General features: G+C 39.8%; 4 protein-coding genes, 1 long non-coding RNA gene and 1 other non-coding gene across 36 annotated transcripts in view; 3 read left to right on the top strand and 3 right to left on the bottom strand.

Annotated features, from left to right (window-relative positions):
- Positions 1–39489, top strand: part of LOC128700440 (F-actin-monooxygenase Mical) — a 175513-nt gene extending 136024 nt beyond the window's left edge. For 5 of the 13 annotated variants that reach the window (XM_070100156.1, XM_070100154.1, XM_070100162.1 and 2 more), the window contains 7 exons: positions 834–990; positions 2137–2187; positions 19215–19365; positions 20792–20900; positions 21794–21968; positions 25621–26945; positions 37235–39489. In XM_070100156.1, the coding sequence (XP_069956257.1) occupies positions 834–990; positions 2137–2187; positions 19215–19365; positions 20792–20900; positions 21794–21968; positions 25621–26522 (1545 nt within the window). In that variant the 3' untranslated portion in view covers positions 26523–26945; positions 37235–39489. Of the gene's footprint in view, positions 1–833; positions 991–2136; positions 2188–19214; positions 19366–20791; positions 20901–21793; positions 21969–23367; positions 24090–25620; positions 26946–37234 lie in introns of those variants that run through there. The other 8 variants (XM_070100158.1, XM_070100157.1, XM_070100164.1 and 5 more) reach the window with 8 other exon arrangements.
- Positions 39490–67103: 27614 nt separating this feature from the next.
- LOC128700387 (ninjurin-1) lies at positions 67104–84856 on the bottom strand. Of its 9 annotated transcripts, none has more exons than XM_053793573.2 (5): positions 84759–84856; positions 75392–75481; positions 73705–73903; positions 71201–71389; positions 67104–69320 (listed from the first exon to the last, which is right to left on the bottom strand). In XM_053793573.2, the coding sequence occupies exons 1-5, from the start codon at positions 84839–84841 to the stop codon at positions 69090–69092; spliced, it is 792 nt and encodes a 263-aa protein (XP_053649548.1). In that variant the 5' UTR covers positions 84842–84856; the 3' UTR covers positions 67104–69089. The 9 variants fall into 9 exon arrangements, with proteins under 9 accessions (XP_053649548.1, XP_053649552.1, XP_053649551.1 ...); XM_053793577.2 differs by lacking the exon at positions 84759–84856 and adding an exon at positions 80873–81134 and having other exon boundaries at positions 75392–75490; XM_053793576.2 differs by lacking the exon at positions 84759–84856 and adding an exon at positions 80888–81131.
- A 2918-nt stretch (positions 84857–87774) lies between these two features.
- Positions 87775–93732, bottom strand: Tsen34 (tRNA splicing endonuclease subunit 34). 7 transcript variants are annotated; one of them, XM_053793568.2, is made up of 2 exons: positions 93559–93732; positions 87775–89021 (listed from the first exon to the last, which is right to left on the bottom strand). In XM_053793568.2, the coding sequence occupies exon 2, from the start codon at positions 88911–88913 to the stop codon at positions 88017–88019; it is 897 nt and encodes a 298-aa protein (XP_053649543.1). In that variant the 5' UTR covers positions 88914–89021; positions 93559–93732; the 3' UTR covers positions 87775–88016. The 7 variants fall into 7 exon arrangements, with proteins under 7 accessions (XP_053649543.1, XP_069956253.1, XP_053649545.1 ...); XM_070100152.1 differs by lacking the exon at positions 93559–93732 and adding an exon at positions 90550–90567; XM_053793570.2 differs by lacking the exon at positions 93559–93732 and adding an exon at positions 90295–90354.
- Positions 93733–95298: 1566 nt separating this feature from the next.
- LOC128700439 (inverted formin-2-like) lies at positions 95299–141525 on the top strand. Of its 5 annotated transcripts, none has more exons than XM_070100150.1 (16): positions 95299–95562; positions 111484–112136; positions 113103–113198; positions 113656–113869; positions 114488–114603; positions 115203–115362; positions 115632–115804; positions 116233–116312; positions 126012–127299; positions 127763–127879; positions 128496–128636; positions 129905–130083; positions 133299–133408; positions 133942–134117; positions 134726–134930; positions 137953–141525. In XM_070100150.1, the coding sequence occupies exons 2-16, from the start codon at positions 111555–111557 to the stop codon at positions 138033–138035; spliced, it is 3720 nt and encodes a 1239-aa protein (XP_069956251.1). In that variant the 5' UTR covers positions 95299–95562; positions 111484–111554; the 3' UTR covers positions 138036–141525. The 5 variants fall into 5 exon arrangements, with proteins under 5 accessions (XP_069956251.1, XP_069956247.1, XP_069956250.1 ...); XM_070100146.1 differs by lacking the exon at positions 95299–95562 and adding an exon at positions 95625–95702; XM_070100149.1 differs by lacking the exon at positions 95299–95562 and adding an exon at positions 102961–103088.
- Positions 104038–104228, top strand: LOC138854836 (U2 spliceosomal RNA). Its single transcript, XR_011394013.1, has one exon. It is a non-coding gene; the product is annotated as a U2 spliceosomal RNA (small nuclear RNA).
- Positions 115631–123514, bottom strand: LOC138854829 (uncharacterized). Its single transcript, XR_011394010.1, has 2 exons — positions 123219–123514; positions 115631–116296 (listed from the first exon to the last, which is right to left on the bottom strand). It is a non-coding gene; the product is annotated as an uncharacterized lncRNA (long non-coding RNA).
- Positions 141526–144179: the final 2654 nt, after the last annotated feature.

The raw sequence follows: 144179 nt of genomic DNA, 5'->3' as shown, positions 1-144179 counted from the left end.
TGTGAATTAATTTTTCTCTAATTTTTGGAGCCTCATGGAACTGCTGAAGCAACATTTTTGCACTTTTATGGGTACAGGAGTGAGGATAATCAGTATGAGGTCTATCAGCAACACTTCAAGGATTTTTAATTCATCGTTGGAAAATTATACCAACAAATCATTTAGTGTGCTTTAACTTTTCAGGATGTTTTTTGTGCAATGGTTTATATAATTCTCTTTGGCTTTTTGTAAAAGCAAGTATTTTTATTCCAGGAATATGTAAAATCAGCCTAGAAATGGGTTTAGCTTTAGAAAAGTAGCACAAACATTTCTGTGCTCAGACTATTGAGAACTCTGTATATAAATGCATTTTAAAATGGGCTGAAGCTTTGATTATTTTGTTTTTAAGCTGAATTTTAACTACAGCTAGCCCTCCACTTTCACGAGTTCCACTTTCGTGAGCTTTGAACATTCGTGAATGCCCAGCTGCTTGTTTTTCGTGTGCTTTGTTAGGTTTTCCTGAGTTTAATGATTGTTCATGATTCATTAGGTTAAGGAAGCAGTATTTTTAGGCTAAGTAAGTGCTATTATTATATTTCCCTATAATATATGTGCGCATCAAAACATTTGCGAATGCTACAGTACTGTATTATTATATTTCCCTATATCATATTTGCACACCAAACATTCGTGAATTTTCAAGATTCGTGAGGTTCTTGATCCCCTAACCCTTACGAATGTGGAGGGCCTCCTGTAATGTGAACATCTGTTGCTCACATACTTTTCAGTGTTAATCATAATCTAGATACTCATTTCATAAATATTGAAATATATATCTGAATTTCATTCTACAGGTTGAAAAAAGTCGATCCAATAGTGCTGACATCCTTGGTCATGGAAGTACCAGTGAAACCCGTGCTGCCTTCTCCTTACCCACCTCTCCTTGCCGGCGTCCAATTCCCTTCTTACCTTCTTCCTTCACTAAAGCCTCATCACCACCTCAAGCATCAGGTGACTAACCTCTAATAAGCTTGTAACTGTGTATTTATCAGTGATGTTGATGCAACTTTACCACTTAATATGTCATACTTGGATGACTGCTTAAGCATTTCAGGTTTTGGTTGCAGTTGCCATTGGGGGGGGTCACTGTATCACATAGGTGCTACTGTTATACAGGTACCACTGTATTACATGAGGGCCACATACCACATGGACTCCTTGCTGCTTAATACAACAATACATTCAGCTTGCTCTGTCATCTGGATAGATGCTTACATTATTGATATGATAGAGGATAGTGTGTGCTGGCTACACATACCAAAATAAATATTGTGATGCATATTTGATCTCTGTTACTCAGAAGATGAAAGTGTAAATGGTACAGGATTAGCATTATGCTATATTTTGTGCAATCACATTTCCTATTTTTACATGGAATTTTAAGAAAATGTATGATATTTTTTATTATATTTTGGTATGTAGAAATTGTGGCATTGTGGTTTTCAAAAATAATTTGTTTGGTATTAGTATTAGCTGTTTAGTGTTGGTACCAGTTGTAGGAAGCTTTATTAGCAATTTAATATTTTAATTCTGTGTTTTTATTAGCTATTTTAATATTTGTGAGAATTACAGTATAATATAGTAGAGTATATCAGATGTTAGATATTTGCATTGTATCTGGTTATTTTTATTAATGCAATTTTTTAATCAGATTTTATTTTAGTATGCTATATCTTTGTCATTTTATTTGCTGCACATGCTATGTTTATTATGATAATTTTGTAATTTTGTATAGCACATTAATCTTTCTTATTTCACTATTTATATAACTTTCAAATTCAGCTCTGATGCTCCTAATTGTATGTTCTAATCCATTCTTACACTCTCCACTCTTGAAATCTCCTAGTTAAAGGAAAAAATAACTTCCTTAAATTGAGTCATCCCATTATATGTTTGGTACCTGTGGTCCCTTTTTTCATGTTCACCTTCATAATCTGCATCTTTATTACTTGTCTAATCTCTTACCCTACCTGTCTCATTGTGTTACTGTCTCATGTCTGGTGATGTATCCTGTTTATTCAACTTGTACCTGCATCCTATGGTGTGTGTTCCTCTGATTGTATGCCTGGCCTGTCCACATGCTGTCTTTGAGAGCAGGATCCACCTATTCCTCTTCCCAAGTGCGCCTCACCACCCCAAGAATTGAAGGTACAGTATAAAACCTACTCCCATTTCCCTAGCCTGTGTGGACTTGTTCTCTTAACTTCCTACTTTTGGCTTAAGCAATTAATACTTTGTATAGCTTAGTTGACAACCATTTTTTTTCGGTACTTGGATATATATCCACCTTCTTTGTATGTGAAGCACATCAAGCACCTAACAATGTTTGGAAGAAGTTACTATTTTTCTGAATTTTTTTATATGGCATTGGGAGATTCATTTTATATCATAATATCTACTGAAGAAACTGGCTCATTTATTAGTTTGCCTTTCTTATTCAAACTTTTGGAACTATTTGCCTTGATTAGAAACAAATTCACATTGAATCACTTCTTTGTTTTTATTGATTGTGTTGCTACTACTGATAAGTATTTTGCTTGTACAGTGGACCCCCGCTTAACGATCACCTCCAAATGCGACCAATTATGTAAGTGTATTTATGTAAGTGCGTTTGTACGTGTATGTTTGGGGGTCTGAAATGGACTAATCTACTTCACAATATTCCTTATGGGAAAAAATTCAGTCAGTACTGGCACCTGAACATACTACAGGAATGAAAAAAGTTCGTTAACAGGGGGGTCCACTGTACTTTCTTATTCTTCTGACAGGTGTGGTTTTAATATACTTGAGCACTGCATAATGTTTTGCATCCAGTGTAGCCACATAACAGGTGGTTGGCATGACTAGGTTGAGTGCTGGTAAAGTTTGTGTTTCTTGAGTGTTTTGTAGCTGCCTTTTGTGTTGCACCAACTTAGCGTCTACTTTATAGTGTGCATATACATGTACCCTATTGAACACTGTCTTTTTTCTCTTATTGCACTGCTTAGAAAATATAATACTGGAGTTGCAATGTTATTTCTTGTTTTGTTTTAAGACCATGAAAGTATTTTGACATTAATGTTTGATAATAGTTTATATTATTTGAATAATATTATAACTAATAGGTAGTAGGTTGGTAGATAGCAACCACCCAGGGAAGTACTACCGGCTTACCAAATGAGTGTAAAACATAAGCCTGTAATTGTTTTGCATGTTGTTAGGATTGCTGGTCTCTTTCTGTGTCATAAACATGCAAGGTTGAAGATATGTCTTGCTACTTCTACTTACACTTAGGTCACACTACACAAGCATGTACAAGCATATATATACTAACCCCTCTGGATTTTCTTCTGTTTTCTTCCTAGTTCTTGTTTTTGTTTTTTCTGCTTATCTCCATGGGGAAGTGGAACAGAATTCTTCCTCCGTAAGCTATATGTGTCGTAGGAGGCGACTAAATGCCGGGAACAATGGGCTAGTAACCTCTTCTCCTGTATAAATTACTAAAAACAAGAAAAAGAAAAACTATAACATTGGGTTGTTTGAATGTGCATGGATGTATTGCAGATGATAAGAAAGAGATGATTGCTAATCTTATGAGTGAAGAGCAGTTGAATGTCCTAGCCCTAAGTGAATCAAAGCTGAAGGGGGTAGGCAAGTTTCAGTGGGGAGAAATAAATGCAATTAAGTCAGGAGTATCTGAGAGAGTTAGAGCTAAGGAAGGGGTAGCAATAATGTTGAAGTATCAGTTATGGAGAGAGAAGAGGGAATATAAATGCATAAATTCATGTATTACATGGATTAAATAAGGGTCGAATGTGAAAAGTGGGTCATAATAAGAGTGTATACACCTGGAGAAGAGAGAGAGAGAGAGAGAGAGAGATTTTGGGAGATGCTAAGCAAGTGTGCAGCAACTTCTGAGCCAAGCGAGAGAGTAATTGTGGTAGGGGACCTAAATGCTAAAATAGGAGAAGCATTTATAGAGGGTATGGTAGGTAAGTTTGGGGTGCCAGGTGTAAATGATAATTGGGAGCATTTGATTGAACTTTGTATAGAAAGAGGTTTGGTTATTGGTAATACATATTTTAAGAAAGAGGATAAATAGTACACTGGTACCCCGAGTTTTGAACTGCTCCCAACTTGACCGATTATGTAAGTATATTATAGCTCTTGTTCTTCTTTAATTCTTCTATTGTCCATGGGGAAGTGGAAAAGAATCTTTCCTCCGTAAGCCATGCGTGTCGTATGAGGCGACTAAAATGCCGGGAGCGATTGGCTAGTAACCCCTTCTCCTGTAGACATTTACTAAAAAAGAGAAGATGAAAAACTTTATAAAATTGGGATGCTTGAATGTGCGTGGATGTAGTGCGGATGACAAGAAACAGATGATTGCTGATGTTATGAATGAAAAGAAGTTGGATGTCCTGGCCCTAAGCGAAACAAAGCTGAAGGGGTTAGGGGAGTTTCGGTGGGGGGAAATAAATGGGATTAAATCTGGAGTATCTGAGAGAGTTAGAGCAAAGGAAGGGGTAGTAGTAATGTTGAAGGATCATTTATGGAAGGAGAAAAGAGAATATGAATGTGTAAATTCAAGGATTATATGGATTAAAGTAAAGGTTGGATGCGAAAAGTGGGTCATAATAAGCGTGTATACACCTGGAGAAGAGAGGAATGTAGAGGAGAGAGAGAGATTTTGGGAGATGTTAAGTGAATGTATAGGAACCTTTGAAGCCCTTGTGGCTTAGCGCTTCTTTTTGATTATAATAATAATAATAGGAACCTTTGAACCAAGTGAGAGAGTAATTGTGGTAGGGGACCTGAATGCTAAAGTAGGAGAAATTTTTAGGGAGGGTGTGGTAGGTGAGTTTGGGGTGCCAGGTGTAAATGATAATGGGAGCCCTTTGATTGAACTTTGTGTAGAAAGGGGTTTAGTTATAGGTAATACATATTTTAAGAAAAAGAGGATAAATAAGTATACAAGATATGATGTAGGGCAAAATGACAGTAGTTTGTTGGATTATGTATTGGTAGATAAAAGACTGTTGAGTAGACTTCAGGATGTACACGTTTATAGAGGAGCCACAGATATATCAGATCACTTCTTAGTTGTAGCTACACTGAGAGTAAAAGGTAGATGGGATACAAGGAGAATAAAAGCATCAGGGAAGAGAGAGGTGAAGGTTTATAAACTAAAAGAGGAGGCAGTTAGGGTAAGATATAAACAGCTATTGGAGCATAGATGGGCTAATGAGAGCATAGGCAATGGGGTCGAAGAGGTATGGGATAGGTTTAAAAATGTAGTGTTAGTGTTCAGCAGAAGTTTGTGGTTACAGGAAAGTGGGTGTGGGAAGGAAGAGGAGTGATTGGTGGAATGATGATGTAAAGAGAGTAGTAAGGGAGAAAAAGTTAGCATATGAGAAGTTTTTACAAAGTAGAAGTGATGCAAGGAGGGAAGAGTATATGGAGAAAAAGAGAGAGGTTAAGAGAGTGGTGAAGCAGTGTAAAAAGAGAGCAAATGAGAGAGTAGGTGAGATGTTATCAACAAATTTTGTTGAAAATAAGAAAAAGTTTTGGAGTGAGATTAACAAGTTAAGGAAGCCTAGAGAACAAATGGATTTGTCAGTTAAAAATAGGAGAGGAGAGTTATTAAATGGAGAGTTAGAGGTATTGGGAAGATGGAAGGAATATTTTGAGGAATTGTTAAATGTTGATGAAGATAGGGAAGCTGTGATTTCGTGTATAGGGCAAGGAGGAATAACATCTTGTAGGAGTGAGGAAGAGGTAGTTGTGAGTGTGGGGGAAGTTCGTGAGGCAGTAGGTAAAATGAAAGGGGGTAAGGCAGCCGGGATTGATGGGATAAAGATAGAAATGTTAAAAGCAGGTGGGGACATAGTTTTGGAGTGGTTGGTGCAATTATTTAATAAATGTATAGAAGAGGGTAAGGTACCTAGGGATTGGCAGAGAGCATGCATAGTTCCTTTGTATAAAGGCAAAGGGGACGAAAGAGAGTGCAAAAATTATAGGAGGATAAGTCTGTTGATTATACCTGGTAAAGTGTATGGTAGAGTTATTATTGAAAGAATTAAGAGTAAGACGGAGAATAGGATAGCAGATGAACAAGGAGGCTTTAGGAAAGGTACGGGGTGTGTGGACCAGGTGTTTACAGTGAAACATATAAGTGAACAGTATTTAGATAAGGCTAAAGAGGTTTTCGTGGCATTTATGGATTTGGAAAAGGCGTATGACAGGGTGGATAGGGGGGCAGTGTGGCAGATGTTACAGGTGTATGGTGTAGGAGGTAGGTTACTGAAAGCAGTGAAGAGTTTTTATGAGGATAGTGAGGCTCAAGTTAGAGTATGTAGGAAAGAGGGAGATTATTTCCCAGTAAAAGTAGGCCTTAGACAAGGATGTGTGATGTCACCGTGGTTGCTCTTTGCTGATGACACTGTGCTCTTGGGAGATTCTGAAGAGAAGTTGCAGAGGTTGGTGGATGAATTTGGTAGGGTATGCAAAAGAAGAAAATTAAAAGTGAATACAGGAAAGAGTAAGGTTATGAGGATAACAAAAAGATTAGGTGATGAAAAATTGGATATCAGATTGGAGGGAGAGAGTATGGAGGAGGTGAATGTATTCAGATATTTGGGAGTGGACGTGTCAGCGGATGGGTCTATGAAAGATGAGGTGAATCATAGAATTGATGAGGGGAAAAGGGTGAGCGGTGCACTTAGGAGTCTGTGGAGACAAAGAACTTTGTCCTTGGAGGCAAAGAGGGGAATGTATGAGAGTATAGTTTTACCAACGCTCTTATATGGGTGTGAAGCATGGGTGATGAATGTTGCAGCGAGGAGAAGGCTGGAGGCAGTGGAGATGTCATGTCTGAGGGCAATATGTGGTGTGAATATAATACAGAGAATTCGTAGTTTGGAAGTTAGGAGGAGGTGCGGGATTACCAAAACTGTTGTCCAGAGGGCTGAGGAAGGGTTGTTGAGGTGGTTCGGACATGTAGAGAGAATGGAGCGAAACAGAATGACTTCAAGAGTGTATCAGTCTGTAGTGGATGGAAGGCAGGGTAGGGGTCGGCCTGGGTAAGGTTGGAGGGAGGGGGTAAAGGAGGTTTTGTGTGCGAGGGGCTTGGACTTCCAGCAGGCATGCGTGAGCATGTTTGATGGGAGTGAATGGAGACAAATGGTTTTTAATACTTGACGTGCTGTTGGAGTGTGAGCAAAGTAACATTTATGAAGGGATTCAGAGAAACCGGCAGGCCAGACTTGAGTCCTGGAGATGGGAAGTACAGTGCCTGCACTCTGAAGGAGGGGTGTTAATGTTGCAGTTTAACCCTTTGAGGGTCCGTCCCGTAGATCTACGGCTTTACATTCAGGGTCCAAACCGTAGATCTACGTCATGAGCTCAGCTCACTCTGATAAACTGTGAGTGGTACATTTGGGCCTAGATATGAGAGAAGACATCTATGTGGTATGTGTGCACCACATAAAACAGATCCTGCAGCATGCTGTGTATAATGAGAGAAAAAAACTGAAATCATGATTTTTCGATTAAAACAGCGACTTTGCAGTGTTTTTTTGTATGTTTTTTATAGTTCTATTTGCGATTTCTTGGTCTCATTTGATAGAATGGAAGACATATTACAGAAATAGAGATGATTTTGATTGGTTTTCACACTGGAAATGGCTTGAAACTGAGCTCAAAGTAGCAGAAATGTTAAATTTTTGCCGATATTCAAGAGTAAACAAACGACCTCACACGTCTAATACACGCCAGCTGGTGGGTCTAATATGCATTCACAAATATGGTGATGATATTTATACAATTATTACAGTATTGCATAACAGTAAATCTTCTATTTTTTGGTGTGAATAAAAATTCATTATGTGAATAAAAAATCAAAATGGAATTTATTTGTAAAGCCTCAAAACGTAATTAATGAACAGAGGAAATGTTAGTTTAGTTCCAGGAATTCTTACATTGTTTATTCTGGACCCTATTTTGAAATTGGAATATTTTGAACTTTGTGTTAAATTGGCCAAATTAACAATTTCCGATCACTTTAATTTGTAGTTGAAACAGTTGACTTGGCCATTTCTTGTGCTCAATCGATAGAATAGAAGTAATACTAGTGAAATAGCTAAGAATTTGGTTGACTGGAATAATGTAATTGGCCTAAAATGGGAGTCAAAGTCGGGAAAATCGCCGATTCGTAAATATCGCTGACACATCAAAATTCGCGAGAGCATAATTTCGTCAATTTTCCATCAAATTTCATACTTTTTGTTTTATTACCTTCACAAAAAGATTCTCTACCATTTCATAAGAAAAAATAACAAATTTTTTTTTTTTTAAATTCTTGGACACTGGGGCACCACTTCAGATTTGGGCCTTGGACCCTGAAGGGGTTAAAAACTGTGGTGTAAAGCACCCTTCTGGCAAGACAGTGATGGAGTGAATGATGGTGAAAGTTTTTCTTTTTCGGGCCACCCTGCCTTGGTGGGAATCGGCCAGTGTGTTAAAAAAAAAAAATAATACTGTAATTATTTTAAGTGCTTTTGTAAGTGTATTTTTGGGGGTCTGAAACAGACTAATCTAATTTACATCATTCCTTATAGGAACAAATTCGTTCAGTAACAGCACTTGAACAGCCTTCTGGAACAAAGAAAGTTCGAAACTCAGGGTACCACTGTATACAAGATATGATGTAGGGCAAAATGACAGTAGTTTGTTGAACTACATATTGGTAGATGAAAGACTGTTGGGTGGACTTCAGGATGTACACGTTTATAGAGGGGACACAGATATATCATATCACTTTTTAGTTGTAGTTACAGTGAGAGTAAAAGGTAGATAGGATACAAGGAGAATAGAAACAGCAAGTAAGAGAGAAGTGAAGATTTATAAACTAAAGGAGGAGGCAGTTAGGGTAAGATATAAACAACTGTTGGAGGACAGATGAGCTAGTGTGAGTACAGTGGACCCCCGGTTAACGATTTTAATCCGTGCAAGAGGGGTAATTGTTATGCGAAATAATCGTTATGTGAATGAATTTTCCCCATAAGAAATAATGGAAATAAAATTAATCCGTGCAAGACACCCAAAAGTATGAAAAAAAAAAATTTTACCACATGAAATATACATTTTCCCACACACAAAGAGAAGGATACATGCACAATAGTAGAGTAGTACATGCACAGTATATATTGTGCATGTACTACTCTACTAAATGAAGAATAAATGACACTTACCTTTATTGAAGATGCAGCAATGACTGATGAGACACTGTGTCCTGGGAGTGCCTTTTCCTCCTGAGTACTGTAGGTCCTGTTTGGCATTTTCTTCCAGAACAGGCCTTATCACACTGTGTATGCCACTACGATTCTTAAATCTCTCAAACCAACCTTTGCTGGCTTTAAATTCACCAATATGAGCACTAGTTCCAGGCATTTTTCCCTGTTCACCTGGGTGTTAGTCGACTGGTGTGGGTTGCATCCTGGGAGACAAGATTAAGGACCCCAATGGAAATAAGTTAGACAGTCTTCAATGACACTGACTTTTTTGGGTTATCCTGGGTGGCAAATCCTCTGGGGTTAATTGTTTCTTGGTATTCTCAATAAGCCACACCAACAACGGTGCTACAGCAGCAGCAGCAGCTGACGGTGGTACAGCAGCAACAGACGTTGGTACAGCAGCAACAATGCTACAGCAGCAGCAGACGATGCTACAGCAGCAGCAGCAGCAGACGATGCTACAGCAGCAGCAGCAGCAGCAATGCTACAGCTGCAGCAGACGATGCTACAGCAGCAGCAGACGATGCTACAGCAGCAGCAGCAGCAGCAGACAATGCTACAGCAGCAGCAGACGATGCTACAGCAGCAGCAGCAGCAGCAGACAATGCTACAGCAGCAGCAGACGATGCTACAGCAGCAGCAGCAGCAGACGATGCTACAGCAGCAGCAGCAGCAGCAGACAATGCTACAGCAGCAGCAGATGATGCTACAGCAGCAGCAGCAGCAGACGATGCTACAGCAGCAGCAGCAGCTGACAGTGCAGCAGCAGCAGCAGCAGCAGCTGTACCACCAATAGTAGCGATACTTATCAATGATCTTTTTCTTCTTCTCTATTGTAATTCTCACCCTTATTGCTGTAGGGTTGGCACTAGAAGCTTTCTTGGGGCCCATGGTCACTTATTTTCCAGAAAAAGCACCGAAAACACTGTAATAATACGAAATATTCCGATTGTATGCTTGGATGTTACCGCGGAGGCTGGCTGGTAAACAATGCCACCGGCGGAACATGTGAGCGTGGCTCAGGCCGCACATTGGACGCGTCTCGGAGGAAAATCGGTTAGCGGGTTTTTAAGCGGTATGTGAGGCAAAATTTTTGCAATTAAAGTAAGCGGTATGCGAAATAATCGCTATGTGATGCCATCGTTATGCGGGGGTCCACTGTATAAGCAATGGGGTAGAAGATGTATGGGGTAAGTTTAAGGATATAGTATTAGTGTTCAGCAGAAATTTGTGGTTTCAAGAAAGTGGGTGCGGGAGGGAAGAAGAGCGATTGGTGGAATGATGATGTACAGATAGTAGTAAGAGAAAAAAGTTAGCATATGAGAGGTTTTTACAGAGTAGAAGTGATGCAAGGAGAGAGGAGTATATGGAGAGAAAAAGAGAGCAAATGAGAGTGGGTGAGATGTTATCAACAAATTTCGTTGAAAATAAGAAGTTTTGGAGTGAGATGATTAAGTTGAGAAAGCCTAGAGAAAGAATGGATTTGTTAGTTAAAAACAGGAGAGGACAGTTATTAATCCTTTGACTGTTTCGATGGTATATATATGTCTTATGAGCCGCCGTGCTTGACGTATATATACTCAAAAATTCTAGCGGCTTCAAATCAAGCAGGAGAAAGCTGGTAGGCCCACATGTGAGAGAATGGGTCTGTGTGGTCAGTGTGCACCATTTAAAAAAATCCTGCAATACGCAGTGCATAATAAGAAAAAAAAAACTACCGTTTTTTTTTTTATTAAAACGCCGACTTTGTGGTGTATTTTCATATAGTATTTATGGTTGCATTCTCGTTTTCTTGGTCTCATTTGATAGAATGGACAACATATTATAGAAATAGAGGTGATTTTGATTGGTTTTACTATGAAAAGAACCTTGAATTGGAGCTCAAAGTAGGGGAAATGTTTGATTTTTGCCGATAATCAAAAGTAAACAAATGATGCCATTGTCCAATAAATGTCCAACTAGCCATTCTAATATGCAGTTATGAATGGGTTGACATTATTTATACAATTATTACAATATTGCAGTAGTCTGCATAACAGTAAATCTTCTATTTCTTGTTTGAATAAAAATTCAAAATAGAAAGCAAGAATAATATCAGAGAGGCCTGGAGATGTGACTGATGAACAAAGAAAATGTTATTTTAGAGCCAGGAATGTCTGCATTGTTCATTCTGGACCCTATTTTGAAATTGGCATATTTTTTAATTTGTGTGAAATTGACCGAATTGCAAATTTTTGACCACGTTATTGGGTAGTTGAAATCGGTAAATGGGCAGTTTCTTGTACTCAATCAATAGAGCAAATGGAGTTCTAAAGAAATAGCTATGAGTTTGGTCAACTGGAACAATGGAATTAGCCAAAAATAAGGCTCAAAGTGGGCGAAATTGCCGATTCATAAATATCACCAAGGTTGCTAACTTCACGGGAGCATAATTCCGTAAGTTTTCCATAACATTTCGTTCTTTTGGTGTCATTACCATCAGGAAAAGATTCTCTATCATTATCTCTCTCTCTGTCTCTCTCTCTCTCTCTCTGTCTCTCTCTCTCTCTGTCTCTCTCTCTCTCTGTCTCTCTCTGTCTCTCTCTGTCTCTCTCTGTCTCTCTCTCTCTCTCTCTCTCTCTCTCTCTCTCTCTCTCTCTCTCTCTCTCTGTCTCTCTCTCTCTCTCTGTCTCTCTCTCTGTCTCTCTCTCTCTGTCTCTCTCTCTCTCTGTCTCTCTCTCTCTCTCTCTGTCTCTCTCTCTGTCTCTGTCTCTCTCTGTCTCTCTCTCTCTGTCTCTCTCTCTCTCTCTCTGTCTCTCTCTCTCTCTCTCTCTCTGTCTCTCTCTCTCTCTCTCTCTGTCTCTCTCTCTCTCTCTCTCTCTCTCTCTCTCTCTGTCTCTCTCTCTCTCTCTCTCTCTCTCTCTCTCTCTCTCTCTCTCTCTCTCTCTCTCTCTCTCTCTATCTCTTTTTTACACAGGGTTTGTCAAGGTTAAGGATCCCTAGCTCTTATGAGCCACCGTGCTTGACGTATATATATACTCAAAAATTCTCTCTCTCTCTCTCTCTGTCTGTCTGTCTGTCTCTCTCTACACCAGGAGACACCCCAAGATTTGGGGTTTCTACAGTCAAGGGATTAAATGGAGAGTTACAGGCATCGGGAAGATGGAGGGAATATTTTGATGAATTGTTAAATGTTGAAGAAGATGGAGAAGCTGTGATTGTATATAGAGCAAGGAGGAATAACATCTTATAGGAGTGATGAAGAACCAGTTGTGAGTGTGGGGGAGATGCATGGGGCAGTGAGTAGAATGGAAGGGGGTAAAACAGCTGGGATTGATGGGATAAAGATAGAAATGTTAAAGGCAGGTGGGGATACATTTTTGGAGTGGTTAGTGTTTTTATTTAATAAATGTATGGAAGAGGGTAGGTACCTAGGGATTGGCAGAGAGCATGCATAGTTCCTTTGTATAATGGCAAAGGGGACAAAAGAGTGTAAAAATTATAGGGGAATAAGTCTGTTGAGTATACCTGGTAAAGTGTATGGTAGTTATTATTGAAAGAATTAAGAGTAAGATGGAGAGCAGGATAGCAGATGAACAAGGAGGCTTTAGGAAGGGTAGGGGGTGTGTAGACCAAGTGTTTGCAGTGAAACATATAGGTGAACAGTATTTAGATAAGGGTAAAAAGGTATTTGTGGCATTATGGATTCGGAAAAGGCATATGATAGGGTGGATAGAGGGGCAATGTGGCAGAAGTTGCAAATGTATGGAATAGGAGGTAGGTTATTGACAGCGTTGAAAAGTGTTTACCAGGAAAGTGAGGCTCAGGTTAGAGTATGTAAGCAAGAAGGAGATTATTTCCCAGTAAAAGTAGGCTTTTGACAGGGATGTGTGATGTCACCATGGTTGTTCAGTATATTTATAGGTGGAGTTGTAAGAATAGTGAATGGTCAAGTGTTGGTAAGAGGTGTGGGGTTAAAAGATAAAGAATTTAACACAAAGTGGGAGTTGACAGTTGCTTTTTGCTGATGACACTGTGCTCTTGAGAGATTCTGAAGAGAAGTTGCAGAGGTTGGTTGATGAGTTTGATATGTTATGTAAAAGAAGGAAATTAAAAATGAATATAAGAAAGAGTGAAGTGATGAGGATAACAAAAAAATTAGGTAATGGAAAATTGGATATCAGCTTAGAGGGAGAGATTATGGAGGAGGTGAATGTGTTCTGATATTTGGGAGTGGATGTGTCAGCAGATGGGTCTGTGAAGGATGAGGTGAATCATAGAATTAACACAGGGGGGGCGGGTGAATGGTGCACTGAGGAGTCTGTGGAGACAGAACTTTATCCATGAAAGCAAAGAGGGGAATGTATGAGAATATGGTTATACTAACACACTTGTATGGGTGTGAGGCATGGGTTGTGAATGTTGCAACAAGGAGAAGGCTGGAGGCAGTGGAGATGTCATGTCTGAGGGCAATGTGTGGTGTAAATATAATGCAGAGACTGTAGTTTGGAGATTAGGAGGTGTGGGATTATGAAAACCATTATTCAGAGGGCTGAGGAGGGTTTATTGAGATGGTTTGGATGTGTAGAGAAGATGGAACGAAATAGAATGACTTCGAGAGTGTTTAAGTTTGTAGAGGAGGGAAAGCAGGGTAGGGGTTGACGTAGGAAAGGTTGGAGGGAGGGGGAAAAGGAGGTTTTGTGTGTGAGGGGCTTGGACTTCCAGCAAGTGTGTGTGCGTGTTAGATAGCGAATAGAGACAAGTGGTTTTTAATACTTGATGTGCTGTTAGAGTGTAAGCAAGGTAATATTTATGAAGGGATTCAAGGATGGAAATAAATGGTATAAAATACCGACACAATGGCAATATAAACACAAATGCAGTATAATGTGATCCTGTTTGTGACTTGAAAAAGCCCACTGTGTGGGCAAAACGTAGTCAATAAAGGATCACATTATACTGCATTTGTGTTTATATTGCCATTGGATTCAAGGATACCGGCAGGCCGGACTTGATTCCTGGAGATGGGAAATACAGTGCTGGCATTCTGGAGGAGGGGTGTTAATGTTGCAGTTTGAGCATGCCTCTGGCAAGATAGTGATGGAGTGAGTGATGATGAAAGTTTTTCTTTTTCGGGCCACCCTCCCTTGGTGGGAAATGGCCGATGTGTTAATAAATATAACTAATGTGTTTTCCATGTAAGCTAGACTGGAGTGTAAGACAAATTCTAATCACACAATTGAGCAAAAAAGTTATGTGAAGAATTGAAGAGGGATAATGCCATAAGATCTCACCCTCAAAGATCACAGAAGTGTTATTATCACAGCTGCGAAGAAAATGGTATTACGGACAATGAGAACTTTCAAAACAGATGCCATGCCAGTGTTGGTCCTCTTTTAATGCACTTATTCTGTCTAGGCTGGAAAACTGCTGTTCATTATCAGCCCCTTTCAAAGCAAGCAAAATTGCAGATCTACAGAATGTACAGATGATCTTTACTGTATGTGTATGTTCAGTACAGCACCTCATTCATTGGAAATGTTTGAAGTCCCTTGACATGTACTACTTAGAGTGCAATCAAGAAAGTTAGATCATAATTTACATCTGGAAAATCCTAGAGAGACTGGTTCCAAATCTACACACAGAAATCACTCCTTAGGAGTGGGTATAATGTCATTGCTGACCGTTCTTGCAAAAAACACAATAAGGCAAATATCACGAAAACCAAGAAAATTATGGGATGGATAATTAGACTTTCAAGCATGGGAAATAGTGCAAATGATAACTCTTTTTGACTAAGAGTACTGTTCAGTGTTGATGGCTCCTTTTAGGGCAGGAGAGATATCAGTGTTAGAACAGATATAGAAATCATTTAAATTACTGGGAATGCCTCAAAAGTCCTCAATATATGTACTTGAGAGAGAGAGAGAGAGATGCTTGATAATTTATATATGGAGGGTACTTGAGGTACTAATCTCAAGTCTGCACACTGCCATAACATAAGGTACTAGAGTAAGAAAGGTTGTCAGTTGGTAGATAAGCTAAATTCTAGAGGAAGCTGTACTAAGATTATTCTATATGAGGTCTAGATCCTGGTGCAGAAAGGAATTTTTCATTCTTCAAAACTGTTTATTGTAAAATTATTAAATAACATTTGTACTTATAGTCGTTATGGAGATAATTTTAACCCTAATGTATTATTTTTTTTTTTTTTTTTTTTTTCAACAAGTCGGTCGTCTCCCACCGAGGCAGGGTGACCCAAAAAAAGAAAGAAAATCCCCAAAAAGAAAATACTTTCATCATCATTCAACACTTTCACCACACTCACACATTATCACTGTTTTTGCAGAGGTGCTCAGAATATAACAGTTTAGAAGCATATACGTATAGAGATACACAACATATCCCTCCAAACTGCCAATATCCCAAACCCCTCCTTTAACCCTTTGAGGGTTATGGTCGTACTAGTACGTTTTACGCGTAGGGGTTTTTGACGTACTAGTACTCATAAATTCTAGCGGCCTCAAATCTAGTGGGAGAAAGCTGGTAGGCCTTCATATGAAAGAATGGGTCTATGTGGTCAGTGTGCACAGTCTAAAAAAAATCCTGCAGCACACAGTGCATAATGAGAAAAAAAAAACTTTGACCATTTTTTTTTAATAAATCGGCGACTTTGCAGTGTATTTTCGTATGGTATTTATTGTTGTATTCTAGTTTACTTGGTCTCATTTTATAGAATGGAAGACATATTACAGAAATTGAGATGATTTTGACTGGTTTTACAATGAAAGGTGCCTTGAAATTGAGCTCAAAGTAGCAGAAATGTTCGATTTTTACCAAACTTCAAAAGTAAACAAATCGTGCCAAGCGTGCAATACACGTCAACTGGTGAGTCTAATATTCTTTTACAAGTGCACCAATAATATTTATACCATTTTTTACACTAATGCAGTAGTCTGCATAACAGTAAATCTTATATTTTTTGTGAGAATAAAAATTCAAAGTGGAAAGCAAAAGAATATAAGAGGGGCCTTGAGACGTGACTAATGACTAGAGGAAATGTCATTTTAGTGCCAGGAATGTCTTTCTTGTTTATTCTGGACCCTATTCGGAAATTGGCATCTTTTGAAATTTGTGTGAAATTGGCAAAATTGCTAAATTCTGACCACTGTACTGGATAGTTGAATTTATAAATGGGTGGTTTCTTGCACCCATTCGATAGAAAAAATGGAGTTCTAGCGAAATATTCATGTTTTTTGTCGACTAGTACAGTGAAATTGGCCGAAAATGGGGCTCAAAGGGGGCAAAATCGCCGATGCGTAAACATCGCCGAGACCGCTAACTTTGCGAGAGCATAATTCCGTAAGTTTTCTATCAAATTTCAAACTTTTGGTGTCTTTATGATCGGGAAAAGATTCTCTATCTTTTCATAAGAGAAAATAATTTTTTTTTTTTTAAATTTGGCCGACCCTGAGAACGAGTTTCGGAGAGGGCCTGTCGACCCTCAAAGGGTTAAAGTGCAGGCATTGTACTTCCCATTTCCAGGACTCAAGTCCGACTATATGAAAATAACCGGTTTCCCTGAATCCCTTCACTAAATATTACCCTGCTCACACTCCAACAGATCGTCAGGTCCCAAGTATCATTCGTCTCCATTCACTCCTATCTAACACGCTCATGCACGCTTGCTGGAAGTCCAAGCCCCTCACCCACAAAACCTCCTTTACCCCCTCTTTCCAACCCTTTCGAGGACAACCCCTACCCCTCTTTCCTTCCCCTATAGATTTATATGCTTTCCATGTCATTCTACTTTGATCCATTCTCTCTAAATGACCAAACCACCTCAACAACCCCTCTTCTGCCCTCTGACTAATGCTTTTATTAACTCCACACCTTCTCCTAATTTCCACACTCCGAATTTTCTGCATAATATTTACACCACACATTGCCCTTAGACAGGACATCTCCACTGCCTCCAACCGTCTCCTCGCTGCTGCATTTACCACCCAAGCTTCACATCCATATAAGAGTGTTGGTACTACTATACTTTCATACATTCCCTTCTTTGCCTCCATAGATAACGTTTTTTGACTCCACATATACCTCAACGCACCACTCACCTTTTTTCCCTCATCAATTCTATGATTAACCTCATCCTTCATAAATCCATCCGCCGACACGTCAACTCCCAAGTATCTGAAAACATTCACTTCTTCCATACTCCTCCTCCCCAATTTGATATCCAATTTTTCTTTATCTAAATCATTTGATACCCTCATCACCTTACTCTTTTCTATGTTCACTTTCAACTTTCTACCTTTACACACATTCTCAAACTCATTCACTAACCTTTGCAATTTTTCTTTAGAATCTCCCATAAGCACAGTATCATCAGCAAAAAGTAACTGTGTCAATTCCCATTTTGAATTTGATTCCCCATAATTTAATCCCACCCCTCTCCCGAACACCCTAGCATTTACTTCTTTTACAACCCCATCTATAAATATATTAAACAACCATGGTGACATTACACATCCCTGTCTAAGACCTACTTTTACCGGGAAGTATTCTCCCTCTCTTCTACACACCCTAACCTGAGCCTCACTATCCTCATAAAAGCTCTTTACAGCATTTAGTAACTTACCACCTATTCCATATACTTGCAACATCTGCCACATTGCTCCTCTATCCACTCTATCATATGCCTTTTCTAAATCCATAAATGCAATAAAAACTTCCCTACCTTTATCTAAATACTGTTCACATATATGCTTCAATGTAAACACTTGATCTACACATCCCCTACCAACTCTGAAACCTCCTTGCTCGTCCGCAATTCTACATTCTGTCTTACCTCTAATTCTTTCAATTATAACCCTACCGTATACTTTTCCTGGTATACTCAGTAAACTTATTCCTCTATAATTTTTACAATCTCTTTTGTCCCCTTTCCCTTTATATAAAGGGACTATACATGCTCTCCGCCAATCCCTAGGTACCTTCCCCTCTTTCATACATTTATTAAACAAAAGTACCAACCACTCCAACACTATATCCCCCCCTGCTTTTAACATTTCTGTCATGATCCCATCAGTTCCAGCTGCTTTACCCCCTTTCATTCTACGTAATGCCTCACGTACCTCCACCACACTTACATTCTGCTCTTCTTCACTCCTAAAAGATGGTATACCTCCCTGGCCAGTGCATGAAATTACCGCCTCCCTTTCTTCCTTAACATTTAAAAGTTCCTCAAAATATTCTCGCCATCTACCTAATACCTCCCTCTCCCCATCTACTAACTCCCCTGCTCTGTTTTTAACTGACAAATCCATACTTTCCCTAGGCTTTCTTAACTTGTTTAACTCACTCCAAAATTTTTTCTTATTTTCATTAAAATTTCTTGACAATGCCTCTCCCACTCTTTCATCTGCTCTCCTTTTGCACTCTCTCACCACTCTCTTCACCTTTCTTTTACTCTCCATATACTCTGCTCTTCTTATAACACTTCTGCTTTGTAAAAACCTCTTGTAAGCTACCTTTTTCTCTTTTATAACACCCTTTACTTCATCATTCCACCAATCACTCCTCTTTCCTCCTGCCCCCACCCTCCTATAACCACAAACTTCTGCCCCACAATGTATTAATGTTTTAGTAATCTGTTATTATAAAGCTTATTGTTTTTTTTTTTTACACATACCTGGAGAGGGTTTTGGGGGTCAATGCCCCCGTGGCCCAGTCTGTGACCAGGCCACATGGTGAATCAGGGCCTGATCAGCCAGGCTGTTACTGTTGTTTATATCGATGAAGAATTTTATTTGTTCATTTATAATACACAGTGAGTCATGTGTGCCTGCTCGACTTTAGTGTATATTAATAGTAGTGGCATGAATTTTACAAGTTTTTCACGATGAATATTTAACACAGAAGAAAGTCTTTCGGACGATGAAGGAGGAAGTACAGCAGGAACACCTGTGGGCACCCTGGAGCGTGGTCTTCAGGGTACATGGTCTGGATCAACAAATCGTAAACATCGAACTGCAGCCTTGAAAGCAGCAAGGCAGGCAGAACTCAAAAGGTATGGTAGCAGCTACCTTATATTTTACCAAGCTGTAAATTATGAAGAGAGAATGTATATGGCATTAAATTTTCTTCGGTTGTTATGCTTATTTGGATTGTTATGCTTATTTACATGCTATATGGTCATCTCTACAAATGTGTGGGCATCTTTATTCTCAGGTTTCAGTTATTCAATGTTTTTACTAATGGGCAATTGAAATGTAGATTCAGTTATCCATCTGAAACACAGACTGATCGCAAATATGCAATAAAATTTGTTATGTTGGCTTAAGTTTGTAATATTTGCTGTTATTGGTTTCATGGAATATCTAGAGCATAATCCCCTGGTAATTTGTAGCTAAAAACTGTGTCCAATTATTGGAATTGGTTGAAACCAATAATGTTTCAGTTAAGCAGAATTTTGACGCTAACCAGGAATTATCTCCTGCTCGACAGTATATGTATATAGAATTATTATTTGACGGCCCCGTTCAAAGCAGGAGAAATATCAGAGCTGGAACAAATACAGAGACCGTTTACAGCTCACATTGAGCCTGTAAAGCACCTAAACTACTGGGAACGCCTGCAAGTCTTGAACATGTATTCACTGGAGCGGAGGAGAGAGAGATGCATGATAATACATACCTGGAAAATACTCGAGGGCCTGGTTCCAAATCTGCACACTTCTGTAATATACTGGAGTGAGAGATATGGGAGGAAGTGTAAGTGAGGAGCAGGGGTGCAGTGGGGACAATAAGGGAACACTATCAACATTCGGGGTCCCAGACTATTCAACATCTTACCAGAAGATATCAGAAACATGGCTGGAACAAGTGTAGAAGCCTTCAAGAGGAAACTGGACAAGTATCTTCACCAGGTGCCAGATCAGCCAGGCTGTGATAGATATATGGGGCAGCGGTCTTCCTGGTTGACCAGGCAAGCACCAGAAGAGCCTGGCCCATGGTCGGGCTCAAAGAGTAGATTAACTCTCGAAACTTTTCAAAGGTATATTAAAGGTATAAGGTATTATTTTAAGTGAAATGTAATTTAAAAATCTAGGGAAGAATTTTTATTATGTCCCCTTCAGTGTGTTTCAAAGATAATTGTTTTTTTAAGTAAGACATGTGGAACACTTAGGTGAAATGTTTCACCCGCATAGCAGGCTTCATCAATCATATACAGAAGTGATGACAGTAGTAAAAACAGTAGAGGAAAAACTGAATATCTTCATGGGTGAAGAATTGAACACCTCAAACTACCTCCCCTCTTCTTCTATTGGTATTGTAATGACTTCTGTATGCGATGAAATCTGCCGTGCAGGTGCAATGTTTCGGCAGTAGAGATACCTAAGTGTTGCCCATATGTCTTACTCATCAATATTGTATACCATTGCTAATGATAAAAAAAAAATATTCTGTCAGTCATTGAAAAATGTTCTCTTGTAGGCTTCGGATGGCACAAGAAATTCAGCGGCAGCTTGAGGAGTGTGAGGTAAAAACCCGAGAGCTGGAAGAAAGAGGTGTTGCAGTAGAGAAGGCACTTAGAGGAGAAAGTGTAAGTACTCTGTATATACTGTATAATAAGGTGGCCAAAACTTGATTGCAATCTATCAGGAGATTGCAGAGTAATTTCTAGTAGACTGCAGGATGATCAGTAGCCTAGCTCAGCACTCCACTAATTGATCTATGTATTTGACAACATTTTAATATATTCATTGCTTACTATTCTCATGACCACATTAAAATATATAGATATTTTAATGGGATGTTGGGTTGTAATGAAGCAGTCAGCATGTACCTCCCACTTTTAACAGTTTGAGATAACTAAAATCTAAGTTACCCTGTTACAAGATGTTGAGGTTGTGCTGTAGTTTTTTTGTAACGACATTCATTTTTTATATACATGTTAGTTCATATTGCTTCCTTAAATGTCTGGTGGTAATCAGCAGTGTATAGTGTATATAAAAAAAGAAACTTTGGAACATAACTTAGACTACATAATGAATATGGTAAACGATAGACTTTGAGCTCTGGAGGTGAAGAGTAAAGTACCTGTGCACTCTGAAGGGTGGGTGAGGATGTTGTGGTTCTAAAGGTGGGGAGTACAGTGCCTTCACTCTGAAGTAAGGTTGAGGATGTTAGGTAAAAGGACACGTGCAACTAATGTGACATTTTACTGTGGCAATGTTTTGCTCTCCAGGGGTTAATTGTATTGTCCATACACTTTTGGCAAGATAGCTATTGAATGAATGATGGTGACTGTGGTAAGTTCTATGGGTTGCCAAACCTTGATGGGAAACTGCCACTGTATACAAAAAAAAATACCCTGGAAGAATTTTTAACAACTGTACTGATGCTGGAGAGCCAGTGAAATGCTCTCCAGTTACCTATCTGACAGCTTCTTCATTATACAAATGTAAGTATTATTAATAACTTTCCAACCATCAGAGTGGAGCAAATCGTGATGAGGCAGATTTAATGGGAGACTGGTTCTCAATGGTTCATGAGAAGAATGCTTTGGTGAGGTGGGAGCAGGAACTTTTGGTACGGGCCAAGGAGCTTGAGTTGGAGGACCGTCACGTGAGGCTGGAACATGAGCTTAGGCATCGCATGGCTCTCTCTGGTAAGTTGTTCAAGAAAGCGTTGTCACCAATAAATATGAGTTTATTATTATTATTTCAACAAACCTGCCGTACCCCGCTGAAGCAGGGTGGCCCAAACCAAAAACTAAAGTTTCACTTTCCATCTTTAGTAATGTATACAGGTGAAGGGGTTACTAGCCTCTTGCTCCATTATTATTATTATTATACTAAAATATAAGCCGTTGTTAAAGGTAGTGAGTGTGAAGTGGAAACCTGTAATTGTCTTGCATGATGGCAGGGTTGCTGGTGTCTTTTTTTTCTGTCTCATAAACACACAGGATAACAGGTATATCTTGCTACTCTTACTTAGGTCACACTACGCATGCCTGCACATGCATGTGTGTGTGTGTGTGTGTGTGTGTGTGTGTGTGTGTGTGTGTGTGTGTGTGTGTGTGTGTGTGTGTGTGTGTGTGTGTGTGTGTATGTGTGTGTGTATGTATGTATGTATGTATGTATGTGTATATATATATATACTTTCTTCTTTCAACGTACCAGCTGTATCTCACCAAGGTGGGGTGGCCCAAAAGGAAAAACAAAAGTTTCTCCTTTCAAATTTAGTAATATATACAGGAGAAGGGGTTACTAGCCCCTTGCTCCCGGCATTTTAGTCGCCTCTTACAACACTCATGGCTTACGGAGGAAGAATTCTGCTCGGTGGGAGACGGCCGACTTGTTGAAAAAAAAAAATATATATATATATTTATTTATTTTATTACACATGCACGCACACCCTCCTGCCTGCCTGGGTGTTCTTCTATTTTCTTAATACTAGCTCTTGTTCTACTTCATTTCCTCTTATCTCCTTGGGGAAGTGGAAAAGAATTCTTCCTACATAAGAGGTGACTAAAATGCTGGGAGCAAGGGGCTAGTAACCCCTTCTGTGTGCATTACTAAATTTAAAAAAAAAACTTGTTTTTCTTTTTAGGTCAGTTTGTTGGGAAAAAATGCTGTTGTTTTAAGTAAAAAAAAAAAAAACTGAAATTTCACCCATAGATAAAAGTGAGTTGAAAATTCTTTTTATGAGCTTCCTTGTATTTAATCAAGAATGCACTTTGTGTTTTTACTTATTTTTGTCTTGTGCTTAATGTCATTACAATATAAAGTATATTGCCTGCACTCTAAAGGAGGGTTGGGAATATTTGCTGTTTGGAGGGTCATCTGAACTATTGTATCTGTGTGCCTTTGGCAAGACAGTGATAGTGTGAATGGCAGTGAAAGTATTTCTTTTTGGGGTCACCCTGCCTCAGTGAGAGACAGCCAGTGTGTTCCTTTATAGTGAAACCTCAAAAATCGAATGTATAACATATCGAACGTTTCAAAAATAGGACCATTTTTTCGGACAAACTGTGTCCCTATTATCGAACGCGCCCCTATTTTCAGACCGCCGGGTATGGGACCTGTCTGCCGCCTGCTCTGTCCGCGTCCCTGCGCAGGCGCCGTGAGCAGTCTAGCTTTGTTTATGCTTGAGTGAACACTAACCTGCGCTCTCATTCACGCATTTTACGATTATTTCGTTGTTTAGTGCTTGTGGGACTGTGAAATAAGCTGCCATGGGCCCAAAGAAACTTGCTAGTGGTACCCCTGTGGTAAAGAAAGTGAGAAACACCATAAATGTGAAGAAAGAAATAATACAGAAGTATGAGAGTGGTGTGAGACTTGTTGAGCTTGCCAGGATGTATGGGAAAAACAAGTCGACCATCGGTTCTATCCTGTCAAAGAAAGAACAAATCAAGGAAGCTGATGTTGCGAAAGGTGTTAATATAGGGAGTGGATGAGGTGCCTTCTTCAAAGATTAAGGAGATTTGTGCCAAGTGGAATGATGTGCAAATGTTTGTGCAGAAGTACCACCCTGAGCAAGCTCAAACAAGTCATCATGGTTCAGTGACAGAACCATGTCCCATTTTAGGGAAATGTTAAAGAGGTTCCAGAAACAGAGGACTGTGGACAGTTATTTTGTGAGACAGGGGTCCAGTGACTCTCAAGCTGGTCCTAGTGGCATTAAAAGACAGAGAAGGGAAGTAACCCCAGAGAGGGCTTTGCATGAAGTCCTCATGGAGGGGGATTCTCCTTCCAAACACTAACCCCAACTCCCTCTCTCCTCCTCCCTATCTTCCAGATGCCATCACTAATCTTCAATAAAGGTAAGTAAAAATGTTATTTTATATGTATTACTATACATAATTAAAAACTATAGCATTTGTTGTATGTAAAACTAATTAATCTCTATAAAATGTATTTTTTGTGTGAGTATTTTTGGGTTTCTGGAACGGATTAATTGTATTTCCATTATTTCTTATGGGAAATATTGCTTCGAATTTCAGACTTTACGAATTTAGAACTAGCTCCTGGAATGGATTAAGTTTGAGTTTTGAGGTTCCACTGTATAAAGGGAAGGGAGACAAAAGAGTGTAAAAATTATGGGGGAATGAGTTTACTGAGTATGATAGTAGGATTGCTGGTGTCTTTTTTCTGTCTCATAAACATGCAGGATTTCAGGTATGTCTTGTTACTTCTACTTACACTTAGGTCACACTACACATTCATGTACAAGCATATACATGTATATACACACCCCTCTGGGTTTTCTTCTATTTTCTTACTAGCTCTTGTTTTTGTTTATTTTCTCTTATTTCCATGGGAAAGTGGAACAGAATTCCTCCTCCATAAGCCATGTGTATTGTAAGAGGCGACTAAAATGCTAGGAGCAAGGGGCTAGTAACTCCTTTCCCTGTATACATTACTAAAGATAAAAAGGGACTTGTTTTTCTTTTTGGGCCACCCTGCCTCTGTTGGATACAGCTGGTTTGTTGAAAGACGGAAAGACGTAGTAGTTTACTGAGTATACCAGGTAAAGTGTTTGGTAGGGTTATTATTGAAAGAATTAAGGGTAAGGCAAAGAACAGGATCGCAGATGAACAAGGAGGCTTTAGAAGGTAGAGGATGTGTAGACCATGTGATTGCATTGAAGCATATAGGTGAACAATGCTTAAAGGTAGGGAAGCTTTTATGGATTTAAAAAAGGCACTTGATAGGGTGGATAGGGGAGCAATGTGGCAGATATTGCAAGTGTATGGAATAGGTGGTAAGTTACTAAATGCTGTAGAGAGTTTTTATGAGGATAGTGAGACTCAAGTTAGGATATGTACGAGAGTAACAGTATGTAACAGTAGGCCTTAGACAGGGATACATGATGTCACCATGGTGGTTTTAACATATTTATAGATTAGGCTGTAAAAATAAGTGAATGCTAGGGTGTTGGGAAGAAGTGTGGGCTTAAAATATGCAGAATCTAATACAAAATGGGAGTTGCCACTGTTGCAAAAAGAAACTGTGACAACTGTACTTCCCACATCTCTGAAAGACACCTTCACAGATTTACTTGGTGCTGTAAGCACCTGTTCATTGGCATGATAATACTATACAGTTTTCTATGATAGTATGTTGATGGTATCTATATATATATAAAGTTCCCTTTTGGGAAAATAACTCAAGAATCCTGAGCTTGTATTTATTTGCTCCAATTTAAATGTGTTTATTCCTAATCTAGTCATGTTTTGTAAAATATGTCATTTCTTTTTTATTGTTGTAAAAATATTTGTAATCATTTTATTGTAATATAAAATCCTGTTTCAGAAGAAGAGAAATCTCGAGAAGATATTGACCGTGAGGGCACCATCCTAGCAGAAATGCTGAGTATCCTTGAACAGAAAGATGCATTGGTCACCATGTTGGAGGAGGACAGACAGAGGTGCGGCCACAACCACAATACCATGCACTTCCTCACAGCCAGTGACTCACTCAGCCCTGAGCGGCTTCCCAACAATCTGGTTACCACCACCAAGCCTTGCACCACCCCAGACTGTACCTCCACTACCAAATTGCTACCCTGCCTTACAACCAAACTCTCGAGTCTTTCATATTTGTGTTCAACATCTTTCTCATCATCAGCTTCCTTATTCAGTACTCTCAACCATGGACAAATGACCTTAGATACATCTTTGTTAATACCCATGGATAATCAGCAGTCTAAAGTGGCTTCAATATTGCATGCTTGCTTGAGTTCATCTTTGAATCCTGCTTTACATCCCCTGGCTCTTGCTGAGCGCTTCAGTCACTTTGATCAACTTCCGGCCTCATGTAGACCAAGTGTTTTTGATCATGACCCTTGTAGCAAAACATTTACTTATTATCAGCATGCACAGCAGAAAGTTAATAATTTTAGTACACCAGGTCATGTAAAACGCACAACCATTCCAGACCTAAGCCTGTGCAATCAGAAGCCAATTTTTACAAACCCATTTTCTCCCTTCCATCGCTCCAGTCCTTCGGTTTCACTCCCAGTCCGCATGAATACTTTAAACTCAGCATCCAGTAAAAGTGTAGTGAAAGGTGCCAGTAAATGTAACTCCAGCTGGCTGAATACTGCTTGTAGTTATGCTATGATGATTGTAATTATTGTATGGTTTTTGCCGCACATTGTAACCCTGTTGTCACTAATTTTTCGTCAGACTTATCGGGGACCATCCCCATTTTAATATTTAGCTTGGAAGTAATGTATATACAGTAGATGATGTGGCTCATTTGCTGATGATTTTAGAAATAGCTCTTTGATACCATTGTACAATATTTTTACTGTATATTCAGTTCTGTATTAAATATTGTGCATGCCACATACGTACTTATTTTTATCATGATTGTCTTATAGCAAGCCCATGTACCTTGCATCTAAGTAGTATACATACTGTATAACCACTTACAATATAAGCAGTTAATATGGTGTAATTTTCAGTAGTGCATTAGAATATAATATGATGCAGATGTGCATGATGATACAGTAGTTGGGAAACATAAAACTCTTCTCAAAGACAATGAGACGTTCCTCAAAACCTCTTCCTTGTGTTCTTCCTTATGGATGGCTGGCTGGCAGATTGTTGTTGGTGCCGGCCTCACCTTGCCTTGTAAGTTCCCATCATGTTACACTACAGCAGCCAACACTAACACTTAAGTTGCCAAGCAGCGCATCCCTAACAACTGCTACTAACTAAATTGATTGCCTTCATATTTTTGGCCTGCTAACACTTCTGGAATCTTAATTTTGGGTTAGTTTGGGAAAGAGCTGTTGGCATACAAAAATAGGACTTGTAAATCCATTGACTTGAGTACTGTACTGAACATTATATTGTACAAAACTATGTGTGTGAGTGCACGTGGATATGCATATATATTTTTTTATCTCACCGAGGTAGGGTGACCAGAAGAAAGAAAACACTTTCACCATCATTCAACACTTTCAGAGGTGCCCAGATATGACAGTTTAGATGTCACTCCAAACAGCCAATATCCCAAACCCCTCCTTTAATTAAAGTGAAGGCATTAAAACCATACCCCGGCTGGGATTGAACCCGTGGTCAGAGTCTCAAAACTCCAGACCGTCGCGTTAGCCACTAGACCAGCTAGCCACCATAAGATTCGTCCAACTAGGTATATTTCTACACCATAGGAAGGCTAGCATAGGCACCACTGTGACCACAAATGCAAGTTTTTACAGACGAATCTCCAGCTAGCGTGGCCGTAACGAACTCTAGCTCAAGTTCCCTCACTGCCGTCAACATGACTCATGAAATCGTAATGACACGATTGCAAACAAACCATACCCCGGCTGGGATTGAACCCGCGGTCAGAGAGTCTCAAAACTCCAGACCGTCGCGTTAGCCACTAGACCAGCTAGCCACAGTAAGATTCGTCCAACTAGGTATATTTCTACACCATAGGAAGGTTAGCATAGGCACCACTGTGACCACAAATGCAAGTTTTTACAGACGAATCTCCAGCTAGCGTGGCGTGGTTTGTTTGCAATCGTGTCATTACGATTTCATGAGTCGTGAAGGCATTATATTTCCCACCTCCAGGACTATAGTCTGGTTAATCAGTTTCCCTGAATCCCTTCACAAAACATTACCCTGCTCACACTCTAACAGCTCATCAGGTCCCAAAAACCATGTCTCCATTCATTCCTATCTAACACTCACGCTTGTGGGAAGTCCAAGCCCCTCGCCCACGAATCCTGCTTTACCCCCTCCCACCAATCTTTTCAAGGACGACCCCTACCCCTCCTTTCTTTCCCTACAGATTTATATGCTCTCCAAGTCATTCTGCTTTGTTCCATCCTCTCTCAATGACCAAACCACCTCAACAATGCCTCCTCAGCCCTCTGGATAAAACTTATAGTATCTCTGCACCTCCTCCTAATCTCTAAACTACAGATTTTCTGCGTATTTATGCCACACATTGCCCTCAGACATGACATCTCCACTGCCTTCAACCTCTTCCTTGCTGCAACATTCACAACCCAAATTGAGCAAAGAAAAGCGAACTGTGAACAGGCTTATTTAAAACCTTCACCGTGATACAAGTATTTTGGTCATAAGTTAGGGTGTATGTACATACATACATACATACACGTGTACCCTGGTGGTCTCCTGTTTGTTCTCTTGCAGTGCAATTAAAACATGCTGCATGGGTCCAATACCATTACAATAGAACCAATCATCAATTTATGGCCATATCCTGCCAAGGCAAGGTCACCCAAAGAATAAAACACACTTACCATCATTCACTTAAACCTTTCACTGTCGGTGCCCTATAGATACGTCTTACGAGCCAGTGTTGGTGACGTATTAATACGCCAAAATTCTAGCGGCTTCAAATCTTGGGAAAGAAAGCTGGTACACCTACATGTGAGAGAATGGGTCTGAGTGGTCAACGTGTGCTGTATAAAAAAATCGGGGAGTCAGTGGTGCATTGTGGGAGTCCCATTTCAGTAGGCCTTGTTTCCCATGCTTTGCAGTAACATATACCTCACTCCCCAGCAAACTGGGACTCTTCTCTTCTCAAGTCATAGTTCTAACACAGATGGAAGTGTCAGTGAAGATGAATTTCATGGTTGAGGAGTTTCTGACCGAAAGCAATGCTCAGGAGACCAGAAATAGTGCTGAAAACCCAGACGGCCATCAACCTAGGATAACCCAAAAAGTCAGTGACTTATTTCCATATGGGTGGTGGGGAAGAGAGCATGCTTGTTGGGGGAAGACGGTATGGGTAATGGGTGGTGGTTGTGTAATGCATCATTTGACACCAGTCTTGCTGCTCTTGGCACTTCCACAATAAAGGCTACCTTCAACCACCCACACACGACCTTCCACAAGCTGTAGCGGTTCTAGGAACGTATCCAGTGACTACATGTGTATTTTTTTTTTTTTTTTTTTTTTTTTCAACAAGTCGGCCGTCTCCCACCGAGGCAGGGTGACCCAAAAAAGAAAGAAAATCCCCAAAAAGAAAATACTTTCATCATCATTCAACACTTTCACCACACTCGCACATTATCACTGTTTTTGCAGAGGTGCTCAGAATACAACAGTCTAGAAGCATAAACATATAAAGATACACAACATATCCCTCCAAACTGCCAATATCCCAAACCCCTCCTTTAAAGTGCAGGCATTGTACTTCCCATTTCCAGGACTCAAGTCCGACTATATGAAAATAACCGGTTTCCCTGAATCCCTTCACTAAATATTACCCTGCTCACACTCCAACAGATCGTCAGGTCCCAAGTACCATTCGTCTCCATTCACTCCTATCTAACACGCTCACGCACGCTTGCTGGAAGTCCAAGCCCCTTACCCACAAAACCTCCTTTACCCCCTCTCTCCAACCCTTTCGAGGACGACCCCTACCCCGCCTTCCTTCCCCTATAGATTTATATGCTTTCCATGTCATTTTACTGTGATCCATTCTCTCTAAATGACCAAACCACCTCAACAACCCCTCTTCTGCCCTCTGACTAATACTTTTATTAACTCCACACCTTCTCCTAATTTCCACACTCCGAATTTTCTGCATAATATTTACACCACACATTGCCCTTAAACAGGACATCTCCGCTGCCTCCAACCGTCTCCTCGCTGCTGCATTTACCACCCAAGCTTCACACCCATATAAGAGTGTTGGTACTACTATACTTTCATACATTCCCTTCTTTGCCTCCATAGATAACGTTTTTTGACTCCACATATACCTCAACGCACCACTCACCTTTTTTCCCTCATCAATTCTATGATTAACCTCATCCTTCATAAATCCATCCGCCGACACGTCAACTCCCAAGTATCTGAAAACATTCACTTCTTCCATACTCCTCCTCCCCAATTTGATATCCAATTTTTCTTTATCTAAATCATTTGACACCCTCATCACCTTACTCTTTTCTATGTTCACTTTCAACTTTCTACCTTTACACACATTCCCAAACTCATCCACTAACCTTTGCAATTTTTCTTTAGAATCTCCCATAAGCACAGTATCATCAGCAAAAAGTAACTGTGTCAATTCCCATTTTGAATTTGATTCCCCATAATTTAATCCCACCCCTCTCCCAAACACCCTAGCATTTACTTCCTTTACAACCCCATCTATAAATATATTAAACAACCATGGTGACATTACACATCCCTGTCTAAGACCTACTTTTACCGGGAAGTAGTCTCCCTCTCTTCTACACACCCTAACCTGAGCCTCACTATCCTCATAAAAACTCTTTACAGCATTTAATAACTTACCACCTATTCCATATACTTGCAACATCTGCCACATTGCTCCTCTATCCACTCTATCATATGCCTTTTCTAAATCCATAAATGCAATAAAAACTTCCCTATCTTTATCTAAATACTGTTCACATATATGCTTCAATGTAAACACCTGATCTACACATCCCCTACCCACTCTAAAACCTCCTTGCTCATCCGCAATCCTACATTCTGTCTTACCTCTAATTCTTTCAATTATAACCCTACCGTACACTTTTCCTGGTATACTCAGTAAGCTTATTCCTCTATAATTTTTACAGTCTCTTTTGTCCCCTTTCCCTTTATATAAAGGGACTATACATGTGTATATATATATATATTATAAAACAATAGTAGTAAACAACTTTTTTATTGTTGGTTTATGTAAGCAGGTTTTGTAAACAATATAATAATAATGTTTGTGGAGTTATTGTGTTGCATATGAGTAGATATATATGCATTACACATTATATTGGTCTCAGGCCACAAAAGTTACTTGAAAAAATATATTAAAAAATAAAAGGAAAAAGTAGAATAAAAGTAAAAATAGTATTACCAAGTGAGCAGCAGTTGCCGATGTTGCCATAAGTGGTTCACTTTGTCAACTTCACGCCTCTTTATCTCAGTAAGTACTGATCACAGTTTTTTTTTCCATTTAAAACGCTCGCAAAAATATTCGTTAGATTTTGGTAAGAATTTTTTTTTTTTCTTGAATATTTTTCGACACTGAGAGCGAGTTTAGAATCAGGGGTCTCAAGAGTGAAATGGTTAATTGCCATCTTTCCAGAAGTGTGCTGACATCACCATCAGATTACCCTCCACCCACAATATTTTCACCCCTTCAGAGTGCAAGCACTCTGGTTAACCGGTTTCCTTGAATCCCTTCATAAAAGTTACCTTGCTTACACTCCAGTAGCATGTCCATTGAAATCCATTTTTCTCCATTCTCCTTTTTAAAATGCTCACAAAAACCTGCTGGATGCTCAAGCTTCTAAAACTAAAAACTTGTTTTACTCCCTCCATTCAGTAGTTCTGGGAGGACCCCTTCCACCACAGAATAGTTCACCCTCATCAACCTATCCCTCTCCATAGCTTAATGGAATTGACAGTTGCTGCTTGTGTCCTTGCCTACTACAGTTCTCCTTAACTCTCACATAGCACATTCGTTTACAAAAATAGGAACCCTTTTCAAACATTCTTACTCCTCTGCACAAGCATTAACTGATATATTTTCTTAATTACATCACCAACATGTTAAATTCTTCAGCAAATTAAATGTTTCAACAGGTTCTTTCAAAGTTGTTTAAAATGGAAGGAAGTTGAAATGTCATGCAACTTGTCCATAAAATACAATTTGCTTTCTAACTAGTTTATACAGGCATACCTTGCTAATATGGCTGGTTAGGTTCCAGACCATGGCCATAAAACAAATATCTCCTTAAAATACAATTTGCTTTCTAACTAGTTTATACAGGCATACCTTGCTAATATGGCTGGTTAGGTTCCAGACCATGGCCATAAAACAAATATCTCCTTAAAGCTAATCTTTTTTTTTTTTATCCACTTGCCAGTGCATATAAAAGCCTAAATATATGTTCACTATCAGAACACAACACTAAGACACAAAGTGCATAAATGCTATAAACAGATTAAGTGCAGGTAACAAAATGGATTCAGTCAGCTGATGTGCATATCACCACCAAAAACAATAAAGACAAATATAATTGAAAAGCACCATATTAGCAAAGTATGCCTCTTTATGTTTAATGGAGTTCCCTTCAAGGAGTAGACAAGGAAGTGATGGGGAGGGGATCCGTGATGCTGGTGAAAGGCTCTTAATCCAAGGAATTGATGCCATCTTCCCTTCTGATCAACTCTGTTTACCTCTCATTCCTCTGGAGCTGAATAACCCTTCTGGGTTTAGTATTTCCCTGTTTATGTAACAGTTACATGGGCCAGTTTTTGAACAATTAAAACTGACGACAGAATTAAGTATTAGTTATTTTAGTTTAGATTAGGTTGCTGCTCTTTAACCTAAAATATGTTAAATATAAGTATTAACCAGATTACATAAATGATGTAAGCCATTAACCAGATTACATAAATGATGGGTACAGTGTAGAAGCGGGAATACACCAGTCGCTAAATTTGTTGGACCCAATACTCGTTATGTGCAGTATGAGTACGGTTTGCTTCACAGGTCATTTTTCAAGACAAGGATATTCCTCAAATAATCAAGGCATCAAATATTGAGAGCAACAACTTGCTGAGCCCTTGTGGTTTAGCACTTCGTTTTTATTACGTATAATAATAACAACACCTTGCTGAAGGTCGAGATGTGTAGCACTACATCATAACATTCAATGAGGACCAAGAGGCTATGTAGAAATTTTTCACTGTTAATCAGATTGCAACATATTTATATGAACTGAAAAAAAATGGAATGAGTATTGTGTGTTTTCATTTATGTAAAGCATCTCATGTAATTTATAACAGATGTTGATAGCTCTAATGTACAAGATGGAACAAGGAGTTAAAATAAACAAATATGAATGCAAATCAAGGTAAGGTTTAACTTAAATTCAAACCAAGTGGATGTTGTAATGTCAACAAAAGATGAAAGCTGACATTAGTTTCAAATCAAAAACAAATTAAAGGTATATATGAACCATCAGATGTAGTAAGGCACACTGAAGTGGGTCATAAATAAAAATATATATGTTTTGGAGAGAGGTAATATATAAATAATTAAAATTAAATTGGAAGTAACAAATGGAAGGGGAAGATTAAAGATGGCAGTATTTTGATTGCCAGGAAATGCATTCTTTGTTAGATGATAACCTGTTAACTGGTTAAGAGAGAGGCATATAAATAGAAGAATGTAGACTCTTAATAAACTCATAGAGCACCTTACAGGTATATAAAGTATGAAAATTGGAGAGAGTCATTTTAAAATGTTATGGTTACTTTTTCATTGTCTTGTATAGTACAGTATGAGAGGCAAATTGAATTTTTTGTAACATTTCAAGTACTCTTTCAGGCTAACACTTTTAACATGAAGGCATTTAAAATGTTTTTGGAAAATTTATCCCAAGACTACGTCACTAACAAAAGTTTGGTGTGGCTTTTTTTGTTGTTGTTGTTGTTGTTAACATGTTGATAATCCATCAAGAATTTCTTCAGGAAATAGGGCATCCAAGATTTACCACTGCAGAGCTCATACAATATGAATGTATAATCTCTGCATACATAGTCATTCCAACTTCTTATGCTGTAGTAGAAGCATGCAGTAAGTCTCACTATTATAATGATGGTGGCTGTAACAGCTTCACTTAATGTTAGTAAAATGCTTTAGTGCGTGCATGCACACTAGTATAAATATATATTATGTTTTGCATGTCAATGTTTACCTTTATTTAATGTATAAAAAATTAGCATTCTTGTTATTTTTCTTAATAGAATTCTCATTGTTTTGATTCAACATTATTAAATTTAGAGTAACATTTAAGGGATTTTCTTATTTACATGTCTAAATCTTTAGAACATTTAAACATTTGGATTAATTTGCCTGAAATGCATTGCATAATTAGGCTTTGTTTTGTGCCTACCAATATTTTATTACATGTAAACTACATTATTTGTGGTGCACAGAAGAAATAAGAATTTTATTGTAACGTGTTAATGAATTGAGCATTGATTTGATTCTTGATCATTTTTTTTTTTTTATTGATCAATATTTAATTTTTAATAATTTTTGCACATGAGTTAGAGTTGGCTTCAGTCTAGCATAGAAAAAATTGCCATACAAGTGTTACTCCATAATTTAAGTGGAAATATTTAAATGTCCTAAAAATGCTTTAAAAACTGAAAAACAAAAATTTAATATTGCAGATTATCAAGGTTTGTCATTTCACGTAAGGTCTTAAGATTTTGCTTGATTTTCCCTTAAAATGTGTTATATAGAGAACAAGTTTGATTAGAAATTTATAATTTGTCTCTACTCCGTATAGCATCTTGGTTACAAAACTAATGTGTCATTTAAATATGCTTGAGAAGGAATAATGCACGACTTAATTTAAACTAGAAGAACTATTACAAATACTTGAAAATATATAAGATTGGAAATTTAATATTTAAATTTGAGATATTTCCTTTGAATTATTTGTTATACATTTTAGATATTAAAAGTGGTTTAATATTTAAATTTGAGACATTTCCTTTGAATTATTTGTTATATGTTTAGATTTTAAAGGTGGACTTTGTTTTATGGACCTTCTGTTTGCATGGAATTTAGGTCGACTTGTACACATGGGTTATCAAAGGTGTTTATTTCTTGTCGTTCTAGTGTGTTCTATTACATCTCGCCAAAGAACTTTAGGTCTTGATTAATATATTCAGTGTAGTGTAGATGTTGAGTGAAGAAGTGTGTATGCATGGTAAGTTTATGGCCTGCATAGGGAAGGTGCGTATTGTCTGCATCTTGAGTACGTCGATTTGTATGGTAGCCTTTTGTTATTAGTTTTAGATAGTATACTCTTGTAGAGATCCCCTGCATATATTAGTGAGATATAGGTAGAGTATTATGAGTTGGGGCATATACGTAGTAGTAAATCTAGGAGAATGCTCAGTTTCCTTAAGCTTTGTAGCCTAACTGTTGGATGTGGGTTTTGTTTTTATGAGGATGTGTTAAACCCATAATGGTTATACAGCACCTAAGGAATATGAGGTAATCAAGTTTGATCTGAAGGAAGGATTGGGTGATTTGATTCCTTGGATAAGGAGCACCCCTTAACCTTTTCAGGGTCCAGAGGCCAAATTTCAGTGTGCACCATGGTCCAAGAATTTTCAAAAAAAAAATTTTTTTTTTTTCTTATGAAATGGTAGAGAATCTTTTTCTGAAGGTAATAAAACAAAAAGTACGAAATTTGATGGAAAATTGACGAAATTATGCTCTCGTGAATTTTGTGTCAGCGATGTTTACACATGGGCGATTTTGCCGACTTTGACTCCCATTTTAGGCCAATTACATTATTCCAGTCAACCAAATTCTTAGTTATTTCACTAGTATTGCTTCTATTCTATCGATTGAACACAAGAAATCACCAAGTCAACCGTTTCAACTACAAAATAAAGTGATTAGAAATTGGTAATTTGGCCAGTTTAATGCAAAGTTCAAAATATTCCAATTTCAAAATAGGGTTCAGAATAAACAATGCAGGCATTCCTGGCACTAAACTAACATTTCCTCTGTTCATTAGTTACATTTTCAGGCTTTACAAATTAATTCCATTTTGATTTTTTATTCACATAATTTTTATTCAAACCAAACAATAGAACTAGATTTACTGTTAAACAATATTGTAAGATATTGGTTTTTGTTGGGTCCCTGGTCATGTCAACGTACAGAGCAATGAACAGGCAGATACTGCTGCGCAGTCAGCAGTACATGACCTACCAATTTCCTATAGAGGTGTTCCATTTCTGGACTATTTTGCTGCAATAGCTTCCCACCTTCATACCCGTTGGCAACAATGTTGGTCAACTCTGCTTGGTAACAAACTTCATTCTATTAAACCGAGCATAGGTTACTGGCCGTCTTCTTGTCATCAGTGCTGAGGTTGGGAGACCACTCTCTCCCACCTTCGCATTGGCCACACTCGTCTTACTCATGGGTATCTCATGGAGAGGCACCCTGTTCCTCTCTGTGAGCAGTGTCAAGTTCCAGTATCGATTAGCCACATTCTGTTAGATTGCCATCTCTATCAACGAGCACGCAGAATTTACCTCCAACGTCGTCTTCGTTCTACTACTCTCTCTTTACCTTCCCTTCTTGCTGATGGACCCTCCTTTAATCCTGACTCTCTCATTGACTTCTTGACAACAACTGATTTACTCCACAAACTCTGATGATACCTTTTGCACTCCCCTCAGCCCTTTCTAGCTCAATCTCTTGCTGCCCTTTACCCTTTTACCATCCACTGCCCCACTGTTCTCCGTAACCTATTACTCATCCATCTCCCTTTTGCCACCTGATGCCCTCGCTTCCTTCCTGCCCTGCAGCGCTGCATAGCCCTTGTGGCTTAGCGCTTCTTTTTTATTATAATAATAATAATATGCAATATTGTAATAATTGTATAAATAATATCACCAAATTTATGAATGCATATTAGACCCACCAGCTGGCGCGTATTAGATGTGTGAGGTCATATGTTTACTCTTGAACATCGGCAACAATTTAACATTTCCACTACTTTGAGCTCGGTTTCAGGCCATTTCCATTACTAAAACCAATCAAACTCATCTCTATTTCTGTAATATATCTTCTGTTCTATCAAATGAGACCAAGAAATCACAAATACATCTATAAAAAACATACAAAAAACACTGCAAAGTTGCTGTTTTAATCGAAAATTACGGTCTGTTTTTTCTCTCGTGCACTGTGTGCTGCAGGATTTGTTTTATGTGGTGCACACATACCACAGATGTATTCTCTCATATCTAGGCCCAAATTTACCTCTCACAGCTTATCAGAGTGAGCTGAGCTCTAATTTCAGGGCTTATTATTATTTTTTTATTTTTTTTTTTTTTGACATCTCAAGCATGCACATTGTACTTTTCAGATATATGGAAGAAGACAGAGATTTGGAATCAGTTATGCTACGCAAAGGGCTTCAACTTTCACCACTCAGAAGAGAGACTGGTGTTTAAGTAGTGTATTTAAATATCGCTTGTAAACAACCAGTTTTATTACGATCTATGTGATGTGATGCGATGGCATTGTTGATGGGTAATGTTTCTCCAACAGTGGAAGATAACCCTGGTGTATATCATATGTAACTCAATTACTTTAAACTCATGTCCTCGATTCTTTCACTTTTGTGCATTATCAGTTATAGTTATGTTCTTGAACATTGTGCAGCTCCTTGAAATTTTTGGCAACTTTTAAATATACAGATGATTTTTTTTACTTTGATTGCTATAGAGCTTTATTTTATTCTGTACTATGAATATATTACCTGGTATAGTGATCAGTTTTACAAAGGCATTAAAAAATGCAGTAGTTTCTATATTTTGCCATCCTTAGATTAATGTAGAAACTGATGCATGATGCGTTTCTAACAATATCAGGGTATAAATTGATGCAAAAGTTTTGAAGCTTTGCAAGTAATGTGACAATAAAATTTTTCTAAATACTTACTGTTATTGTCCCTAGATGCAGTACATGATCCCTACTTGTTTTTGTAGTATTTATGAGAAACTAAAGCACTTTAGCTTGGTATTCCTCTTAAGTGCAGTGCATTTGTAGATTGATTAGTCCATTTTATAAGCTGATGATTGCAAGAGTCAACTGAATATCAGACATTTGACTATCCTGAGCTATTACTTATTATAGGGCAACATTTATTTTAAGCATGCTAATGCTTAAGATTGTTAAACATATACATTTCAAAGGTAACTTATGTAACAAGGAGGAATGTAAGGTCAGAAGAATTTATAGTTGTTTATATTAACTTGATTTATCAGTATTAGCAAATTCTAAAATATAATGTGCCTTTATCACTAGGTCTTGAGCAGCTGTTAATATAGATTAAAACTGAAATTGCTAATGGCTTATTGTTTTAATGGCATGCATACAATGCCAGTGAGAGCTCATTTGGCACCCACCCAGGTTCACCAGATGGTTTTGCTGGCTCTACATGTATATCATAATGAAGATGAACCACTAGTTTATTTGGTCTCCACATTTGGCACAAGATTGCATTCTGTGTTCATGCTTTCTTTAATCAGCTTTTAAGGGCTATGAATGATTACTGTATACTATATAATCTTCTTACTTTTATATGTCTCTATAAGCCAATAATACTGCTGACTTAATTTATGAATCAGTGCTTATGTAACACTATTTATACTATAAAGTATGCTCTCAGAATTAAATATACATTAATGTATTTTTTCCATGATAATCATTTTTAGGAGAGCAATAAGAGAGCTGTATACTTTTGTTGTGATGAATACTAAACAATTTTGTACCATGATTTTTAACTTTAACCTGTGCATTTGTATATATTATCATCTCTTGGTAAAAGAAAAATAAATAAATTATATATATATATATATATATATATATATATATATATATATATATATATATATATATATTATATATATATAATTTTATTTATTTTTCATGAAACTCTCATATATTTTAAGGACAGTATAGCATATTAGTAGATACTGAGAAAATGGGCAGTTTCTCTTTAGGAGGGGACATGCGTATCTTAGCAATTCAGATGCCGACCTGTTCTGTGAAATTTGCAAGGGATAGGTAATAAGGTAAGCAACCAACATGAGGCATTGTTGATAGTAAGGGCAAACTCAATATCTTAACTTTGGTTAAAAAAGAAAGCCTTAAAATGTTATTTATGCATATAAAAACAAGCCTTATTTTTTTTTTTTAAGCTATTATTTTAACTCCTTTTTGAACAGTTTAGAAGAATTAGCACTTACTATTGGGAACATCTCTTATATCTGTCATAGTGAGTTTTAACAAAGTCCAATCAGAGTGATACCCATGTTAGTGTGTGTGTGTGTGTGTGTATATGAGTGAGGGGAAAATAAGTCTGTCATTGTTTGTGTTATGCATTAGAGGTGCAAGGGCAGATATTCATTTTCCTGATTAAAAAATATTTTTGTCTATTTAGTATTGAGGTCTCTGTTTATCAAAATCACAAATGATGTAAATGAATTCCTGTCTAATTTATACGACTTTTTATAGATGCATTGTTTCAAGAGTACATTGAAGCTAATAATGGCTCTTGTCTCATACTGTATCATTATTTACCATGGTGCTCTTAGTAAATGAAATTTTAAATTACCCCTCGTTTTATTTTTGTAATTTACTAGTTGTTCTTGATAATTGAATTTTTTAATGATGTAATACTGGGCCTTTGTCAGACTGACCGGTTGAGTCATTAAGCAACCACTGGCTTACCAGTGTTAAGCTAGTGAGGTCATGCAGCATCTGGGGAATAGGAGGCAATCAAAAATTAAAATTGTCCTCTAAGAAAGAGGACAATTTTAATTCTTCTGTAGTATACCTGAAGGGAGTTCTGGGGTCAATGCCCCCACAGCCCAGTTCATGACCGGGTCTTGCAGTGCATCAGTGCCTGATTAACCAGGCTATTACTGCTGGCCACACACAGACCAATGTACGAACCACAGCCCAGCTACTCAGGCACTGACTTAAGGTGCCTGACCAGCTCCCTCTTGAAGACACCTAGGGGTTTATTGGTAATCCCACTTATGTATACTGGGAGGCAGTCGAAGTGTCTTGGGCCCCTGACACTTACTTGTTATCTCTTAAGGGTACTCATGGCATCCCTGCTCTTCATTGGGGAGGATGTTGCACTGCTTGCCGAGTCTTCTGCTTTCATATTATTATTATTATTATAATCAAAAAGAAGCGCTAAGCCACAAGGGCTTCTGCTTTCATAGGGAGTGATTTACATGTGCAAATTTGGGACTATTCTTTCTAGGATTTTCCAGGTGTAATTATGTATCTTTCTCGCCTGCATTCCAAGGAGTTCTTTCAATGAAGCAGGAAGAGACTGGCTATTTAGTACAGTATTTTATTTGCATAAGAAAGCGGACTAGAAACAAAAAAGAGTACCAGATGCACTCGCCTAAATCCTACTACATGTACCTGGACTTGCTAATATTTGAGTAATGATTTTTCATCAATTCCTTACTTAAACATTCTACCAATGCACCTTTAGAGCAAAGGCAACTAGTGAAAAAAAATTGTAGAAGACACAGCAAAAGCTATGCTTGACAGAAAACAGATAAACCTTTTTATGTTCACATTATTATAATCATAACTAAGCGTTAAAACCCACTAGGGTCATTTCTATGTTCACAAAAAGTACTTAACGCTGATATTAAAACAGTAACATTTGTAAATCGTCATACAAAAACAAAACTTCCCTCAAAAGAAGTGCTTTTGATGTCAATGAGGCACTCTTAATCTAAGGAACTGGAATTATCCTCCCCTTCCTTGGACCAAACCTGAATGTGTCTCATTTCTCAAGCACTACGTGACCTCTATGCATTTACTAATCCTACGGGTTTAGTGCTCCCCCTTGATTATAATAATAATAATATGCATTTACTGCTTTCCCTTGATTTAATAAAATTCATACAAAACTTAGAGTTAATTTTTGGAGACTAAGCTTTTGTTCTGCAAGATTTGTCAAGCATAACTTACACAAGTTTTGTTACAGCAAGTTCCAAGTACAATAGTATTAAACCTTTGGTGTAATACATGTTGCCATGGGGAAAAAAAAAATAATCTTGGACCCAGGAACTGCAACTGCACCACATTCTGAAAATAAAATAATAATACAATTATGAACACGAATGATAAAAGCTAGTGACCTACTTCATAATAAGTTTGATTTCACTAGTCTAAAAATCTTGAACAATTTTGTGCTTCAGAGAAAAAAATGAATTTCACTATGGTTTTTGGGAGTGAATAAGATGTGAAGGGAAAGACATTAATTACAGTAGGGCCACACTTATACGGCAGGTTAGGTTCCAGGCTACCGCCGGAAAGCAGAACGCCATTTTTTCTACTTCTAAATGCATGTAAATGCCAGGTAACAAGTTTACACTAACATATATTAAGTTTGCAATAGAACTAGGCATTAAAAACAAAAAGTAATATATACACACAGTACACTCATTACTTACCTTAAAATATTTGTAGCCTTAATGTAGGGTGAGTAGTATTTATTGTAAGAAGTCAGGTGTGGAAGGTATGGTAGCCAGCCAGGCCATCCTACCCACACGTAATATACTACGACATTCGAAGTGCCCTAGAGTGATAAAATGCATATACAGTAAATTCATTACTTACCTTAATAGTATATTTGTGGTCTTAATGTAGGGTGAAAGGTAAGTAAACGAGGTAAAACAAATAAACGAGAGAGAGAGGAGAGACACACAGTTATGTAAACAAGCAGACGAACGTGTCTGGTTCTGGTTCATACACATAACATCTCATATTTACGTTAATTTATTCTACTGTGAGTTGTATTTATCATGTTTATATCTTACGTTGTGTGTTTATTATATAATTTTGATTAATGAAAATGTTTATATAAATGTAATACAGTGGACCCCCGCTTAACGATCACCTCCCAATGCAACCAATTATGTAAGTGTATTTATGTAAATGCATTTGTACGTGTATGTTTGGGGGTCTGAAATGGACTAATCTACTTCACATTATTCCTTATAGGAACAAATTCGGTTAGTACTGGCACCTGAACATACTTCTGGAATGAAAAAATATCATTAACCGGGGGTCCACTGTATAGGACATTTAACGCACTTCAGAATGATTATTATTGCATATTATTATTATTAATATGGCATCCTCAAGACTAATAAGACACTCTTAGTGATTTTAATGTGTACCTGCATGCCAGCACAGTTTAAGTACAGGTACACAAGTATAATTATCAGAGTACATGTATATATAAAACATGAAATAACTTTAAAACACTTGAAATTTTGGAAAGTTTCTAGACATAATGGAGAGACGTGACTGTATTAGAGTGTCAGGCGGGGGGAGCCGTATAGCTTGTTTTGGTCATAATTTGAAATGTCCATATTAGTGGAATGCCATAAAGTGGAGCCCTACTGTATTAGAAACTATCAAATTTGCTAGTATCTTTAAGAACCCATCTCCACAAAATCTCTACACAAGAGTACTGGAAAGTTTCTATATACAAATGTAAGCTTTGATGATGGACAGCATTTAGCTTTGAAATCTCAGGCAAATGCTGTCCACCAGGTGTATCCCTTTGGAAACAGAGGGATACACCTGGTCCCCACAAGACCAATACTGGATGAAGGCAAAAATGGGTTTGCATAAGTATCCCAGGCTAGACAAATCCTGTACAAATTCCAGCTACCAAGACAGCCTGGAGAAAGGTAATATGATTTTTCCACAGAGAAGGCACACAAATTTCAGTTTGACAGGCTATGTCTGGAAATGCACAGAAGTGCAAAAGTAAATTTAGAGTGACAGCCAATGACATATGATATAGAGAACCTGGTAAGTTGTGTGTCATGACTCAGTCTAAAGCACTGTCAAAAGATCCAAGCAAAAAAAGGTGGTCACAGGCTGACTGTCTATATTGACATGGAATGTAAAAATACAAGAAATTTGTTAAGGAAGATTTCCTAACACAGATAACATAAAATCATTACTATAAACTAGGAATAAAGAGGTGAAAATTACTCTTTTAAAGTGTTTCACAAACTGAAGGACAGAACAATGGAATGGGTTACAAAGGACAAGAGATTTACATTACCTGGGGGATATTTTAAATAACTTTATAAGCTTAACCTAACTTGTTAAAAGTTATGCAAATAAATTAATGGCAGCAATCATATCAACAAAAGATGCAATATAAAAACATAAAACACAATGAAATGCATGACTGAAAATAAAAAAAATAGAGTGAAAAATAAACAAATACTGAACACTTTCATGTGCTCAGACATGCATCTTCATAGGATTTTTCTAACTCCTCTGAAGATGTATTAGGGCACTCATTTATTTCTCTATTTTTTCTAGTATTTCTTCATATAAAGATTGACATATGGTAACTTGATACATAGTTTTATGCACTGTAAACCTAAAAAACAAAGGGAAGGTATTACAATCTACTATATAAATGGGATGCAGTTTAAAAATATCAGATACATACACAATAGATACCAATAGAAAATACATATTTACCCGGTTTATTACTAGTAATTTAAGAACATTAATCAAAATTAGAACTCTATGCTGAATTACAAAAAACAAACAAACAAACAAAAAAAAACCTTACTCAGTCTTAGAAACCTAACATGTGTAATAAAGTTAGCAAAATAACCTGACAATTGCAATAGTTTTAATAACTTTTTTCAACCCAGTGATACCTAAGCCACAAGTTTCCTGAATACAGCAGTAATCTACCCTAAAATTATTAAACCCACAATAATTAATGGGTCAACCGTTTCCACACTAATTCAAATATGAATAATTACAGATAGGACAATGGACCACTAAACTTTCCTTGTAAGTAATACTGTATCACAATAAATCGTAAGGTAGTAGGTTGGTAGACAGCAACCACCCAGGGAAGTACTACCGTCCTGCCAGATGACTGTGAAACAAAAACCTGTAACTGTTTTGCATGATGGTAGGATTGCTGGTTTCTTTTTCTGTCTCATAAACACGCTAGATAACAGGGATATCTTGCTACTCCTACTTACACTTTGGTCACACTTCACAGACACGCACATGCATATATATATATACATACATCTAGGTTTTTCTCCTTTTTCTAAATAGCTCTTGTTCTTTTTTATTTCTTCTATTGTCCATGGGGAAGTGGAAAAGAATCTTTCCTCCGTAAGCCATGCGTGTCGTATGAGGCGACTAAAATGCCGGGAGCAATGGGCTAGTAACCCCTTCTCCTGTATACATTTACTAAAAAAGAGAAGAAGAAAAACTTTATAAAACTGGGATGCTTAAATGTGCGTGGATGTAGTGCGGATGACAAGAAACAGATGATTGCTGATGTTATGAATGAAAAGAAGTTGGATGTCCTGGCTCTAAGCGAAACAAAGCTGAAGGGGGTAGGAGAGTTTCAGTGGGGGGAAATAAATGGGATTAAATCTGGAGTATCTGAGAGAGTTAGAGCAAAGGAAGGGGTAGCAGTAATGTTAAATGATCAGTTATGGAAGGAGAAAAGAGAATATGAATGTGTAAATTCAAGAATTATGTGGATTAAAGTAAAGGTTGGATGCGAGAAGTGGGTCATAATAAGCGTGTATGCACCTGGAGAAGAGAGGAATGCAGAGGAGAGAGAGAGATTTTGGGAGATGTTAAGTGAATGTATAGGAGCCTTTGAACCAAGTGAGAGAGTAATTGTGGTAGGGGACCTGAATGCTAAAGTAGGAGAAACTTTTAGAGAGGGTGTGGTAGGTAAGTTTGGGGTGCCAGGTGTAAATGATAATGGGAGCCCTTTGATTGAACTTTGTATAGAAAGGGGTTTAGTTATAGGTAATACATATTTTAAGAAAAAGAGGATAAATAAGTATACACGATATGATGTAGGGCGAAATGACAGTAGTTTGTTGGATTATGTATTGGTAGATAAAAGACTGTTGAGTAGACTTCAGGATGTACATGTTTATAGAGGGGCCACAGATATATCAGATCACTTTCTAGTTGTAGCTACACTGAGAGTAAAAGGTAGATGGGATACAAGGAGAATAGAAGCATCAGGGAAGAGAGAGGTGAAGGTTTATAAACTAAAAGAGGAGGCAGTTAGGGTAAGATATAAACAGCTATTGGAGGATAGATGGGCTAATGAGAGCATAGGCAATGGGGTCGAAGAGGTATGGGGTAGGTTTAAAAATGTAGTGTTAGAGTGTTCAGCAGAAGTTTGTGGTTACAGGAGGGAAGAGGAGTGATTGGTGGAATGATGATGTAAAGAGAGTAGTAAGGGAGAAAAAGTTAGCATATGAGAAGTTTTTACAAGTAGAAGTGATGCAAGGAGGGAAGAGTATATGGAGAAAAAGAGAGAGGTTAAGAGAGTGGTGAAGCAATGTAAAAAGAGAGCAAATGAGAGAGTGGGTGAGATGTTATCAACAAATTTTGTTGAAAATAAGAAAAAGTTTTGGAGTGAGATTAACAAGTTAAGAAAGCCTAGAGAACAAATGGATTTGTCAGTTAAAAATAGGAGAGGAGAGTTATTAAATGGAGAGTTAGAGGTATTGGGAAGATGGAGGGAATATTTTGAGGAATTGTTAAATGTTGATGAAGATAGGGAAGCTGTGATTTCGTGTATAGGGCAAGGAGGAATAACATCTTGTAGGAGTGAGGAAGAGCCAGTTGTGAGTGTGGGGGAAGTTCGTGAGGCAGTAGGTAAAATGAAAGGGGGTAAGGCAGCCGGGATTGATGGGATAAAGATAGAAATGTTAAAGGCAGGTGGGGATATAGTTTTGGAGTGGTTGGTGCAATTATTTAATAAATGTATGGAAGAGGGTAAGGTACCTAGGGATTGGCAGAGAGCATGCATAGTTCCTTTGTATAAAGGCAAAGGGGATAAAAGAGAGTGCAAAAATTATAGGGGGATAAGTCTGTTGAGTGTACCTGGTAAAGTGTATGGTAGAGTTATAATTGAAAGAATTAAGAGTAAGATGGAGAATAGGATAGCAGATGAACAAGGAGGCTTTAGGAAAGGTAGGGGGTGTGTGGACCAAGTGTTTACAGTGAAACATATAAGTGAACAGTATTTAGATAAGGCTAAAGAGGTCTTTGTGGCATTTATGGATTTGGAAAAGGCGTATGACAGGGTGGATAGGGGGGCAATGTGGCAGATGTTGCAAGTGTATGGTGTAGGAGGTAGGTTACTGAAAGCAGTGAAGAGTTTTTACGAGGATAGTGAGGCTCAAGTTAGAGTATGTAGGAAAGAGGGAAATTTTTTCCCAGTAAAAGTAGGCCTTAGACAAGGATGTGTGATGTCACCGTGGTTGTTTAATATATTTATAGATGGGGTTGTAAGAGAAGTAAATGCGAGGGTCTTGGCAAGAGGCGTGGAGTTAAAAGATAAAGAATCACACACAAAGTGGGAGTTGTCACAGCTGCTCTTTGCTGATGACACTGTGCTCTTGGGAGATTCTGAAGAGAAGCTGCAGAGATTGGTGAATGAATTTGGTAGGGTGTGCAAAAGAAGAAAATTAAAGGTGAATACAGGAAAGAGTAAGGTTATGAGGATAACAAAAAGATTAGGTGATGAAAGATTAAATATCAGATTGGAGGGAGAGAGTATGGAGGAGGTGAACGTATTCAGATATTTGGGAGTGGACGTGTCAGCGGATGGGTCTATGAAAGATGAGGTGAATCATAGAATTGATGAGGGAAAAAGAGTGAGTGGTGCACTTAGGAGTCTGTGGAGACAAAGAACTTTGTCCTTGGAGGCAAAGAAGGGAATGTATGAGAGTATAGTTTTACCAACGCTCTTATATGGGTGTGAAGCGTGGGTGATGAATGTTGCAGCGAGGAGAAGGCTGGAGGCAGTGGAGATGTCATGTCTGAGGGCAATGTGTGGTGTGAATATAATGCAGAGAATTCGTAGTTTGGAAGTTAGGAGGAGGTGCGGGATTACCAAAACTGTTGTCCAGAGGGCTGAGGAAGGGTTGTTGAGGTGGTTCGGACATGTAGAGAGAATGGAGCGAAACAGAATGACTTCAAGAGTGTATCAGTCTGTAGTGGAAGGAAGGCGGGGTAGGGGTCGGCCTAGGAAGGGTTGGAGGGAGGGGGTAAAGGAGGTTTTGTGTGCGAGGGGCTTGGACTTCCAGCAGGCATGCGTGAGCGTGTTTGATAGGAGTGAATGGAGACAAATGGTTTTTAATACTTGACGTGCTGTTGGAGTGTGAGCAAAGTAACATTTATGAAGGGATTCAGGGAAACCGGCAGGCCGGACTTGAGTCCTGGAGATGGGAAGTACAGTGCCTGCACTCTGAAGGAGGGGTGTTAATGTTGCAGTTTGAAAACTGTAGTGTAAAGCACCCTTCTGGCAAGACAGTGATGGAGTGAATGATGGTGAAAGTTTTTCTTTTTCGGGCCACCCTGCCTTGGTGGGAATCGGCCAGTGTGATAATAATAAAATAATAAATCGTAAGCTGATAAATCACCAAGCCAACACAGCTTTAGCCCTTTCATGGTTGAGACCCCTGATCTCAAACTTGCTCTTAGGGTCAAAGAATTAAAAAAAAAAAAAAAAAAAAAAAAAGTTATTTTATCTTATGAAATGATAGAATCTTTTTCCAAAGGTAATGAAGCCAAAAGTACAAAATTTGATAGAAAACCTAAGGAATTACAAAGTTTGTGGTCGGTGATATTTACGCATCAGTGATTTCGCCCTCTTTGCGCCCTATTTTTGACCAATTCCATTGTTCCAGTCGACCAAACTCATACCTATTTCATTAGTATTCCTTTTATTCTATCAACTGAGTAGAAGAAACTGCCCATTTACCTATTTCAACTACCCAATAAAGTGATTAGAAATCAGTAATTTGGCCAATTTCACACAAAATTAAAAAAATGTCAATTTAAAAATAGGGTCCAGAATAAACAATCTAGACATTCATGGCACTAAAAAAAACATTTCCTCTGTTCATTAACTACATCCTCAGGCCTCTTTTATATTATGCCTGCTTTCCATTCTGAATTTCTATTCACAAAAAATAGAAGATTTGCTGTTATGCAGACTACTGCATTATTGTTATATGTAATTGTATAAATAATGTTAGTGCATTCCTAAATGTGTATTAGACTGGCCAACTGGACGCACATTGGACAAGTGTACTCTGGAATGTCGACAAAAATCAAACATTTCCACTATTTTGAGTTCAGTTACAAGCTACTTTCAGTCCTGAAACCAATCAAAATCATCTCTATTTCTGTAACTGAAGTCAGCTAACTGTTTGTGATAAATGTGTACCATTTTTAACACACATTTCTTGTTTTTACACAAAAGGATACAAATGAAATCCCAGAAATCAATAATTATAAAAGTCAGGACAAGAACAGATTATGCTTGGTCCTAAAACAACTAAATTAGTTGAAATTAAACAAGTCACCTGATCCTGATGAGCTGTTTTCAAGGATTACAAAGAAAGGCAAGGTGGAACTTAGCAAACCATTAGCTACTCTCTCTCCAATGGGTCACTAGAAATGGGTATCGCACTAGATAATTGAAAAATGGCAAATGTGATACCCATTCACAAAACAGAAATCCTTCTTTTCTTCAAATTATAGACCAATCAGCCTGACCTCAACTATGAGGAGGTTGAGACAATCATTAATTGTGGATTAAATTGAAAGTTACCTTGAAAGATATACTAATATGATCAATGAATCTCAGCATGGTTTCACAAAAATGTGTTCTGGCCTTGTGAATTTATTAACCTTTTTTACAAAGGTATTCACAAGGCAGCACATTGTAGTGAAGGAGAGCTTACCTCTTAGGACAAGACAATGTAATGTATATCATCCAGAATCTAATTTGAAGTACATGCTGTATATACTTACTTAGAAGTCAGTGCAATTGTGCGAGATATCCCTAAAGAATGTCACAAGAAGCCCTCTCCCTGAAAGGATTGTTCTTCTGGGATGAGAAACCAATCAAAAGATAGTCTTCCTGCTCATGTTGCAGGATGAACTGCTTGATCTCCTCCACAACCTCAGAAACAGGTAAGCGCTTGAGAGAAGCCTCACGGCGCAACTGTTCCACCATTAGACGCTGTTGTTGCAGGTTAGATAGCTGTATGTGAGAAATGTAACATAATTCTTGATGCAGCAAACGACACAATACAAGATACATTTAACGATGATATAACTAGTAATAATACAATGATAACATGTAATAGATAATGCTGCCATTGCCACAGACTTGAGGAAATGGTAGATATTAAAAACTGCCAACATATTTTACCTAGTTATAACATCCTTATAACAGCAAGAAAACCAAAGCAGCAGTGTATAATAATTAGGCAAAGGTTACATTACAGATCTATACAGTAGGTCTGGTTCCCACAGTATACCCTGGCCCAAAAATAACCCTTATCTTTACTTAATAATGACACCAAAGTGCAAAAGTAGTGATGGTGACAGTTCTTCAATGAAAGTGCTGATTCTCAACGTATTGTGCATAATTTATCAATTAAACTTTATCATAGGTATGTATTACCTGGAGTTTACCTGGAGAGAGTTCCAGGGGTCAACGCCCCCGTGGCCCAGTCTGTGACCAGGCCTCCTGGTGGATCAGAGCCTGATCAACCAGGCTGTTACTGCTGGCTGCACGCAATCCAACATACGAGCCACAGCCCGGCTGGTCAGGTACCAACTTTAGGTGCTTGTCCAGTGCCAGCTTGAAGACTGCCAGGGGTCTATTGGTAATCCCCCTTATGTATGCTGGGAGGCAGTTGAACAGCCTCGGGCCCCTGACACTTATTGTATTGTCTCTTAACGTGCTAGTGACACCCTTGCTTTTCATTGGGTGGATGTTGCATCATCTGCCAAGTCTTTTGCTTTCATTGCGAGTGATTTTCGTGTGCAAGTTTGGTACTAGTCCCTCTAGGATTTTCCAGGTGTATATAATCATGTATCTCTCCCGCCTGCGTTCCAGGGAATACAAGTTCAGGAACTTTAAGCGCTCCCAGTAATTGAGGTGTTTTATCTCCGTTATGCACGCTGTGAAGGTTCTCTGTACATTTTCTAGGTCAGCAATTTCATCTGCCTTGAAAGGTGCTGTTAGTGTGCAGCAATATTCCAGCCTAGACAGAACAAGCGACCTGAAGAGTGTCATCATGGGCTTGGCATCCCTAGTTTTGAAGGTTCTCAATCCATCCTGTCATTTTTCTAGCAGCTACGATTGATATAATGTTATGGTCCTTGAAGGTGAGATCCTCCGACATGATCACTCCCAGGTCTTTGACGTTGGTTTTTCGCTCTATTTTGTGACCGGAATTTGTTTTGTACTCTGATGAAGTTTTAATTTCCTCGTTTTTATCATATCGGAGTACGTAAATGAAATTTCTCATCATTGAACTTCATATTGTTTTCTGCAGCCCATTGAAAGATTTGGTTGTCTGCCTGCCTGGAGCCTTGCAGTGTCTGCAATGGAAGACACTGTCATGCAGATTCGGGTGTCATCCGCAAAGGAAGACAGTGCTGTGGCTGACATCCTTGTCTATGTCAGATATGAGGATGAAAAACAAGATGAGAGAGAGTACTGTGCCTTGTGGAACAGAGCTTTTCACCGTAGCCTCCTCGGACTTTACTCTGTTGACTTTACTTTGTGTTCTGTTTGTGAGGAAATTATAGATCCATCTACCAACTTTTCCTGTTTTTCCTTTAGCACGCATTTTGTGCGCTATTATGCCATGGTCACACTTGTCGAAGGCTTTTGCAAAGTCTGTATATATTACATATGCATTCTTTTTGACTTCTAGTGCATCTAGGACCTTGTCGCAGTGATCCAATAGTTGAGACAGACAGGAGCGACCTTCTCTAAACTCATGTTGCCCTGGGTTGTGTAATTGATGGGTTTCTAGATGGGTGGCGATCTTGCTGCTTAGGACCCTTTCAAAGATTTTTATGATATGGGATGTTAGTGCTATCGGTCTGAAGTTCTTTGCTATTGCTTTACTGCCCTCTTTGTGGAGTGGGGCTATGTCTGTTGTTTTTAGTAGCTGTGGGACGACCCCCGTGTCCATGCTCCCTCTCCATAGGATGGTAAAAGCTTGTGATAGGGGCTTCTTGCAGTTCTTGATGAACACGGAGTTCCATGAGTCTGGCCCTGGGGCAGAGTGCATGGGCATGTCATTTATCGCCTGTTCGAAGTCATTTGGTGTCAGGATAACATCAGATAGGCTTGTGTTACCAAATTCTGTGGCTCTCTCATAGAAAATTCATTTTGATCTTCGACTCTCAGTCTGGTTAGTGGCTTGCTAAAAACTGAGTCATATTGGGACTCAAGTAGCTCACTCATTTCCTTGCTGTCATCTGTGTAGGACCCATCTTGTTTAAGTAGGGGCCCAATACTGGACGTTGTTCTCGACTTTGATTTGGCATAGGAAAAGAAATGCTTTGGGTTTCTTTCAATTTCATTTATGGCTTTTAGTTCCTCCCGTGATTCCTGACTCCTATAAGATTCCTTTAGCTTAAGTTCGATGTTTGCTATTTCTCTGACCAGTGACTCCCTACGCATTTCAGATATACATATTGGCCTCTTTTAGCCGCTCTGTTATTCTTTTTCGTCGCCTGTAAAGGGAGCACCTGTCTCTTTCTATTTTACATCTACTCCTGTAAAATTACTTAAATACAGTGTATCCGCAGTAGGTCTTGGAAAGTATCCCCTGCAGATACAGGGGTCCTACTGTATGTCATTACTTACTTAAGGCATCACTTAGATTATGTAACTCAGCTCTGATTTCCATACTAAAGAATCGATATTAATCCTACAGAGAAGGATGATAAATTTAATCTGTATTATTGTATTAGGAATCTTTCATATGAGGATAGACTGAGAGCCTTGAACCTACATTCTCTTGAAGACATAGAATGAGGGGGGAATACATAGTAGAAGTATACAAGTGCAAGACCAACATAAATAAAGGAAATGTAAATAGGGCACTACCTGGAGGGCATTCTGGGGATCAACGCCCCCGTGGCCCGGTCCTTGACCAGACCTCCCTGAGGATATCCAACCAAGAAAGACCACGAAATGATGAATTTAAATTGGAAAGGATTTAGCAAAGTGCTCATTCAGAAAGAGTTGTCGATAAGTGGAACAATCTGCTAAGTAGGTTTGTTGAAGCTAAACCATAGGTAGCTCTAAAAATATGTAGACAAATACATAATTGAGAGGCAGTGGATTTGAGTGGGGCGTACAAACACTGGGTAGCTTTAAAGTATCTGGGCGATATCAGGTGGATTTGAAGACTTGCCATGCATTGGCCAGTGGGTTTGCTGCAGTGTTCCTTCATTCTTATATTATAATGACTTAACCTAGGTTATCCAAACAATTCTTCAAAACTTTAACATTTTGGCTGGGTTCATCACTTAATCAATGTACTCAAATAGTTGCAGGGGTCAAGTCACAGCTTGTGGCCCATCTTCATTATCAATGGATTTACAGGTTCCTAGCCTCTTGGGCAACTTGCATTTTTTACTAAGGACCCCCAATAAATATAAGTCACGGTATTGCACTACACTGGGCTATCCTAGGAAAACTACATAAGTACTGTGTGCCAATAACATGCATTTTCTCACATTAAATTCATTTTTCTGTTTGTAAAACCATTCGTAAATTTTGTTATTAAGTATGTTTTGAAATGGAATTTGCTATATTTTGGACAAATAGGAATGAATCTTTATTTTGATAATTTAATAAAGTATTCAACATAATCCAAATAAACCTAACATAACCCCAATGGAAATAAGTCACTTCATCAAACTTTTTGGGGATATTCTAGGTCATTTACACTATGTATGATAATTGCATTTATGTGTACCTGTGCCTAAATAAACTTAACTCGAGCCAAACAAGCCTAATTTAATCTAACCTAACAGAGACTTGCTATAAAATTGTCAGTTAGCTTAGGATACATAAACAAAAAGGTTTTTCTTATAGGCAGTAAATATACAGTATCCATCTCTAGTGGAAAGTGCAATTAATGCTGGAGAACTTACACGATAAAAAGACGCCCGGTAGTAAAGCAAACAGTGACCTAACTTAATTTATGAGGAAGCACTGAACCCATAGTAGTCATTGAGCTAGGGAAATTGAGAACTGGAAGTGAAGTTTGATCCAAAGATGTAGAGGATATCACTAATTCTGTGGATGAGGAGCCCTCCAAGTTCAAGTCTTTTATTTCAAAATTACTGCAAACAAAATACATACAACAGTCTGATGGATCATACAATGCTCTGCATTTCGGGCAAAACTTAATCTTAAAGATCTATATATTTATTTTATAGAGGTAAACTGGAAATTCAAGAACTCCAATAAAATTCAACTTTTGTCATTTCCCACCCTAATCTTGCTTCACTCAACACTACTGTTAATAAAGAGCTTGTAAAAATGTCAAACTGGATGGCTATTAATAAACTTACACTTAACAGTGGCAAAACCTTCTATATAACGTTTGGGAGCAGAGGAAGTGATGTCCAACTAAACATTATGATTAACAATATTCTTATTGATAAACATAATGATGGAAGGTTTGTGAAAATTAAATGACTCCGATGAAAATTCAAGGACCTCAATGGAAATTCAAGGACCACAATGGAAATTCAAGGACCTCAATGGAAATTCAAGGACCTCAATGGAAATTCAAGGACCTCAATGGAAATTCAAGGATCTCAATGGAAATTCAAGGACCTCAATGGAAATTCAAGGATCCCAATGGAAATTCAAGGACCCCAATTAAATTTGAAAGACCCCAAAGGAAATTAAAGGACCCCAATGAAAATTCAAGGACCCCAATGAAAACTCAAGGACCCCAATAGAAATTCAAGGACCCCAATAGAAATTCAAGGACCTCAATGGAAATTTAAGGATTCCAACAGAAATTCAAGGACCTCGATGGAAATTTAAGGATTCCAACGGAAATTCAAGGACCTCGATGGAAATTTAAGGATTCCAACGGAAATTCAAGGACCTCAGTTATCCTAAGTAATTTACACTATATGATAATGGTACTTATGTGTCTAAACTTGACTTACCAAACTTACCAGTGATGGCAGCAACTCGTTAAACTCTTGGTGATTTTCACAGTTGAGTTACTTCGCTGTTTTAATTTTTAAAGTTATAATCAAGACTGATTTGTTCTGTATCTTACAGCGAGACTCTAAATAATAAAATATTACAAGGACCACAATGGAAATGTCACTTTTTTTGAGGGAGGTGTTATCCTGGAGGGTAATTTACATGTTACTATGTATGGCAAGATAAGATAATTGTACTTAAATAAGGTTAGTAAGTTACTAGACGTACCATAGTGTTGGTTGAGGGTAGTTAAGATGGAGCTGCTGCTGTTCTTATCACTCTCCTGATCAATAATTACTACACTACGAGCACAAAATATAAATATCATATTTATATATGTAACTTTCACACTGACTCATTTATTACATTGTCATTATTATAATGCAATCATTTATACACCTCATAAACAATTATAATATATAATTTGTTATTCATTTAGTATTATCTAGTTATACTAACTAGCTCCGTATTCCTCTAGGAAGTAATTATAATACAATAAATAAAACTTTTTTATGACCAATAATATTAATATTAAATAACAAGTACATAGAGTTAAGGAATGCGAAATACTATATATATATTTATATATATATAAATATATTTACTGATGTTAAATGCAACTTTTGTTGCTCGCCTGATAAGCTCAAACTTAATATTGTTTTAATACAAAAATCTTGAGTTATAATGAACAGTATTATGTTGTAACAACACTGAAACACATCCAACAATACTTTATATAGCACTAGGAGTAGTTAAAACATTAATATAAAGGTAAATAAGAAGATAAGACTGACTTGTGCCATAGTAGTGCCACTCCCAGCCCGCCTCGCTGCCACACGCACGACTCAAGTGCCACCAGGCACTGCCCACACTCTCGTACTGCTTACTTTACGTCTGCGGCTAAGGGATCTTGATCCGGAGATCTGAAGCTATCTTTCCCTTTGATTACTTATTATCAATCAATTTAAGCGTTAAATCCTAAAGGTTGTAGAGCAGGATTACTTCCTAGGATCCTACCTTTGATCCTCGGATCATTAATTAAATGTATTCCTTTGTTCGTTGATTACATTCCTTTAGATAACTTACTTTGATTCCTGGATACTTTAATTCTTGGATACATTACTCTTTAAATCGCTTCTCTCTAGGTTGGAATATTGCTGTACACTAACGGCCCTTTTCAAGGCAAGCTAAACTGCAGACCTTGAGAATATGCAGAGAACTTTCATGGCACGTATAGGCACAAAGTACCTAAACCACTGGAAACGGTTGAAACCCCTTGATTTGTACTCCCTGGAACACAGGCGAGAAAGATACATAATAATATACACTTGGAAAATCCTAGAGGGACTAGTCCCAAATTTGCACACGAAGATCACCCCATATGAAAGCAATAGCCATGGTAGATGCAACATCCCCTCAATGAAAAGCGGGGAAGCCACGAGTACGCTAAGAAACAACACAGTGCGTCAGGAACACAAGACTATTCAACTGCCTCCCAGCATACATAGGGGGATTAACAATAGACCCTTGGCTCCCTTCAAGAGGGAGCTAGACAGACACCTAAAGTCAGTATCTGGCCAGCCTCACTGTGGTTTGTATTTTGTTTTATGTGCAGCCAGCAGTAACAGCCTGGTTGATCAGGTCTTGATCCACCATGATTATTATTATTATAATCAAAAAGAAGCGCTAAGCCACAAGGACTATACAGCGCTGCAGGGCAGGAAGGAAGCGAGGGCATCAGGTGGCAAAAGGGAGATGGATGAGCAACAGGTTACGGATAACAGCGGGGCAGTGGATGGTGAAAGGGTAAAGGGCAGCAAGAGACTGAACCAGAAAGGGCTGAGGGGAGTGTGAAAAGTATCATCAGAGTTTGTGGAGTAAATCAGTCGTTGTCAAGAAGTCAATGAGAGAGTCAGGATTAAAGGAGGGTCCATCAGCAAGAAGGGAAGGTAAAGAGAGAGTAGGAGAACGAAGACGACGTTGGAGGTAAATTCTGCGTGCTCGTTGATAGAGAGGGCAGTCTAACAGAATGTGGCTAATCGATACTGGAACTTGACACTGCTCACAGAGAGGAACAGGGTGCCTCTCCATGAGATACCCATGAGTAAGACGAGTGTGGCCAATGCGAAGGCGGGAGAGAGTGGTCTCCCAACCTCGGCACTGATGACAAGAAGACGGCCAGTAACCTATGCTCGGTTTAATAGAATGAAGTTTGTTACCGAGCAGAGTTGACCAACGTTGTTGCCAACGGGTGCGAAGGTGGGTAGCTATTGCAGCAAAATAGTCTAGAAATGGAACACCTCGATAGGAAATTGGTAGGTCATATACTGCTGACCGCGCAGCAGTGTCTGCCTGTTCATTGCCCTGTACGTCGACATGACCAGGGACCCAACAAAAAACAATATCTTTATGTTTGGTAGAGATACGGCGTAGCCAAAGTTGGATACGGAGAACTAGGGGATGAGATGTATCAAATTTTCGTATAGCCTGTAGAGCACTAAGGGAGTCTGAGACTACTACAAATGATGACACAGGCATAGATGCGATACGAATAAGTGCTGCAAGAATGGCATACAGTTCAGCAGTAAAAATGCTAGCTGAAGATAGTAAATGCCCTCGTACGACGCTGTCCGGAAACACTGCTGCGAATCCGACGCCGTCTGAAGACTTAGAGCCATCTGTGTACACAGCGGTGGCATGAGAATGAGAGTGGAAGTGATCAAGAAAAAGAGAGCGGGAAGCCACCGTAGGCAGTTGAGCTTTCGAGCAAGGGAGTGAGAAAGAACAGACCCGAACAGCTGGAACTTCCCAGGGGGGTAGGGAAAAGTGAGATGCTACATGAACATATAAAGGTGGTAACTGAAGGGAAGACAAGAGTGAAAGTAGGCGAAGAGAAAAGGGACGGAGCAAACAGGGGCGGCGAACGAATAAAGAATGTCTACTAATATCGGTGACCATTCTATAAATGGAAGGATTGTGTAGATCGTGAGAGCGTACATAGTAACGAAGGCAATGGGCATCACGGCGATCAGACAAGGATGGAACATTTGCTTCTGTATAGAGGCTCTCAACAGGGGAAGAGCGAAAAGCACCAAGGCACAAACGTAAGCCTTGGTGATGGATAGAGTTAAGGCTAGAGAGAGTAGCAGGAGAGGCCGCGGAATAAATCTGGTCACCATAATCGAGTTTCGATAAAACGAGGGCTGAATGTAGGCGAAGCAGAGTTCGACGATCAGCTCCCCAGGAAAGATGAGCAAGGGTTTTAAGAAGGTTTAGCCGGCTGTGACAAGTTGCCTTCAGAGAGGTAATGTGAGGTTTCCAGGTTAACCGACGGTCAAAGAGAAGGCCTAGAAACCTGACTGTATCACGTTCGGGGATACGGGAGCCATAGAGATACAAAGGATGATCGGAGATAACAGAGCGTCTAGTGAAAGTAATTTGGTGAGTTTTGGTACTTGAAAATTTAAACCCATGTGTGGTGGCCCAAGTGGAAACACGGTCGACCGCATGCTGGAGAGAAACTGCAATAAGGTGACAGTCAGCGCCTGCACAAGCAATAGCGAAGTCATCAACATAGAGTGATGACCAAATATTGGGTGGAAGAACAGAGGCCAAATCATTTATAGCAAGGAGAAAAAGTGTTGTGCTTAGAACACATCCCTGAGGGACACCTTCAGCTTGGACGAAGTCCGGGGAAAGAACATTATTGACTCGAACACGGAAATGTCTGTCAGTTAAAAAGTTCTTAAGGAAGGATGGTAGATTGCCTCGGAGGCCTAAGGAATGGGCCTGGGCCAAAATATTATACCTCCAAGTTGTGTCATATGCCTTCTCAAGGTCAAAAAATATGGCAATAACTGAGTGATTATTCGCAAAGGCATTACGAACATACGTATCCAAGCGTAGTAAGGGGTCTATGGTAGAACGACCCTTACGAAAGCCATATTGACTAGCGGAGAGACTGTTGTGAGTCTCTAAATACCACATTAAACGTCGATTTACGAGGCGTTCCATCACTTTGCAAACTGCACTTGTAAGAGCGATGGGGCGATAGTGGGAGGCATCATGTCCTGTAGTACCCGGTTTGCGGAAAGGGAGAACAATGGCAGATTTCCACAGCTGGGGAAGAACTCCTTGTGCCCAAATAAGATTGAAGAGGTGTAAGAGGACTACAAGGGCTGACCGATGTAAATGTTGTAACATACGAATATGAATGTCATCAGGCCCAGCTGCCGATGATCGGCAAGCTGAGAGCGTTGCCTCCAGTTCTTGAAGTGTAAAAGGCACATTCTACTGTTCTTCTCCGAGAGAAGAAAAGTCCAAGGGTACTAACTCTCTGGCAGACTTTGAGGAAAGAAACGAGGGGCATAGATGGAGCCCTCGGGAAATACGGACCAGATGTGTGCCAAGTTCAATGGCAACGTCGAGAGGGTTTGCTATATCAACACCAGTGACCCGTAGAACAGGAGCCGGGTCAGGAGAGTATTTACCACTCAATTTCCTCACTTTTTTCCAGACTGCACTCATAGAAGAAGCAGAGGTGATGGTGGAAACATAGTCTCGCCAACAAGTGCGTTTAGCTTCACGGATGACACGGCGAGCGATCGCACGCTTCTGCTTAAAATCAACAAGTCTCTCAGCGGTTCTATTGTACCGGTACCTGCCCCATGCAGCACGTTTCAAACGTACTGCACGAGCACAAGCAGGAGACCACCAAGGCACGCACTTCTGAGAATGCCTGCCTGAGGTGTGGGGTATAGAATGAGAAGCTGCGGTATAAACTGATGTCGAGAAGATGTGTAGGAGCTCATCAATGGAGGATGAAGAAGGAACCTCACTAAAAGCAGTGAGGTGTGAGTAAAGATCCCAATTTGCCCGATCAAATTGCCAGCGAGGGCTACGGGAAGGTGGTGAATAGGAAGGAGAAGTAAGAATGATCGGAAAATGATCGCTGTCATGTAAGTCTGGTAGAACAGACCAGGTGAAGTCTAGTGCTGTGGAGGAAGAGCAGACTGATAGATCGATGCAAGAGAGAGTATGAGTACGAGGATCAAAATGGGTGGGAGTACCCGTATTTAAAACATGGAGGGGGTGAGAGGCAAGAAAAGCCTCCAACTGAATGCCACGTGAGTCACAATGAGACCCCCCCCAGAGGAAATGGTGGGCATTAAAATCACCAAGTAACAGAAGTGGTGGTGGTAAGGATGAAACAAGAAAGGCAAAGTCTGGGATAGAAAATGCTCGAGAAGGAGAGAGATATAAAGAACATATTGTAAACCACTTATTCAAGTGGATACGGGCTGCAGTGTAATGCAGCGAGGTATGGACAAATAGTTGACAGTACGGAATATCATTGCGTAGAAGAAGGGCACTTTCATTAAAGGTCCCATCTGAGAAAGGATCCGAAGAATACAATAAATTATAGCCTGAGATAGGTTGGAAAACAGCCGAGTGTAATTTTGGTTCTTGTAAGCAAGCACCAACAGGGGAAAACCTGGAAAGCAACATCTGAAGCTCACCCCGATTACCCCTGAGGCCGCGGATATTCCACTGTAAATAGGCCATGATTGGCGATGAAGAAAATATCAGGAATCTGTAGGTAAAGGCACCTACGGACTAGAGGGGTTAGAAAAGTCAACGTGTGGTGGCATTGGAAGATGTTCAAGTAGCGAAGGAACGGAGCGTTGCGAAGAATGGGGTTGTGAAGATGGAGGAGAGGGAAGAGAAGGAACAGGAAGTGAATCAGTGTCCATTGAAGGTTTAGTCTCTGCAATATATTCTGAAATGGCTTCAAGTGTTTCTGAATTCAAAGATGTATGGGAAACCATATTGGAGATAGGAGGAGGAGGGTGAGTAAAGATTGGGACAGTAATGGACTGTACCAAAGTAGAGGGGGAGGGAAAAGTGTAAGGGACTGGAGATGAAGTGTGGGGGGGGACAGAAGAGGTAGAAACCTGGGAGGTGACAGAAGAGGGAGAAACTTGGGAGGGGACGGGGGTGGAAGGCATAGTACGAGGAGGAGGGTGAATCTCCACACTTGTAATAGAGCCAGAGAGAGGGGAAGAACTAGGTACAGAGACTGGAAAGGTAACGTGTGGAGGTGGAAGAAGGGAAGGAAGGGGCAAAGAAGATTTGAGCAATGTGGATTTTTTGGACTTCTGAGTAGAGGGGCGATTGGTATTAGGTGTCGTACGAGGTCTTGTCGATACTGGGGCTTGTGAGGAAGGACGCGAAGATGTGAGAACAGACTGAGTTGTAGTCGGGACGTCAGAGCCAAGGACAGCAAAAGGATTAGATGTCGTAATGGCTATGGGAGGGGTAACAACAGAGGAGGCTGCAGAAGATGGGACCCCAGAAGTGGGGGGATGTTTGGAAACACGAGAATAAGAAACACGGGGTAGTCTCCCTTGGAGGCGGAGATGAGTAACTGCCATAGCATAAGGGAGACCTTCTGCCTCTTTGAGGCAACGGATTTCACGTTCATTTAAGTAGACCTGGCAACGGCGGGAGTACGAAGGGTGAGCTTCATTACAATTAAGGCAAGATGGAGGTTGACTGCAAGATGTATTAGAATGGTTGTCGGCACCACAGACTGGGCATTCGGCCATAGATCTGCAATATTTCGCTGGGTGACCAAAACGCCAGCAATTTCTACATTGTTGCGGTGTAGGTATCACCTTTCGAACTTGTAACCGATGTCCCGCGACATATACAGAGGACGGGAGTTCTCGGCTGTCAAAAGTTAAACGAGCCACATTGCAAGGGTAACGTCTCCGCCCCCGGGCAGGAAGGACATAAGTGTCTACTTTGAGGATTGGGAGATCCTGGAGTTCCAGCTGTTCAAAAATGTCATTGCCACATGACTGGAAATTCTGTTGGACTATGGTATGGGGCAGAATGACAGTACCACTACAAGAATTGAGAGAAAGATGTTTTTCAATAGTGATAGGAGTAGTATCGATATTCGAAAGGAGAGAAAGATCATGAGCTTGGGTAGCATTCTGGACAGTGACGATGCGCGTACCGCTCTTGAGAGCGTGAAATGAAATATCTCTGCCAACATGACGCAGGAGCGCTTTGGCAATACTATGGTCAGAAAGGTAGGCAGAAGAAGAAGTTGGTCTTAAAGTAAAGAATTTAGTCCATTGTGTGGTCCGAAACTGAGCGTGGAGAGGGAGTGCTTGACGTGTCGGTCGTTTCCGAGTAGAATGGGAAGGTAACGACGGAGCATCATCAGGAGATTGACGTTGGCGTTTAGGAGTAGGACCGGAGTTGGTCCGGCATGAAATGGGTGGGCGATTCGAAAATTGCCGTACCGTAGAGGGAGAAGCCGGAAGCATAGTCAAAGGAGAGCGGAGTTCAGACAAATCGAAGGAGTCAGTCGAAGCCCCGGTACCTGAAGCGGGTGAGGAAACAGCACCAGCAAGAGGTACAGGGGCATCAGGAGTGTCCGAAGAGTGGTCTAAACACAAGGCAGGGTCAGAATGGGGTGCGGTATCAAGAAGGGGCCCGGGGGTAGTGGTTTCATGGACTAGGGCTGCCATGGTTAGGTTACTCCTTTGCTTTTTGTTTTTAAGAAAAAAAAAGAAAGAAGAAAAGAAAATAAAAACAAAAAAAAGAATAAAAAAAGGGGGGAGCGGGGAGGAATAGTTCCCAGGAGGAATGAAAGGGCCGGAAATCTCCCTCCGCGCCCAAGAGGACTCGACACCGCTAGTAGCGCAGATGCAGCATGGAACCCGTGCCATACCCTACCCTTCATGCCAGTAAACCAGCAATCCGGGATAGCAACCTCACATCTGCCGAGCTACCTCGGTGGACAAAAGAGAGGGCGGCCGGATATCCGCCACAAAGCATACCTCCTTCAGCCACCACCCCCGGAATCCGAAAGGTGGCTTCCAGAGATACACCCGTCGCCCAAAAGACACCCAAAGCTACTCCGGGATACCGGAGAGGGATCGGGACATCCCTAGGCAATCCAGATTCCACGGCAAACTACGCCACCGCCAAGAAACCTCAACGGAATGGGATCGACCCCGGTGTCCTTTCCCCTACCTAGGAACTAGCACGCCTGTGGGAGAAATCACGAAGGCTAAAAAGAGGAAGGGCAAAAGGGAGGGGTGAGGAGGAGGAGGAGGAATGGAAAAAGGGGAGGATGGGGAGGATGGGATAGGGGAGGGGAGAATGGGGGGTAATTAGGTTCGGTCTGAGGAAGAAGACCGACAGGGCTAATTCCTCAGACCAAGAGCCTCTTCACCACGCCAAGGAGCCCCCCTTGAAGAGGGATCCACCATGAGGGCTGGTTATGGACTGGGCCACAGGGGCATTAACCCCAGAAACCCCCTCCAGGTATGCCTTACTTTGATCCCTTTCTTTGAGTTCGGATCTTTTTATTTGATCCCTGCCTCTGATCCCTGGATCCCTTCAATGGAACTTTGGACCTGTCTTTTGGGTCCATTCCTTTGATCATTGGATTCCTTCTGTGGTGCTTTGGATTCCTTCCTTTGAGTTTTGAATTATATCATTGATCCTTTGGATTCTTTGCTGTCATCCTTAAATCCCTTCCATGGATTCTTGTATCCCTTCCATTGAGCTTTGAATCCCTTCAAGCTCTGAATCCCTTCAGGCTTTGGATCCCTTCCTTCGAGCCTTGGATTCTTTCCATCAAGCCATGGATCTTTTTCTTTGAGCCCTCTCCTTGGATCCCTTCCTTAGAACCTTTGATCCTTGAACTTTTTTGATTCTTGGATTCTGTGCTTTCAGCTTTAAACCACTTCCATAGTTCCTTTCCTTGGTCACTTACCTGACTTCCATAGTTCCTTTCCTTGGGTCACTTACTTGACTTCCATGGTTCCTTTCCCTGGGTCACTTACCTGACTTCCATGGTTCCTTTCCCTGGGTCACTTACCAAGATCCTTGGCTCAGACTTTTCATATAAACTACTATATTTTTTTTTTTAAAGTATGAAGTGATGTATATTGTAGAGTAGTTTTGCTCTAGTTAAGTTACCCAAATGCTATGCATATTATGGGATTTTCATTAGTTATATGTAGTTATATCACCAGCAGAATGCCGGTGACATGCAATATTTGGCCGGGTGGCCAAAGTTCATTAAGATTTGTTCCAATTTTTAACCTGAAAGGGTTAGCCAACCAGGATAACCCAAGAAAGTCAGTGCATCATCAAGCATTGTCTGTCTTATTTCCATTGGGGTTCTTCAATCTTGTCCCCCAGGATGTGACCCACACCAGTCGCCTAATGCCCAGGTACTTACTGCTAGGTGAACAGAGACAACAGATGTAAGGAAACATGTCGAATGCTTCTATTCAGCTGGGGATTGAACCACGATTACTCGTGTGTAAGGTGAGTGTGTTGCCTAATGTTCAATATACTTGAAAGAGCTCTTCTGCTTTATAAACCAAGGACAGGTCTTGGCAATCAAAAGTCAATTTAGATACACTGCTCAAATGTCTCCAACCTTGAGCAGGGAAGATTGAAGTTTTCCTTTGGTGATGTAAGCCTTGTGATTAGTTGCCTGAAATGCATTACATAATTAGTGGCTTCCTTTTGTGCCCACTACTGAACTAATACCTTTAACTACTTTTTTTGTATAGCTCAAGGAAATGAACATTATTATTATTATTGTTTATGTACTGTGATAGGGATGCCATCGATAGAGCAGCAGCTAAATAAAAAATCAAGACCAGCCTGTTCAACAACTTGTACAGTAACAATATGCATCCCACACTTAAGGTCATGAAAGGACGTAGTTTGACTAACGTCTCAGGAGTGCTTTGCCAATGCCCTGGTCGGTAAGGTTGGGGAGAAAAGAATTTTGCTCAAGATTGTCTTTGAAATACGTCTTTGAGGGGATAATAATAAAAAAATATATAATTACATTAAACCTGAAAGGGTCCTTTAAAATAAGAGTGAGGTGTGCCAGGTATAACGTTAGGATCATCTAGTCATCCAGAATGTGTCTATGTCATTTGGACCACACTTTCCAGCCATTCTTTCCTGTCATGTAAAAGTAATTTGAAAATCAGTGATGCATCGTGCAAAAAGCTGGGCTCAAAGTAGAGCAAAGGTCAAAAGTATCAAAGGTTTCAGGGTGAATACCAGTACCTTACCAGGCAACAAAGGATGGTCTGAAAATGATACCAGGTTCTGAGAGTCTGTGGGTGTACAGGGATCGTCAACAGTGTGTGTAGGGAGATTATTATCCATGGTGTTAGCTCTCTATCTCCTCGCCCACCACTGAATCCAACCAGGGAAGTCTTAACCATTAACCAATTGATCCTATTGCTAACAGAGAGATATAAGCGACCACCGACAGTGAGCTAAATGGTAGCCACAGAACTGAAGATGAAGGCAGCTGAAATAAGGACACTAAAGAAAAGAAAATATTAAACTTTTTAATTTTAGACAGAAAATAATATCATTTATCAAAGTAACAACTGTAACATAATATCCTTGATACTTATATACTGTATTTATATATTAAAAACAGCACAAACATGGCTAACAAATAAAATACCTAAGCAGATTGCTAAACATACATATTTTTAACATTAAATAAACACTACATCAGAGTCTGCATAATAAATTAATGATGCCCATTAACTACATAAAAGATGATCTAATTCTAATTCTAAAGCACCTTAAAACACAAGCACACCATTCAATAAAAACCAACCAAATATCACAAAGTAGTAGTTCAATATATATGTTTAAAAATAAAATTAAGAATGTTCATTAATTCTTTAAATATTAAAAGAATAAATTTTTCTTGTAGTTGTGTTAAAATACCTAAAGATATAATAATAATACACAAATACAATTGAAAGGCACCACATTAATTGTTTAAAAAACAATTAGAGGAACATTTTAAGAAAATATACATGTAGGCACCGTTTGTATGAGTTATGTACATGTAGTTTCAAATTAATGTATAATTATTCAAATAAATTATTTTTGCATACTACATGTTGGTGTAATATGTACACCAACATGTACTATGTCTCAGAATGTTCAAATAAGAGCTATCACATACACTGCAGATGCTAGCAATGATGAGATTGAACTTTCAATTTTGCCCCTAGTATTTTAAGCAGAAATTTCAGATTTTTCAATTTTTTTCATTTTTTTTTTTTTTGTAAACAAATGGAAACCCAGAGGTGAAATTTCAGAGATTTACATTACTCTTGTTTTAGCTTAAATGCAATGAATGCATATGTGATGAGGTAAATGGCAAACTTTACCCATTAAAGATATATATAAATCCTCTGATGACTTTTGAAAAGTAAGCATTCTTTTTAATAAAAATTAAATACAATATTGTATACTGGTAAATAAAGCACATACATATATAATGAAAATTAAATTCAGATCTTTGTTTACAAACAAGATGTACATTAAAAAAAAAAAAAAAAAAGTTTGTCATTTTATAAAATACAGACCCTGTTTACCCATGGAAGTACATCCTGGGACAAAACTGACCAAATATGCCCAAAATGCTCTGCATAACAAGCAGCTTTCTATATAATATCTCATTGATGTCAACTAGGCCTGTATACCTTGTACTTGTAAAAATAAACATTTTTTTTTTTTTTATTATCACACCGGCCGATTCCCACCAAGGCAGGGTGGCCCGAAAAAGAAAAACTTTCACCATCATTCACTCCATCACTGTCTTGCCAGAAGGGTGCTTTACACTACAGTTTTTAAACTGCAACATTAACACCCCTCCTTCAGAGTGCAGGCACTGTACTTCCCATCTCCAGGACTCAAGTCCGGCCTGCCGGTTTCCCTGAATCCCTTCATAAATGTTACTTTGCTCACACTCCAACAGCACGTCAAGTATTAAAAACCATTTGTCTCCATTCACTCCTATCAAACACGCTCACGCATGCCTGCTGGAAGTCCAAGCCCCTCGCACACAAAACCTCCTTTACCCCCTCCCTCCAACCCTTCCTAGGCCGACCCCTACCCCGCCTTCCTTCCACTACAGACTGATACACTCTTGAAGTCATTCTGTTTCGCTCCATTCTCTCTACATGTCCGAACCACCTCAACAACCCTTCCTCAGCCCTCTGGACAACAGTTTTGGTAATCCCGCACCTCCTCCTAACTTCCAAACTACGAATTCTCTGCATTATATTCACACCACACATTGCCCTCAGACATGACATCTCCACTGCCTCCAGCCTTCTCCTCGCTGCAACATTCATCACCCACGCTTCACACCCATATAAGAGCGTTGGTAAAACTATACTCTCATACATTCCCCTCTTTGCCTCCAAGGACAAAGTTCTTTGTCTCCACAGACTCCTAAGTGCACCACTCACTCTTTTTCCCTCATATTATTATTATATTATTATAATACAATATTGTTCACAACAAACCCACAAGCTAATGAGGAAACTTGACAACATATTTGACCATCATCAACAAACTTGATGATGGTCCAAGATGAGTCATCTGTGAATCATTTCACCTATGGAATTATGACGTTTATTATTTTTTATTCTTTTGCCTGAATTACACACTAAGTGAATTATGTTTACAAAGCAAAGTACTAAACCTAAATGGGTTATACAGCCCTTCGCTATTAGTTTAAAACTAATATTTCCCATACAAATTTGCATATTTCTTTCCTGTTTTATCTCTTTTATTTTCTCATTAACCTCAAGTTTATCTGACAAGGGTTACCTGTTCTAAGGTATGCAATAGTGTTCCTAATTCACCATCATTTCATTTCAAATAATGGTAACACAAAAGTACATCACAAATACATTATAAATTTTATTTTTGTACTGACATCAAATTATAAACAATGCTCATGCATGTGTTACACTCTAAAGTTTTGACAAAGGTTCAGAAAAGTTTGCAAACATTATTACTACTTGTTTATTGGAAACTTTCTGGGCCTAGTACCTTGGTTGCTCATTTAGAGTAACCTTTCCAAAACATTTCCAAAAACACATGTTCCAATTGACTGCATTTTGTGTCTTTTTCCACTACTTATTTACCTAAACCATACAATAAAAATTGGAGAGGGGGTCAGATCCCTTTTTTCAATACAATATTCATATGAAGGGCACACACTGTTGTAGATAAAAAACATGATAGCTTTCAAATTGTGGACATAATTCTGAACTACAAAAGTGTCTGGCTGAAACATGTAACCCTTTGCTAAGATTCACAATATTCTGAACTTCATGTTATATTATATTTGATTCAAGAATGTTGCATTAGCCATATCCCTGTTATATCTACTTGGCATGTACTCAGTGCACTGGATTTACTACATAGCCTGCAGATGCTAAAATAAGGCACTCAGTTCCTGTGCTCAATGGAGGGAATATTTATGCTATCTGAGTCAAAGTCCTACAGACTGCTCAGTTTATCCAATGTATCAAACTTGTTTTCATATTCTTAAAGTGAAATAGAATATATATTACAGTATATACGTATTTGACTGTGAGGTACTTTTTTTTTGTCAGCTTATGTTTTACCAAACAGAACTGAATTCAACCATGAGTTAAGAGCTAAAAACAAACGTTTTGTTATTTTAAAGAAACCATTATTAATTCACATAAGCAGGTACTGAAAACTGGAGCCTAATCTACAAAATTTCCCCATTTTCTGCACCACGCTTGGGTTAAACAGAATCAGAATTAATGATTCACTAAGTTCCAGCTCGGTTGTGGAGAATTATCACACCCACATCCACTATTTTTTTTTTTAACCAAAAATCTACCTGACAGGTGATCACTCACAGCAGGTCCAATCTCTTCCTTCTCTTTATGACTGAATTTCACAATGACATACAAGTAAGAACTGGAATTTTTAGTACTTGCATTTTTTTTTTTTTTTTCAACAAGTCGGCCGTCTCCCACCGAGGCAGGGTGACCCAAAAAAGAAAGAAAATCCCCAAAAAGAAAATACTTTCATCATCATTCAACACTTTCACCACACTCGCACATTATCATTGTTTTTGCAGAGGTGCTCAGAATACAACAGTCTAGAAGCATACATATATAAAGATACACAACATATCCCTCCAAACTGCCAATATCCCAAACCCCTCCTTTAAAGTGCAGGCATTGTACTTCCCATTTCCAGGACTCAAGTCCGATTATGTGAAAATAACCGGTTTCCCTGAATCCCTTCACTAAATATTACCCTGCTCACACTCCAACAGATCGTCAGGTCCCAAGTACCATTCGTCTCCATTCACTCCTATCTAACACGCTCACGCACGCTTGCTGGAAGTCCAAGCCCCTTACCCACAAAACCTCCTTTACCCCCTTTACCTTCCAAACCTTGACTTGATTCCAGCAATTATTCTGCATTGAAGTCTCAGCTGAACTGTGGAGGGTTCTCACACCCCAATTAACTCTATTTGATTCTCAAACATGGGTACTAACAGAACGATCAACCTTTAACCTTAATCGTTCAATTCAGGATTCTGAGGATCCAATAATATAGTACAAATAAGGATTTAAATCTAGAGTATTTATGTCTTTTTTTTTTTATCCTGTTTTTAATGCAGTGGTTAGCATGTTTTAATATCACTGTGTCTTCTCTAGTTAATAAGAGAGCAATTAATATGACAAATATATTATTATGTTTCATGCAGTGTATCTGAAAAAATGAGCTAAGCATAAACTAAATAAAAATGTGCTCAAATATAAAAAAGTCATAAGAAATTTATAAAACTATTGTCTTAGCACTGTGTTATGAGCTACATGCCCCTATTTAAAAAATAATAAAATACTTTTTAAAAATCTGTATAAAAAATATATCATTAGTAAGAAAATCAGCAATAAATTTTATATAGAAATAGATATGATATAGTGGGATATTTATCACTTAGAAATAATGAGCAGTACAATACCATAATGTACAGTAATAAACTTTTTGTGCACAGTACTAAATTAGTTTTAACTGAAATAAAGTTCAGTGTTCTCATTAATGTACATAATAGCATTGTTAATAAAAATGATATAAAGTACACAGATTAGCTTAATATATGAGAAAATTCAACCAATTCTCCCTTATCTGAGGCTTAATTACTAATCAACTTTTCAGAGGGTGACTCCGTCAATGCAGCTCTCAAAAGGACAGGATCATAGCCTTCCATGGGTTCAATAGCAAATGATGAAATGAAAACATTGATTACAGTAATGAGAAATACACCAAGAACTATCCAGTTATTGAGGGTATCAGCTTTCTGAGCATGGCTGTCATGTGACACGTTGTACCGCCCCATGATGATCAAAGCCACACCGATCACCAGCTGCAACCATGAAAATAACATTTATAATTTTTATCTTCAAATAATACTAGATACAGGGGATCCCAACTAATGAACAAGTTGTATTCCTGGTTTTCCAACTTGGGGAATTATTATTATTATTTTTTTTTTTTATTATCACACTGGCCGATTCCCACCAAGGCAGGGTGGCCCGAAAAAGAAAAACTTTCACCATCATTCACTCCATCACTGTCTTGCCAGAAGGGTGCTTTACACTACAGTTTTTAAACTGCAACATTAACACCCCTTTGTAAAAGCTCGTCCCATAGAAAATATAATTACAAATGATGGGTGTCACACATATAATCATAACCAAGGCTGTCATTCATAAAAAAAAAACAAAAAAATCAAATACTGTATAGTAGATAATCCATTATTTGGCCCCTTCAGGGAAAAGGGTGCACTGGATTTTTCCCAACATAAGATTATCACACTATTTTCTTATGGTCTCTGGTTTGCACATTCCATTTTCACATATATATTTATATGCCAGATCAAACAAGACCACTTGATAATGTAAGGAGAATAACCAATCTTCAGATAATCAATAATCTACTTATTATTTGTAATGGACCACATTCATAAGTGCCAATGTTCATAATTTAAGAGTTCATAAGCTGGAGAACCCCTGTATTCCTTACAATACTAACAAAGTACTGTACATGTATGCTCAGTTTGTTAACAACATGCACCAGTATAACTCATGTATAACAATGAGCGTACAAAAATACTGGTAACAGAGCATGTACAATAAATGTCAGCAATACAGAATGCATTATGTTTTAAATACAGCATCACATTAACTGTAGTTTAGGCCCTTATGGATATGCATACACATGAATTCTTTGTTAATTTTGCCAGCCTGTACTAATACAACTCTGCAATATACATTTTAGTATTTTCTCCTTTCAGAGAAAGACTGGAAACTTTTCTTCACTTTTATTTATGCAACTTATTTATTATTTTGAAATAGCTCACCTCTATAAATTATGAGGAAAGCAAACTCATGGAGCACTGTACCTCTTATTAACACCACTGCTGTTGCAGCTATATTTTGGTGCTTCTTCTCATATCCAAGTGCAATACAGGAATGTAGTTTACAGAGAATTATCATAATTTATATTCATGGGGAAGTGTTACACCCACAAGGGTCACAAAGCACCTGGGGAGTGGGAGAATGAGGGGGTAATCAGGTTTGAACAGGAAAAGTGAGCTTCCAAGTCCTTGGATCAATAGTCTTTCCACAGCATCAAGGTACCTATCCTTTGAAGGGAGTTGAAAACAGAGTAAGGTTAAAATAAGCTTTCTCATTCCAGGGAATAGCTCTCATTTACCTTGAATCAAGATTTTTGTTATGCACATTATTATAACTGGTATTATTTATTACTGCATTCATGGGAAAGTGCTAAACTCATGGAGGTCATACAGTACCTGGGAAATGGGAAACAACTGGATTGGATCCAAGGAAAATAATAACTCTGATTCTTTTTGATCATTTTACAGCATCAATGTACCCTCCTTGAAGGGCACAGCACACAGTTTTATTTCCCAGCTAAATTTCATTACTTATTTAAACATACAGTGCTACTTTTTTTATTTTTTTTTTCCACAGTTAAATTTACAAGCTAAAAGCTGTTATTCTACTTCATCTCACTTCAGAGCCCAGCACTATGCAAGCTATATTACAACCCTCCAGGATGTGACCCACAACAGCTGTTTAACAACCAGTACATGATCAGGGGTAGCAGGTGCAATGAGATCTAGAAATCAAATCTACATTGAAAGCTGAGTGTTCTTCCACTGAGTTACTAGTCACCTACTTATCTGTTATTTATGTAAGAATTATAAAAGTTAATACATACCTGCAAGATAATGCTGATTGAGATGAAAGTTATACTGATGTAGTAATTAGGACCAAGATTGCCAAATTTGCCAGCTTCAATAACATAGCGTAACTGGTTAGCATTAGCTGTGAGGAGTGCTAGATCCATCATGCCTTGGGCTACAGTTTTCTTAGTTGCATATAAGTTTACATCAAGTGGTTTCTTCCCCTGAAAGATGAATTTATTTTTAAACTCACATTAATTGCAATATAGCAAACTGGTTTCAATTATCCAGTTATTATGTCATGAAATAACACAAAAAGTCAAAATTTGTAAGAGAAACAAATACTGTACTGTGTACAGTCTCAACCAGAAGTTAAGAAGTATAGTTTTAATCCAAATAAAATGTTATTTTTCACCTAGACATTGATGTGACAGTGGTGATGATGTGTACATTGTTTGGTCAGTTCAATTAAGCACTACTACTATGTACTGTGTGTGGCCAGTAACTGAATAAGTGACCACATGAACACTGCCTTACCCTCCACTAGGATGACCATGATAAACTGCAGGCTTCTCATCCTGACATATGTACAGTAATATAGTACACCTTAAGTCAACATTTTTTTTTTAAATTCTTGGGAAATCTTTATTCAAACTCCCCAATGCAGTGAATACTCAGTATGCTTACTAAACTTTTCTGTAGTTACCTACCTATTTGTTATTACAGGAATGGTGTTAAATTTAATATAAATTTTTATTTTCCAGTAGCTATAGTGCTTATTACCTTTCAGATCCCATTCTAGTGATGTACTATACCACTCCCTAGCATTCTTTTAATAGTGTTTTTTCCTCATTTTAAAATTACAGCTTTCTGTTCATCCTGTTGATGATGCTAAGAAAGCTCATTCCACTTTCTCATATCCTGTTATGATCCTCTATGTTGTTATTATATCTTCTCTTTTCCTGTCAGTCAATGAAGGCATTTTTAGTGTTTTTCAACCTTTTCGTGTACAGTAACTCATTTTTTTAACTCTGGTAGAGAATGCTGAAAGCAATGCATAGCATTTTTATATCTTCTGTGATACAGCATGTTCTGGACATGAGCACAATATTGAATTTAAGTTTATGGTCTAAATATATACCCAGAAACTGGCTTAAGATCTGTTTCCTCCTATTTGGAAGTAATTTTATATTGAAATTCATTTAGTTGCTTGTCACATTTTAAAATAGTACACAGTATTTTTTTTCTGTTTAGCAAAACATAGCTATTAGCTCAAATATTCAATATCCACGGCTTCCCGTCAGAAAACAGGTGTTAGAATCATCTAACTTCTCTCACAGCTGATCATGTATTATAATTTCAAGCTCAGACATGGAATTAATAAAATTTTAATAAGTGGCAAAAATATTTGGCTGACAGAGTTTGCTGAAATTATTCCAGGCCATGGGCCTGGGATACATCTACAACTGTTACATACACTCATTAACATTTTTCTTCTAGGAAAGGCAGAAACAGTCCTGAATAGGTATTCATTTCCTTAATATACAAAGTTTCACCATTACCAGTTTCCAGTAAGGGGATGAACTATCTTATCTAGATCAAAATATTATTATATTCATGTGGAATAAGAGACAATTATATGCAGTCCAAGAAAAGATGGGTAGGCTCAATTTCTTGTTTCAGGAGCCCCTCACTGGCCTCAAGGCACCTCCACTGAGGTGTTAGTCCCACCTTAGCATCTGATATTTTCATAACACCACAGAAACTCAATTATTAATGTATTTCATATACAGTACACTGTGTTAGTGAATACTCCAGCTGGAAGTCAAAACTTTAACTATATTAATATTTAGGACTCCTTAATTGTAAGAATTGGCAATAGAATTCATCATCCCAATGTTAATATGCACTGGGGAAGAGACAGTATGTATAGATTACCACTCCACCCCAGTGTTCCTTGTCAAGCAACTCACTCGTGGGCATTCACAGTTAAGCAAAGTGGAGTGACCTTGCTTGTTTATCTCTTATCTTAAGAAAGGAGTGCTTTTAATTTTTTTAAGAGCACAGGTAGGTTTGTTATTAATTCTACATGAATATTTGGGATAATTATGAATGTGTTTGTAGCCTGTGATCCATATTTTGTAAACTACAGTCTAGCCATGTTTAATAAACAAACTCCTAAGCTTTGCATCATATTTAACCTCGAGCAATTTTTTTTTTCTGTTCCTTGATGCCCTAAGTTAGTGGTGAGGGCCCAGCCAGACATATGAAAGCACCAGTCTGGGCTTCAAGTCTTTTCCTATTAAATAAAAACACCACCACCTTGGAGTGATGTATGTAGGCTTACAGTGTTCTCCATACCCTAAGCTATATTTACTTATAACAAAATCATAAAATACATGACACTTGTGCCTCTCTCAGTGATAAAGGCTCAATCTTCTAACTGTACAGTACTAGTGAGTGTGTTAAAACCTTTGATGGAAAATAGAATCAATAATATGAAGAGAACCATGAATGATTTTTACTGTAAAATACATACAGGCCTGCCACTGATTGGAGGGTCTGTGGCCACAGGTATATAGCCACCCCTTCCTGGTGGGCCTGGGGATGGAGAGTGAGGGAATGGAGATCTTCGTGGAACATCATTTGTTGGGGGCCTACTTGGAACTGTGTCAAAGCCATCATCAACCCCTCCATTACCAGAACCTGGCTTGTGTGCATGATTGGTACTCCCATTCCTGAAATGATTATTCATATTGTACATAAAATATGCAAAAAACTATAGACTACTCTGAAATATCTAAATATGCAGTAAAAAAAATAGTTTCTTATTTTTGTTTATATAGTAATTACTATATTTCACAATTTTTTAATATTAAAGGCTCATTAATAATTATGCTGTAATTTAAAACTAGCTGTTTTGAATGGTGTTTGCCTGACTTCTTAAAAAATATTAAGTATAAAGTACAGAATCAGGTAGACAGCATGAGTGGTAGCAGCACAGGTGTTTGCTCCACAATTCAGTCATTTCAGGTTAACCAGGTCTCCTAGAATGGCCTAACAATTAGACATCCAGTAGCAAGTATGTGGAAACCTAAGTATGATTTCAACAGAATACCATTTGAAGAAACTGAAAAGCTAGCAAGATTACAGTCTATTCTTTCAATATTACTTGAACAGGTGTGATTTTTTTCTGCTTTTCATAAACAATACAGTATTTTAGCTTGATTGTGGTACAGTTTAGTAATAAAAGGTAATAATGTTAAACTGCTGAAAGTAACTTGCAATTTAATTTTGAAAAGAAAGTTATGAATAGGTGACCAATTAAAGGTTTACCCTATAAACCTTGGCAACTGATACTGACAAACCGGTTTAAAAAAATACATGAGAAAAAACTAGGACATATTTATGTATAAGAAAATATTTCAGTTACAAGTGATAAAGGTCCTACCTGGAGTTTACCTGGAGAGAGTTCCGGGGATCAACGCCCCTGCGGCCCGGTCTGTGACCAGGCCTCCTGGTGGATCAGAGCCTGATCAACCAGGCTGTTACTGCTGGCTGCACGCAATCCAACGTACGAGCCACAGCCCGGCTGGTCAGGTACTGACTTTAGGTGCTTGTCCAGTGCCTGCTTGAGGACAGCCAGGGGTCTATTGGTAATCCCCCTTATATATGCTGGGAGGCAGTTGAACAGTCTCGGGCCCCTGACACTTATTGTATTGTCTCTTAATGTGCTAGTGACACCCCTGCTTTTCATTGGGGGGATGTTGCATCATCTGCCGAGTCTTTTGTTTTCGTTGTGAGTGATATTCGTGTGCAAGTTCAGTACTAGTCCCTCTAGGATTTTCCAGGTGTATATAATTATGTATCTATCCCGCCTGCATTCCAGGGAGTACAGGTTCAGGAACTTCAAGCGCTCCCAGTAATCGAGGTGTTTTATCTCCGCTATGCGCGCTGTGAAGATTCTCTACATTTTCTAGGTCAGCAATTTCACCTGCCTTGAAAGGAGCTGTTAGTGTGCAGCAATATTCCAGCCTAGATAGAACAAGTGACCTGGGCTTGGCATCCCTAGTTTTGAAGGTTCTCATTATCCATCCTGTCATTTTTCTAGCAGATTTTTCTAGCAGGATCAAAACATTTTCTAATAAATATATCCTAGTGTTTGCTCAAGTGCCTTTTTTTAACCAAAGATAAATCCTGCTCAGTACTTAAATTATATATCTTACCCAACATCTTCAGCATCAGTCTCTCGTAAGTTAGCAATTGGTGCCAGCTCCATTGTGTGACGCTTGCGAAGCTCTCTGGTCATGAAGCAGCTGCAAAAACTAAACAAAATCAACATCAACATCAGTGGGAGACAGCTGGTGTGTCAAAAGAACATATTTAAAGTTAAGAGTTCCACAGAGTATCTTAACTCCGAATTAAATATACTACATGCAATACTTCCATGCATAACTTACAATGCAGTACATTACAGGAGCACGTTTAAATACGGTAACATACAATATTAATGGTACCTACAGTATACAGTGGACCCCCGGTATTCGATGGCATCGGTATTCGATAAATCCGGTATTCGATGCATTATATCGCAAAAAATTTTCCTCATTATTTGATTGAAAACCCGGTATTCAATACGATTCGTACGAGACCTGTCCACGTGTGGCCTGAACTGCCCCGTGTGTGCCAGTGTTTACAAGCCAGCCAGTGTGCACGCATCTAAGGATACATTCGGTACATTCCATATTATCCATATTATCACCGTGTTTGGTGTTTGTTTCTGCAAAATAAGTCACCATGGGCCCCAAGAAAGCCTCTAGTGCCAACCCTGTGGTAAAAAGGGTGAGAATTAGTATGGAAAATAAGAAAGATTTTGAAGGGTTTGGGGCTAACCCTGAGAAGCCTATGCCAGTTGTGGAATCCATTGTGCCTACTTCAGAAATTAAGGAAATGTGTGCACAGTGGGTTGAAGTGCAAACCTTTATGGATGAAAATCACCCTAACACAGCTATTGCAAGCCATGATGGTGACTATTACAATGACAATGTTGTGGCCCATTTCAGACAAATCGTAAAGGAACGGGAGGTACAGAGCCCTATGGAGAGATTTGTTGTGTGACAGAGGTCCAGTGACTCTCAAGCTGGTCCTAGTGGCATTAAAAAAAGGAGGGAAGTAACCCCAGAAAAGGACTTGCTACCTCAAGTCCTAATGGAAGGGGATTCCCCTTCTAAACACTAACACCTCTCCCCTCCTCCCATCCCATCAATCATCACCAGATCTTCATTAAAGGTAAGTGTCAATTATTTTATTGTTATTGTAATTATTCTATTGCATTAAACTTAATATTTCATGTAGTAAAAATTTTTTTTTTCATACTTTTGGGTGTCTTGCACGGATTAATTTGATTTCCATTATTTCTTATGAGGAAAATTGATTTGGTTTTCGATATTATCGGTATTCGATGAGCTCTCAGGAACGGATTAATATCGAATACCGGGGGTCCACTGTTTACCTGGAGTTTACCTGGAGAGAGTTCCGGGGGTCAACGCCCCCGCGGCCCAGTCTGTGACCAGGCCTCCTGGTGGATCAGAGCCTGATCAACCAGGCTGTTGCTGCTGGCTGCACGCAAACCAACGTACGAGCCACAGCCCGGCTGATCAGGAACTGACTTTAGGTGCTTGTCCAGTGCCAGCTTGAAGACTGCCAGGGGTCTGTTGGTAATCCCCCTTATGTGTGCTGGGAGGCAGTTGAACAGTCTCGGGCCCCTGACACTTATTGTATGGTCTCTTAACGTGCTAGTGACACCCCTGGTTTTCATCCTTAATCCATTTCAGGTCGGTCAAAATCCAAAATGGATGAAAACCTTAGTAATAATTCCCATAAGAAATAATGTAACTCCAATTAATCCGTTCCAGACACCCAAAAATAATAACAAAATTACATTTTATAGAGAATAACTATAGTTTTACATACAGAAAACAATGAGAAATAAATATAAAGCACTAATGAAATGGATAAATGAACATTTAAATCCCTTTTACCTTTACTGAAGACTCTTGTTGGCATATGGAAGACAATGAGGAGCGAAGGAGGAGAGGTTATCTCTACCACCATCACTACCACCCTCTACCACTATCACTACCACCCTCAACTACCATCACAACCACTACCACCCTCTACCACCATCACTACCACCCTCTACGAGTAACAAAGGCAGACTGAGTCACGTACGTGTGAGCGGGGCCACGTTTCCAAGCAGAGGTACGAAACCCAGGATAAAAATTTGCCAAAAAAAAGTGGTCAAAATCCGAATTGTACAATATCCAGACTGGATGAAAACTGGGGGTCCACTGTACAGTGGACCCCCGCTTAACGATCACCTCCCAATGCGACCAATTATGTAAGTGTATTTATGTAAGTGCATTTGTACGTGTATGTTTGGGGGTCTGAAATGGACTAATCTGCTTCACAATACTATTCCTTATGGGAACAAATTCGGTCAGTACTGGCACCTGAACATACTTCTGGAATGAAAAAATATCGTTAACCGGGGGTCCACTGTATATATATATTGTAATATACTGCGAGTGAAGTAGTGACAGTTACGTAAAAAATAAAAAAAAAATTACTACACATGAAGAAATGTTTGGCTGTGCTTTGCATTAATATATTTTAAAGTAAAGAAGTATAATTTCTGTAAGCTGTAAATTTAAAACAGACACCTTTTTTTTGAAACTCATATACATACATCCAGTGCCACATAATTTTCAGACTTAGTTATAGTATATGACAAAACATACATAACATGCAACAGTGAACATTTTAAACATGATAATGTGCCATACAGTACACCTCATTCATAATAGTTCAACACACAATTTTCATCAAGCATTACCAATTACACAACATGCAAAAGAGAATATGCTACATGTAAAACATGTCTCAGGTTTTGCAATAATAATAATAATAATAATAATAATAATAATAATAATAATAATAATATTCTTTATTTCTATAAAAACATGTACAACTTAAACAGACCTAGTTGACATCAAAGACATACTATATAGAAAGCCCCTGGTTATGAAGAGCATTTCGGCCAACTTAGGTTAATCTTGTCCCCCAGGACGCGACCCACACCAGTCGGCTGACACCCAGGTACCTACTTGCTGCTAGGTGAACAAGGACAGTAGGTATAAGGTAACATGCCCAATGTTTCTATCCTGGCTAGGGATTAAACCATGGATACCGTGTGTACAAGGCAGGAGCATTGCTTACCAGGCCACGGGACACCCAGACACTCAATGTGTGAGCTGAATGAACTAAATTTAGGTTTTTAACATCTCCCTACTGGCAAAAAAATTTTCCCCTATAATGTATGCACCTAAAGTCTGTACCTGACCAGCTGGGCTGCAGTTTGTACGCTGGTTTGTGTGTGGCCATCAGTAACAGCCTGGTTGATCAGGCCTTGATCCACCATGAGGCCTGGCCACAGACAGGGCCATGGGGGCACTGACCCCTGGAACCCTCTCCAGGTAAACTCCAGGTATCAGCATGCAGAAAGGAAATTACATCTGGATTATTAACCTGGAGGGCTTATAACCCAGAATCCAATAAGTCAGTCTGGCTTATTTCCCTAGTACGCTGGGGTAGCTCAGATCTTTGCCGGGATTGAGCCCAGGTCCTTCAGGTAAGAGCCAAGTGTTATCACTTGAGCCATAATAATGAGGCTTCTGGCATATACTGTGATTGTTAGCATTATTATTATAATCAAGGGGGAAGCGCTAAACCCGGAGGATTATACAGCGCCTGGGGGGGGGATGTGGAAGGCATTCAGGCTTAATTCAGGGAACTGGAGCACAGATCCAATTCCCTAAATCAAGAGCCCCTCACCAACATCAAGGAACCTTCCTTGAGGGGTGTGATTATTAACAAAGAAACTGTTAAGCCTAACAAGACTGCAAATTATAGCATTCTAGTAAACTGTACTGTATCTGTTTCACTGCCTCTGCAGAACATGGGGCTTCTATAGTTTATACACATCAATTACTCCAAGTTGTATACAGTACTCCACTTACGAAGTTATTTTTGTTCTATCAGTTGCTATAATGAGACTGTTAACAAGGCTTTTAATAACATTGCACCTATTAACTGTAATGAGCTTGTAATTATAACAAGGCTGTTATCAAGGTTTTTAATTATATCAAGCCTGTTAACTAAAAGGGAGGTTATTAACTATAACAAAGTTGTTAACTGTAAGGCTTTTAATTATATTGAGCCTGTTAACTAAAACAAGGCTATTAACTATAACAAGGTTGTTAACTATAACAAGGTTGTTAACTATAGCAAGGTTGTTAACTACAACAAGGCTTTTAATTATAGCAATGCTCTTAAACTATAATGAGGCAGTTTACTAAATTTTGCAATCCTTCCACCTTCAGTTACAAAGTACCATATATAATCTGCCTGCTATCTATAATGAGGCTGTTAGCTGTGAATCTGTTAACAATAACAAGGCTGTTAGGTATAATGAAGCTGTTAATAATGGGGTTATAATATAACAGTTATAAATAACAAAAAAGGCACAATACCGTGACTGGAACGATACACAAATAACCCGCACATAAAAGAGAGAAGCTTACGACGACGTTTCGGTCCGACTTGGACTTTGTCAATGGTCCAAGTCGGACCGAAACGTCGTCGTAAGCTTCTCTCTTTTATGTGCGGGTTATTTTTTTGTAACAATTATAGTGTTGTGGGTTAAGTAAGTTTATTTAGGTACAGGTATACATAAGTACAATTATCATACATAGTGACGTGTGTAAACTACCCACCAGGATAACCCAATAGTCAAGTGACTTATTTCCATTACGTCAATTATAATTTTTAACCTTCCGGGTTAAAAATCTGAACAAATATTTTAATGAAATTATTAAATATATAAATTAAACATAATGAAGCAGCTAACTATAATGAAGCAGTTAGCTATAAAACAGCAGTTTAACTATAATAAGCAGTTAACTATAAAGCAGCAGTTAACTATAATGAAGCAGTTAACTATAATGAAGCAGTTAACTAGAGTGAAGCAGTTAACTATAATGAAGCAGTTAACTAGAGTGAAGCAGTTAACTATAATGAAGCAGTCAACTATAATTAAGCAATTAACTATAATGAAACAGTTAATTATAATGAAGAAGTTAACTATAATGAAGCAGTTAACTATAATGAAGCAGTTAACTATAATGAAGCAGTTAACCATAATTAAGCAATTAACTATAATGAAACAGCTAAATATAATGAAGCAGTTAACTATAATGAAAGTTAACTAAAATGAAGCTGTTAACTATAATACAGCCGTTAACTATAAGAGAGGCTGTTCAGTCATTCCAGCTTCATTAATAGAAGACGGGGGCCAAGAGCTGAGCCTCAACCCCCACAAACACTACCAGGGGAGCACAATTCGGCGAGTATGACAGACGTGTGAACTTATTTTCCAATTCACTTACACCTCAACGAATATGCACAAGAAATTAGCTAACATTTCTTCCATACAAGAAAAATCTGCATGTCTATGACCTAGACTCCCCTGAGAATGTATTATGAACAGCTGAGAAAAACCGAGCTATAAATAAGAGGTATTGGGAAGCCTCCGAGAGATCTTACCCAAGACTGCTCCCAGCACACACTCACTACATCACCTTTATTACCTATTTTTGACTCGCTCTGGAGATAAAATTAATACGTATGAAGCAGGTGTGTGTGGTTGAGGTGTTATCTAGCGGATGAGAGAGGGAGAAACGTCTTACCAGCTGCAGGATGGCTCTTATATGATACCACAAGCGAACACTTACAGTGCCTCACTTTAACTCCACAACTCTGCTGTACTTTTCCTACTATTTAACAAAGACTTTCTTTTCACAACTACACTTCATATTACGCATTGTATTAAATAAAATAAAAGACCAGAATATTATGATTAATGGAGTATATCACATGAAGATTTGACCTTCCAAGTAGCAAGCCAATAAACGCAAAAATTAGGAATAATGACGTAGAAAATCATGACGTAGATAATATTTTCCAAGAAAATCTAGTGCCTTGAAATATGTTAGTCTCTCTCTCTCTCTCTCTCTCTCTCTTACAAACTTTTCCTTCATTTAGGGACATTCCATTGTATTTATCCTCTTATCTGATCCTTAGAAACGTGTCATTATGCTGATACTATTTACCCATATAGAATATGTCACTCTGTATAATAATTGTACTTATGCGTGCCTATGCCTTAGTAAACTTACAATAATTAATATTCCCAAACACTTAGTACGTACATCCAACAAGTCTATCATCATGTATGAGGTGAATAATAAACCTTCACACTAAACTTTTATGTTTTTTACATTGGCAATTAATTTTTTTCCCTGACTGTAACAAACAACAGTCAACTGACACTGTAACCCACAAGTCAACTGACACTGTAACCCACAACAGTCAACTGACACTGTAACCCACAACAGTCAACTGACACTGTAACCCACAAGTCAACTGACACTGTAACCCACAACAGTCAACTGACACTGTAACCCACAATAGTCAACTGACACAGTGTAACCCACAACAGTCAACTGACACAATGTAACCCACAACAGTCAAATGACACTGTAACCCACAACAGTCAACTGACACTGTAACCCACAATTGTCTACTGACACCGTAACCCACAACAGTCAACTGACACTGTAACCCACAACAGCCAACTGACACAATGTAACCCACAACAGTCAAATGACACTGTAACCCACAACAGTCAACTGACACAATGTAACCTACAACAGCCAACTGACACTGTAACCCACAAGTCAAATGACACTGTAACCCAAAACAGTCAACTGACACTGTAGCCCACAACAGTCAACTGACACAATGTAACCCTCAACAGTCAAATGACAATGTAACCCACAACAGTCAAATGACACAATGTAACCCACAACAGTCAACTGACACAATGTAGCCCACAAGTCAACTGACACAACAACCTGAATTTCAGCACCCATATCCAACAGACATAGCCCCACTCCACAAAGGGGGCAGTAAAGCAACAGCAAAGAACTACAGACCAATAGCACTAACATCCCATATCATAAAAATCTTTGAAAGGGTCCTAAGAAGCAAGATCACCACGCATCTAGAAACCCATCAGTTACACAACCCAGGGCAACATGGGTTTAGAACAGGTCGCTCCTGTCTGTCTCAACTATTGGACCACTACGACAAGGTCCTAAATGCACTAGAAGACAAAAAGAATGCAGATGTAATATATACAGACTTTGCAAAAGCCTTCGACAAGTGTGACCATGGCGTAATAGCGCACAAAATGCGTGCTAAAGGAATAACAGGAAAAGTCAGTCGATGGATCTATAATTTCCTCACTAACAGAACACAGAGAGTAGTCGTCAACAGAGTAAAGTCCGAGGCAGCTACGGTGAAAAGCTCTGTTCCACAAGGCACAGTACTCGCTCCCATCTTGTTCCTCATCCTTATATCCGACATAGACAAGGATGTCAGCCACAGCACCGTGTCTTCCTTTGCAGATGACACCCGAATCTGCATGACAGTGTCTTCCATTGCAGACACTGCAAAGCTCCAGGCAGACATCAACCAAATCTTTCAGTGGGCTGCAGAAAACAATATGAAGTTCAACGATGAGAAATTTCAATTACTCAGATATGGTAAACATGAGGAAATTAAATCTTCATCAGAGTACAAAACAAATTCTGGCCACAAAATAGAGCGAAACACCAACGTCAAAGACCTGGGAGTGATCATGTCGGAGGATCTCACCTTCAAGGACCATAACATTGTATCAATCGCATCTGCTAGAAAAATGACAGGATGGATAATGAGAACCTTCAAAACTAGGGAGGCCAAGCCCATGATGACACTCTTCAGGTCACTTGTTCTATCTAGGCTGGAATATTGCTGCACACTAACAGCACCTTTCAAGGCAGGTGAAATTGCCGACCTAGAAAATGTACAGAGAACTTTCACGGCGCGCATAACGGAGATAAAACACCTCAATTATTGGGAGCGCTTGAGGTTCCTAAACCTGTATTCCCTGGAACGCAGGAGGGAGAGATACATGATTATATACACCTGGAAAATCCTAGAGGGACTAGTACCGAACTTGCACACGAAAATCACTCATTACGAAAGCAAAAGACTTGGCAGACGATGCACCATCCCCCCAATGAAAAGCAGGGGTGTCACTAGCACGTTAAGAGACCATACAATAAGTGTCAGGGGCCCGAGACTGTTCAACTGCCTCCCAGCACACATAAGGGGGATTACCAACAGACCCCTGGCAGTCTTCAAGCTGGCACTGGACAAGCACCTAAAGTCAGCTCCGGATCAGCCGGGCTGTGGCTCGTATGTTGGTTTGCGTGCAGCCAGCAGCAACAGCCTGGTTGATCAGGCTCTGATCCACCAGGAGGCCTGGTCTCAGACCGGGCCGCGGGGGCGTTGACCCCCGGAACTCTCTCCAGGTAAACTCCAGGTAAACACATAACCAAAAAAGTATCCAAAATGGTTGGGATCCTCTCCAAGATACGATACTACGTGCCGCAAAATGCCCTTCTCACACTATACCACTCACTTATTTATCCATACCTCACCTATGCTATTTGTGCTTGGGGATCAACTGCAGCAACACACCTAAAGCCAATAATAACCCAACAAAAAGCTGCAGTAAGAATAATCACTAAATCCCATCCCTGGCAACACACCCCCCACTCTTCATAGATCTAAACTTACTCCCTGTTCAGTACATCCACACTTACTACTGTGCAATCTACATCTACAGGACCTTAAACTCCAATATCAACCTTGACCTAAAACGCTTTCTTGATAGTTGTGACAGAACCCACAGGCATAACACCAGACACAAACATCTCTACGACATTCCCCGTGTCCGACTAAACCTTTACAAAAATTCAATGTATGTCAAAGGCCCTAAAATCTGGAACACCCTACCTGAGAACTCTAAAACTGCAGACACATTCATCACCTTCAAAACTACCATTAGAAAACATCTTATCTCCCTGATACACCCCGTCAACTAACTACACGAATACCACCTGGTGGTCCACACTTACACTCACTCACCCATTTGAGCATAAACAGAAATATTAATCTCAATCTTAAAATAATGAATCCTGTGATACTCCAATACTGAAACTATGTACTGTGCCAAAACAAAAGCATTCACAAACTAGTATTTAGTCACTTAGCCATAATACCAACTTACCTCATAATTTGTAATATTTTAAAATTAAGAATTAAACTAAGTCTGCCCGAAATGCCTAGCCATGCTAGGTGTTCTAGTGGTACACTCTGTAATCATTATTTTACTACATGTAAACCACACAATAACCAAATTCTGTAAACTCAGCATTGTAATCCTTATAGAGAATAAACTTTGAATTTGAATTGAATTTGAATGTGTAACGAGCTGAGAGTTGACTACTGAGCTAGGGGTCACTTGTAGGGATGAGCTGTGGGAAGAGTGAGATTTGTATTGCTATTGTATTGCTAATGTACCTGACCACCCGGGCTGTGGCTCGTACGTTGGATTGCGTGCAGCCAGCAGTAACAACCTGGTTGATCAGGCTCTGATCCACCATGAGGCCTGGTCACAGACTGGGCTGCAGAGGCGTTGACCACCGGAACTCTCTCCAGGTAAACTCCAGGTAACTGTGCACCACCAGCAGGAATTGTACAATAGTAGCAAAATACGAATACAAGTGAAATTAATATACATTTTATTTGCTATATTTTGCTTAGTATGATGTGGTAGCGTCCTCAGTCCTCTTAAGAACCCCAATAGAAATAAGTCCCTTTCTATTTGTTATTCATGTATAATGAACTGAAATAAATTATTATTATTGTATTTGGATTAAACATGTCCTCCTGGCCACCCAAAAGAGCAGGAAAATACAATAAAACTACCACAAGCATATTGAAACCCTGTAAACTAGGATATGAAGCAACTTATTTTACCCGGACTTACCCAGTCTGTGTTTATCCAACAGGAAGTCTTTCAGTATTATTGTCCTGCACTCTTTACTTTGAACTATTATACACACATTACAGTACATCTAAGAAGTATTCTTTATAATCATAACCATAATTTTTAAAGGGGTGGAGGGGTAAGCCAGTGGAAGGCCTCAGTCAGATGACCAAAAGCTCCAGCTGCTGGTCTTCGTATGACCTGGTGACTAAAGCTCTTGCTTCACATGGCAAGGGTCTGGGTTCGATTCCCAGAGAGGGTAGAAATATTGGGTGTGTTTCTTCACACCGGTTGTCTATATTCACCCATCAGTAAAATGGGTACCTGGGAGTTAGTCGACTGGTGTGGGTCGCATCCTGGGACAAAACTGACTTAATTTGCCCGAAATGCTCTGTATAACAAGTGGCTTTCTATATAGTAGTATGTCACTGATGTCTGCTAGGCCTGTATACCTTGCACATGTACTTGTAATTATAATTATAATTATGAGGGAGCGCTAAACCCATAGGATTACATGTACTTGTAAATAAAGATATTTTTATTATTGTTATTATTAATATTATCAGGAAACACTTGTCTTGTTTCCTAACAAACCTTACCTAATCTAACGTAACAGTACATTTCTTGCAATCATTGGGAAAATAATTTTAAAACCAGGGAGAAGAGCTAAACCAGTTGGGGTTACATAGCACCTGGTTTATGGGAATATTTTGTTGGGATTATTAATCCAGGATAATTCAGTAAAGTCAGGAAGTCACTGAGAATGGTCTGTTATTTCCACTAGGGTATTTTTATGTTCTTCCACAGAATGTAACCCACAACAGCCAGCCACTGCCAAGGTACCTACTTACTGCTAGGTAAGTAGGTGCAAGGAAACATGCCTATTTCCACTTGTACCAGGGATTGAACCCCAGTTCCTAAATATGCCAGCTGAAGCCACTGCCAACTGAGCCACAAGGCAGGGAAGGATGTCTAGTTACTTGGATCAAGAGCCCTTTGCTCACTAGCATCAAGGGACTCCCCCTTGAGGGGATCAGAAGAAACCACAAAGTAAATTGCTTATGTATGTGAAAGCACTAAACCCACAGAGTTTAGTGCTTTCATATACATTTTTCATATACATTTTCATATACATTTTCATATACATTTTCATATGCAATTTTCAAACATGGTCCAACATGTTAAGAAAGGAGAAGTTCCACTTTGGTATCATTAATTACAGGAAGTTCATACAATGAAAAAGAAATAAGCGAAATTCTAAAGACCAATATGAATCAATGTTCAGCAGGCTACTAAACAAAAGCAGGATGGAGAATGCAGATTTTTTTCATAACCTCTGAAGGCCATAAAGATCATGTAACTGATATAAGCATTAACCCCACAGAATTAAAAAAAATAGAAAATAGACCCACTCATTCAGTACCTAGAGAGGATTAGTGAAATTCCTTATTTATAGTGGAAAATACAGTAGACTGTCGGATAACACAGTAGTTAATTCTGAAAACAGCGTGTATAAAAGTAGTAGTTTAAACTGAGGAACATATGGGAAAATAAATTATATTCATTATACCCCCAAAACGGTTAACCAAATTTTTTATAGATCTCAAAATTGTAAAAACAATGATAATAATATAATTGGAAGTTGATGTGGTGATGTGCATTAAAGATCCTGCCACCACATCTCTGCTAGCAGACAGGGCAATTTTATTACTGTATTTGGTTGTCCTACTAGTTGCAACTGTATGGGAGTTGTAAAGGAGGGTGCACTTACAATGATTTTTCATCCAGCTTGGTCCAATAACTAGTCACACATCAGACTAAAATGTCATCACAAGTTTCATTCTCCTATACGAGTTATTTGTGTATTGTTCCAGTCATAGTATTGTGCCTTTATATTCTTTATAAAGGAGGGGCTAGAATGGTTGGGGTGTACACTGAGGGGTTACAGTGGTTGAAGTGAGTGGGTTCAGTGTAGGGGTGAGGGATTGAGGGACTGTTGTAGTGGAAGGTGAAAACTGGTGGTGGGGTGGGGGCAGGAGCTGGAAGCTGGTGTTGGGAAGTGAAAAATGCTGGGCAGTGGATGGATGTCTACCCACTTAGAGACCGTTTTGAGGGTCAACGCCCCCACAGCCCAGTCCTCGACCAGGCCAATTGATCAGGTTGAGTTGGGAAGCAATGAGGCAGTGTGATGGTGACTGTGTAGGTGGCCATGTCGGCGGCCTGGTGTTGATGGTGGGGGAAATGGTGTAGGTGCAGGCATGTGCCACAGAGGGAATTGGGTGGGTGGGTCATGTAGAGGTAGGTGGTTGGTTAGTATGGTGTGGGTGAAGATGTGTGGAAGTTGTGTGGGAAAAGGTTACTGGTTATAATGGTGTGGGTGAAGGGGTATGGCCATGTGGGAGTTGTGTGGGTGGAGGTTACTAGTTGGAATTCTGTGGGTGAAGGTGTGGCCATGGGAAGAGTTGTGTGGGTGGAAGTTGCTGGTTGGAATGGTGTGGGTGAAGGTGTGTGGCCTTGAAGGTTATACCTTTCTGATAAAACTAAAAATTCCTTTAATTATTTTGCTTTTAATCTAAAATCATTTTTTTTACAAAACATTTAATGCAAATAGGTGCTGACTTGCACAATATACTGCATGGGGTCTTATGACAATTTATTTGTTTCAAAAATGCTTTTAGGAAACTTAACAAACATTTCCAAATATAAATTTAAAAAAATGACCTTCAACTTGACTAAATAGACTATGTACTGTATATACTGTAAGGTATTACTACTAGTAAATTTATCTATCAATTAGCTTCATTCTCTACCCACTGATAAGACTTATAAGACACTTGCTCAGATTGATCAAAAGTAGCTAAGACAAGGGTTTTCTTGGTAGCAGTACCAATACGAGACCAAGACACTAGATCACACTGATCCACACACTGCACGTCCATTACACACTTGACAATAAATGTTGCATGAAACAAGTGAGGGTCTCCTGGGTACACTAGAAAATCACCCCCAAATTTGACCCCTGTTGTTAGATAATAATTCTGTTCCCAAAGGTCTTTGAACACTGCATATCTCAGCTTTTCCATATTATTTGTGGGAAATGACCACTTTGCCACTTCAGATTTCAACATGCCTACCATAGGACTTTCAGCAAACACCTCTATAACTTGTAAATGCTCTGGTAATGTCTGGATTTTTCGAATTTCTTCCTCAATAACTTTTTCTTTTGTGAGTAAAAAATTATAATTTTGTGCAGATCCTTGTTTATTTTTTTTCCTCAGTTCAAATTTCTTGCGTTTTCCTTCAAGAATTGTATCTGCAATGTTTTCAATTTCATGTTTACGTTGTTGAAGAGCTGCCATAATTTGTTCCTGATAACACTTTTGTCTATGCTGTTTAAATGTATTCTTTATTATACTGGATGGTTCTTCAGTCATTTCTGGGTATGTAACAGGCTTTGCAAACCTTTTCTCCAGTAATAAAGTAACTTCCTCTGGCATAAGTTTCAGAGGAAGGCCCATCATAGAAGATTGGTGAGGGTTCCTTGGCAAAGATCCAACAAGACAACCAATAATTCTATATTTGGTCCATGCCATTTTTACATCTTCAACATTCCATATATGTCCTTGGCCACAGGCTATTATCAATTTGATTTGATCTTCAGTTTCAAAAACTGCATTTGCTTCCATGATTTAAAGCACTTGTAAAGTCTTATTAGATATTACTCTACTAGAGATGGATGAGGTATGTACTAAAAACCTCCAAATGGATCTTCACAGCACACTGTTTCTCAGTTCCTATGGAAAAAAAAAGTGTTGGTAAATTGTGCTATGAATTACAAGTCATAGATTACAGTTATAAATACTGGCTCAGCTGAATATAAACAAAGATGGGCCAGTACCAATGGTGGAGTAAAGCTGTCACATTACTTTAGGTTGGGTTAGGAGGATTTTATTAAGTTAGATTATGGTTTTTACCATTTGCATAAAATAATAATTATCTCAACTGTAAAATAAAGTTAATGCTGTATAATTGAAACTATAATTAATGGCTGAAATCCGCCAAGTGGCAGTCACATACTTTCACCATAGAATGCAAATTAATGTCCAAGTTCTGCCAAGTAAGTAGTACTCATAAATCTTAGCCTTAAATGAACCACAGATTTATGCCTGAAACAATTACACGTTTATTATAATAATTATATAAATATGTAGTACTGTCTATAAAATCATTTATGGTTAACCTGGAGAGATATTTTTCAGACACAAGTTGTTACTTGAAATGCTATATAATCTTATTGGCTTTAAGAGTATGAGGAGTCTGGTACATTAATTTTGAATTAAATATTTGTCAGTAGTGCCACCTGAGTGGCTAGCTTATTGTGCACTCCATGCTCATCCTGTGAATTAATGCACAAAAAAAAGAGATTACAAGGTCACATTATTATTATAATCAAAAAGAAGCGCTAAGCCACAAGGGCTATACAGCGCTGCTACAAGGTCACAATAGGTCTTTATGAGATCTCAGCAAACATAATCACATAACAATATATTAGTCATTTCATACATTACAATTTCTTCATATAGCTAGTAAACACAATACAGTATAGAGGTACAATCTCAAAACCATATTGGTATCTTATCACCACTAAAACGATAAATTTTTAATTTCTTTTTTATGCTGTACAAGGATAATGTAATTTACATGTAATAAAACATTGTTAGGCACAGTCAAGATTTCAGATATTAACAGTGAGATGCATGGGGTTATTCTGGTGGGTAATTTACACACATATGTATGATAATTGTACTTACGTGTACCTGTACCTAAATAAACTTACTGCACTTTGACATTTAATGTTATTTATATTTCTATGCAGATCTTCTTGCTGTTGGGTTTCTAAGAGCCACTGACAGCTTACTCAGTATTGAACCCAGCATCTCGATGTACAAATATAAATTTTATTTTTTATTTTTATGCGACATGAAATAATGTAGTAGATGTTTGCTAAAGTTATGGAACAGGATCTCTTTTGTAAACAGGAATAAAAACTAGAAGTTCTCAAATAACCAGGTGGACGCCCCTTCACCAAGCACAAGCAGAGCAAGACGCCCACACCCGCACTTAAGTTCAGTTAACCGGCTTCCCTTCGAAACCGTTAAAAAAACTATCTGCAGAACGGAAATATGGAGCTCGTTAAAATTAATCCGATGAGGCATGACCCTCCTGTAATGTTCCCGGAGAGCAAAGCACATGAGAACAAGTGTCCAATGAGAACAGGAGAAATTTGTCACCGATACTCAGGCGACAAAGAAACGTCCATACTCCATTTTAATGTTACTTGTATTTCTATACAAACTTTCTTTTTGTTGGGTTTGTAAGGGCCACTGACAACTTACACAGTTTCGAACCCAGCTTCTCCATAAGAGATAAGATAAGATAAGATAAGATTTTGTTCGGATTTTTAACCCCGGAGGGTTAGCCACCCAGGATAACCCAAGAAAGTCAGTGCGTCATCGAGGACTGTCTAACTTATTTCCATTGGGGTCCTTAATCTTGTCCCCCAGGATGCGACCCACACCAGTCGACTAACACCCAGGTACCTATTTGCTGCTAGGTGAACAGGACAACAGGTGTAAGGAAATGTGTCGAAATGTTTCCACCCGCCGGGAATCGAACCCGGGCCCTCCGTGTGTGAAGCGGGAGCTTTAGCCACCAGGCCACCTTTTTTTTTTATTTCTTTATGCGATACAAAATAATGTAGTAGATATTACCTGAAGGCTGACGCAAAAGTTCCAGACCTTCTGTACTTCTTGATGTTGTGTCTTCTTGGTGTTATTAGTGTCACTAAAACTTATGTTTTATTGAGCCCTGCTTCCTGAAGCCCAGGAAAATATAATAATAAAAACTAGACAAACTTACTTGGTTGTGGAGACTATACTAACTAGAAATCCGATTCTACCCATGCAATTTAGATTTATCTGGTCTTTCTCTCTATTACACCAAGTGCAGTGAAGGACTTATTTCTACAAGTATTCTGATGTATTGTGAACTCCAACAACTTAGGTAAAGCCTGTAATTGTTGGAGGTTTCCCTGACTAATATATGTGAGGAGCTATTAGCTTCTGGACTATATTCAAGGGACAATTGTTCAACAATCTTAGCCACAAATCACCTGATTGTTGGGAGATCGTCCGTGTTGTAACCTTAAGCTCAAATTCCCGACGTTTCCCTGAATATTGTTGGCCAACTAAGACTGAGAAAAATGCTAAGAATTATCTTACCAAGGGGACCTGGGAAGGGACAAATATCTACAGCATTTCAGGAAGCATCAACGATCCTTTGGTCCCCTGGAGTTTACCTGGAGAGAGTTCCGGGGGTCAACGCCCCCGCGGCCCGGTCTGTGACCAGGCCGCCTGGTGGATCAGAGCCTGATCAACCAGGCTGTTACTGTTGGCTGCACGCAAACCAACGTACGAGCCACAGCCCGGCTGGTCAGGAACCAACTTTAGGTGCTTGTCCAGTGCCAGCTTGAAGACTGCCAGGGGTCTGTTGGTAATCCCCCTTATGTATGCTGGGAGGCAGTTGAACAGTCTCGGGCCCCTGACACTTATTGTATGGTCTCTTAACGTGCTAGTGACACCCCTGCTTTTCATTGGGGGGGATGTTGCATCGTCTGCCAAGTCTTTTGCTTTCGTAGTGAGTGATTTTCGTGTGCAAGTTCGGTACTAGTCCCTCTAGGATTTTCCAGGTGCATATAATCATGTATCTCTCCCGCCTGCGTTCCAGGGAATACAGGTTCAGGAACCTCAAGCGCTCCCAGTAATTGAGGTGTTTTATCTCCGTTATGCGCGCCGTGAAGGTTCTCTGTACATTTTCTAGGTCAGCAATTTCACCTGCCTTGAAAGGTGCTGTTAGTGTGCAGCAATATTCCAGCCTAGATAGAACAAGTGACCTGAAGAGTGTCATCATGGGCTTGGCATCCCTAGTTTTGAAGGTTCTCATTATCCATCCTGTCATTTTTCTAGCAGATGCGATTGATACAATGTTATGGTCCTTGAAGGTGAGATCCTCTGACATGATCACTCCCAGGTCTTTGACGTTGGTGTTTCGCTCTATTTTGTGGCCAGAATTTGTTTTGTACTCTGATGAAGATTTAATTTCCTCGTGTTTGCCATATCTGAGTAATTGAATTTTCTCATCGTTGAACTTCATATTGTTTTCTGCAGCCCACTGAAAGATTTGGTTGATGTCCGCCTGGAGCCTTGCAGTGTCTGCAATGGAAGACACTGTTATGCAGATTCGGGTGTCATCTGCAAAGGAAGACACAGTGCTGTGGCTGACATCCTTGTCTATGTCAAATATGAGGATGAGGAACAAGATGGGAGCAAGTACTCTGCCTTGTGGAACAGAGCTTTTCACCGTAGCTGCCTCGGACTTTACTCTGTTGACTACTACTCTCTGTGTTCTGTTAGTGAGGAAATTATAGATCCATCGACCGACTTTTCCCGTTATTCCTTTAGCACGCATTTTGTGCGCTATTACGCCATGGTCACACTTGTCGAACTCTTTTGCAAAGTCTGTATATATTACATCTGCATTCTTTTTGTCTTCTATTGCATCTAGGACCTTGTCGTAGTGATCCAATAGTTGAGACAGACAGGAGCGACCTGTTCTAAACCCATGTTGCCCTGGGTTGTGTAATTGATGGGTTTCTAGATGGGTGGTGATCTTGCTTCTAAGGACCCTTTCAAAGATTTTTATGATATGAGATGTTAGTGCTATCGGCAGGTATTTTGAAGACACGTGGCTGTGAGCTGTAGATCCTAAGGCCTTGTTGCTGCCACCAGTGTCTGTCCGAGAAAAATGGCCCGGTGGCCTGGGGTGGCCCGGTGGCCTGGTGGCTGAAGCTCCCGCCTCACACACGGAGGGCCCGGGTTCGATTCCCGGCGGGTGGAAACATTTCGACACGTTTCCTGGCTTACACCTATTGTCCTGTTCACCTAACAGCAAATAGGTACCTGAGTGTTAGTCGACTGGTGTGGGTCGCATCCTGGGGGACAAGATTGAGGACCCCAATGGAAATAAGTTAGACAGTCCTCGATGACTTTCTTGGGCTATCCTGGGTGGCTAACCCTCCGGGGTTAAAAATCCGAACGAAATCTTATCTTATCTTACCTAACGTCTGCATACCCAAATTTTGACTTGCTTCTGGGATGCTAGCTGTCTCAATTTATCTAGTCCCTTTACTTAATACAACCTAATCTTACCAAATATTATAGTCTAAGGCTACAATATTAATTCTAATATTATTTACTACCAATTTAAACCTACCTGAGACCTCCTAAAGGTTTAAATCTACCAATTAGTATAGCTATCTACAGTAGGTGTCCTTGCTTGGGTGGGTGTTAAGGGCTCCGGCGACTGCATCAGCTTATTTACAAACGAATCCGGTCGGTGCATCACATATATATACGAATCCGGTCAGTGGAATTTCTTGGACTCAATAAATTTCCACATCCATTATCCATCATAATGAAACGTGTCAAGTTAAGCATATCTAAGGAGAAAGTAAGATGGTGAGCAGACTGCAAGATGTTGTTACTGCTATAAGTATCTCTGGCAGTATAGTTTGTATGGAGATGTTAATAACATAAAATGCAAAATGTGTGGACAGAGACAGGACCATAAGCTGGAACGTTATATTTTAGATCATCCAAACATCCAGCCTTTCAGAGACATCTCCATGCAAACATTACAGGATATGGTTATATTCACATTTCGCACTGACTAAATGATTGAGCGTTTTTTATGGAGGAGATTGCCACCCAATTATGACAATTTTTTTAGTGGTAAAAAATATCAGTTTTATTTTGGAGACTGGATTCCATATTGCTAGTAAGTGAGCAAGTTTATTTGGGCACTTAGTAACCTTACCTAACCTCACTAAAACTAACACAATTTTTTAGCTAAATTCTGCTATATATATCATTGGTCAATTTAAATGTATATATATATATATATATATATATATATATATATATATATATATATATATATATATATATATATATATATATATATATATATATATATATATATATATATATATATATATATATATATATATATATATATATATATATATATACATATATACATATATATATATATATATATATATATATATATATATATATATATATATATATATAAGTATATATATATATATATATATATATATATATATTATATATGCCTGCATCCTGTTATTTGAACTACTTATAATTTTTTAATTAATTAAAGTGCGAAGCTGCCACCACTGTCAGTACATCAAGGTACATAGTGGCCTAGATTCCAATGTCATAAGGGCTAATATCACTACAGAGCTAACAAGACTCTCGACTCTAATTGCTTTTAGTTAGGCAACTATTGGTGTAGGTTGTGTTGCCTGAGTCTAGAGAAGCTGAGTGAAGCTTGTGGACTCAAACACTAAGGCCATGAACCCTCTTTTCCCTCAAAAATTATATAATTATTTTTCTTTTTCCATTTAGATTCCTATTATATGCTTGCATTCTAGATTGGTAAACCGTAGTCTCATTATAGCGCTACAATTCCTAGCTTGCTCACATCCGGTAACTATTTAATAGTAATGTGTAACAAGCCGTGAATCCCAGTGGAAAGTTTTCTCTGAGAATAACACAGTCAGGTGAAGGTTGTTCTTTTTTGACAGATTTTAATACCTAATAAGGTTATTAAATGTTAATATTTGCCATGGGTAGTGTGTACCAAGAATGCATTGAAGTCTCTGGTAGTAGAGATGACATCATGTGTCACACATCTCACATCTAGTCCAAACAATGATCATGGAAAATTTATTTATGCTTAATTCCCTTTAAATGCAAGCTTCCTAGTTTCCGGTTAATTAATCTAAAAAGAAAAGTAGATGTTCTACGGTAAATTGTGGTGTATATATACATATATGGGGGTGAACGAAACAGTAGGAAAATTGTGAGAGCAAGTGAGTAATTCCTGGGTGAGGCGAGGTGATGGAGGGTAGTGTGAGACACAGTGTTATAGTGTTAGCAACACTTCTGTGTTATATGTGATATTCTGTGGTGATGGAAGGTAGTGAGACACTGTGTTATAGTGTTAGCAACACTTCTGTGTTATATGTGATATTCTGTGGTGATGGAAGGTAGTGAGACACTGTGTTATAGTGTTAGCAACACTTCTGTGTTATATGTGATATTCTGTGGTGATGGAAGGTAGTGAGACACAGTGTTATAGTGTTAGCAACACTTCTGTGTTATATGTGATATTCTGTGGTGATGGAAGGTAGTGAGACACTGTGTTATAGTGTTAGCAACACTTCTGTGTTATATGTGATATTCTGTGGTGATGGAAGGTAGTGAGACACTGTGTTATAGTGTTAGCAACACTTCTGTGTTATATGTGATATTCTGTGGTGATGGAAGGTAGTGAGACACTGTGTTATAGTGTTAGCAACACTTGTCTGTGTTATACATGATATTCTTTGCTACACTCAGGTCTTCACCTCGGCTGACTATGTAATTACTACGCTACAAACTACACTGGGACTGAGTATAATATAAGTTTTAATTCACTGAGGGATGTGTGCATGACTGCTAACAGCTGCATGGCAGTTTCAGTCATATTGCTTCTTGTTTTTGTTTCAGCAAGGTCTACATTATTATTATTATTATTATTATTATTATTATTATTATTATTATTATTATTATTATTATTATTATTTTCCTATAACAATACTGATTTTGTATTAAGTTGAAATATAGTGATCATATATGGCGGTGGTGAATATTTTTAATGTTTATGTTGAATAAATCAGTAGTGTAGTAAACGTACGAGGTTCCAAGGCCTATATATCGACTATTGTTGAATAAATCAGTAATGCAGTGAACGTACGAGGCTCCAAGGCCTATATGTCGACTAACACATTATGAAGCTTTTGTGCTCCGAAGACTGGCATAAAAAGTTTTATTATTGATGACAACTAGTGAATAATGGTTCATACTATCCTAGTCACTGGTTCATGACAAGCTTACACTTTTTATTATCTTTATAAGGTGCCTTTATGCTGGTGAAGGGCTCTTGGTCAGTCTTATCACGAGGGCCTCGTCCAGCCTTAACTAAGTAGCAGCACTTAAATGCAAGGCGTTGTGTGAAAGAGATTTCCAGATCCTCCTAGTACATTGTCTCTGCTGGAGCACGTGTTTTAGCTGTTCTATTCAGCCGTAGGGTATCTAAATTCCAAGTGCAGGGATTATCAGTGTCAGACTGCGTAACTTTGATTTGAAAGAGATGAATAATGGTGGGGATGAATCGACTCTGGATTTCACTCAGCTCACTGAATGGAGACAAGCTATTAGTCACTTTTTTTTTTTGAGTTTTGTGAAGACTTGGACATAAGTATGACCCTGTGGCCTGGTGGCTAAAGCTCTCGCTTCACACGGCCAGGGTTCGGGTACGATTCCTGGCGAGGGTAGAAACATTGGGCGTGTTCCCTTACACCGGTTGTCTATGTTGCCCATCAGTAAATTGGGTACCTGGGTATTCGTGGACTGGTGTGGGTCGCATACTGGGACAAAACTGACCTAATTTGCCCGAAATGCTCTGCATAACAAGGGGCTTTCTCTATAGTAGTAAGTCACTAATGCCAGCTAGGACTGTATGCCTTGTACATGTAGAAATAATATTATTATTAAGATACTTCTGCTACAGAAGTATTTTGTCCTTTCTCCCATCTTGTATTCCTCTTACCTCCTTCTCTCTCCCTCATCTTCCTTTCCTTTCTAATCGCCTCTTCATCTTTTTTTTTCCCTTGCTCCTCTCTTTTCTGTTCCTACTTTCCTTTCCTCTTTTATCTGCTTCCTCTCTACTCCCCTCTTTCTGTTCTACCCTTATTTTTATCACAACGGTTATTTACAGGATTAGGTTAACTTAACCTAAACTGATCTATATTTTCATATAGTTAACCGCCAGTACAATATAACGCAGACGAGTTGGGCTTGTCACTAATGTAGTTAACTGATAACTGGGTTAGCACAAGCAGGAGCACCCACACTTGTCACTGGGTGGATTCATCAATTACTCTTATCTTGCTTCCTGTACTCTCTATTCTTATTAATGTTGGTTTCTGCAAACTCTGTAGATGAATGGTTCAGAGAACCGACATGTTGATAAATTAGACACATGTGCAACTCTTGGGTATCTTTATTGAGGAAACGTTTCGCCACACAGTGGCTTCATCAGTCCATACAAAGGAGAATCTTGAAGAACAGGAGGAGAATGAGGTAATCAGTCCCTCAACCTTGAGTCGATGTGGTCAGTCCATCAATCTTGAATAGAATGCGGCATACGTGCGAAGAAGGAGCTTATAAACCGTTGGCAGGAGAGGTGCAGCAGTCATAGGTGGTGTCACATTTGTTCAATGTGGAAGTAGGTCGTGCCCAAGAATTAGGCAAGCGAAGAATTCCCAAGTATTAAGATCCCAAGAAGTTGCAGTGTCTGACCCACATTGAACAAATGTGACACCACCTATGACTGCTGCACCTCCCCTGCCAACGGTTTATAAGCTCCTCTTCGCACGTATGCCGCATTCTATTCAAGATTGATGGACTGACCACATCGACTCAAGGTTGAGGGACTGATTACCTCATTCTCCTCCTGTTCTTCAAGATTCTCCTTTGTATGGACTGATGAAGCCACTGTGTGGCGAAACGTTTCCTCAATAAAGATACCCAAGAGTTGCATATGTGTCTTAATTTATCATTCTGCAAACTCGTTTTTTTTTTTTTTTTTTTTTTTTTTTTTTTTTTTTTTTGGTCGGTGTAGAGTACTTAGAACTTCTGGCAAACATTGAGAAGGATGACGTTTATTTCCTCTTATCAGGAAGCTTTCTTATGAGTTAAGCTGAAGGCGCTGAATTTGCACTCTGGCGTGGCGTAGAATTAGAGGGAATGTGACTGAAGTGTACAGATGGAAAACATGCTGCTCTAACCTTGTACAGTGTTGATCAGGGCAGCCACACTGCTCTAACCTTGTACAGTGTTGATCAGGGCAGCCACACTGCTCTAACCTTGTACAGTGTTGATCAGGGCAGCCACACTGCTCTAACCTTGTACCATGTGTTGACATGCAATGCATCTCAATCTGCTAATAATGAAAATTAAATATGTGGAGAAAACCACCCAACAGGATGATTGAAGCCAGTGTTTTAGATAATTTAAAAACAGGTTACATACATGAATTAGAATAACTGAGCGCGAATAGATCCTGCCAAGCAGGTTCAATGCAAAAGATCCCAGAGCAGGGGACAAATTAGTTTTTAATTATGTTTTGCTTTCCATTTTGTAGTTTGTGAAGTAAAAGTGTGATACTGCACTTCTTGAATTTGATCATTAATCTTGGATGCGGTAAAACTTGGTTTGGTGGAGAATGAGAGAGGGTGAGAGGCTCGCTGAGTGGGCCACCAGTCCAGCCTCCCCCTCACACACACACACACACACACACACACACACACACACACACACACACACACACACACACACACAGACAGGTAGAATCTCGCCACAGCTTAGTGTATTGTATCTGCGCTATTCACCTGGAATGCTGCCGACTACCGCCCACATAGTGGTCAGTCGTCACGTGAGGTCACAGACCCTGAGCTGCTTGGGGATTAGCGTGGACGGTTACAAAGCATGGCTTGCTTCTACAGTGTTTTAAAAGCTGAGGTTGGAGAGTTGAAGGAGGAGGTCTTGCTTCTCCAGGAGGAGATTAGGAGGCTGAAGGTCCACCTCAATGGGCCTGGGAGAGAGTGTGAGGTGGTTGGAGATGTGGGGAATGAGGCTTCTAGCAGTGAGGTGCAGTCTGTCTCTCACTGTGAGGAGGCTGTAGGTGGGGTGGTAGCAACGGCTACCAGCAGTGAGGTGCAGCCCAGCACCTGCTACAAGTGGCGAGTTGTTCACAGTAATGGGAGGCGCATCAGAGTAAGGAAAGTTAAGAGTGCAGATCTGAAGGTAGGAAATCGCTTCTCTGTTCTCCAGGATGAATGTACTTCAGTGGCCAGTGAAGGTAAGGGTACTACTGCCCCTGCTAATGAAGGTAAGCGCATTCTTGTGGTTGGTGACTCTCAGGTAAGATATGTTGATCGTGCTTTTTGTAATAGGAATAAGAAGATGAGAGATAGAGTGTGCTTCCCTGGAGCTGGTGTTGGGGACATTGTCAACAGACTGGATAATATCATGTCAGGTAATGGGAACAAGCCCATTATCTGTCTCAGTGCTGGTGGAAATGATATTGGGAAGGGTAGGAGAGAAGAGCTGCTAGATAAGTACAGGTCAGCTATAGATTTCATTAAGTCTAAGGGAGGGATCCCAATCATATGTAGCATCTTGCCTAGAAGGGGAGTAGGAAATGAATGGTTGTCTAGGGCAATTGGTGTAAATTGCTGGCTAGACAGATACTGCAAGGAACTTGCAATCCCATTCATTGACAACTGGAACAACTTTTATGGCAAACATGATATGTATGCAAGGGATGGGGTTCATCTCTCTGGGGCAGGGGTGGTAGCACTTGCAGACTCGATTGAGAAGGCCATTGGTGAAATGCCTATGATTTTAAACTGATGGAAGATAGAGGTATGGGTGTGTGTGGGAAACAAGCAGGTTGCAACACTAGGGTTGGAAACAGTAAATGTATAAAAGGCATTCAGCATGAAGTTATAAATAAAGACAATAGAACAGGTCAGCAAACAAAGGGGGACAGCAGAGGGCAGCAAGGGACTAGCTCCCTTAAGGTTTACTATACTAATAGCAGGAGTGTTAGAAATAAGATAGATGAGCTAAGATTAATTGCAAGTGCAGGAAACATAGATATTATTGCTATAACAGAGACCTGGCTCAATCTGAAAGATAGAGAGATGCCCTCTGAATGTCACATACAAGGCTATAAATTATTCCACACTGACAGGGTCAACAGGAAAGGTGGTGGAGTAGCGATGTATGTCAGAGACAATTTAAATTGTTGTGTTAGACAAGATATTAAATTAGAAGCGTCAGCCACTGAATCTGTTTGGTTACAGCTTCTCGAGGGCCGAGAAAAACTAATTTTGGGTGTGATTTACAGGGCCCCAAATCTTGATAGGGAGTGCAGTAAACTTCTATGGGACGAAATTCGTAAGGCATCTACATACGAAAATGTTGTGCTAATGGGAGATTTCAACTATAGACAGATTGACTGGAGCAATTTGACAGGAAATTTAGAGTCGGGTGACTTTCTTGATACGATCCAGGATTGTTTTTTAAAACAGTTTGTGACAGAGCCAACTAGGGGAAATAACCTCCTTGACTTGGTTCTTGCCAGTAGGGAAACACTAATTAATAATCTTGAGGTTAATGATGAGCTTGGGGAGAGTGATCACAAATCACTCAGTTTTAACATATCATGGAATTCCCCTAATAATGGCAATCAAGTCTCCGTCCCTGACTTTCGCTTGGCTGATTTCATAGGACTGAAAAATTACTTAGGTGGGCTGAACTGGAATGACCTGACTAGGGGTCAGGTAGGTGGTGATGGTTGCCGATATGATGCTTTCCAGGGCATAGTTCTAGCTGCTCAGTCAAATTATGTTCCAAATAGGGAAATCAGATCAAACAAAAATGATCCTAAATGGATGAACAATAGATTAAAATATCTGATTGGTCAAAAGAGAGGCATATATAGGCAAATCAAAAGAGGAGAGGGGCAATTAAGAAATCGATATATTCAGTTAAAGAGAGAAATAAAAAAGGGAATTAGAAAATCAAATAGAGATTATGAGGTTAAAGTTGCAAGAGAATCGAAGACTAACCCAAAAGGATTCTTTCAGGTATACAGAAGTAAGATCAGGGACAAGATAGGCCCACTCAAAAGTTCCTCGGGTCAGCTCACTGACAGTGATAAGGAAATGTGTAGAATTTTTAACACATACTTCCTCTCAGTTTTTACACAGGAGGATACCAGCGATATTCCAGTAATGATAAATTATGTAGAACAGGACGATAATAAACTGTGCACTATTAGGGTCACAAGTGACATGATCCTTAGGCAAATAGATAAATTAAAACCTAACAAATCCCCAGGCCCTGATGAACTGTATGCAAGGGTTCTAAAGGAATGTAAAGAGGAGCTTAGCACACCTTTGGCTAATCTTTTCAACATATCACTACAAACTGGCATGGTGCCAGATAAGTGGAAAATGGCAAATGTGATACCTATTTTCAAAACAGGTGACAGGTCCTTAGCTTCGAACTATAGACCAATAAGCCTAACCTCCATAGTGGGAAAATTTATGGAATCAATAATTGCCGAGGCAGTTCGTAGCCACCTTGAAAAGCATAAATTAATCAACGAATCTCAGCATGGTTTTACAAAGGGGCGTTCCTGCCTTACGAATTTATTAACTTTTTTCACTAAGGTATTTGAGGAGGTAGATCATGGTAATGAATATGATATTGTGTATATGGACTTCAGTAAGGCTTTTGACAGGGTCCCACATCAGAGACTATTGAGGAAAATTAAAGCACATGGAATAGGAGGAGAAATTTTTTCCTGGATAGAGGCATGGTTGACAAATAGGCAGCAGAGAGTTTGCATAAATGGGGAGAAATCAGAGTGGGGAAGCGTCACGAGCGGTGTTCCACAGGGGTCAGTGTTGGGCCCCCTGCTGTTCACAATCTACATAAACGACATAGATGAGGGCATAAAGAGCGACATCGGCAAGTTTGCCGATGACACCAAAATAGGCCGTCGAATTCATTCTGACGAGGACATTCGAGCACTCCAGGAAGATTTGAATAGACTGATGCAGTGGTCGGAGAAGTGGCAGATGCAGTTTAATATAGACAAATGCAAAGTTCTAAATGTTGGACAGGACAATAACCATGCCACATATAAACTAAATAATGTAGATCTTAATATTACGGATTGCGAAAAAGATTTAGGAGTTCTGGTTAGCAGTAATCTGAAACCAAGACAACAGTGCATAAGTGTTCGCAATAAAGCTAATAGAATCCTTGGCTTCATATCAAGAAGCATAAATAATAGGAGTCCTCAGGTTGTTCTTCAACTCTATACATCCTTGGTTAGGCCTCATTTAGATTATGCTGCACAGTTTTGGTCACCGTATTACAGAATGGATATAAATTCTCTGGAAAATGTACAAAGGAGGATGACAAAGATGATCCCATGTATCAGAAACCTTCCCTATGAGGATAGACTAAGGGCCCTGAAACTGCACTCTCTAGAAAGACGTAGAATTAGGGGGGATATGATTGAGGTTTATAAGTGGAAGACAGGAATAAATAAAGGGGATGTAAATAGTGTGCTGAAAATATCTAGCCTAGACAGGACTCGCAGCAATGGTTTTAAGTTGGAAAAATTCAGATTCAGGAGGGATATAGGAAAGTACTGGTTTGGTAATAGAGTTGTGGATGAGTGGAACAAACTCCCAAGTACCGTTATAGAGGCCAGAACGTTGTGTAGCTTTAAAAATAGGTTGGATAAATACATGAGTAGATGTGGGTGGGTGTGAGTTGGACCTGATAGCTTGTGCTAACAGGTCGGTTGCCGTGTTCCTCCCTTAAGTCAATGTGACCTGACCTGACTAGGTTGGGTGCATTGGCTTAAGCCGGTAGGGACTTGGACCTGCCTCGCATGGGCCAGTAGGCCTTCTGCAGTGTTCCTTCGTTCTTATGTTCTTCTTATGTGGTAACTACCGCCCGCAGGAGGGATATGAGGTGACTCATCCACACGATGGGTATGGGAGCTACTACCGATCACAGGTTAGGTATGGGCTGTATAGTAAACCTATGAAACTATTATGGTAATGGATAGTCCCTTGTTGCCCGGCCCCTTCCATGATAACTGCACCCCCATTCCTATACACACTAGTCAGTGCCCCTCCCCAACAAGACCATGCCCCTCCCCAACAAGACCGTGCCCCTCCCCAACAAGACCGTGCCCCTCCCTAACAAGACCAGCATGTGATATAAAAAGTGAAAACTGTGATGAACTATGGTCATCTCTGGTGTGCTTGTTACTGTTAAGGACCTAATAATAATATCTTTATTTCTACAAGTACATGTATAAGGTATACAGACCATAGTTGACATCAATGACATACTACTTTATAGAAAGTCGCTTGTTATGCAGAGCATTTCAGGCAAATTAGGTCAGTTTTGTCCTGGGATGCGACCCACACCAGTCAACTAACACCCAGGATGCGACCCACACCAGTCAACTAACACCCAGGTACCATTTTTACTAATGGGTGAACATGGACAACAAGTGTAAGGAAGCGCGCCCAATCTTTCCACCCTGGTCGTGAATCGAACCCGGACCCTCAGCATGTAAAGCGAGAGCATTGCCACCAGGCCACGGGCCACAGAACAATGTCTTTTAACATTACCTGTGTACGTGTACTCGTGTATATGTGGTTGCAAGGGTTTCTTTGTTCCCTATCGACCTCCATTAACTTAATTCTCCAAGTTTTTGATCCACTATGTGGGTCCCAGTTCTGTTTATAGTTGCAATTACCCATGATAAATAGCGTTGTTTTAGCCCTATGTACCTTCGTAGCTGCCTAGGTTAGGGTGTCCAACATTGCTTTGTCTATATTCGTATTTAGGTCAACTGTTTGGCTGTGGTTATCACCGCTACTACTACTAAGCTTGCCCGTTCTTAATTATGTTCCCTACGTAGTCGCCTGCCCTTTGTCTGCTTAACTTGCTCATCTTTTCAGAATTTCCCCGGTTTGATTAGCAGTGTAGTATCTGTTCTTATCAGCTTAATATCTGATATGATTACGATATGGGATCTTCGATATTAAAATGTTTTTTGGATAATGGCGAAGTGCTTGGAGCTTGCTCCACCGACGCTGATCGTCTCGGTATTGCAATACCTCCAGGATCGGTCCACTCTTAAAATATTAGGCTGGAATAGTGCTGTACACTAACGGCCCCTTTCAAGGCAGGCGAAATTGCAGACCTGGAGAATATACAGAGAACTTTCACGGCACGTATAAGTACGATAAAACACCTAAATTACTGGGAACGGTTAAGTCCCTTGATTTGTACTCCCTGGAACGCAGACGAGAAATAGACATGATAATATACACTTGGAAAATCCTAGAGGGACTTGTCCCAAATCTGCACACGAAAATCATTCCCTACGAAACCAAAAGACTCGGCAGACGATGCAACATATTCCCAATGAAAAGCAGGGGAGCCACGAGTACGCTAAGAGACAACACAGTAAGTGTCAGGGGTCTAAGACTGTTCAACTGTCTCCCAGCATACATAAGGGGGATCACCAATAGACCCCTGGCTGTCTTCAAGAAGGCTTAGGACTGGTACCTAAAGTCAGTACCTGACCAGCCGGGCTGTGGTTCGTACGTCGGTTTACGTGCGGCCAGTAGTAACAGCCTGGTTGAGCAGGTCCTGATCTACCACGAGGCCTGGTCACTGACCAAGCCGCGGGGGCGTTGACCCCGAACCCCCCTCCAAGTATACTATTATTACTCCCCCTCCCGTGTTTCCTCTCTTATTGATATCCTGCTGGGAATATGTCATCAGATATAATTTTTAGTCAGCTTCGTCTGTGATAGCTATTCGGGGTTACCTCTGCCATTCTTTGTTTCAATTCTTCACTCTTGTTTGATAATCCATCTACATTCGTGTATCATACTCTGTCTTTTTTTTTTTTAACCTTACCACGTACTGGCTTGTGTTGTGTAGTCTTGTATTGTAAATGTTGCTCATCTGACATGAGGTGGGGAGGAAGAGGTGGAGTTGGTGTGTGCATCATTACTTCGGGGGGATGGGGAAGGGATAAGGTAGTCAGCAGGGAAGGGAATGGGGTAGGGTTTGGGGAAGGGTGGGGGTTGGTGTTGGTGATGTGAGGCTAGGCATTGGGCTAGGTCCTCCATGGATGGTACTGGGGGTGAGTCCTGAGGAGTTCCTAGAGGTTAGTGCTGCCTCCACGTCTGTTAGTCTCGACCAGACTGTCTGATCAGACACGCCTAAATTGTCTGATTCAGGCGCAATTTAGTCGTCTGTTAATAATGAGTGAAAATAAGTTGGTTGTTTACATTTCATTAATCTAAGTTGTCCAGGTGTTTGATTTTGATGTCTGCTTACTCTGCAGAAACATATGCGCTAATGCATTAGAAAACTAACTTTTTATCCCGAGGATGGTTTAAAAAAGAAAGGAAGTGGTTATGGTAGTGATGCAGGTGGTTATTGTGCCAGTGGTGTCAGTAACATAGGTGGTTATAGAAGTGGTAGTGCGACCTGGTGCCTACACAGAGATGTTTGAACAAGTGCTCCATGTTCAGTGGACCCGACACTGCTCTTCCTACACAACGAATTAAGCCTGGTAAAGATGTGTAAGTTTGTATACGTTTATGATAATGGCACTTGTGTATTTGTACCTTGCTGGCCCTGGTGTAGTATTCACCTGTGCTAAGACCAAGCTTTCCTTTAATAAATACCATCAACACAAAGTTTGAAGCCTATCAGAAAAGGCATCCTCCCATAACTGCACTGAATCAGTTTTTCTTAACAATTTCATTAAAAATTTCCTGTGTTTAGGAAACCACAGCTATGATGAAAATTTGAATCCGATCAAATAAGTCATTCTTCACTTATTGTGCGGATTTCAATGATTTTAAGTTTTTATGACTATTTTACTAAACTGATAAATGTACCTCTATAATCGTTTGACTACCAGCCACAGGATGGGTATGGTGTGCATAATAAAAATATTAACTGATAAATCTGCCCACACACAAACCTTAATGGTCATTAAATATTGAAGCCGTCCAGAAGAGGTAAACTTAAATTTATTTAACGTGGTTTAACAGGAATAAAAATATTACACCATTTAACCTACAAAATGGTCAGATCTTCTCTTACACACTTAAAGTTAACTCTCCACCGTCGACGAATTAGGAGGCAGCTCTTCTGAACGTTGGATACTACGCCATTTTGGGTTTTAGAAGTTATCCTGCCATTCCAAGGGCTGCTGGGCATGGGTTCAACAACTTAGGTCATAGGGCACCTGCATATACCGGTTCTTAAAAGAATCTGGTCCTAGTGACCGTCCACAAGTGTTGAAAATTTAAAGCCGATTGAATGAGTTCTTTAGTTACGAGTGCAAGAAAAACGAATAGTTGGAGGAAAAAAAAATTCCTGGCAACTACTTCAAGATTCCCGTTCAGGTGAACTAATTAATTACTACAACAACTACTGTAGCAGTGATCAATACTGCCGTGAGCAGTAGCAGTTAGTTAGTTTAATATGTTTATTATGCACCCCATACCCATCCTGTGGGCGGTAGTCAAAAGATTACAGAGGTACATAATTGGTCCAGGGACTGGGCCTCAAAGTTTTGATAGCTGAGCAAGTTACAGAGGTAATGAATTCACAATTTACAAAGGTAATGAACTCACAATTTACAAAGGTAATGAACTCCAGGTAGGTCTAGTCACAATCATGACAAGTTACAAAGGTATTTACAGATTACAGAGGTACACAATGGGTCCAGGGACCGGGCTCCAAAGTTTTGATGGCTGAACTAGAGCAGTAGCAGCAATAATCATTGCAGCAGTGATCAATCGGTGAGCAGCAGCAACAATAATAACTACAACACAAACAAGAAACAAACATGGAGTCCCACCTTTAAAGCACTATATGGTGACGCATTAATCACCAACACAATGGTGGGCGCCAGCACTAGCTTGACCTCCTTATATTGTTGATTAGCACACGCATGTACTGTATGTGTGTGTGTGTTTGTGTGTGTGTTTAGGTGTGTGTGTATGTGTGTGTTTAGGTGTGTGTATGTGTGTGTGTTTTGTCGAGTCTTGAGCCCTGCATACATAATTTCAGCAAGTATGTACGTACACCCACGCCCACCTACCCTCTCTTTCCCACACTATATAGTTTCAAGGTTAATATGACAAAGCCCCCGAGGCAAGAAATTAGTAAATGCGGCCGGTAAGAGTTAAAAACTCTTGGCTAGGAGCTTTGAATTGACCCCTATATGCACAACTTGGTATGTACACGTTCTCCTGCATGTGCACACTCGGATCCACCCTTCCCCATACACGTACACAAATGCACATGTTCCCAGTAGAGATTTTTCTACTTGATGACCCTGTCGGATGACATGGAATTACTGAGAAATGTTAACATGGAAGAGTGACTCGGTAGTTCATGAATGAGGTACAGTAATGGTTCAATAAGTAGGTATGTAACTTAATAAATTCAGAGTGTTAAGGATGAGAGAAAGTCATTGGTAGTGTAAGCAGTAGTAGTAGTATCAGCAGTAGCAGTAGTAGTAGTATCAGCAGTAGCAGTACTAGTAGTAGACAAAACTCCGGTTCCTCTTGTTCTATCATATACGCCCAAAGGTTAGTCCTGAAGCTCAGTGCAGTATGATGTTTTAAAATATATAATTCATTTAGTTAATTAATATCTATTACGCAGCCTATACCCATGATGTGGGTGGTAGTCAAAATATTAGAGGTACATAATGGGTCCAGGGACTGTACCTGAACATTACTGAGGTACATAATGGGTACAGGGACTGTACCTTAACATTACTGAGGTACATAATGGGTCCAGGGACTGTACCTTAACATTACTGAGGTACATAATGGGTCCAGGGACTGTACCTTAACATTACTGAGGTACATAATGGGTCCAGGGACTGGGCCGCAAAGTTCTGATAATTAAACAAGTTACAGTGGTAATGAACTATTTACAAGTTTATATCTGGTTACAATCATATTCGGATTGTTTATACAAACATGTGTAGCAATAAGACAAATGACTGCTGAAAACTTCAAGAAAATGGACACAAACACCTTCTCTAAGCACATTTTTATGGAAAACGTTTCAAGTGCCTCAGGAAGTGCCATCCTTGTGACTGATGAATGTCAACTTGACAAACCCCCGGTTACATTACTGGACTTAACACCTTCCATCTGAATTGTTTGAAAAAAAATGCACAAGCATGATTTAAGGAAATTGTCTTCTATTATTTGATTGCATAATAAAACTGAGTTATTCGATCCAAGGGAAAGAAGGAAAGGTCTAACTCCTTCGATCGAAAGATTATTATTATTATTATTATTATTATTATTATTATTATTATTATTATTATTATTATTATCTCCCTTGAGGATTTCTCCCAAAAATGTTTGCTTTTCATAAATTATTTATTACTAATTATTTTCATTTGGGTTTTCAATGCTTGTCTCCGAAAATAATAATAATAATTAATATAAATAATGGTGAGGAAGGCAACCTTGTGAAGGCAGTGATGGTCGCAGGATAATACATTTGACTGGTGTTACACGTTGCGTACAACTTTGTTGTGTGGAAGTATATTGTTAAGTTGGTCAACGGGAAGTTAATCATCTCCCTTCCACCAACACTGTACACAGCCTCCCTGACTCCTCTCCTCAACTCGCATCATTACATAAACTTGTCAACTTTTCCTTAATCCATTCACAGCTATCTAAGCAAAACAAAATATTGACCTACTGATTACTGGTAAAAGCTATTACGAGGAGAACATGCACTGTTCTAGTCCTGAAGAGAACGTACATGCCAAAAATAAAACGTGAAAATTGCTTTGTATACAGTGTCTGGCAGACTCCCTGGAGATGTTGCCATCGTTGCAACATTTTCCAAAAATATTGGATTTTTCCCACATGAGTGCATTCTTGTAGTGTGAATTGTGAAGAAAAAAAAAAAGATTGAGGAGACCGGAAATGTCCTTTGTGAGCATGGTAAAAACCAGATGTCTGATATCGTTGGTAAGACGTAGAGACCAGACTTCACACACTTGAACATTAAAATGGTATAAAATACCGACAGATTGTTAGGTAAGACACATATGCAACAGTTAGGTATCTTTATTTCGAAACGTTTCGCCTACACAGTAGGCTTCTTCAGTCGAGTACAGATATTGTTTCAGACAACGGAACAATGCTATTCTCCAGACTGAGGGACTGACCACCTCAAAAACTTTAAGGGTGATGGACTGATTACATCGTCTTCAAGTATCTTCTGCTTCTATCAACTTTTCTGTACTCGACTGAAGAAGCCTACTGTGTAGGCGAAACGTTTCGAAATAAAGATACCTAACTGTTGCATATGTGTCTTACCTAACTTCACACACTTGCTGACACCTAGCTATATATAGGTGTACCCATGTGTTTACCTAGACTAGATCACAGGTACACTAACGTTCACCTAGCAGGTCTTAGTTTCCATTTGCCATGGGCACTTGTCAGTGACCCGTGTGTGTGTGTACTCACCTAGTTGTACTCACCTAGTTGAGGTTGCGGGGGTCGAGTCCGAGCTCCTGGCCCCGCCTCTTCACTGATCGCTACTAGGTCACTCTCCCTGAGCCGTGAGCTTTATCATACCTCTGCTTAAAGCTATGTATGGATCCTGCCTCCACTACATCGCTTCCCAAACTATTCCACTTACTGACTACTCTGTGGCTGGAGAAATACTTCCTAACATCCCTGTGATTCATCTGTGTCTTCAGCTTCCAACTGTGTCCCCTTGTTACTGTGTCCAATCTCTGGAACATCCTGTCTTTGTCCACCTTGTCAATTCCTCTCAGTATTTTGTATGTCGTTATCATGTCCCCCCTATCTCTCCTGTCCTCCAGTGTCGTCAGGTTGATTTCCCTTAACCTCTCCTCGTAGGACATACCTCTTAGCTCTGGGACTAGTCTTGTTGCAAACCTTTGCACTTTCTCTAGTTTCTTTACGTGCTTGGCTAGGTGTGGGTTCCAAACTGGTGCCGCATACTCCAATATGGGCCTAACGTACACGGTGTACAGGGTCCTGAATGATTCCTTATTAAGATGTCGGAATGCTGTTCTGAGGTTTGCTAGGCGCCCATATGCTGCAGCAGTTATTTGGTTGATATGCGCTTCAGGAGATGTGCCTGGTGTTATATTCACCCCAAGATCTTTTTCCTTGAGTGAGGTTTGTAGTCTCTGGCCCCCTAGACTGTACTCCGTCTGCGGTCTTCTTTGCCCTTCCCCAATCTTCATGACTTTGCACTTGGTGGGATTGAACTCCAGGAGCCAATTGCTGGACCAGGTCTGCAGCCTGTCCAGATCCCTTTGTAGTTCTGCCTGGTCTTCGATCGAGTGAATTCTTCTCATCAACTTCGTCATCTGCAAACAGGGACACCTCAGAGTCTATTCCTTCCGTCATGTCGTTCACAAATACCAGAAACAGCACTGGTCCTAGGACTGACCCCTGTGGGACCCCGCTGGTCACAGGTGCCCACTCTGACACCTCGCCACGTGTGTGTGTGTGTGTGTGTGTGTGTGTACTCGCCTAATTGTACTCTCCTGATTGTGGTTGCAGGAGTCGATTCATAGCTCCTGGCCCCTCCTCTTCACTGGTCGCTACTAGATCCACTCTTTCCCTGCTCCATGAGCTTTATCGTACTTCTGTGTATGGATCCTGCCTCCTGCGTCACTCTCCAGATTGTTTCACTTCCTGACAACTCTGTGGCTAAAGAAATACTTCCTAACATCCCTGTGACTCATTTGAGTCTTCAGCTTCTAGTTGTGACCCCTTGTTGCTGTGTCCCATCTCTGAAACATCCTGTCCCTATCCACCTTGTCAGGCCCGGTGGCCTGGTGGCTAAAGCTCCCGCTTCACACACGGAGGGCCCGGGTTCGATTCCCGGCGGGTGGAAACATTTCGACACGTTTCCTTACACCTGTTGTCCTGTTCACCTAGCAGCAAATAGGTACCTGGGTGTTAGTCGACTGGTGTGGGTCGCATCCTGGGGGACAAGATTAAGGACCCCAATGGAAATAAGTTAGACAGTCCTCGATGACGCACTGACTTTCTTGGGTTATCCTGGGTGGCTAACCCTCCGGGGTTAAAAATCCGAACGAAATCTTATCTTATCTCTTATCTTAATTCCTCTCAGTATTTTACGTTATCATGTCCTCCCCTACCCCTCCTGTCCTCCAGTGACTTCAGGAGCACGCCTCTGGCAAGACAGTAATGGAGTGAGTGATGATGAAAGTGTTTCTTCTTTTTCAAGTCTCCCTGCCTCGGTGGGAAACGGCCGATGTGTTAATTATATTGATGTACAATATTTATACATATTTTCTTTTTTTCAGATTGGTTGCGATGGTAATTTCGGAAACAAGATTTGTATAATATAAAGAATAAGGTGTTGCAGAGAAGCAGGATGAGTGAGGATGGACGTGGAAGCAGGATAATTGAGGATGGACGTGGTAGCAGGATGAGTGAGGATGGACGTGGAAGCAGGATGAGTGAGGAGGGACGTGGAAGCAGGATGAGTGAGGAGGGACGTGGAAGCAAGTCTCTCTCATCAAGTGACGATGAATTTTTTGACTCGTTCGAGATGATTGATGATAAGGAAGGTGGCTCCTCAGACCAGAGCAGCGATGGTCCGGATCACTGTGATAATCCTAACTATGTTCCTCCTACCGACAGTAAGGTAGGTTTAATTGAGGATGCTCCGGATATGACATCAACACCAGCACTTGAGACTAGGCCTATTAGAGCCCCAGGCCTAGATGAGAGTTCGGCAGCAGTAAATAGCGACAGTGAACTAGGAAGAATAAGTAAGTTGAACAAGAGGCAGTCTGTACTGAAGTGGTCAACTATGGCGCGAGAGATGATACAAGGTGGTGGTAGCAGCACCTCAGAGGATGACACTCTCTTCCGCAGGTCATCCAGCAGCTCAAGTATCTCCAGTCTCGACAGGAAGTTCTCTACTTCCTCCATGCTTGAGGACATTGCTCAGGTCAGTCTTCGAATAAACATGCATACACATTATTTAAACAAATTATATTAATGCAAACTGTACAGTATTTTAAAACTTTCTGGTCTATGTTCTCAAAGATTTTCTATGCGATCATTGTACCACTGATCTCCCAAATACATTCAAAAGTCATCTGCTCACTAATTTGTTATAGCCATTTTCTCCATCTTAAAAGACTTAAAACATCACCTTACACTATTTTTTTAGTCCGATTTCCCTCATTGGGTCCTTTATTTTTTGGCTGATTGATTGTTTACGATTCTGTAATATTCTTCCAAAAATTGTTAAATACAGAGTCAGCAGTACATTGTTCCTGTTATCAATGAACCACAAATCTTGGTGTTGGACTTGGTTCAGGTAATTGGACGCTTAGTTGCAGCACTCAGCCTAGAGACTGAACTTGTAGTAATGTTTGAATTATAGTTAAATAATGGTAATAGTAACTATAAGCAAGATTTCTGAAATGCATCGCTTATGTTACTGTGATTTAAAGTAGCAATAAGGGTTGTGGTAATACTTAATGTTTAAGTATATTTTATTAGGAGTCGCTGAATTTCAGTGTCGACGAATGTACGTGATACAAAGACACTTAGAACAGAGTAAGTCTGTTAATGTAAAGTTTCATACAAGGAAAGCTTTCAGGGAAGGAAAGATAACGCGAGAAAGCTCCTTGAAGGAAACTACTGGATAAAGCTCTCCTTGAGCTTGTTGCCAATAAAAGCTTGTTTTGCATGTTGTGTGTACACCCATAAGTGTTAATATTGCTCCTGTACTTCCACCAACCTTAACAGTTTTGTACCCTTATGAGTGACCTTTGGCTGAGAATAACTGATTAAATGCTTTTATAAATTCTATGTATTTTGCTTCCGTCTTCAATTTTTTTTTTTTTTTTGCAGACACTTTTATATACTGTTAATGTATCTTGCTGGATAATCAAAATATTTGTAGGGTAACCTGGCTAACTGGGAACCAGAGATGTGTGTAACACTACTGAAGATCCCCAGTGTCTCTAACTACTCTGGTCTCAAGAAACTTATGGAAATGGTAAGTTAGAGTTTGAACCTAGGTTTATTGACAAGGTACGGTGACATTGAACCTGATAAATGAGACACTCTGGCAATATTTGGGAATCTTTCTTTTTCGCTATCCAGTGGCTTCTTCAGTTCCATACAGAGAATGGTGGAAGATGAGGCGGCGATGTGTTCAATCCATCAATCTTGATAGACTGAACACATCGACTCGAGGCTGAGGAACTGATTACCTCCAACTCATCTTTCGTCGTTCTTTTCTGTATTGGACTAAAGCAACTGGATGGCGTAACTTTTCCAGAATAAAAATTCTCAAATGTTGCCCAAGTGTCTGAATCATCAACTTGTCTGAATGGTTTAAAAAAACTGGCACTGAACTTACTGATGGTACTGCAATAACTCTACCCTGTTCAGAGGGCGAGAAACTTGTTTGATGTATGTATGTTGTTTAATGACGCACTTTTTCCTTTCAGGCGAGTAAAGAGTGGCTGGAAGATTTCTTGAACTTGGATGGTTTAGGTGTGTTATTCGAGTCTTTAGAACGTCTAAGTGACCGTGGCTTTACCTCCATCGCTGACGCCTTGCTGCAGCTGGAGTGTGTTCTGTGTGTTAAGGCAGTGATGAACTCCAAGACTGGTCTGGAGTACATCATTAACAATGACAGCTACACCAGGAAACTTGCCAAATGTAAGCTCTAGTAGCAAGCACAGTGTGTCTACACCTCACTGAATCAACACTTATCGGATTACGTCATTATAAGTTGTAATGATACTGTGGATGAAAGAAACAAGTGCATATACTTAGGACATCTAATGGCAGCCTCTCTTCATCAGTCTGCTCAAGCGGGGCTAAGATGAGCGTTTTTCTTCACGTAGTCTTCATATGGTAGTTAAAGAGGGCCTCAAATGAGGCAGGAATATACATATAGCTTTTAGGCTTTAATTATATTCTTCCAAAGTAAATTGCAACAAAGTCCCACATCAAGTGCAAGTTTTGCTTACTGTGGATCTCTGCCAACTTAACTAACTACTACATGCTAGCAGGGATAAAACAATTAATTTATTTTGTAACTGGCAGAAATAGCTTAATTCTGTAAAAATTATTAAAATTTAAGAGGTGACAGAGCCTCTTCAATTTTTTTTTCATTATTGTTGACAATACGATATTTGCATTCGCAATGCATTTGACATAAAATTCGTGTTGCAATGTATGAAATTCGTGTTACAGTGCCTGTAATTTGTCTTTCAGTGGTTGTAATGTCTGTCAGTTTATTTTGTGTTGTAATATATATAATTTTTGTTGCAGCTCTGGACTCTCGCAACATGCTGGTGAAGAAGCAGGTGTTTGAGTTGCTCTCAGCACTGTGTGTTTACTCTGAACAAGGACACAATCTTGCTCTTGACGCTCTTAACAACTACAAGGCGAGTCCTGTGTTTATTACTGCTTTCACAGTGTGACCTGTCGTTGCTGAAGGTCAGTCTTTCTTAGTGTGACCTGTCGTTGCTGAAGGTCAGTCTTAGTGTGACCTGTCGTTGCTGAAGGTCATTGCGCCTTAGTGTGACCTGACGTTATTGAATGTTCCTGATCCAAGGATTTGGAGCTACCCTCCATTTCCTTGGATCGAATCTAATTGCCTCCCATTCTCTCATAACACATACTGGCTTACCCCTTCCCCATGAAAATGTCACCTGCATTACCAAACTCTTCAATAAGGTTGCTTTGATGCTGGCCTGAGGCTTTTAATCCCAGGAAATGAAGCTATCTTCCATTCTCAGGTATTGTATTACCCACAATGTAAACACTTCCCTCTTGGTGTATCGTCTCACTCAGAGTATTAGACTAATAATGGGGGAATAAATATGGAAGCGAAATGTGGTAAATTTAGTTAGGTACAAGTACATAAAGGCACAATTATCATACATAGCTTGACGTGTAAATTTTATATATATTATAATGTACATATAATACGCACAGCCACAGTTTAATATATAATATTGTTTAACTGTGGATGCTATTACAGGTATTCAAGAAACAGCGATATAGATTCACGTTGGTGATGGATGAACTTAGTAACGCAGAAATCTCAGACTACCAAGTAACAATGGTGGCCTTCGTTAACTGTCTTGTGCTTGGTGTCAGTCACCTGCCGTCCCGTGTGGCCCTTAGGAACGAGTTTATTGGTGAGTAGCCTTCAGGTATATACACCGAGATGATCAGGAGTTGGCTTGAGGAATTTACAAAGTTCTCTGCTAAAAACAGCCAGGGATGTGTTGTAATGATCCTTATAGAGAGTTGGTGGGATATTTTTCACAAGTACTATAAAACCAAAAGGTCGGTCTTGTCACTTCCCATCCTCAGACAAGTGGATTAAATAGAACAGATATTTCTATTGGCTTCCTTCTAATTATAATATAAAGATTTATCAAGTAATCTGTGTGTTGTTGAGCAGGATTGAACTTCCTGAAGATACTGCAAGACTTGAAGACAGTGGAGGACGACCAGTTGTCACTTCAAGTGTCAGTGTTTGAGGACAGTTACGAGGATGACCAGGAACAAATGTATGGACACGAGGGACAACTTAACATCAACCACTACGAAGCTTTCAATGATCTCTTTAATAAGGTAATGTAACCTCTTTCTTTACAACACTTAAAGTTATACTTCAAAGAATAATTGACAGTTAGAAATGAACAGCTGTCTGAGATTTAGTGTGTGTAGTTGTAGTTGTCCTCAGCTTCAGTAGTTATTATAGTAGCAGTTCTTACAAGCGGTAGAACCACAAAATGGATTATAGACGAAGATCTTTACCCACTAGAAATAATCTGTCTTTTTAATATTATAGTCATGGCATAGATTAGTCTGATCATTCAACTAACTCGTAATGTATAACGCATGAGGATACAGTCTCCATATTTTAGGTATGTTTGTCTATGAAAACAGAATTTCACCGTACGGTGAGGATAATACATAACTAATATTGTTGACCAAACTTCCCCAGGAGTGATCTGTAAGTCCCCAGCTGTACTGACTCACTCTTGTGTATGTTGCAGGTTCGGGAGACACCTCACTCCCTCCAGCTCTTGGCCCTCATCCATAACCTCACTAAACTGGATCCTGATAAAGAAGAAAGGTTGGTATATATTTAGTGGAGTGTAAGTAGTGGCGGGGATGGTGTATGTTGTGTGGCATGTGTGGAAGTTTAAGACACCGGAGGATATTTTTTCTTATTCAGCTTCAAATTTGAAATTCGTTTATTTCCATATGATACATTGTTTATACAGAAGTGGATGACACTTGAATGCATGTAGAAAGCCTATGGTTATGCAGAGCATTTCGGGCGAGCTTAAGCCTATAGCTTGTAGCTCGATTTCTAGCCCACTCAGCTCATACAATGAGGTCCGGGATCGATCCTCGGTACATGTGGAGACATTAGGACTTTTCCTTAAGACACCTGCTGTCCCTGTTCACCTAGCAATAAGATAAATACCTGAGTCCTAGTCGACTTGTGTGAGTCGCATGCTGGGGAGAAAACTGACTTAATTTGCCTGAAATGTTCTGTATAACAAGAGGCTTTCTATATAGTAGTATGCCATTGATGTCAGTTAGGCCTGCATGCTTTGTACATGTACTTGTAGAAATAAAGATTTTAGTATTATTCTACACTATACCCCAATTTACCCTATAGGTAAACTCCAGGTAAACACAACCTGTCCCCCTCTCCCACACAACCTGTCCCCCTCTCCCACACAACCTGTCCCCCTCTCCCACACAACCTGTCCCCCTCTCCCACACAACCTGTCCCCCTCTCCCACACAACCTGTCCCCCTCTCCCACACAACCTGTCCCCCTCTCCCACACAACCTGTCCCCCTCTCCCACAACCTGCCCCCTCTCCCACACATCCTGCCCCTCTCCCACACAACCTGCCCCCTCTCCCACACAACCTGCCCTCTATCTCAAACAACCAACAGATAGGACCAAGAGTTACAGCTCAGCAGTCTTCCCCACAGTCGGCCAGGTGACACCACCACCACCACACACTGGTGTTTGCAACACAGACACTTGTTTACCTGGAGTTTACCTGGAGAGAGTTCCGGAGGTCAACGCCCCCGCGGCCCGGTCTGTGACCAGGCCTCCTGGTGGATCAGAGCCTGATCAACCAGGCTGTTGCTGCTGGCTGCACGCAAACCAACGTACGAGCCACAGCCCGGCTGATCAGGAACTGACTTTAGGTGCTTGTCCAGTGCCAGCTTGAAGACTGCCAGGGGTCTGTTGGTAATCCCCCTTATGTATGCTGGGAGGCAGTTGAACAGTCTCGGGCCCCTGACACTTACTGTATGGTCTCTTAACGTGCTAGTGACACCCCTGCTTTTCATTGGGGGGATGGTGCATCGTCTGCCAAGTCTTTTGCTTTCGTAGTGAGTGATTTTCGTGTGCAAGTTCGGTACTAGTCCCTCTAGGATTTTCCAGGTGTATATAATCATGTATCTCTCCCTCCTGCGTTCCAGGGAATACAGGTTTAGGAGCCTCAAGCGCTCCCAGTAATTGAGGTGGTTTATCTCCGTTATGCGCGCCGTGAAAGTTCTCTGTACATTTTCTAGGTCGGCAATTTCACCTGCCTTGAAAGGTGCTGTTAGTGTGCAGCAATATTCCAGCCTAGATAGAACAAGTGACCTGAAGAGTGTCATCATGGGCTTGGCCTCCCTAGTTTTGAAGGTTCTCATTATCCATCCTGTCATTTTTCTAGCAGATGCGATTGATACAATGTTATGGTCCTTGAAGGTGAGATCCTCCGACATGATCACTCCCAGGTCTTTGACGTTGGTGTTTCGCTCTATTTTGTGGCCAGAATTTTTGTACTCTGATGAAGATTTAATTTCCTCATGTTTACCATATCTGAGTAATTGAAATTTCTCATCGTTGAACTTCATATTGTTTTCTGCAGCCCACTGAAAGATTTGGTTGATGTCCGCCTGGAGCCTTGCAGTGTCTGCAATGGAAGACACTGTCATGCAGATTCGGGTGTCATCTGCAAAGGAAGACACGGTGCTGTGGCTGACATCCTTGTCTATGTCGGATATGAGGATGAGGAACAAGATGGGGTGCGAGTACTGTGCCTTGTGGAACAGAGCTTTTCACCGTAGCTGCCTCGGACTTTACTCTGTTGACGACTACTCTCTGTGTTCTGTTAGTGAGGAAATTATAGATCCATCGACCGACTTTTCCTGTTATTCCTTTAGCACGCATTTTGTGCGCTATTACGCCATGGTCACACTTGTCGAAGGCTTTTGCAAAGTCTGTATATATTACATCTGCATTCTTTTTGTCTTCTAGTGCATTTAGGACCTTGTCGTAGTGATCCAATAGTTGAGACAGACAGGAGCGACCTGTTCTAAACCCATGTTGCCCTGGGTTGTGTAACTGATGGGTTTCTAGATGGGTGGTGATCTTGCTTCTTAGGACCCTTTCAAAGATTTTTATGATATGGGATGTTAGTGCTATTGGTCTGTAGTTCTTTGCTGTTGCTTTACTGCCCCCTTTGTGGAGTGGGGCTATGTCTGTTGTTTTTAGTAACTGTGGGACGACCCCCGTGTCCATGCTCCCTCTCCATAGGATGGAAAAGGCTCGTGATAGGGGCTTCTTGCAGTTCTTGATGAACACAGAGTTCCATGAGTCTGGCCCTGGGGCAGAGTGCATGGGCATGTCATTTATCGCCTGTTCGAAGTCATTTGGCGTCAGGATAACATCGGATAGGCTTGTGTTAATCAAATTTTGTGGCTCTCTCATAAAAAATTCATTTTGATCTTCGACTCTCAGTCTAGTTAGCGGCTTGCTAAAAACTGAGTCATATTGGGACTTGAGTAGCTCACTCATTTCCTTGCTGTCATCTGTGTAGGACCCATCTTGTCTAAGTAGGGGCCCAATACTGGACGTTGTTCTCGATTTTGATTTGGCATAAGAGAAGAAATACTTTGGGTTTCTTTCGATTTCATTTATGGCTTTTAGTTCTTCCCGCGATTCCTGACTCCTAAAGGATTCTTTTAGCTTAAGTTCGATGCTTGCTATTTCTCTGACCAGTGTCTCCCTACGCATTTCAGTTATATTGACCTCTTTTAGCCGCTCTGTTACTCTTTTCCGTCGCCTGTAAAGGGAGCGCCTGTCTCTATTTTACATCTACTCCTCCTTTTTCTTAGAGGAATAAGCCTTGTGCATACATCGAGTGCCACCGAGTTAATCTGTTCTAGGCATAAGTTGGGGTCTGTGTTGCTTAGTATATCTTCCCAGCTTATATCGGTTAGGACTTGGTTTACTTGGTCCCACTTTATGTTTTTGTTATTGAAGTTGAATTTGGTGAATGCTCCCTCGTGACTAGTCTCATTATGTCGGTCTGGGGCTCCACGCATACATGTCTGAACCTCAATTATGTTGTGATCTGAGTATATTGTTTTTGATATGGTGACATTTCTTATCAGATCATCATTGTTAGTGAAGATGAGGTCTAGTGTATTCTCCAGTCTAGTAGGCTCTATTATTTGCTGGTTTAAATTGAATTTTGTGCAGAGATTTAAAAGCTCGTGTGAGTGTGAGTTTTCATCAGAGCTGCCTCATGGTGTTATTACTGCAACAATATTATTTGCTATATTCCTCCATTTTAGGTGCCTTAAGTTGAAATCCCCCAGGAGCAAGATGTTGGGTGCAGGAGCTGGAAGATTTTCCAGACAGTGGTCAATTTTTAACAGCTGTTCCTGGAATTGCTGGGATGCTGCATCCGGAGGCTTGTAGACTACCACAATGACTAGGTTTTGGTTCTCGACCTTACTGCTAAAACTTCCACTACATCATTTGAGGCATTAAGCAGTTCTGTGCAAACAAGTGACTCTGCAATGTACAGGCCAACCCCCCCCCCCTTTTGCCTGTTCACTCTGTCACATCTGTATAGGTTGTAACCTGGAATCCATATTTCGTTGTCCAAGTGATCCTTTATGTGGGTCTCAGTGAAAGCCGCGAACATTGCCTTTGCCTCTGCAAGCAGTCCACGGATGAAAGGTATTTTGTTGTTTGTTGCTGGCTTTAGACCCTGTATATTTGCAAAGAAGAATGTTATCGGACTGGTGGTATTGTTGGTACTGGGGGGGGATTTTTTTTCCGGCATTAGTATCTGTATCTGTTGGTTTGGAGTGGAGGCCATCGACTGTGGTTCCACTCCAGGAATGAGTGGATTTGGTGTACGATTTCTTCCATTTCCTGCCAGTTTTTTTTCCTTCCTGGCACTAAAAAACCTCTCCCTCTTGAGTGGCTGTGGCTACCCAGGTTTTCCCATGGCCTGGATGTTTTGTATCTTTTTGTCCCCTTTAGATGGTATGCCTGGCAATTTAAGTTATAGCACAGTCTTTCCTGCACTGAAGAGGTACACAGTTCAGGGTGAAAAAGCTTACAGGAAGGGAGTTTGCATTTTCCTGTTGTCATATGGGCATGGCATTTTCTAGGGTGGTCATAGTTGCACGTCCCATCTGTTTTTCCAGATTTCCCATGCCAGCAGATACCAAGTGCATAGTATGTGCACAGGCTTGGTTTCCGTTTGCCTTGGGTTTCTGTGACTGTATTCCCTGTTGGTGCATGTTTCCCTGTCTTCTATCCTCCCTAGCACCAACAATGGAGCTCCCACCTGCTCAAATTATGTGTGTATAAATGTTATACAGAGTGTAATCATGTATATGTTCACTCACTCCTCTGATGTATTGATAGTTATACAGACACTGACACATATAAGAAAATGTTTCGGTCCAGGAACCTTGAGTTAGAAGTGGACACGGTCCCAGGACCGAAACGTTATCTTATATTCATGTCTTAATGTCCGCTCATGTCTCTTTAGTTAGTGTTCTGATTTATTTTTGGGAAGGGGTAACTTTAAAGGAGGTGCCTTGAGCCTGGTTAAGGGTTGTAGACTTAAGGAATGTGAGCTATCCTCCCTATTACCCTAATCAGGATTGAGTACTTCCTATTTTCCAGCTGTATAGTCCTTGTGACTTAGCGCTTCTTTTTTGATTATAATAATCCTATTTTCCAGGTGCAAGACCCCTGATAATTTAGTGCTTCTCCATGAATATGATCGTTGGGGATAAGGGGAAGAGTTATTATATTTTGCTGTCGAAGTGGCTAGTTTACTGTGCACCCCATATCCATCCTGTTGACGATAGTAGCTAGTTTATTGTGCACCTCATGTCCATCCTGTTGACGATAGTAGCTAGTTTATTGTGCACCCCATATCCATCCTGTTGATAGTGGCTAGTTTACTGTGCACCCCATATCCATCCTGTTGACGATAGTAGCTAGTTTATTGTGCACCTCATGTCCATCCTGTTGACGATAGTAGCTAGTTTATTGTGCACCTCATGTCCATCCTGTTGACGATAGTGGCTAGTTTACTGTGCACCCCATATCCATCCTGTTGACGATAGTGGCTAGTTTACTGTGCACCCCATATCCATCCTGTTGATAATAGTGGCTAGTTTATTGTGCACCTCATGTCCATCCTGTTGACGATAGCGCAAGAACATATGGATTTAAGAAAAGGCCTAGGAACTAGGACCCAAAATGATTAACAGGATTGCATCTGGATTTATGTCTACAATTTGTCTTATCTGTTTCAAGCAATTTTAGGATATTTGCTTAATATGTCTAGTATCTTATGTCTTATGAAGAGAAAGTTCGGAGTGCGAAAGGCCACTAGTGTTATCTTTGTGATATCGGCGATTAGGCCTACTGACAAACTCAATGTCAAATATATATATATATATATATATATATATATATATATATATATATATATATATATATATATATATATATATATATATATATATATATATGTGTGTGTGTGTGTGCCGAATAGGTAAAATTAGTCAATTAGCAAGAACTTATTTAAAATTAGGTCCTTTCTAAAATTATCTCTTGTAAGTTTAAAGATATATTTTTTCATCAATGTTAATGTAAAATTAATATATAATTTTGTACCAAAAGAACCTTAGAAAATTTACATAGCCTTATAAAAAGCGCAATTTAATTTAGCCTAATCCAACTAAATATATTTTAGGTAAGTTTACAATAATTTAATAATACAATGAAATATTTTTTTTTCATTAGGTTCAGAATGATTTTTTGCAAAATTATTGCATACACAAATTTTCGCTTGCCATATTCGGCAAGAAGAGCGTTGCTATTTAAGCCAAAAATCGCGTTTTACCTATTCGGCACGACATTATATATAATATAAAATATAATTGTGATTTGTGGTGTGGTAGGACGGTCAGTCGTGGTGACTCACCACGCTACACACATGTGGTAAAGACACAAGCCACAGCAACACCTGTGTCACACCTGTTTGTTTACAGTCGTCTTTATGGCTGACCAATACTACCTAAATATGCATCTGAATACTGCTTGTTAATCAGGATATATATGAACCAACTGCACTGTGTTCATGAGGGAAATGATATTGATGTAAACAGATTGCTCCAGTGGTTCCGGGAGTACATGAACGACAGAAAGCACATATAACAGGATGGGAGAGAGTCACGAGTGGGGTTCCGCAAGGACCAGTTCTAGGACCTTTGTTCTAATATATGTGAACGACCTGCCAGAGAGGGGATTGAGTGCTGTGTGTCGCTGTTTGCGGATGATGTAGAACCATTGGAAAGAGTAAGAACAGAAAGGGACAGTGATTAACTTCAGGGTAACTTAACAGACTAGAAATGTGGTCAAGCAAGTGACTTAAAGCCGAATATATGGAAGGTCATGAGACTTGGAGGTAAAGGCAGACCAGAGTACAAGATGGGAGGATAGTACGCGCGCACACTCAGATCACTGGGTCCGGCTGGGGTGGTCCGGCTGGGGTGAATCAGGTGTGCTGTTATATGCTGCTATAGGTGCTAACAGTACCTCATCTTCACAGCTGTCAATATAAATCACCGTGGCCAGCATGGCGCTCTGGTGGTTACTTCTTTCACGTTCATCTTAAGAACCCTTGATGTGCTCACCTGGTGACAAAACGTCTGAAGTGATTTTTCATAGAAGAATCAATACACAAGACGCGCGGTTAGTTAGTGTTAGCGGCACCTTTATTATGGTAAGCAGAGATAATGGTGACGTAATATTTATACCACTTCACACTAGCACCACGTTGTATGAGCACATGTGTTGGTGGTAGTGCTGCCTCGTCCGCCATCCTCTTGAACTCTCTGGCCACCCCTGGCTCTTCTTGGCCACTCCTGGCTCTTCCTGGCCACTTCTGGAGTTCTCTCGCCACTCCTGGCAATCAGTCGTCCGCCACCTCTTAGTGGCCCTTGACATGAAAATTAATCAGTGACTCATTTATGTTGGCAGACAAGCGCTATGATTATTAATGTCCGTGATTAGCACCTCAAGAAGTCAACAGTTGAGTGTTTCATGAAATTGGCAGCGTTCGTGTATCTCCCCTAGGATAACTTAACCAAGACATGTGGAAAAACACACAATGTACAGTTCAGGACATGTTGTGTGGGTGATTTCTTGTCGAAACCCAAAGTTAATTTGTGATGAGAGTCCACCAATGGAAAGAAAAAAAGTAAACAATGGTTAAGCCTAAGAAATATCAGCAGCCTATTAGTTGACTCTAAATATATCTAATGACAGTTATCTTGATATGTGTGAAGGAAATATGAACACAAGTTTAGAGCAGAGAGCTAGAAGAGCCCAGGCTAGGCAGGTCTTACTTGCCTCCAGCTTATGAGGTGTCAAAAACTGTTGACTAGTGTGGAGCAGGACGAGTGAAGTACTCCCAGTGTTGCACTCTTGGCTTCTTGAGAATCTGTGAACTTCGCGTTGGCCAGTAGAACTGCTGGTGCGGTTTTCCGCTGCTGCAGCTGCTGCGGTCTGTTGTTACTGATGGGATTTGTTGCTGCTGCAGCTGCTGCTATTGCGGTGTTTCACTGCTGCGGCTGCCGTGGTTTGTCGCTGCTGCTGTTGGTTGCTGCTGTTACTGCTACTGTGTAATCATCATCCACGACCCATGACACGCACCTTACGCCACAGAATTCGGTATTGTAACAATGTAGTCAGCACAGTCATGCAGCGCTGTATGACCCTATTGGAGTTAGCTCCTATTTTTTATAATATTAATAATATACACAGTCATTTCACCATTTCGTGGTTATTGCAGAGAATTTAGACAAATGTTGGTCAGCCACGCCTATGGTATATCCAGCAAAATCAAAGACTCTTGGATATCACTACTACCAGGCTTCGGCTGGCTTACTAACATCTCTACAAAATGCATTAGATACGTGTGCAACACTTGGGTACCTTTATTGTGGAAATGTTTCGCCAACCAGTGGCTGGCGAAACGTTTCCACAATAAAGATACCCAAATATTGCACAAGGTTCTCTCAACCATTTATCTTCATCTCTGGAAGGTTGCATCAACATCACTAGATGTAGACTTAATTAAATGTTAAATGGACTAATATGACGCCTTGTGTCATTGTTCTGGGATGTGATATTGATGAATTCAGAGACAACTCTCAGAAATATTAAAGAAATGTCTAAGTATTTTATCCACAGTAGTATATTACAAACCATTCTGGAAAAATACTTGACTATGCCTATTGTAAATAATTCATAACCATTTATTTAAATTCAACCATACCTTGCTAAAATAATATAAATAATCCAAAAGCCACATATAAGCTACACTCTTTTTTTTGTGATCTAATTTATGCCTGCATAAATAACCATTACGACTGTAACCAGATACAAACATGTAAATTACCACTGTAACTTGTTAAGCTATCAGAACTTTGGGGCCCCAGACCCTGGGCCCATTACATGCATGTACCTCTGTGATATTTTGACTACCGCCCACAGGATGGTTATGGGATGCATAATAAAAATATTAAATTAACATCTGTGGCAACATTTTGCTACGATAATAAAATCTGACGCATATATAACTAACAAAAAAAGTACAGCTCTTGGGACCGCCTGTTAGTATCAGCAAGTCTTCGTAGTTCCAGTGGAATGTTTCCAGGCAATCTAATTGATTTTTCCAAGTCTTCAATTAAAATATTATTACTAGCTGCTTGGTCTTAAACAGTTCATCTCCTTCCTTCACAATTATTCTCCTTCCATTATCACTTTTCTCCTTCCCTTCCTCACACCTCACAATATTGCCCTCACTTGTCTTTTGGTCTCACAACTCACAATTTTGTAATATTGGTAGAATTACTAACAATATGTTAGGTAAAAGGACACATGTGCAAGTAATGCGACATTTTATTGAGGCAACATTTCGCTCTCCAAGAGTGAAATATCAGACACTGCAACACAATGGCATCGTGGTACATTTTTTTATTGTATACCAACCAGCGGCTTAACAAAGCTCCTGGAGAGCGAAACGTTGCCACAATAAAATGTCGCGTTAGTTGCACTTGTGTCCTTTTACCTAACAATTGTTTTACTAATTAAATTTCATAGCAGGTTAGTGTTCATTAATACAAACCTTAAATTATAAATTCTATTTTTTTTTTTTTACGTTTCTATTTTTCTGTGAAATCTGTGGTACCATTACTGCAGTACATCCATAGTATGCTGTTAGATCATAGTGACTGCTAAGTATATAAGCATCACAAGAGTGAATTATATATCGAATGATTGATCACACATCTTCAGCCATTAAGTTGCCACTAAATACATGTACTTAATCACTCTCATATTTATTTTCTAGTTCTTTGTGGTAATCCCTGAATATCCCTGCAAGTTTGTACTGTATACATGTAATTTTTAATGTATTACAGTGACGCTGTGTGGGAATTACTCGACCGTGTGGGTATTAGAGCCGTTGAGGGCACTCTAACTACTACTTGGGCAGAAGTTGTTGCGTCTTCCCAAGACTTTCCGAGAAGTGTTGCTACACAGACGCTTTCCCGTGGCACCTCCCGGCAACCGCTGCCTCTTGCTGCTAAACACACACCTCCTGAGGGCTTTGAGGAACGTCCATTTCCTTCATCAAGCCTCCCTGCTAGTAGTGTCTTGATAAGTGAAGTAAAAGATATTGAGGATAATAACTGTGAGAAAGAAGAGAGATCCCCAGAGAGTGACGAGGTTAAAGGTATCTCTGCTACACTCAATGATCATGTTAGCGAGAAGAAACTAACTGAAGAAAGTAGCGAATCATCACCTTTACCCTGTCATGGAGGGCACTCATCACCTCTAGAATGGAGCGACTCTCTAACACCTCCTCCTCCTCCTCCTCCTCCTCCTCCTCCACCTCCACCTCCACCTCCTCCACCTCCAGGATGTATAGCACCACCTCCACCAGGTTCTGTAGGTATACCACCACCACCACCACCACCACCACCTCCATGTTGTAGAGCACCGCCGCCGCCACCACCCCCCCCACCACCCCCCCCGCAACGTGGATTTGGCGGTCCACCACCCCCACCACTTGGGTTTGGCGGTTCACCACCACCACCGCCGCCGCCACCCCCACCACCACCACTTGGGTTTGGTGGTTCACCACCACCACCGCCGCCGCCACCACCACCACTTGGGTTTGGCGGTCCACCTCCACCACCACCACCACCTGGATTTAGCATTCCACCACCAGCACCACCACCTCCAGGCTGTGGTGGTGTTCGTAACCCACTTCTCACCTCTGTCTCTCTACCTTCCTACTCGACATGTAGCAGCACGCAAGCCTTCTACAACACCCTGCCAAGACCTCGCTCAAAAATGAAGCATCTTAACTGGAGTAAAGTTAACAATAACACCATCAGTAACTCCCTCTGGCAGAGTGTCCACAAAGACCTGCTCCAAACTCCTCCTTCATCCTTAAATTACGTACAAATTGAAGAGTTATTTTGCCAGGTAAATAAAGCACGCACAACTAAGGCCACCAGCAAGAAACAGTCTGCAGAGGTGACATTGTTGGATCCCAAGAAGTCTCTCAATGTTAATATTTTCCTGAAACAGTTCCGAGCCTCTCACGCTGAGGTAGTCTCTCTCATCCGAGACTGCAAGAGTTCTCTCATTGGTGCTGAGAGACTCACTGGCTTCCTCAGAATCCTGCCCGACGATGCTGAGGTCCGTAAACTTGACAGTATTTGCTTAATTTCAGAGTTAAAATTCCTCAGCAAGCTACGATGCTGAGTTTTGGTCTAATAATAACACACAAATAATCCTCACTTAGGAACTTATGACGACGTTTCGGTCCTACTGAATCATTAACAGTGTCTAGTTAATGGTGCAAGTACGACCGAAACGTTGTCATAAGTTTTTCTCCTATGTGCAGGTTATTTGTGTATTGTTCCAGGCACGGTATTATGCCTTTTCAATAATAATAATAATAATAATAATAAATACGGTATGTAAGATCTGTCACGTGTTTAGCAGACGGAGGATCAAGCCTCCACCATCGCTTTACCTGAAAGATACACATGAACTTTATGTAAAACTAAATTATTTGGGACAGAATTCATCCTGTCTATGCAGCAAAGTATTTTGTATATCGTGATTTATATCCCCTCCCACTTGTTCCCGAATGCAGGTGACGATGATCCAGGAGTACCAAGGTGACACAGAGAAGCTAGGCAACGCAGAGAAGTTCTACTGTCACCTCATTAAGGTTCCTGCCTTCCAGGTGCTTATTGAAGGTATGATTCAGGTGAGTCTACTCGCCACTGCCATCTGTTGGTAGAGTTATTTCACTCTTAGGTTCACCCTACGTATCATCATCATCATCATCATCATCATCATCATCATCATCATCATCATCATCATCATCATCATCATCATCATCATCATCATCATCATCATCATCATCATCATCATCATCATCATCATCATCATCATCATCATCATCATCATCATCATCATCGTCGTCGTCGTCGTCGTCGTCGTCGTCGTCGTCGTCGTCGTCGTCGTCGTCGTCGTTTCGCTTCTGGCTGCATGGTCACTTCACTGTCTGATTACTGATGGAGGATCAAGCCTACACTACCCCAGTCAGCTGAATGAACCACAAGGGTTTAGCGCTTCACAAAGAAAGTAAATATTAAGTAACTGATCACTTTAAATACATGTATTCTAAGTGATCAAGGTACCAGGACCAATACCTGTCGTGACTGTATATATCCTCCCCCCCCCCCCTATCAAGTATTAGGAGCTGTCAGTAAGCAGCGTGTTGTTGTTCCCTCGGAATGTACCGTCACCACTAAGGTATACTACGTTCTTCAGGACTGTGTTAGTATCGTACACTTACTGATCATATTGTGTATCCTCAGATGGAAGAGTTGACCCCAGCAGCTGAGAACCTCAGACCACAGATCAAGATGCTGCTGAACACTTGTGATAAAATTCTTCAGAGTGAAGTCATCAGAGATTTCTTTGCTTACATCCTCACTATTGGGAATTTCATCAACATGGTAAGTTTGTGGCGCTGATCCAAGCAACGTGAGTGTTTCTTAATGCATTAGTACCTTAATTTTCAAAATTATAACATTACACGATCTTTACGCACATTATGTTCATGGGGAGGCACTAAAACTGTATGGGTCATAAAGCCTCTTATATATGGGGAAGGGAAGGGTAGTTCTAATTCAGTGGATAAAGATTCTTCATCGGTATTAAAGTATCTCTCAGAGAACATGTGTAATGTAGGAGGTGCATGTGAGTTGTCTTGATGACCCACGACAAGTTTACCTAAAACTCTATTAGAAGTTTGATACTCCCAGTGTTCTGGTCAGTACTACTGCTTAAACTAATGACTGCTGAATTAAAGAAAGAACGTCTGTGTAGATTTTCTTCCACGAGGCTGTAACACATAAATTATTGAAATAATTAGTTTTCACTAATGCATGTATAGATCTCTGGCTGTTTCTCCCAGGTAGACTGACATCCCCAACATGCATTTACCTCACCTTTAATATCCACAAGGTTTTTGGTTGTCTTGGTGAGATCCGTGACTGTGGTGGTAGTAGCCACTATTAGTTAAGAGGTGCCTGAGTTTTCATGTTTCCTAATATGTTTATTTTTCCCCTATAATCTACATTGTCAATAATTACTATCGAAATTGCGATAGTAATTATGGGCAAGGTAGATTATAGGAGAAAGATAACGTATTATTAGAAGACAGGGGCGCTGACGTGCCCCTTAACGCTTTGGCGATATTAGTTGTTACTTTTCTGTTAGGGCTACAAATAAGACTGAGGGATTTATCCGCCTTTGAAGTGTTGAGAAAATTTTTGTCCATCGTCTGCAGTTGTGGGTGCTGTGTACCCTTCTTCCGTGTACATCTCTGCAAATTGGTGAAAAAAAACTTGAGTCCCACACCGTAAGTCTACAATTAAGGACATAGTGTTCTTAGTCTTCGGGATCAGTAGCCTAGAATTCTCAGAAGAAGACTGCAACATAATCCACCAAATTATCTCAAAACCACTACCTCTCCTAATTCACCCATGACTGCAGACGACGGGCACAAAATGTTATAAGCACCCCATGATAGGTAAATCTCTAGTTCGATTTGTAGCCCGACCTAAAAGGGGTAATAGCTCTACCTGGGAGAAAAAGACACGAATTAAACACAAATATGCTTGCTCTACCTTGATATTTCTTGAACAGTTGCGAGTGAGTGACTCAGAGGGAACATTCCTTGAATAAAACTCTGCTACAAGTATCGTGTGACATATTTCAGGGTAGTTACGCAGGCAACGCCCTGGGATTCCGTCTTAACACTATATCCAAGCTGTGGGAAACACGAGCTAACAAACCAGGGATGACCTTACTGCACTATGTTGTTCAGATTATTCATGATGAGAAACTGGATATTCTCAACTTTGTTGATGATCTTGGCGACTTAACTAAGACAGCCAGGTATGTATGTATTTATATATATATATACATATATATATATTTTTTCAACAAGTCGGCCGTCTCCCACCGAGGCAGAGTGACCCAAAAAAAGAAAGAAAATCCCCAAAAAGAAAATACTTTCATCATCATCCAACACTTTCACCACACTCACACATTATCACTGTTTTTGCAGAGGTGCTCAGAATACAACAGTTTAGAAGCATATACGAATAAAGATACACAACATATCCCCCCAAACTGCCAATATCCCAAACCCCTCCTTTAAAGTGCAGGCATTGTATTTCCCATTTCCAGGACTCAAGTCCGACTATATGAAAATAACCGGTTTCCCTGAATCCCTTCACTAAATATTACCCTGCTCACACTCCAACAGATCGTCAGGTCCCAAGTATCATTCGTCTCCATTCACTCCTAACACGCTCATGCACGCTTGCTGGAAGTCCAAGCCCCTCGCCCACAAAACCTCCTTTACCCCCTCTTTCCAACCCTTTCGAGGACGACCCCTACCACTTCTTCCTTCCCCTATAGATTTGTATGCTTTCCATGTCATTCTACTTTGATCCATTCTCTCTAAATGACCAAACCACCTCAACAACCCCTCTTCTGCCCTCTGACTAATGCTTTTATTAACTCCACACCTTCTCCTAATTTCCACACTCCGAATTTTCTGCATAATATTTACACCACACATTGCCCTTAGACAGGACATCTCCACTGCCTCCAACCGTCTCCTCGCTGCTGCATTTACCACCCAAGCTTCACATCCATATAAGAGTGTTGGTACTACTATACTTTCATACATTCCCTTCTTTGCCTCTATAGATAACGGTTTTGACTCCACAAATACCTCAACGCACCACTCACCTTTTTTCCCTCATCAATTCTATGATTAACCTCATCCTTCATAAATCCATCTGCCGACACGTCAACTCCCAAATATCTGAAAACATTCACTTCTTCCATACTCCTCCTCCCCAATTTGATATCCAATTTTTCTTTATCGAAATCATTTGATACCCTCATCACTTTACTCTTTTCTATGTTCACTTTCAACTTTCTGCCTTTACACACATTCTCAAACTCATCCACTAACCTTTGCAATTTTTCTTTAGAATCTCCCATAAGCACAGTATCATCAGCAAAAAGTAACTGTGTCAATTCCCATTTTGAATTTGATTCCCCATAATTTAATCCCACCCCTCTCCCGAACACCCTAGCATTTACTTCTTTTACAACCCCATCTATAAATATATTAAACAACCATGGTGACATTATACATCCCTGTCTAAGACCTACTTTTACTAGGAAGTATTCTCCCTCTCTTCTACACACCCTAACCTGAGCCTCGCTATCCTCATAAAAACTCTTTACATCATTTAGTAACTTACCACCTATTCCATATACTTGCAACATCTGCCACATTGCTCCTCTATCCACTCTATCATATGCCTTTTCTAAATCCATAAATGCAATAAAAACTTCCCTACCTTTATCTAAATACTGTTCACATGTATGCTTCAATGTAAACACTTGATCTACACATCCCCTACCCATATATATATATATATATATATATATATATATATATATATATATATATATATATATATATATATATATATATATATATATATATATATATATAATTTAGTAGACACAAATGCAATTATGTCTAAGACACATGTACAACACTCGGGCATTATAAGTCGTCTAATAGCAGCTACGTCTAAGGTAACAAAATGGTGATTAACACATATATATGTAAGACACATGCGGTAACTATGACATTTATTAAGAGAACTTTTCATCAACCAGAGGCTTTATCAGTCCAGTGCAGAAACTAAAAATAAAAAGAGTAAATAACTTAGTATGTGATATCGGGTGCTGCACGGGCTGGAGGGTAGAACTAAGCGGTATGTTCTGCTCGGGCTGGATTTGTTGGGTATTTCCGAAATTCTGAAACTGTTTTGAACGATGGCGCTGGTAGTAGCGATAAGAGCAAATTCTAAACATTTGCGATGGCACAAGAGAGAGAGACATGCAGTATAATGTGATCCTTTATTAACAACTTGGACCGTATCAAGTCACAACCAGATATACCTGGCCTCAAAGTACGTTTATAGGGAAGCATAGTGAGGTGAGGTGTGCTGAGAAGAACACTATATCAATATTATGGTACTCCTCTGAGCTGTTGCTATGTGGGAAGACGATCTAAAAGTTTCTTGGCAAAAGGTTCATCTGTGTTGTAAAACACGTTGCTCTGTTGAAATTATTGGACACCCTGATGAGTGCTGCTTCCAGGAGTCTACGTCTCTGGATGTTTTCTTCCTTGATAATGAGTAGCGCGCACTTAAAAATAATCAAATGATTGTTGGATTTTCGATGTAAAACGCAGGCGTTATTCCAGTTGAAAATGCTTTTGTGGAGGTTTCTTAATATTTAACATACATATATTTTGTTCCAGTTGTTGCAGAGAATTATGTATTTTGTTGATGCCTTTTCTGGTGGTGTCATTGACCGTAGGAGAGACAGTATGGCTGTTTGGAATTTGATGTTGGAGACAGTATTGGAGATATGTTTGAAAGTAGTTGTTGAGGATTACCTTTCCTCTTTTGGTGCCTCATCTAGGAGAGTGTGTGATCACATCGTCTGCAATCCCTAACGTGATTGTCAGGTCAGGAGGGCACTGTGCCTTTAATCGGGTCTCGGGTGTAGGCTGTGTCGGTTTTAGGATTGATCTAACTTAAATCCCTTCGCCGGTGTCATCCCCTGCCTTCCCTCTTCCTTTCCTCACTGCAGAACACTACAGCTTGCTGACCTCTCATCAAGCGTTGTATAAACGTTTTACTTGTCTGTATGTAATAACATCCCTGGTGGGCGAAACGTCTTGTAATAAAATGTCATAACCCGCACATTGTGTCATTGTCATCATACTATCGGTTATGCCATTTTATATACAGGCTGCAATGCTTTTAAAATTTTAATTTCCGTTGTTACCTAGCTCATGTGACAGAAGAACGATAAGTATATTTTTAATGAACTTGACAAGTTAATATTAACTTTTCAAAATAAGATAGGCATGTGTAGGAATACGACTTGTCATTATGTGTAATTGAAAGAGTCGGATTCTTAGGTGCATTATATCTTATGTGTTACTTATGTGGTACAGTACCTCTGTACACAACTTTTATAAAGACCTAACTTGTTTGCTGAAGGTTGTCAGTGGAAGGATTGACGACTGAAGTGTCATCACTGAGAACAAACCTCACCACACTCGCCAAGAAACTGGAAAACTCTCCAGACAGTGTCAAGGAACATTTTAAGGGTAAGGCATTTAGAGAAAAATATAATATCAGTATTATAGTTAGTACAAGTTTAGGTCTTATTGTTTTCTCTACTTCCTCTTGTAACAGTAGATAGTGTATTGAAAACCGACTAGTTGTATACGAGACAAAAAAGCAGTAACTGGAATCATTCAGATAATGTTTCTCTTATACAACAAGCGGAACTTGAGTTCTAGAGAGGCTGACTTCTGCTGCTTGTTCATGTTACTACCTACCTAAACCTGCTTCCTGTGCACTATCACCTTTACTGTTTTCTCTCCCCTTCCTCTTTGTTGTTTTGTTTCCCTTTACTGTATATTTGCATTACTTACACTCCACTGCTCACCTTTCCCCACCTGCAGTCTAGCACTTTTCATTATTTTTTATATCACAAACGTAAATGACCCATTTGTGACGCCTCATAAATGATCACTCGACAGTTTTTTTTGTCTTAAATAATATTCCCATAAAAATATGGGAATATTAAAATATATCTGTGGGTGCAGAATAATTCTGATTGGTTGAACCTGTACAGACTTCACAGTGAAGGCTGAGCAGGTGGTGCAGGACCTGGAGCTGAGTCTGCACGAGCTTGAACGTTCAAGAATCAAATTAGCTCAATATTTTTGCGAGGATGAATCCAAGTTTCGTCTGGAGGACTGTGTGGGAGTCTTCCACACCCTCAACACCAAGATTATGGATGCACAGAAGGTAATATATTCACGTACTATTTTATAAAAAAGTATATATTAATGCATCAACAAGTATATGAAAAGGATGTGCGTATCTCTGAGGATTTGCACGAGAATAGTACCAAAAAAAAAAAAAGAATTTAGAAGACCAGGCAAGATTTAAAATGTTCGTTTAGAGTTGGGTAATGTTTTCTGTAGAGTATTATTTCCTAGTTTAATATCTTTATTATGCATTCCATACCCATGGTGTGGGTGGTACACCATACCCATGGTGTGGGTGGTACACCATACCCATGGTGTGGGTGGTACACCATACCCATGGTGTGGGTGGTACACTATACCCATGGTGTGGACAGTAGTCAAAAGATTACAGAGGCACATAGTGGGTCCAAGAACTGGGCCCCGAAGTTTTCAGATATCAGTAATTCATTACCACTAACTTTTTTTATATGTATATATGTAGTTACAATCTTAATGAACTATTTATGCAGACGAATTAAGTCACTAAAATATTATTGATATTTCTTCTTGCCATAATTCTTCAACAATAAATTCCAGTGATCAGAATGCAAGGCCAGGACACTTCTTACAATATTTCGTACATTATAACACTGTAAAACTTCTTAGGAAAACGAAAGTCGACAGAAGCGTGAGGAACGGAAGAGGCGCCTTGAGGAAGAACGGCGGAGACAAGACGAGGAACGTGCCAAGGCTGAAGCCACAGGTGTTACTTTAAGGAAGAAAGGTGCTCCTCTGCCTCCTCCTGAAGACACTGGCACTTGTGTAGTGGATCGCTTGCTGGCAGACATTCGTAAAGGAGAGTTCAAACTTCGTAAGAAACCTTCACAAACACCTGTCACCAGCTGAACCACTTTAAATTTTTATTGGCTTAATATACTTTTAAATTTTTAAAGTTTAACATAAATGTCTGTAAATATTTTAATTAGAATGTATAGAGACAAACACTATAGATGAATCTCTACTCGAAGATAACTGAAGATAACGTAGATATGTATGAATGTTACGAAGGTCTGTGTGTGTGTGTATGCGTGTGTGTCTGTCTGTGTGTGTGTCTGTGTCTGTTGTGTATCTGTTTATGTGTGTGTGTCTGTGTCTGTGTGTGTGTCTGTGTAATTTCTGCGAGTTTTTTACATTTCAAATTTTAATAGGTGTCCAAAGTACGTATGCGTATTCAGATAGAATGTCCTCATCTTTATCGTCGTGTATTAACGTCTTATACGAGTATTTTTATTCCTAGACTTGCTTGTCCCTTTAAATAAGTCCAAATCCTACGTAATATTGTCTGGCGACATATTTAATGCAGCAAGAAGAGGACCACTATCTGTGATCACTGTCCCCTCCAGGAGGGAGGTTCCTTGGTGCAGGTGATGGGGGGGGGAGAAGAGTCTTTACCTAAGGAATTGACCCTGTGGTCCAGTTCCTTGAATTGAGTAATACCTTCCATTCTCCCAGGCGCTGTATGACCCCTACGGGTTTAACGCTCCACCGTGCACCTAGTAAAACTAATAATCTGAGCACTGTCGTAACATTTTCAAATCTGTTGTAGGGTCTAGGTTGATAAAACATGAATCATTTTTTGATATTTGATTAGATAGCATTACATGCAAGTCGGTTGTGGGTGTCGAGTTGATATGGTACACAAACAAGGCTCCAGTGTTGTATATATATGCCTGGACGGGCTGCTACATGCATTCGTACCCTTCATGGACGTACCTAAATACTGGTGAAGGGCTCTTGATTCATAGAGGCGGAGCTACCCTTCCCTTAGATTAAGCGTGATTACCTCCCATTCCCCAGACGCTGTATGATGCCCATTGGTTTAGCTCTTCACATAGAGGTTAGGCAAGGTTACCCAAAGGAGGATACACATTCCCCGTCATTTATTCCAAAGCTGTGCTCACCTAAGTGCATAGGCATTACAAGTCAATTTAGTTCCTACACTGCAACATCACCCTCTTTAAGAGTGCAGGCACTGACTGTACTTAATACTTCCAGAATCCGAGTTTGACTGATTTGTTTCCTCTGTATCTCTTCATAAATTACTTTGCTCATTCTCAAACGCACAAGTGTAATAAACACTGGTTAACAGCACAAACGAACCCATAAGTATGCTATAAAACAAAATAAAATTTAATGTATTTATTAGCCTTGCTTTAAGGCAACCTTCAAGCTAATAGAGTTGAAGATTTACCCACGATCATGGGAGCCAACTCAGGACGAGGAACCAGGAAAAAGTGACTTAAGACACTGTAAATAATAGCCTTACATTCCATTAATCTTGTGAGATTTTGAAATTGGATTATGCCATCCCAGTAGACTTTTAGAATCTTGCGCTTATACATACACTGTCTGATATATAAAGCAGCTTCCTAGTAAGCATTAATTTCGGTGAGGGACGTTAATTGAGCTTGTGTGTGTGAGTAGGTGGTGCTTGTGTGTGTGAGTAGGTGGTGCTTGTGTGTGTGAGTAGGTGGTGCTTGTGTGTGTGAGTAGGTGGTGCTTGTGTGTGTGAGTAGGTGGTGCTTGTGTGTGTGAGTAGGTGGTGCTTGTGTGTGTGAGTAGGTGGTGCTTGTGTGTGTGAGTAGGTGGTGCTTGTGTGTGTGAGTAGGTGGTGCTTGTGTGTGTGAGTAGGTGGTGCTTGTGTGTGTGAGTAGGTGGTGCTTGTGTGTGTGAGTAGGTGGTGCTTGTGTGTGTGAGTAGGTGGTGCTTGTGTGTGTGAGTAGGTGGTGCTTGTGTGTGTGAGTAGGTGGTGCTTGTGTGTGTGAGTAGGTGGTGCTTGTGTGTGTGAGTAGGTGGTGCTTGTGTGTGTGAGTAGGTGGTGCTTGTGTGTGTGAGTAGGTGGTGCTTGTGTGTGTGAGTAGGTGGTGCTTGTGTGTGTGAGTAGGTGGTGCTTGTGTGTGTGAGTAGGTGGTGCTTGTGTGTGTGAGTAGGTGGTGCTTGTGTGTGTGAGTAGGTGGTGCTTGTGTGTGTGAGTAGGTGGTGCTTGTGTGTGTGAGTAGGTGGTGCTTGTGTGTGTGAGTAGGTGGTGCTTGTGTGTGTGAGTAGGTGGTGCTTGTGTGAGTAGGTGGTGCTTGTGTGAGTAGGTGGTGCTTGTGTGTGTGAGTAGGTGGTGCTTGTGTGTGTGAGTAGGTGGTGCTTGTGTGTGTGAGTAGGTGGTGCTTGTGTGTGTGAGTAGGTGGTGCTTGTGTGAGTAGGTGGTGCTTGTCAGTGTTGAAACTTTTTTACATAGAGGGCTGAATGACTTCTTGATCCCAGTGCTCTATAAATTTTCTTCCGGCTGTGACGTTCTACATAAATCTGATCCGTCCCTTCACTCTGTTTCTATTTGTTAACGATGTTAACAGTATACAACCACTGACAACCACCTCATGCATGGAGACTTTTTCCCTAAAGAACAAAAAGGCACAAAATCGTGACTGGAATAATACACAAATAACCCGCACATAGAAAGATGACTCTTCATGGGTCCGACTTGGACCGGGTTATTTGTATTGATTCTTCCATCTTATATTAACTTTGCAGTTCAATTTTCTTGTATCTTATATTAATTTCATCTGTGGAGCTCGTGAGAAGTTAGTCAAGCACAATTGTAATAAAATTCGGACTTTCCATTACATCAAAGCAAAATCCTGGTCATTATAACATTTGCACATTCTTAACTTTAACCTCATTCATTATCAGTATCTTAGGCATTAACCGCACATCTCACATAATTATTATTATTATTATTATCTGACGTAAGTATTCTCAAACATCCCATTGAATTCTTAGTTATCAAGAGTATCAGCAAAAGTGTAGAAATTATTATAACCAGAAGATATTTCACTTTTCAGCTACTCCGGCTCTACAAAAACCTCAGTTATCTTTCCATGGAGTACTACCCTCGCCCCTTGGCCACCTCTACTACCAAAATTAAACATGAAATAATAAGAAAAATTCGTCATATGAGCTCCCTCTGCTTCGTTAATAATACTGAATTCTTTGCTTCAAACCACCAACATGTCTCCACTAATTCCACTGTCTACCATCAATTGTTAGTGGGTAATTAACAAGTTAACATTTGACTACTCTCTCTCGATTACAAATACCAGGTCTTACGAGTGAAAACTCTGATGATGCAGTATATCCTCGACGTTTTCTCCCCCATGATTATTATTATCTTGACGTTTTCCTGTTAATGCTTGGAAGGTATGTTAGAACTGTTGCTCGGGGAGGGGATGGGGATAGGTAGGTTAGGTAAAGTTTGTCAGGAACCAGGACAAGTGTTGCCTAAGGCGGGTTTTAGTCATGGGATGACCTGCAGTTGGGGAGGGGATGTATCGCTGCATTAATAGCACCAAAAACTCGCCTGAATTAGGTATCCCTGAAGGAGTACCTTACGAGGATGCCTGAATGGGTTTTTTTTTTTTCCATCTTCCTCCATTTTGTTTTTTTTTTTGTATTTCGCTCTTAGTTCGAGAAACCCTCATCCAATAGCCTTCAAATTTTCAACACTAGTGTACAGAACAAGTAACAAATTCTTGGGACAGTTGTCATGTTCATGCTCCCCATGATCAAAGATGAACCTATTTACATCCTGGAATGGTTAGTATACTCTCCAAAATCCTCAGTAGCTTCAAACGTTCATAAAACGTGCCCAAAAAAATCGACGGCAGCGGAGAGTGTAAGTAACAGTGTAAGTGAAGCAGATGTGACCATTTTATGTGAAAAATAGCATGAAATTTGTTTAAAATCAAATTATTTTTCTCTAAGGATTGTAAAAACTTAGAATTTAAACGAGAAAGATAAACTGTTGCACTTTACTGTATTCCTTTTTTACTTCTCTGTATCATGTTCAAATAAATAAATAAATAAATGTAGTGTAAGTTAGAGGGGAAAGCTATTTAACGGAACATTTTTAGCAAAATTTTAGTTTTTCTCAAAAATTCTCATTTATTACCAGAGAACAATATTCGATTGGCTTCAAATTTTCAACGTTTGTGTAACGCATCTTTGGCAAGATTGATGGTACAAATATTTACATGTATGAGAACTCTAGGAACAATGCAACATAGGTCATCCCAAATTTTGTTCCCGTGTTATAGGCACAGATAGGCTCTGATAGGCATCAAAATTTCAACACCTCTTACTAAAAGACAGTTGATATAATGAATGAAGTTGATGTCATTATGCCACTTTTAATCTCGAAACGGTATAGTTTTATTTTGACCTTTTTGCTTTATTTTGACTTGATGCTGGTGATGGGTTCTTGATCCAAGGAACTGGCATTATTTCTCCGCCCTCTCCTTGAATCGAATTTCAATACCTCCCATGAATTATTATTAAGTGAGCAATTACCTGCGTGAGGTTTACAGGTTGTTGCCTGAATTATTACGTGTAAGTAATTTAGGTGAGATAAGTGGGACTTAGTCACAGCAGGTCACCGAACTGTCACTCCCTCGATGCCCACTTCATCACCACTCACAAAAAGCTAGACCTGACATTAAATTAATAATTACAATATTAAAACCAGCTTCTCTGGTAAATGAAAGTTATGTGGACTGTATATGATTAGGCTTCCTGAGTATACAATATAATTATTATTAATAAATTACAATAGTGTTATTATAAAGGAAATTCGTATTACCACTGAACATTTAATTAATGGATCATTTTTTTTTTGGGGGGGGGGAGCCCTAGCGCTGCCACTACAGCTAGAATTTACGAAGGCCAACGCAAAACTACATTGCACTATTTAAGCTGTATAGCCCTTGTGGTTTAGCGCTTCTTTTTGATTATAATAATTTTATTATAATTGCACTATTAAAGGACCAGTGTTCACACAGTTTCAATATGGCGTCTCCGTTTCCGTGTCACTCTCCGGCTGTTCCAACCCCCTCCCCTTTAAAATTTCTCGAAAAGTCCAAATAGCATCACATTTTAATACGCAGTTATTATATTCATTTTTATATTTTACCTTTAGGAAAATTATGTAAAAAATTTCCACACCCATTCCACAGACGCTCTAAGACCCTTACGGATTTAGCGCTTTCTTCTGATTAAAATAAAACAGTGAACGGCATCACTCTTCAGTAGCTGTTCTGACGGAAATGGATGGACTGTCATGGTTAAGTTTTGTTATATTCTGTACAATAACTGGATAATGCATCTTCTGGCTAACCTTGAGAGGCGCCTGAGTTTCTCTGTCTCCTAATATCATGTTTATTTTCCCCCTATCATCTACTTTGTCCATAATTACTATCACATTTGCTTTGCTTTCGTAAGGTGAGCAGCGCTGTATAGCCCTTGTGGCTTAGCGCTTCTTTTTGATTATAATAATAATTTGATTATAATAATTTCGTAAGGTGAAGTCTAGGATATTTCCTGAAGTCTATTGCTAGACTTACGAAAACAGACAAAACAAATGCGATAGTAATTATGGACAAGGTAGATTATAGGGGAAAAATAACATATTATTAGAAGAGGGAATCTAATTTGCCCCTTAAATGTTTAGTGTTGATGTTTTCCCCAGGAAACACTGTCTTGATGTTACGTTGTATAACTTATTATATGCTAGTTTTATTAAGGAAATTGGAGAATGTTTCTTGTGATCAGAAATAATTCATTGTCTCTATTTGGTTATCCAAGATTAAATCAACTTAATGTTTCAATAACATCTATGTGCCTTTAAGACCATTGTTAAAAATTGGTATATATACTCTAAGCTTACATAAAATTTACTGTACTTTTTATAAGCAGAAAAAAAATTAAATACTGCTTTTTGCTTGATAATTTCTGAGTGTCGACTCTAACTTCAACGTTCCCAAGTTAGTAACTTGATAATGCAGCTTCTGGACGGCTTCAAGCTAGTGTGCTTGTGTAGTTTAGGATATCGGTCTTTTTGACCTCTTTGAAAGGTTTTAATTAATTATGTGCTATGTAATATCCAGTTTTACCATTGAAATTTGGATATTTCCATATGATTTGTGAACGCCTCTTATAATTCTTTTCAGTTCTTTAGTGCTAATTGCATTATCAACTTAAGCCGCACTCTGCACAATTCTAGTCGCATGTATTAAAGTAGAGGAGACTGGGGTTACGCAATACGGGGACACCTTCGGATCGCGCATCGACTGACATATTTCTAGGTTTTTAAGGTCACTGAAAAGTAAAAAAAAAATATAGATTTTTTTTAGTTCAAGTATTGTGATATTGTCTTAAGATGTATGTATGTGCTTTTCTGTAGAATTTATGGATACGTATAATAGAATTGTCTTCCATGCCTATTGAGATAAGATTTTCAGCAGGACACTAAAAGTGCCATTATCATGACCTTATTTGGACGTGAAAGAAATTATTTACCTTTTGTGAATTATTTTGTATCTGTAGATAAAAGAACAGGAAAAATAAATATATATATATATATATGATTGTTGTTTTACCAGAACCTGATTTTGAAAAAAAAATTCAGTTGGCTGCTAAAGTTATTAGAGAAAATGTGTGAAAATGATGCCTCAGAGTTGACAAGATTATTATAATTGTGTTGCAGACCTCTGCAACAGTCATCAAAGATTTAAGTTATACCATGAATTAAGGAAAGATCTTAGACTTCACCTTACGAAACAAAGGAAATGTAATAGCAATTATAGACAAGGTTGTTTATAGTGGAAAAATTAACATGTTATTAATAGAGGAGGGAAGTAACGTGCCTCTTAAGAGGCTGTTTGGGTCTATCCTGGATTATTGTCAGGTCAGAACTCTGGGGCGAGGGAAGTAGAGAAGATGTAGAGGAAATACGGTAAGGGAGGTTGTAATAATAATATGGTAATAATAACATGGAAGAGGCAAGGGAAGATAATTGTCGTGGTGGTAGACGTATAATTAGCGGCAGTAATAATAGTAAAAAAAAGCACAAGTGATAGTGGGAGATATGAGGGACTACAAGTATAAGTATCAGTAGTAGATGTTATAGTATAGGGGAAGTATAAGTATCAGTAGTAGATGTTATAGAGGTAATAAAAGAAATTGCTTATTCCTTGGATCGAACCTGATTGTTTCGTATTTCCCAGACACTGATGTCTACGGGTTTGTGCTCGTCTATCATAGGAATAAATAAAATAACGTCAAGTGAGGCTAGCAGAGTAGCTAGCACCTCCAGGGAGATGTCTTGACCCCGGTGAAGGACTCTTCATCCAAGGAATTTGAGTTACCCGCTCCTTGGATCAAACTGATTACCTCCTATTCACAGGCTCTATGACCCCCATGGGTTTAGCGCTCTATCCCCCCCTCCTTCCCGCAAAATAAATAATAGTACTTGGATCAAACTTGATTACTTCTCATTGTACAAACTATGTACAACCTTTATGAGCTTAACGCTTCCCCGTGAAGATAGTTTGATCAAATGTAGAAGTTACCACGTGTGTTAACATAGCCGACACGAGGTCACCTGTGGAGTCTCTCTCTCTCTCTCTCTCTCTCTCTCTCTCTCTCTCTCAACTTTATCACTCTTCATGCTCTATAAAAACTTCCCGTCTTTTCTTTCTCTGATATGATTGTATCATACATTGCCCGCTGCTGGGCATCAGGTATACCTAGAAGGGGTTTCGGGGGTCAACGCCCCCGCGGCCTGGTCCGGGACCAGGCATAATGGATCAGCAGGCCCTGATCAACCAGGCTGTTACTGCTGGCCGCACGTAAACCGACATACGAGCCACAGCCCGGCTGGTCAGGTACTGACTTTAGGTGCCTGTCCAGCGCCTTCTTGAAGACAGTCAGGGGTCTATTGGTAACTCCCCTTATGTTTGCTGGGAGGCAGTTGAACAGTCTTGGGTCCCTGACATTTGTTGAGTTGTCTGTTAGCGTACTCGTGACGCCCCTGCGTTTCACTGGGGAATGTTGCATCTCCTGCCAAATCTTTTGCTTTCGTACCTGGAGAACCTGGAGTTTACCTGGAGAGAGTTCCGGGGGTCAACGCCCCCGCGGCCCGGTCTGTGACCAGGCCTCCTGGTGGATCAGCCTGATCAACCAGGCTGTTAATGCTGGCTGCACGCAAACCAATGTACGAGCCACAGCCCGGCTGATCAGGAACCGACTTTAGGTGCTTGTCCAGTGCCAGCTTGAAGATTGCCAGGGGTCTGTTGGTAATCCCCCTTATGTATGCTGGGAGGCAGTTGAACAGTCTCGGGCCCCTGACACTTATTGTATGGTCTCTTAACGTGCTAGTGACACCCCTGCTTTTCATTGGGGGGATGTTGCATCGTCTGCCAAGTCTTTTGCTTTCGTAGTGAGTGATTTTCGTGTGCAAGTTCGGTACTAGTCCCTCTAGGATTTTCCAGGTGTATATAATCATGTATCTCTCCCGCCTGCGTTCCAGGGAATACAGGTTCAGGAACCTCAAGCGCTCCCAGTAATTGAGGTGTTTTATCTCCGTTATGCGCGCCGTGAAGGTTCTCTGTACATTTTCTAGGTCAGCAATTTCACCTGCCTTAAAAGGTGTTGTTAGTGTGCAGCAATATTCCAGCCTAGATAGGAGAAGTGACCTGAAGAGTGTCATCATGGGCTTGGCATCCCTCGTTTTGAAGGTTCTCATTATCCATCCTGTCATTTTTCTAGCAGATGCGATCGATACAATGTTATGGTCCTTGAAGGTGAGATCCTCCGACATGATCACTCACAGGTCTTTGACGTTGGTGTTTCACTCTATTTTTGTTTTGTACTCTGATGAAGATTTAATTTCCTCGTGTTTACCATATCTGAGTAATTGAAATTTCTCATCGTTGAACTTCATATTGTTTTCTGCAGCCCACTGAAAGATTTGGTTGATGTCCGCCTGGAGCCTTGCAGTGTCTGCAATGGAAGACACTGTCATGCAGATTCGGGTGTCATCTGCAAAGGAAGACACGGTGCTGTGGCTGACATCCTTGTCTATGTCAGATATGAGGATGAGGAACAAGATGGGAGCGAGTACTGTGCCTTGTGGAACAGAGCTTTTCACCGTAGCTGCCTCGGACTTTACTCTGTTGACTACTACTCTCTGTGTTCTGTTAGTAGGGTGTGATTTTCGTGTGCAGATTTAGGACTA

Source organism: Cherax quadricarinatus, chromosome 71 (genome assembly GCF_038502225.1).
Source record: "Cherax quadricarinatus isolate ZL_2023a chromosome 71, ASM3850222v1, whole genome shotgun sequence".
Classification (NCBI taxonomy): Eukaryota; Metazoa; Arthropoda; class Malacostraca; order Decapoda; family Parastacidae; genus Cherax; species Cherax quadricarinatus.
This window is presented reverse-complemented; position numbering and strand designations above follow the sequence as displayed.

Excerpts from the sequence above, each read along its gene's own strand:
- LOC128700387 (XM_053793573.2), bottom strand. The coding sequence starts at position 84,841 with ATGGTGGATCAGAGCCTGATCAACCAGGTTGTTACTGCTGGCTGCACG. Across the intron at positions 71,390-73,704 it reads CTCCAATCAGTGGCAGGCCT|GGGAAGAAACCACTTGATGT; the intron begins GTATGTATTTTA and ends TTCATCTTTCAG. Across the intron at positions 69,321-71,200 it reads CAATCAGCATTATCTTGCAG|CTGGTGATCGGTGTGGCTTT; the intron begins GTATGTATTAAC and ends TCATGGTTGCAG.
- Tsen34 (XM_053793568.2), bottom strand. The coding sequence starts at position 88,913 with ATGGAAGCAAATGCAGTTTTTGAAACTGAAGATCAAATCAAATTGATA.
- LOC128700439 (XM_070100150.1), top strand. The coding sequence starts at position 111,555 with ATGAGTGAGGATGGACGTGGAAGCAGGATAATTGAGGATGGACGTGGT. Across the intron at positions 112,137-113,102 it reads TGCTTGAGGACATTGCTCAG|GGTAACCTGGCTAACTGGGA; the intron begins GTCAGTCTTCGA and ends AAATATTTGTAG. Across the intron at positions 114,604-115,202 it reads ACGCTCTTAACAACTACAAG|GTATTCAAGAAACAGCGATA; the intron begins GCGAGTCCTGTG and ends ATGCTATTACAG.